Here is a 144179-nt window from a genome sequence, read left to right on the forward strand (position 1 = left end):
GAAATTAGTTGCTGTTCCCTTTAACCCTGACATTGACAGCCGTTGTGCTTTCAGTTTATCCCTCATTGCACACTTAAAGGGGATTAAGGGCTGAAAATGGCACACATTTTAAATAAATGTGGGAAATGGTTATCAAATGCTCTGAATAAATGGACAACACCTGCCGTGGATACAGTTTCTTTCTTTTTTAAGAGTCTGTTTGTCACAGACGCAAAATATAAACACGATTTTAAGTAAAATCACTTATATTTGCCACATACCAGATATTGTAAAATGTTCAACTATATAAAATGAGTAGCAGTGTTTTAAGTGTTTATTGACATGTTTTGAAATATCATTCATGAAACATTTGTAAATATGAGTAGGCCTACTATGAGTAAATTCCGAGTCATTTGCGCGTAAAACATACCTTCCCAGAAACTTTCCTCCGGATTCGCAAATACTTCGTAAACGTCATATCTCATGTGCAATATATGTGTATGTTAATGAATTTCAATCGTACGTAAACAGGGCGCGCATGCACGCTCAGTCACAATTAGCATTCTCCCCGCCTATTAATTACAGCTACGCAAGTTAACGTAAATGGGAATGCTGAAAAACCTCTGGACTTCATTCTCTGGCTTGTCTAAATTATACTGCATAAATGCAAAAGAGACTAATAGTTGGCTGTACTTACCAATAAATTAATCAATTAAGCGGTGTCCACCGAAGTGTTTTTATCCAGCTAAAATAATAATACCTGGTGCTTTTCTGAAAACGACCAGCTGGAGGCGCTTGAGAACGCTTTGGAGGCACTGCGCTTTATTCCGGAGATTGATTGCTGTGATTTGAAATATTCCCAACAGTTATCCTACTTGTTACTAGTACATTATTTTGAACAATATTAATGACTATGAAAATGCAGTAATAATAGTAACTTCTCCATTGTTTTGTATGATGGTTGGTCAATGTAGTGTTTGTCCCGCCTCCTCTCCACAGTGATTGGACAGTGAGTAAAAAAGAACTGCGACGGGCTCTGCGTTTTACTCGGAGCCATTAATAGAGAGAGTCGCGTCTTCTCCGTTGACTCCAATGAAACCGTTTTTTCAAAGTGTCAATGGCTCTGGTTTAAGCCAAAGCTAAAAAGTTAAATATAACAAAAGCCAGGGCAAAATAACTTGTGAAATATCATTACGATACACAGTGCATCAAAATGCAGTGTCATCATTTTGTCTAAAAGAATACAGAACGTTGCGTGGGGTTTTACGCACCAATTACACGTGGTATATACATTTCGTTCGTACCAACTAACATAAATACGAACATTTTTATGAATCCGAAAATTTACGTTAGAATGACTTAACGAACGATTTACACAAAAAAAATGTTCTGCTGGTGTTTCATGAATGAGACCCACTGTGTCTATGACATCATAATGATACGAAATAAAACATGTTGTATTGACTATATACATGTTCCATAAACGTTATTCACAGTTTGAAGCAAGATAGTTTCGAATCTCACGTTGTTTCTGCATAGTAACTGACAATGATTACTTAATCTGTTACTCGTTATTCAATTCACGTGAGGGTCATTGACAGTGTACATCAGTTGGATTTAAAATCGGTTTAATTTAGCGTTTTTGTTTGGGGGATAGCTAGATATGGTCTAAATTCACTAGCATATATATTTTTGTCCGTATTATATATACTTGTAAACACACACATTGATTAAGGAACAGCAATATAGATTAAAGATTTAATGTCAAACATGTTTTTCATTCAGTTATTTCGGGGGGTGGTATTGTTGGGCCTTGATCAGGAACATCATTTTAAAGTTTCTCTCTGGTTTGTGTTTCATCCCTATTAGAACCTCACTTCCCTTCTGATGTTCAACAATGTGAATGCTGATAATAATAAATATTCCAATTGTGTTTATATTTTGAAATGGTTCTATTTCCCTTTATATATTTAAAGTGTTTCAAATAAAACGTGTTTTGGGAATTAAGTTTTAGAGCAACAATTTGGAACATTTGCGCACGCGTTCTCCCATGTGGTTGATGAGCTGAATTGTCTGTTATTAGCGTTGTAAATAATTTTTTACATAATTTATGTGTATTGCGCTGCCCACAGGGAAGCATTTGGTGACTAATGGCAAGCTCACACTATGTGATTTTGCTGGATTTTGCTGTCCCAGACAGATTTCCAAAGTCTGCGTCAAAACCCTTGGATTGCGACCAAATCGGTAGTCGTTTCGGTCGCGGAAGCTCGTTTAACACAAGCAGGTTTGCAACGTGATCTAGACCTGTCTCGAGCTATTCCACGTCCTATTACATTTTCAAACCTGTTTGATATTATCGCCAAGATATCTCGTCGTGTGTGACACTGTGGAACTAATCCAGCCAATCACAGTGAAGAAGGTTAGCGTAAAAAATTGCGTGGAAGAATTAAAAACTGCATGTATTCTTTAACATTACAGAGCTTGTTAAATGGCTGGTATAACAAACATAAAACTGTTTGAAACTATGCCAAACCAACAAATCTGGATAGAATATAGAAAACCCTTTAATAACACTTCAATGTTTTATGCTCCGCCATCAAACTATAAGTATTCACGATGTGGGAGGTATTTTCGCTATTTGACCTTGACCCAAGTCTTGTTGTTAGTGCACTTTGCGTGTGTGCTTTACAGCAAGACGATGAATGATGACGAGAAACCGTGTTGTGTATTGTAAACGCCCTATAGCGATGCAAGTTGTCTCACAGTCCCGTACTGTCTTGTTTTTTTGTAGTGAGTATATTCTGATTTCCCCCTCTGCCTACTCACCCTTCCCAGGTCGAAAACCCATATTTAAGCACCAGCACACTCACGAATGCATAGAGTATGCCTTTATATGTAACCAATATATCCTGAAAGATTTGTTGCCAGCAGGATTTCAATACCCAATGACAGCTGGGGGGACTTGCTGGTTTTGTTAATCACTGTCTTACTCAGCCAGTTAAGAGTTGCATTAGGAAAAGATGGTATATGTATATGTAGAAAGGTTCAATAAAAGGAAGGAAGGAAGGAGGCGGGAACCGGCAGACATTTAAATAAAGTTTTAATCAAAATAATAAACTACAAAGACAGCCTGCAGCCCCTCACGGCCGAGTGCCAGCGAATAAAACAAACTATTACAAAAACACTAAAGTAAAATGTCGGCAGCCACCTCAGGTTGACTGCCGAACAAAAGAACATACATACAAACGTAAAACATGTTCGGGCCCGGTCCTCTCTCGTCGACGGTGCTCATGATCTCCTTTGTGACACGGGACTGGTGCGCTCGAATCACGGTCTCGCCCCGCCTACTCCACTACGTATACGTTCCCTAAAGCACAGGTTTTATAAAATGGCAATTTTCAATGCAAATTTGTGATCCACTTGAAAACCCAGCTATAAAGTCATATTCTATAAAGCCAGAATTTGCCATATTCTATTTCTACACAGACCCACTATGCTAAAAATATTATATATATATATATATATATATATATATATATATATTATATATAATATTACATAAATTCTATTGGGTTATCATTACTATTATGAACCACAAAATTTAAAATTAATGGTGTGTTCTATTGATCCCCATCAGCATCTATTGTGTTTTGGGCAGGGTTACATTATTTTTTCAGCAGGGCAACCAACTTAATGTAAAGAATTTCCTGTTAAAGTAAAATCTTATGATTTTTATATAGTTATTCCACTGACTAAGGCCATGTCAAAGACTGTAGTAAATCATATTTATTTAAATTAATATAAATAAATGGTTAAAATCAAACTCTGATGCTCGTCACTACTCGATTTTCAGCCTAGTTTTCACACACTGGGTCACACTTTTAAGTGTATGTTGCCCCTATTATTGACATTGATAGTTAACTATGATAATTAACAATGAACATTTGTGCAGTTTTATCAAGCACCGGTGGCACTTATAGATTGCTGGCAGTGTATCTAGTCTGACTTTTACAAGGCTTGCCAGGAGTTCTCATCTCTTATTATCTAAAACAATTATATAGCCTATTGTAAGTTATCTCTCTCTCTCTCTGCCTCATTTATTGATTCACACAAACTTACGTTTGGGAAGTTGGCTAGATACAATTTAATATGCCAACAATCCCCTTAAAGTTATGTTAATGATAACAAATCGCGATGGAGGGTTGTCCGCGTACAGCGTAGCATGAGCCTCGTCGGGCTCATTGTCTGTAACACCTGTTGCAGCGTCAACCCAGCGCAAGGAGCTTCAGGGGATTGCTTACGAAAACACTGAGACGTAGTGTACTTTAAATGCTTGCCGCATGATCTCCTTTTGTTTCATATCTCGCGGGTGCTGTTTCATCACTAGGCTGATTTTAGAGACATAATTTTAAGGTCGAGAAACTACAAAGTGTTGCTTTAACTGTTAATATATTTAACTTTTTTTTAAAAGTCTTAATTTTATCTGGAGTGTAAATTTGATGATTAAGTTTAAATGGTTACATTCTTAATACTGTATAACTGAGCTAACTCTATTTCCATCTTGTTGGTTCCATCCTGTTTTTGCTATTGTGTTAATAATCACATTATTAAAAGCATCCATCCATTCCTGGATGCCTTTAACACACTTGGATTGGCAGAGGGCTCCTCAATAGCCTTTAACTGCATTGATCACAGTTGTTGTGTGTTACAATTTTTGTGTATTTCTGCCTCATTAGAAAATGCAACGTGTTTTATGTGTGGTCAAACCTAATGCCCAATTTTACGTCTTGACAGGAAAACAAAATTCTTCTTGATCTCCATTCTCCTTTTAGCTGAGCGTGATTGGAGTTGATGATCTTTGTCTGTTAGTGCACGGTTCCCTTTTTCTTTGTATTACCACTACTTCTGCTAAAGTATGCTGCTATCTATTAAACTGGGTTCTGTTAGGGATATTATTCATTAGAGGATGTCTGCTGTGCGGTGACAATCAGGCTTTGAGTCTTCCAATATATTGTTCCTATGTAATTGGTATATATAAACGGCTTTGTCAGCAACAAGAAAAACCTCCAAGAGCTCCACCTTATGGTGTAAGCGGGCAAAAGCAATGTATTATCAACCAAATTATCATCAACCATCCCAACCTTATTTATTGGTAATTTTTAAAATAACTTAAGGGTAGCTTAATACCAATGTTAACTTTTTAATATAATTTAAATCTTTTTTTTTAATTAGCTCATTATGTTGCTTTTTCAAGGCCTTTCACAGAGGTGGATTATCTATGATGTACACCATAGTGTAAGAGAAATATGTAGTTGGCTATATAACCTATACAGTCGGGGATTACAAACATTTTAGCCTAATTGCTATGCAATTGCTGCTTGTTTATTAAAAAACGTGCTAATGTTATCTAATCATTGAAATATCACAGTTAACCACTAGATGGCGTCAAATGCGTAGCAATAGTCAGATGTAAGCAGCTCGTTCTCCATTGGGAATTCACCAAAATGAATATGTTGGATTTTTATCCAATCCTCGTCCGACTGCACAGTTTAAGAAGGGCCTGATGACGTCAAGTTTAGCATGCAATGTATCTGTCAAGCAATCATTCAAACAATTAGCCAACAAAAAAACTTTTGTCGGTCTGAATTGATAGTTTCAAGAGAACGACCAACATTCCATTAAAGACAGTTTGATTAAGCAGCTCTCAGTTCTGTCAGGGTTTAAATTATACTTTGAATTAAATTTTTAAATAACACCTTTTCAGTTTTACTTTATGTACAGAATAAGGATGTGAACAGTGATGAGAAACCGTGACGTGAGCGTTTTTTGAATATCAGCACTATAATGCATCTCTAAATTCTTTAGACATGAGTCATGACTCACTGCCAACCTGCTCCCACAGCAATACAGATGCACGAATCAGTTTCTATTAGCTCAAAGACTGGTTTGCTATACAAATCTATCTGTGTGTGGTTTAAAAGCCCACCACATGTCATTTACATTAGTTTTTTACATTCTCTTTACTCAATTTACTACATTCTCTACATAATTCTCCACATAGCAGAACCGTTTGTTTCTTCATTCATTGGACTAATAGAAGATTATCATGTTTGATAGAGAAACACATGGTCTAACACAGGAAGCCCAATTGTTACCACAGGATGTTTCTAGCTTTTTGGGTCTTTGGGAGTTGGGGAGTCAAAGAACCAATAGTAGTTAAAACAGGAGATGACTCCCCATGGTATGAATCAAATTCAAGCCAAAGAAAAAAAAAAGAAAATGAGAAATAAACCGATTCATGAGCTCTGACTGAGTTGGAATACTTTGTTTTCTATATAAAACAACTTAACTAAAGTGTCACAGAGGGAACCTTAAACCTGACCTTAACTTACTTCATTAAAAGCACAGAAAAAGGGGAAGAAACGTGAAAAGTACCTTTACACATCAAGCTCACAGAGCTCACAGTGTGTCTAATTATTTCTGTGCAGCTGTCAAACCAAGCTGCAAAACCTTTATACACTGTTTATGAGTCGTAGTTCCTTATATGTAGCCCTATAAATAACTTTACATTTTATAAATTAATAATGTTACAATTAAAAACTAGACCTTAAATTTCAGAAAAAAACATGGAGCGCCGCCCTTTATTAGTCTTTTGGACGAAGAATATAATTTATACATTTCTTCTACCATGTCCGTTACAGCACGAAATTATGTCATTAGCCTATAGTGTGTGCTATTTTGGTGTAACCTGATACGATGTTTAGTAAATATACAGGAATTGTTTAAACTCTATATTTGGCAGTATGTATGGACACTCATGGGAAAATGCTCGCTTAGAGTTTCTGATCACATGACTGGAAGTGCAGGATTTGACTCCAGCTGGGAGAGGAGAGGAGAGGAGAAGAGCGTGTTCAACAATACATGCATTCAAAACACTCGCCTTTCTACATATCGATGCGTGGATCTGTGACGGGAAATATACTTTTACTTTTTCAATTCGTGATACTTTTAGAGCTTTTATACTACTGTTTTTAAACAAGAACTTTAAACCAGGATATTTTGTGGTAGCGTCATGGGAATTGGGAAGTTTACCGGCTAAGCTACGGAATGAGTCGTGGATCTCATGTTTTTACTTCGGGATCGGGAAGAAATAAGAGCTCGTTTGAGGAGAAGTGGAGACGTTTAACTTCTAGCATTGACATTCCTCCTGTCTGCTCTTTTGAGTGTGATTGAAAGTTATTAAGAGGCAAGATGGCGGCCGATCCCGTGCAGGTAAGACAATGATTTTTCCCATAATTTGCTAAACACTCTGCTTGACGTCATAAACAAACGCTTTGATCGCGATACCTAACTTTTTATCTCGCACAACTTGCAATATGTATCTCCTTTCTTGAGGAGTCGGTACTGACTTTTCACGATATCTGAAAGGGTTAAATGTGGCCTAGAAATAATGACACAGACCAACTGTTGCTTCAGTCCCAGCACATAGTTGATCTCTCCACAATTAACATGAACGTGAATTGTATTATACGCATTATTACATCATAGTCTTTTAAGGTAGTTGCATTGAGACCAGCCGTTGTAATGAGTGATCACATTTCTTCGTGCTTTGGTCTTTTTGTGTTTGTTCGCGCATTGTAATAACGTAACTTTTAGAACTGATTCGGCTTCAAGTGTTACTTTGCTTCCACTTCAAACTGTATATTTATAATGTTCTGACTGATTAAAAACCGGAATAAATGTGTCATAAAAAAACGTGTCTAGATATTGCACATGGAGAAGCAGAGCCCCTCTCTTGTGTCTGTGAGGGGAAAATCTGGAGTAAAAATCTATTTTTAGTAACATATCCTGGACTATTCCACCCTGGCAACTCCCTGAAACACTGTTGAATATAATGCAAGACAATGCCAGTTTTGCCAATGCATTAAAGCTCAGTGTAAACGTTTTTTTTTTAATAGGACTTCATAGTCCTGTTCAATGTACACGTATAAGTATGTATTTATTCCTGGGTGCCAGCCCTAACATAACCCTAACCTATATTAAAGGGGTGGTGCCACAGTTTTTCATGTATTCTGACTTCTTTGAATGTTAAACCTGCAGGCTTCTCATGCTTGACATGGTCAACTTGAAGATTTGTCAACGTTTTCGCGTCGGTAGACACGCCCATCCAGTCGCCCAACCACTGCTCTAAAGATCAGACTGAAAATGTGACTGACAGACTAAATTCATCGGCTTATAGCTCCATAGTCATTTTCAAGAATATAAAGTGTAAATTATGTTCAGGATTATCAATATGTATAACGAAAAGGTATGAATATACATATAATCATGCAGAAACGACCTGAATAGGACAGTCGAATCCCTAAAGATCAGACTATAAACGTGACTGGTGGTATAAGCTATAAGTCTGCTTAAGTAGGCCTATTAGACGAGAATTTATAGAATTGCACTCAAGTTCTATTAGACTTGTATGCCTGGTAAAATATAATGAATTCGTCATTAAATCTCAAGTTAAGGGTAACACAAACACTTAGGGAAGTTTCAAATTAGCACTTTTGGTGCTTACCTGGGTTCGGAAGACAGCGTTTAATTTGTTGCCGTTAACTTTTGATACGTTCATGAATGTACACCGGTCTGTTACTGCGGAGACATTTCCAAGCCTCTAAAGATTACGCGGCACTAAACGAAACGTGATTGGTTGATTTAACCGTCAGTCATATGAACAGAACAGCCAAACTTGATATTTCGTGTTTTACTATCGCTCGTGTTGGCGGGCTAGTTCTTTCGCCTTACCAAGCTGTTCCGGGAGAGTTGCCCAAAAAAAGGATTAGGATCCCCGTTACGAAAAAGGGATCCAGACTTATAAAATCTTTCCGAAACAAGTTGGAGCGCTGTTGTGATGCGCCGCCTTCACGCAATGACCTGTATCGGGGATTGGGCGTGACCTGGTGGAAATGCATTTTCAAGGCCACATTGAATTTTGCAACACCCAACTAAATTAAAATGTGTAAATTAAAATGCAATCCCAAATTTTCAACCAGTTAATTTTAATGCATTTAGGGAAAATAACATTAGAATTTTAATTTTGCTGCAGTTTTGTTTGACTGTCTTAAACATATAATCAATCCGGGAATGCATTTTGATTTTAATTTTGCAACTTAAAGAGCGTTAAAAACATTCATTTAAATAACATTAAAACTAGTGGAGGAACTGTCAAATATAATTGATATATTTGAATTTTTATTCAAATTTTGCACTTAATGTTGCACATATGTTATTTAAAATGTATATTTTATATACTGCATTGCCATTTTGCGTATTGCATTTCAAATTGAAAATGGCAACCAATATGCTTCCATATTTTTCCACTCCCTACGTCCATGATAAGCATGAAAAGCCAGCACGTTTAACATTGTCAAGAACTCCAGAATGCATGAAACCGTGTTAAGTTCCCCTTTTTAAAGATCAGTGTCAAACAGTCTTCCATAGCCAGCAGTCCACAAAATATCTTTTTTGTTTAGCTTTCGAAAATAATTTCATTGTAGACGATTTAAAACTTAAAGATGCTTTGTTTGTCTCACCTACTTTTAAAATTGCATTGAAAGGATCATTGTAGCACATGCCTTAAAGAGTACTTAGCATATGTTTTTTTAGGTCCTATCTTGGTTTATGGAGTATCCAAAAACAAGTTTATGTACATACAATGTGTAAAAACACTATAATGTCGTAATAATAGGCAGTTATTCGTACCTTACTTCTTGACTGACTCTCAAATGATTCGTTTGGCGATTCATCCGTCTAGGCCCCGCCTACCCGCTAACCTTTTGTCATGTGATGGTCAGATGGTGTAGTCTGTTGTTATTGGTCAAACGCGTTCATCATTTGTCGCAAATGGAACCCCCCTACCATCATTACAGGATTACGGTTACATGTGGTTGAATGTCATGTATATTATATGTGTAGCTAGAGATTGCGGCCAATTTGAGCCCGAGTCTAGAAGACGCTAATCCACAACAAACTCCACCACGACTGGACCAGGATGTTTGTCAGTGGCAAGTGACAACTCTTGTCATAAAAACTCCCAGTGTGACAACATGCATGTTGTACTTTTGCTCATCAATGAAATCAAATATTATTTTTCTTAAAATACTGTTAATACGTAAGTCATACTATTATTTCGTCTTAACTGTGCGTTGTCATGGTACATAGAGCATTTCAGAAAGTCGATGTTATGAAAAATTATATATAGGAAACCCAAATATATCTATATAGGTGCACGTGCGGCAAATGTGTCAAAATGCAAAGTTAATAGCAAGATAAACAAACTGTAACACCCCAGAAATAACAGTACATGCTGATGTTAGCGTTATATGCATTAGCTATAAGAAACAAGAAAATATTTCTTGAAGTTAAGACAAAAATCAAGTCACATTTACAGGTTGGGATTCCGTGGAGCTAACAGGTCCAAATAGAGTTTGTATTGTCCCCTCTTTCAAGGATCGTCGTTTCACATACCCTGCAGTGAACGTGCCAAGATTATTAAACCAATCTTCGGTTAAATGACGTGCACACAGTACAAGCCTTGTGTTATACTCCTTTGGTATCGTTGGAAAAATGAATTGTAACCATTTCGCCCTCAGATGTTCTTCCTTTTGGTAGTTGAAATAAGACCAACTTAGTGTCACACCGTAGAACACAGGCTCTAGACATGATACACACTCATCGCGAACGAGTGACAGTGTTTGAGGGAGGAGAGATAAGTTTTCGCGGCAGTCTCAGCAAAACGTAGGCGGGGACTATGTCTAGTGATGTAGATATGCGGGTGGACTATTCCACGTATCGTTTGTGTGATTCAGAGTCGACTCCCATTTTTATAAGCAAATAACTTTGTTATTTATTCACATTCAGACTTACAACTTGGCAGACAGCTTACTTTCAAACACGGCAACAGAACAGACTGGATGAAATGTCCTTTTCATGATCTCATGCTACGTACTCCTTAAGAGTGTGCATCAGGCAGAGTTTTATTGGTTCCTGAGTACTTAAGCTACACACTTACGTTTCATTGTATCTCTGCTGTAGACCTTTCATTTACTGGCAATTAATACAAAGCTAGGGATGGGTATTTAAAGAAAAATTATATTCGATATTCGCTGGAAAATTGCACCACTCCACCGCATGCACGCATGTAGGCTGCAAACACGCATGCATAGGCTACATATACATAGAGAGAGAGATACCATTCATGCTTTTCATCTGCATGATGACAAACTGTTTAATTCATTAGGGAATAAGCCATCTTAACTCAAGCCATAAAGTAATTTTAGGATAACATGCTGAATCATATGAATATAATAAATATAACCAAATGATTGAACATATTATGAACAGCCTGAAAAATGGCTCCTTCAGTATCAGCTGATCGGAAGCATGTCTATAGCGATCATCTTAGTGATAGTAAAACTGGTTTTGTATGATGTTTTGAAACGTTGCTGCAAATTCAGCAGGTTAAATTTCACCAAAGTGCACTAGTCTTCAGTGATAATTTCAAAATGACAGTATGACTAATATAATTTTCAATATCATGCCTAATATCTAACATCATGTGTTGTCATTTTAAAGGAATGGTTCTCGTGACTAAAATATTGCTTGGGTCATTTGAATTACTTTAATTGATCTACCTGCTTTTTGGAGCAAGTCATGGAGCAATGTCACGTTTACCCCATATAAGAAGATAACATGATGGCATTTTAATTTAAGATCAAATGATGAAAGTAGTCATATATATCTAGGTTGTAAGCAGGCTGAGTAAGTTATGAGAGAATTTTCAGAGAGCTGTGACTATTTCTTTCACTTGGTAAGTCACATGACAAATAAGAATGTGTGCTTCAGTTCAGACTAGCTTTATAAAGCACACTGTACAAAGTTTCCAAAGTAACTCTGACATGGGGCTTTCTTGGCTTATGTTTGCTGTGAATCTGAGAAAACTGCAGTTACTAAAGGTAATACAGCAAATAAGTACTAAGGCGTTCTTCTACTTGCTGAGTGTCTACCACTAGGAGTGTCTTCTACTGCAGTGGGTTGAAGGGGTCATGGTAAATCCATAATAGGATAAGCTTTGAGATAAAACTGAAAGGGTGATACTCAAGAGCCTTATTGGCTCTGAGCTCATTCATGACTCTGCAGTGGGTGGAGTCTTGGAGAAGAAAGCTAGTTGATGTCACTGAGGCCCAGCACAGTCCTACAGACAACATCTTGAAACTGTTCTCTTAACCAATTTCATTTTTTGTTGGTAAATTCACAAATCTTGTACAGAAAATTGGTTGAAAAGTAATTTTGACCATAGCATCTTATAATCCATGTGGCAACATGCTGGGAGTTTGTTTGTTACGCAATGTTGCTGCTGTGTTCCCCCTGTGTACGAGTAGATTTATCTCACAGCCAGGTTCTCCTTCACAGGGTGGGGTATTTATTGGAGGAGCAAGACCCAGGAAAACATATCAACAAACATGTCCTCAGTCCTTTTCTTCTCTTGTTCTGGCATCCTTCCCATAAATTCCCCACCCCACTCAACACCAAGCTTTTGCAACAAAATTTTCTGGCAAGTCTTGTGTAAATGAACAGTTTCCCTAAAAATAAAAATGTTGTCATTGTTTACTCATCCTCTTATATTTTTCTATGCGTTGGAACGGACTGGAGTGTGTTGTGCTCGCTGTTTTCCATGTAATTACAATGAATAGAGACTTAGGTAAAAGTAGTCTGTGTGACAAGTGCTTTAAATTTTAAGCCTAATGAATTGTGTATCTTTATGTAAAGGGCTCACAAAAGGTTTTGCCTTTACCTATACACGGTTATGATGATACATTCATGCTAATTTTGCTTACAATACCAACGCCCAATTCATTGTTTTCTATTTAAAAGAGCACCAGATACTCTTTAACTCTTTAATCCCTCCTTTGTGTTCAACAGAAGAGTGCAAGTCGTGTGGGATTGAAAACCACATGCATCATTATGTAATTAATTACATTATGCACCATTATGTAAATTTTGACGGATAACGATATCTTAGGGCTGGGCGATATACCGGTTCATACTGAATACCGGTGTGTGTTTTTGTTATGATATGAATTTTTTTATATACCGCATTACCGGTGTATGTCGCTTAAACAACGTGTGGAAAAATACCGCCATGTACCGGGAAACTGGTATAAATCGGGTAAACACAGTTATATAAATTTTTGGTCATACCTCCTAGCCATACGATACCTGATAATTCTTTAATGTTGGTAGCCAAAAAAGAATCTATTGGCCAATATACAGTTTTTTTTCTAAGCCTGGAACAAAAAGTGTACAACTCCTTTTATTCTAGACTGCTGAAAACAGGGAAACATTTAGTTCTTTATTTTTGAAAATCATGTACCAAGCATACTGTACATTTGTTAAAGATTGCGTATCACAGGCAGTTTCTGGCAATCTTATTTTATTCTTAGTGCCTATACAGTAGTATTATTCTCTACCATTATTTCTGGAAAATCACGAGCTGCTAGAGGTGGGACTAGTGGGGAGAATGGGATGGAACTACAGCACGAGCAAGCAACACATCATCACATTCATCAACATCCCTTCGTGTTTTGCACATTGGCAACTAACACAGACATATGACTTAGTTTGACTTACCGCGTACAGTTCATGTCCGCCATCATTAAGCACTGGGACTGCGCCATCTATCAGTTTCAAACGATCTCTAAATCCAGCATTATATCCACCATTTATATAACATCCATAACTGGAATGCCGTGAACAATCGGACACACCTAAACTTCACTATCACAAGAGAAACGAGCTGCAGCACAGCCCATCTTGACGCAGCGCAGATAAACTTGATGGTAAGCAGGTCTCGTTCGTTGGTCGGCTTGTCGGCATCTTTCTTTTGCCTTGCTTAGAGCCATTGAGAGAAAGAGTCGCGTCTTCTTTTACTCCAATGGAACAGTTTTTTCAGTTTCTATAGTTCCCGGAAGTAACTAGTTCCGCATGGAGCTGCGACTAAACAGACCAACTGAGGTTAAACTTTAACCCATTTAAAGACTAAAGCCATTTAATGAATTAGCATTTTAAGAGAAAACATAACTTCCTGGGACTATCTGAAGGCCCCATGAATCACGTGACGCTCCAGCGTTTTGTACTTCCTTTGGAAGAAACAAGTTTAAGTGCTGGGGGAGTGTATCTATTACAGAAATAAGATGTCGTTCGTCCAACTAATTTTTTAACAATTTGACCATTTTAATTATGAGAAGCCAGCACGTTTAACAGTGTAAAGAAGTCAGAATGCGTGACATAGCAGGATATCCCGTCTTAAAGATTATTTTCTTGTATTTGCTTATATTGTTTATTTTATAAACAAATCAGGACTGTGAGGTCACTAAATATTATGAGATTGCAACGGTTTCGTTTGTGTTTATGAGCAGCTTGTCCGGGAAGCACTACTCTTTGATTAATCGGTTGTGCTGCCCAATCTTAACTCACTATGAGTTTGAGATACTTATGATGTGCATTTGAAAATGAAACATCCGTCAAACATCATCATTATAAATATGCTTTATTATCATGAAAATACCTGAGAAGGCTTGAAAAACAGTGATAGAAACTAGGGGTGGAATTGTTTGGTCCCTCACAATTCGATTCATAATCGATACTAAGGGTCACAATTCAATTCAGAATCGTTTCTTTATGTACTATTTAACATATTTACGATGTTATCGCATCACGTTTGCGCTCCCAGTCGGACTAGGGTTGGGGCTAACTACTCTAACAGCTGTCACATATTGTATTTTAAAACAACCGAGTGCCCAGTAAAGCCATTCTCATTGACGTATTCTGCTGTCAGACATTAAAACAAGTACATAATAGTAAACCGTTCACCGCTATGCAGCAGTATGCCACAGAACTGACAAAGAACCGGCAACTTAGAAGAACAAGATGAATCCCTCTACAAGCACTTTTGCAACCATTTAAACTGAGACACTGTGATTTGATTTATTACAAATTTGGCTCTTTCTACTTTTGATGAGATGTCTTTAGATTGTTTCGGTGTAACGTATATTCTACATGCTGCGATGCGTCTGTACATCCCCTTCAACGGCATACATAGCATATATAACGTTTTCTCTGTTCCAGATCCCTCAGTTAGCCTACTAATCATCATGACGTTCTCTTTCCTGTCTTGTATATGTTCATATACTGTCAAATGCACACGCTGTTATGTCAAAAACAAAAAAGTAAACATAAGCACAGTCCGTTTTGTTTTAAATGTATATCTGCTTCAAAAAAATAATTTGCCTTAAAATGACCATAGCCTGTGTCATCTGTGTCACATATTAGTGAGAAAATGAAACTTTTGTAGCTTTATTTAGATTCATTGCATATTTATTTTATACAGTGAAGATGGTGTGCAGTGTTTTATTTTTATTGATCGTTCAGTTTTCATCTTGAGTGCTGCACCTCTCTTGCAGTTGACTTCCGCCTTGTTTGTTCCAAAGACATCTCGTTGTTATTATTAGGGCTGGTCCGAATACCATTTTTGAAGCTTCTGATTGATAATTGATAATGATGGAAAGTACGCGTTATAACATTATCATGCGATATAGGCTTTAGCGTGAATGTTCATGTTCATATGCCCAGGTAGTCAGTAACAGTGACAGAATTTTGGAAGCTGTTTTGTTCTGTCATTTGAAAGTGCTGCTGTTTTTTGCCGTTCGCTGCACAGATGGACCAAGAGAAAAACAAGCTGTGTCGGCAAAGCAAAACCTCTAGCTCGCGAGGCAGTACCTGTGTTTGATTTTCCTAACGCAGGGCACAACTTAATATAATCCATACCATTAGTACTAATCATCAAATTATTAATTGCTCTTATTTTGTTTTGACAACATAAGCAGATCTGCACAACCTGCACATAAAGTTGAACACATAATAAATTAAACTAGCATTTTAGTAGGCATACTTCTTACAGAACTTCTGTGATTTTTCAAACTTGATGTGATGTTGTGGTATGCCCAGTTTCAAATTGCGTATTTTGCATGATTTGTCAGTTTCAGTTTGAGTGCGTAGAACTTTTGCATTCATGCTTGATTCATGGGTTTTATCAGATTTGTTGTAAGGGCTCTACCCCCTATTTTGCATACGGGGAGGAGAGCAGAAGCTCATTTGCATTTAAAGAAGCACACACAAAAATGGTGCGCTTTCCATTGCAACCTCAAATGGCCTTGTTCAACGTCGTATGACGAAAGTTCTGTGGTGTATTTTGAACTGAAACTTTACAGACACATTCTCAGAATACTACTGATTATTTTTACATTGCAGAAAACATCTGGGATTGCGACCCTTTAAATAAAGACAGGCACAGGTGGCGCGCATGTGGTTCAACGCACTCTCTTCATTCGCCAGCATCACCACGAGAGAGCAAGCTTACATCCCGAGGACTTTTGGAGAAATTAGCGTGCCATTCATTTTTGAATGCTTTTGAGATGTTACTGATCCGCTCCGAGCAGGGTCGCATCAACCTGTACAACCCCATAATCAATCACAGTCTTTGCAGTTAGAAAATCACATTTTATCACATCGCGATTTAATCGCAAAGGCAAATAATCGTTCAGCCCTAATACTAATAGAAGAACTCCTGACTCCAGAAAGCTTTAAATAAAAGTAGAAAACAACGAACCGTGCTTCAAGGTGCTTTCCTAGTAGTATTCCTGTGCTCCTAAACCTTCTAACAAACATCCTCCTCATGCTGTAATCAAAGATCTGTACTTGCAGTATGAGAGTAACAAAGATGTCTGCTGTGGATACATGTAAAGAACTGATCTAAAGGGAGCCTCAAGGCAGCTGGAATTGCAGCGTGTCTGGTGTATTTGGCCTTCGTTAGAGTCGCCGTCATTCAGCTGCAGCTTAACTAACTGCTTATCCGACATCAAGCTTAGCTGAAGTGAGACTTGCTGCTGCCAAAACTAGCTGTACATGCTGTACTGATTTCCACAAGGCTGCCCTTGTTGGAAAATCTCTGTGGTGCATTATCATTTTACCTTTTGAGTGGGAATGGAGGTTTCAGGATAGTCTGGACTGAAGTTTGAGGGGGGGATTTTTTTTCCTATTAAGACCAAAAAATGTTGGGATCTGTGTGTGCGGCTGGAATTGTCCATATTTTGGTAAGAAACTGTGGGTTTTTTTTTACATTTTAATAGAAGTATGAATAATACACTCTCAAAATGGATGTTGATTTTAACACAGTATTTTGTTATTTAATTATCATATTATGTGTTACTCTCATCACACGTCGGTGTTAAAAGTAACACAAAACGTGATGTCCCAAGAAATAACATGTGGTGTTTTTAGAGTTTCCAGTCTTATATTGAAATCTGGTTTACAATTAATGCGTTTAAATGCACATACTTACTCTGATTATGCTACAAGTTAGTTCATGTAAACTCCTAAAATGGTTTTCTTTTATCTGGAAAAGCTCTTAATCGGCATAAGCAAAACCCGCTCAGCAGAGGTAGTTTTTTGCCCAGTTTTGTTTATGTGCGCATGTCTGATAACGCAATAGTTAAAGTCCCAAATAGAAGTAAAGGTAACGCATTAAAGTCCACTCTCGAATCATGCAGTTGATGTGGTAACAACAAAATAAAGAACTATTGTCGCATTTTCAGATACTGCGGACACGAGTACAGATAACATACAGATAATATAAAAAATACAGATTCTGACTGATTTACTGCGGCATTTTTAATTACTAGACGGACTATCAATGGTGATGTCACTGTACGCGAGAAACCTGCCAAGTCTTAAATTTCCTTGTAAATGCGTTAGTTCTGCGTAGCAGGTTTAATGATATGCATGTTAACTTTTTCCCCGCCAAAGACGAGTTTTTACGGCAATCAGTGTTTGTACTGTTGTACAGCAGGTGGCGCTATTACACACCTTTGGGAAAAAGTACAGAATCCCAGAACCTAGAACGTATATGTTTTAGCGGTTTTTAATGATTTTAATGTTTTTTTGAGTGTAGTCTGGACGTAATCTTTGAAAAAAAACGTTAAATACCTCAGCTGTTTAATCAAAATTATGCCTTTTTGAAGAAACCTACCCAGATCTACGGAGTGATAAAAATCGAACAAATGAAGATCGAAGAAAACGGTTTATTTTGTTTAAAAGCTGAGACTGTTCTTTCATTTGACATATTGTTTGTCCATATATTCTTTACAGAAAATGTACTGTAAACCATTAAAGATGGGTGAAAATGAAAAAAAAAACGCTGGCGTAGGCTGGCAACTTTTTTTAATAGATATTAATAGAAACTTTAATTTTGATAGATATATTTTATGCATTTAAACGCACTCGGTGTGATCAAATTTGTATCTTTGTGTTTTTACAGTAGTGTTTGTTAGGGCTGGGTATCAATTCAAATGTTCCGATTCGATTTTGATTCTCAAGCTCTTGATTTAATTAGATTCTCGATTCACATTTTGTGATTCACATTTGTGACGTCATCCTCATTCATAGTTTGAGTTGCAATTCAGATTCGTTTCGCTTCTATTCTCTAAACATTCTGAATTTTAAAACGGCTTGTTGCCCAAAAAAGCTGTTCTCATTGACATATTTTCTGTTTCTGTTGTCAGATGATTCTGTTTGTCACCATCTGACAAAATCACCACACACACGTGAAAGAGGAGTAGCATTGGCTACAACAAAGTGCAGGGCCTCTATCTATGTAATCATGCTCTAATTTAAAGAACGAACTCTGTTCATGTTTATATGTCCAAAGAGTGAACATAACAGTGACAGGTGTTTGGAAATGGCATTTTCTATTAATTTATTCACAAATCTTTTATTCATATGTAAACTAATAGTCTCCCATTGCTGAAAAAAAATATTGCAAAATATTTATATATAAATATAAACAGTAATTATTGTTATGAAAATACCTAGTTGCAATAACAGTTAGGTGAAGTATCACAATAATGTTGAATATGTTTTATGTGTTTTTTACACTAAAGACTGTAGCTTTACTATTTATGGACTGTAGCACTTTAAAGCCTGTGGTGACCTTCCGGAGGTTTATATTACCCTTTTTGTCAGGAAGCCTCTAGTTAAAATCACCCAGCATGGCTTTTTTCGCTTTGTGTGGCCACATGTAGCTGATTTGAAGCAGTTGGACTCCTTAGTGAGTGATCTGTGTGTTTTGACCCCACCCTGCTGATAACACGCACTCTGAATGCCAAACCCCATGTTTGCTAAATGTCCATAAATCTTCTTCAGAAGGGGTCTCCTCATTCACTGCGCAAGCTTGTTTGTGTGAACTCTGGGAACTCTAGGCCACACTTCTCTACTAAGGAGACTGTGCACTAAACCGACCTGCTGTTGAAAAGGATTTTCTAATGAGCTTTAAAGGAAGTTTTTACCTAATGTACCCAAAGGCAATGCTTAAATTTCTTGCAAAAACTGTCCTTAAATCTGTAAATAACTTGACAATAAATAATATTAGAGATGCACTGATATATCAGCCAATAATCTGTAACGGTCAATACACCAATTTTAAAGAAAAACAGACGATGATCAGGCCTGATATATCTCGTCAATCAAAAGAGAACAGGAACATACAATGAAATTGTGCTTATGTTTCAGGGCTCCAGACTGCGATTAAATGCATTATGCTACCAATTTTTGACAGCTTGAACATGTACTCGCACATGTGGGACCCCCAAATTTGAAATTTCTCCTAGTTGAAGGGCTCCAGACTGCGACTAAATGGTCACATTTTGCGACCAGATTTCAAGACAGCGCAAGCATTTTTTTTACAAGTACTGGCGCATGTGCGACCTGCAAATTTGGAATTTCTTCTAGTTTTTATTTCATGCGGAAAGATAATCAACTGCGCATCAGTGCGTGGGTCACTCACGTGTCACTGATGTTTCCCGCTAACGCGGACGCAACTTTACACACCCAACGTGCTACTACTGATTTCTTGAGCCCGTGGACAAACAGGCTCCTTTATTTTATATAGTAGATGTTTCAAACAAAACTTACCGCGGAGGAGTTCAGGAGAAGTAATTTATTTGTGGATTACTTGACATCGCGGAATCATTTCAAATCTGTTCACAGCAAGAAGGAACGACAGGCAATTTTTTTTAGGTTTCATTTGACGTTGCGTGCTGTGAACATGATGTCCTTAAAACACAATAAAATCATTGTAAGAACATAACGCGAAGCTTCCATTTTGCTTTCATGTGTTATACTTTAAACAATTAAATTACATACTTTTGGAGAAGCACAATTTCTGTTGGTTCAAACGAATTCAGATTACAGTCTCTCTATTTAGCACCAATCAATAACGAAGCTGCTCTGTAGACACTGCTCTTTTAAATATGCAGAACCAAATCTGCTGTCAGTAATACAGTTATTTTGGGGAAAATGTGAATAAATGCATTGCTGAATGATTTAAGGTGTGCCCCTGAAATTGTTTGCATGCGCTCCTAAATATTTCATTCAGGGACTACAGTGCTCCTAGGAAAAATAGTTAGTCTGGAGGCCTGAGTTGTTATTTCATGTGTAAAGACGAAAAGAACGCAACCCGCCACCAGTGCAGCCTGTGTGTGATAGTCAACTGCATGGGTCACTCACATGTTGATGTTTCCCCTGGACGTGCACAATCCAGTTTGTCATTGACAAGCTTTGTTAACACACACACAAACAACATGAGCCCATTACTACGAGTCGCTGTTTGCACGTAAGAAGCTAGTAACAACACCAGACCTTTCATTTAGCTTTAATGGGTGACACTGTTAACAAATATATATATATATCTCCTTTTTGACAAACACAATTTCTGTTGGTTTCAAATGAATTCAGATTACAGTCTCTCTATTTAGCACCAATCAATAACAAAGCTTCTCTGTAAACCCTGCCTCTTTTTAAATAAGCAGAACCAAGTCATCAAGTAGCTTATCTGTCAGTATCAGTAATACAGTTATTTTCTGGAAAATAATTGAGTTATTGGCTTGTTTGTTGATTTAAGGTGCGTGCCCCTACATGCATGCAATCCAAAAAAATTCAGTAAAGGTCCACAGTTCTCATAGTAAAAAAGTTAGTCTGGAGCCCTGTGTGTATAAACCCTTTTTTTTTAACTTCGCCAGGTCAGGACTCAGTAACTTTTTCTTTTAAAATTAAAATTTAGGAGCAAAGACAATTGAAGGTTAAAAAAAGAGACATTCATTTGGCGGCGTATAAAATGCACAAAGTATGGTAAAACGTGATAAACTAAGCTTATTGGTTATTATTAATTGTACCAAGGGGGCTGTTGAATGCTTCATTGTGATTGGCTGGCAAACATTCTAAGGTTGTGCATTGTTTTTCAGGAAGCGCACACCTATAAAGTAGTTCCAGAACTGTCAACCACGTTACATTTTCATAACACTGCGCCAAGGATAGCTGAATAACCTTATCATACTGTAACCTACTGTCCACCACAGAATACAGACAAACAGAAACATGCAGGGATTTTTTTGTATAAATATGCATAATTAATAACATTCTATTTGAGATCTACAAACGATGAAATCAATTTGCACATTAGTCTCTTTTGAACTTTGTGTCTTGCCTTTGTCACAGCCACCTCTCAACAAAAGAGGAAGCTCAGACGCAGTCAACTCTCAACCAAACAGTGTCATAACTTTTGAAAAGTGGTGGGGACAAAGACTACAAAAACGATACTTTAATAAATTGTTTCTGTTATAACTTCTTTTACTTATCCTTGGGGCTGTACCAGAATATTCGAGTATTCGAATATTCGTTCAGTGGGTTGGGCATTCGATTTTCAATTTTGAGTTTTGAATAAAGTCACGTAATATACATAGAGGCACATTTGGGAGTCATAGTTTTTAACTTGATTGTATTAAAATGAGATTAATAATGCTTATTTCAAGTTTGATGCGACCCTGCCCGTAGCTTACCAGTACTACCTGAAAAGCATTAAAAAGCATGGAAAATACGTGGCACGTGACTGTCTCTTCTTAATCGCACTTCCCTTGTATCTGCTTTTAAAATAATTAATTTGTGCGTTGACCTATTGTACAATGGCCTCAGGCTCAACAGATTGTGTCACTGTGGAAACCTTGAGTTTAAAAGAAGAAAATTACATCAGTTGTTGGGGACTATTTTGGCTGTTTTATGTGGATGCTGCGCAGTGTCAGGTATTGTGTGTGCCCTGCTAGTTTGATGTTTGCTATTAATAGTCATTACGTGAATTAATAACATTAAGAAAGTTAGGAAGTATTCATTTAATCTTCAGAATCTGTATTTGCTGATAGCGCTCTGAATAATCAGTGAAATTTAGTGTCTGTGTGTCTCCAATTGATAATCATTCAAAAATAAAAATGGTCATCATTGATTAAGGAGTTTGGAACAACATGACCTCATGGTTAGTTCTTTAATGAAAGAAAGTAGTCCAACTCCATTTTAAGGAAACCAATTCTTCTTAAACTATTGAAACAGGTCAGAACTTCTTATTCAATGATACAGTCACAAGATTATCACTGATAATCGCACGGTGTTCAGTATTCTGATTGGCTAGTATTAAAATACACCCGGTCAACTGGGGTAAAAAGGCTTGTGAATGAAAACTATGTACTTGTACATGAGTGACACTAAAAAGGCTTATGCATGTTCTACAGTATATGTTGGTATATAAGTATGAAGTGAAAGATTCTTTCGGTCTTTAGTTTAAGCTTTTCTCAATAAAAATCTGTATAAAATTATTTCCATCATAGTCTATTTAAATTCTACTTATAAACTCACAATACACATGAATGGTCAATAAACTTAACTTATTTAAAGACTCGAGCTGCGCAGACCCTCGTCGTCTTTATTCTAGATGGGCTTTATACGGTTATAAAGTGAGCCAAGTCTGCGCAAACTATACGTCCTCTTTATACAGCGTGAGCTTCAGAGTTCTAAAGTCAGGGCAATCTGTACAGCGCAAGCTTATATGCACCTTAGCCTTGTTCTTATTTGTTTACATTGTGATTTGCAGCACAGAGCAGTGAGAGTCACATGACGAAAGTGAAACATTTGTTGGAATCACGATGCTGGCTCAACATTGTGATGTCTGTCAGCCATTGGCAATGAACGATGTCTATCGGCCCAACCCTAGCTAGTATTATAGACAAAAGTATGTTAACAACTGCTCAAAACAAATGGTCACTCATGTATTGCAAGTCATCTTGACATGTGCAGTTTAATATTACTCATAAATGAAATATAAACATGCTATTCTGTTTCTCACATAGCAAACATATATTGTTTGATTATGTTGCTTTAACATTTTTTGGCAGATAATGGTTATTTGAAGCACGGTCCACAACCTCTGCATAGTCTATTGTTACAGTAATAGTAAATGAGATGATGAGTTGTGATCCTGCACAAATAAACCAAGCATGTAAACGTAGTCAATTGAACTAAATTGTGGACTATTGAAATGTAACATTGTTTGTGATGTATATGAGATCGCTATGTCACTTGTTTTTCTTTTGTTTTGTGATTGTGTGTATATGCAAGGTTGGTTTGTTGTATTGTTCTTGCGAGATCTCTGGGCATTCTCAAGCTGATTAGGTAGTGCTTTATACCGCTATATAACCTGAAGCGGATCATACACACACATACACACACACACTCCCCACTGTTTGTGTGAAAGTAAATTCTCATCATACCGGCGTGTAAAATATTACTCTCGGAATGCAAACCACTAATTATTCTGATATCCTTTCATCACGATGCATTTGAGAATGATGCTGATGCTAGAATGCATTCAAGCCTACGAATGCTTTGGATAAACTTAAACACGTTTGCTATCTATCTCTCTCTCTTGCTCCCCAGAGTGATGCTCGGGGTCAGATGGTTTCCGAACGCCTGGGACTCGGTCAAAATCTGGACCTTTCAGACACTATGGTTCAACAAAAGCTGGACGAAATCAAGGACCAGATCAAACGTGAGATTCGCAAAGAGCTGAAGATCAAAGAAGGAGCCGAGAACTTGAGGAAGGTGACCACGGATAAGAAGAGTTTGGCTTATGTGGACAATATGTTAAAGAAGTCTAACAAGAAGGTGGAGGAACTGCACCAGGAACTTCAAGAACTAAATGCACACATAGTGGTAAAGGATCCAGAAGAGCTCGTAGGTATGGCTGATTCCTTTCTTTATCTTCATGTAGCTTATGGTGTTCAGGGTTTTTTCCTGGCTCAAATAAGGGCTAAGGTGGTTCCATCCTGATCTTGTACACAACCATATACCTACCGTTCCTTAAAGTGGCTTAACCAAAGTGACTTTAACATATTAAAATTCTAATATTTGTTAAGTTATATAAAACATTACTTTTATTCTATCAAGCAGAAATATATTTTTTAATCAAAGCTTTTTTTAAATTATTTTCGACTAACTTTTCAGTCCACAATAGCCAACTGAATTAAGCAGTCTTACTAAATGATCAAAGCTCATTGACATCTTGAATTCTCTGTGGTTCACTTTAAATGAATCAATGATCTCTTATATTCGCCGGTGACTGAAAAGTTCAATAGTTTAAATGAACCTGTTCAAATGAGTTATTCGTGTGCGAGTCATTCTGAATGCAATATGCGTTTATATTGGCAAACTCGCTGTGTACTGTATAGACTGATTCCACGACCCAACTGCACAGATAAAGACATTACAATGATGTACATCATGTTCATTTAAGAAATGAAATGTACTTGGATGCAAAACAAACAGCTTTGAAACACAGCTAGCTCTTGTTCTGCAACTCGTAATGCCGCAACTACAGTTAGAAATGCCTATGTTAAATGCACGCAGCATTTCTTGTGATGACACTTCACATAAATTCGAGAGTCTGAGGCGGCTCGACAATTGACGGAGGCGGCCGCCTCCAATTTCTCTATGTAGGAAAATCCCTGATGTTGTTAAAATGCTAAGAGTTAAAACTAATAGTAGACCTCGAGTGCATTTTTGTGTGTTGTTTTTGTTTATAAGTCTGTCACTGACAAAATAGTCCTAAATGTTCTATGAGGCTGTTGTTTTTTGGACATGGTACTAGACCTGGGCAAAATAGCACTTTACTGGTGTGACAGCTGGTGTAATGAAAGCAATAACTATTATTTTCTTAAAACTAATTTCGCCCTCTAATTTTGAACAAAACTGCAAAAGATCTTAAATAGTTCAACAGAACTGGGGCTGGTTTTGTTATTCTTATTGTGTCATTATGCATGATTCTGTGCCTATCACTCATCTGGGAGTCTTTAAGTGTTTACATATGAGTGACTCACTCTTTAAGATAAAGGAGATGTTTCTTTTCTGCTAAAATAAACCTAGATGCAATTAGCATAATAATACAAAATCCATCTTCAGTACATACCTAGTCTTTCTCCTGTATTTTCGGATTTTTTTAATGTGGGCATCAGAGGGCATATATATATATATATATATATATATATATATATATATATATATATTATGTATATGTAGTTGTCGTTAGTAACACATATTGCATAAAATATATGAGATTTTTTATCTTTGGGTCAACGTGAGCCATGCGACGGAGAGGGAGGAACAGAAACAGGGATTCCACCTTACCAACTACAGGTGGATATTTTGTGGTTGTGTTCTTGTCAGGGCACGACCAGATGATCTCATCATTCTGAACTTCAGCATATCGTAAAACAAGCTTTAAGAATTCCATCCGCATGTTTGTGTACGAGTGTTTCGGAGCAGGCAAATCAGAAAATGAGCGGACACTTTCTCAAAAGGGTTAGAAAGCTGTGATCATTACCTAGCCCATCAACAACTAACCTTCTAAAAATGTTGAAGGACTTATTTGAATCCCAATGTTTGAATTTGTTTTTGTGTTTATTCAGGTCAAAATGAACAACCTTTTATATTGAGAGTTCAGTGTTCACCTTGTTTCAGTGTTACTCCTGGGGTGTTTATTTTCCTTTTGGTGTTTGCTCAACCTTTTGCAAGTCTTTCCATGATGATGTTTTCACAGAGACTTCTTTGAGAAACTGGCAGACTCCGTCACCTGAGAGAACATTTGCATTCTTCCTGCCTGCACAAGTCTTTCACTGGGTGTCATTATAACATTGTCATTTCTGTTTATTACACAACTCTGTTACACAACAATGCTTGCGTTAAAAAAAAAAAAAACCCTCCTATTATTTGGCTGCATGTTTTAACAGGTTCTTTTTTGATTTTGACTTGAAGTAAAATGTTACAGAGAAATGAATAAGGTTTATAGTTGCAAAACCTGCTGGCAACAACCTGTGAAATATGGATATCAATTACTTGACAAGACCCAAATTGACCCAAACTTAAACAGAAATAAAAAGAATAAGTTTTTAAAAAGTTGCTACTAAGGGATTTCAATTGTTCTACTTGTGACATTTTAAAGCATGCAGTTGGTTTAGTATACCATTTGTGTTAACCATTTTATTTAAAACTCTTTCAGTCTGATCCTCATTGCAGTGAAAGATCCCAACGCAATAATATTAGCATTTATTTAAAGCTTTCACAAAATGCTCTTTCTACAAATTCCTCATGATAGCTCTCCTGCTTTTACTATTATACACTTGCCCTTAAGGATACATTTTTTTGCTAATCTTGTGAATTTTCCTCTCAGTGCATTTACATTTGTTGTCATTTCTCCTCTACATCTGCTTTAATAACTCTTTGATGTTGGTTTGTGTTTGTTTCATGTCAGAATACCCGCTAACCCCGGACACCCCCAAGAGTGAAGCACGGACATCCACAAACAGTAGTCGGTTAGCTGCTCTGAAAAAACAGGCCGACATTGAGCTCAAAGTGAAACAAGGAGCAGAAAATATGATACATATGTATTCCAACGGCTCTTCCAAGGTAGCCAGGTCTCAAACTAACTAGTTTTTGTGTGGTTTGTATGTTTAATGGATTGACTAGGGACTCCAAAGAGGGAATTTTGGGCACATTCAATGATGTTATTAAACTACACCAAATTGGCAGCTAGCATTTTTTCATTGTGAGGACTCAAAACTGTGGGACAGGCACATTAACTTGCAAAAATCAGAAAAAATATCAGTAAATAATGCAAAAAAAAAGATGGATGCTGTAAAGTAATATGTATATTATACAACTACATTTGAAATAATGTCGAATTGTAATTCAGTTTATTTTGCGTTTCTTAAAATTGTGACCACCAGAGTTGTGGGACATAAACAAAAGTGGTGTTTGGATCTATAAATGCTTCATAATTTGATATTAAATCACATGAATCATTGTATTTTTTTGTCAAGGTGTGTAATGACTCTGTGAATATATTTATAAAGCATCATATGACAAATTTGAAACAAATCTAAAATTTCACTGCTGGGACTTAAAAGTGCCCGTAGTTTCAGAAACACCCGTAAACGTATGGAAAAAGAAATCCGATTCATGCTTTGGACTTTGCAGTGTGAATGCTACCTGGCTCTGTCTGTTGTGTAATTATTTACTGACATTAAAATGAACCAAAAGAGAGTGTGTTTAATAGCATGTTAGCAAATATTGAGAATAATGAAATTCACGGTAGTTGGTATTGACTGCTGAAATTGTATTGTCAACACCATAACAACGTGTTTATGCCTCTTGTCCCCAGAGCAGATCCCCAAAATGAAAACAGCCCTGTTGAAAAAAAACAGCATATGCTGGTTTGGTATGTTTTCATGTAGGTTTGTGCTGGTCATGTTCTGGTTTAAGCTGATCGTCTGCTGGTTTAAGCTGGTCAAACCAGCATCAAAACATGCCTAACCAGCATATGCTGTTTTTTTTTTAAACAGAGAGAATTGCAATATGTTCCACATACACTCTCTTTTAAGCAAAAACAAATATGTCTGCACTAGTGTTGTTTACTGTACATGTAATTTAAATTCATACTGTCAGCAGAATCACTCTCATGCTCTGGGTTGTCTCCGTTCTGGAGTCTTTGACCCTCTTTCCCTCCCTGTGCTGCTTTTATCAAGAATGACATTGTTAATTAAAGGGCCTCCGTGGCTAAAATTAGCATCTTGCATTCACAAAATGAGATCTGGTAAATCAGCACAGAATTTGAGAAGAGAAATATGGAGTTATAAACACAGGGATAAAGAACAAGGGTCCCTGACTCGCTTCCAGATGCATGAACCGTTGTGGCTTCCAGAAAGCTGTTATGTAAACACATGACTTTATTTAACTTGCAATGATTTAGTGATGGTCCTACATTGCTGTTGGCCCATCACTGCTCTTTTCAAGATCTTTTTTTATGCGGCTGAGTGTCATTTTTGTGCTGCATTTCACATTTATGCTTTTGGCAGTTTTTATATAAAGTGGCTATTTAGTGCTCTGGAAATTTGAACCGTGCAGTGCTTTACCAATTGGTCTAAAGAAACAAGAGCCCAATAGTTTAACAAATGTCAAAACTGTGACTGATCCCAGAACCTGTTTCTTGACCACTTAAGTCATTTTGTTGACAAGCAGAAAGTCCTGCTCCCAGTTTTGCCATATCTGGCCGCTCAAACAAGCTGAGCAATGCAGACTAATGGCTTCATAGTTATATCTGTAGGTTTAGCTTCAAAAGGAGTAAGACACTTCAAGTTTAATGTAAACCAATCGTTAGTGTGTCAGTGAATGTAACTTTTGCCTGTTCAGTCATGATTCTTGACTTTTGAAGCGGTAAGGCATACATGCAGGCTCCCAACTGCTTTGGACATCCGGAGAAAAGGCCTCTGAGGTAGCGTCAGGCTTTAATGGCTGCATGCAGGAAGTTCAGTCCACAGAGACTCCTGACGCATTCAGTCAATGGATTAGAATAGTCAGCAAAATACCTTTGGGCTGTCAAGCTCCAAAAATGACCAAAAGCTCCACAAAATTATAATTAAAGGGATGATAGTCATGAAAAATGTTGTCATGAATTACTCACTAGTTTTTCCAAACCGGTTAACATTACTTTGTTTGGTTGAACACAGACGAGACTGAGAACATTTGGACGAATGTAACCAAGCAGTTCTTGGACACCATTGACTACCATATTAGGGAAAATTACAATGGTAGTCAAAAGTGCCCCAGAACTGTTGGATGTCCTACATTCTTCAAAATATCTTCTTGTTGAACAATACAAAAATATATAATATTCCTGCTATGGAAGTAAATGGTGTCAAGGACTTTTTGGTTCTAAGCATTCTTCCTAATATCTTTCTTTGTGTTCAACCAAACAAAGAATGAACTTCTGATTTATTTCCGTCCTGTGGTTTGTCTACAGGACCGCAAACTGCTTGCAGCAGCTCAACAGATGCTCCAGGACAGCAAGACAAAGATTGAGTTCATTCGGATGCAGATCCTCAAAGCCAGCCAGACCAATGAGATGAACTATGAGAACAACGATGGTATGTGGCGGATTTATTCTCTAATGAAATATTTGCATCTTGAATAGCGAGAACTGTGGGAATTAAACATATTGTGATATTTAGAGACTGCAGGAAAGCCTATCATCAGTCCCCTGGACCTCAGGATAGAGGAGCTACGACATCACTTCCGGATAGAGTCCGCCGTGGGCGAAGGGGCTAAGAATGTGATGAAACTGCTGGGGACAGGGAAGGTGACAGAGAAGAAAGCTCATTCAGAGGTCAGTTCCGTTTTCTAACGAGTATACATTCTGTAGACCGTTTCATCGTACGTACGCGACCGGACTGCAGCTTACATCCGGTCTGTGTTTGGGTAGTGTCCAAGAATAATACTATTTATATTTAATTGAATTTGTTAATTTATATTATTACCCAGCTAACACATATACGTTATGATGACGTACCTGGACTGCACCGTATTCGTTGCCACGACGTACCAAATAACATTTCAGCGACGTAACTTTGTGATTCCCATATTCGTTGTGACAACGTAACATTGGACATTGCTGTGATGTGCTTATGGATCGATCCTGATTATGTAAATGGAACGGTCAATATTCGTCGCGGCAACTTACAAAATAAAGTTTCTGGGTTGAGACATGTACGTCCCAGTGACCAAGCAGTTAAAATTTATAATTTTATTTAAACACATCTTGCCTCACATGAAGGATTCAATTTTATGCATTATTGGAATCATTTTCTAGTTAAATATGCATTATACAAAAATTCACGATTATTAAAACAGAACTGTTCATCAACATAAGACATTTTATTTAGATACTTAAGAAAATTACACAATTAACTTCAACACAATGTAGAGGATTCAAAGCAGATATTTATTGACAGAGATGAATAAACATTATCTTTAAACTTAACATTATATTCTATCTTACCACAAGTTTAGCGGGATGTCCGTTTTTTTAGATACAACCATCAAAAGCTTCTTCCGTCAAACTCTCAAACATCTAAGTCTGTTTATTTTAATGCGCCAAATCGATCGAAAACTAGATTTTAGTTTGTAATGTTATTAATAAGTCGGTTTCACAGTAAAATTATATTGCATTTTAACTGATGAAAATTACATTTTTGAAAATTATTGTCAACTACAATGTTAAACTGACATACAGTACATCAGTTTCTGGTTTATTATTTAAAACAGCTTCAACATAAAATTATTTAAAAAACTGTTTTAACATGCTGCCGAAACACTTTGAAACACTGTTGGTCATTTTTTCCTCATCATAATTTCATCAACTTTAATCTTAAATCATTGATCATTATGGCTTTATAACAGTGCTTTACATAAACATTAAAAGTATTTCTGAATGAATTATCCAAGTTAATTATTTGTGCTTCTGTATTAAACATCTCAAATCTGCAAAGCTGCTTCTTCTTCGGCTCTTGTCTTGGTTACACAAGCAACACACTTGTGGACACTGACGCCTAGTGGTCATTGCCTGTTGACCCGGATACGATGTAGAAGTATTAATGAAAAAATCGACACGTAGGCTACAGGGTCGAGGCTACGGCGTAGGTCCGACGCACGAGTATAAACTTACCTTAAGAGTCCATAAACATCAAGAGTTAAAAAAAACAAATCGCTTTTATTTGCAATTTGTTCTGCTGTAACAAATTAAATTTTTTGTTTACATATTTCCCTTATTTAGTGCATCAGCAGTGTCACAAGTTAACATGGAATGTACGTGTTAAACTAGCATACATCCAGAAGCTGTCCAAGAGATATACCATAGCGCTTTCCGTGCCCTTTGCCAAAGTTACTCATTCACAACATGCATGCATGTCATGTTTGTTGCCATGTATGGACAAAATAATTTTAAGATCAGTTATTTATTGGAACCAATATATTCCCTCCACATGTATATGTATGTATGTATTTACATTTAGTCATTAAGCAGACGCTTTTATCCAAAGCAACTTGGAGAGTTCAGGGAGCAATAACGCGATATGTCATACAGGGGAAATTATACAATAAGTGCTAATACCAAGTTACTAGTTTCCTCAAAAGCCAGAACATTACCCAAACCGTGTATAGACCTCTTTAAAAAGTAAGATTCTCCTCCTGCAAGGGATTTGTTTGCGGGTCACATTTACTTACTGTGGTGTACAGTACATGGAATAAAAAAATCTGTTGCAGTTGACAGAATCTGTTGAGTTATTCCTTCACCCCACTTGCCATATCTTTCAAAATTTGTGTTTTTTCCAGTAGTGTCTGACACCAACTATGGCTTTTGTAGCTTATTGTTTGGTTTTGTTGTCTGTTTGCATTTGTAAGGATTGCTTCACTTTGTTTTGCAGGCTCAGTCCCGTTTGAATGAGTCCAGTCAGAAGCTAGACCTTTTAAAGTTCTCTCTGGAGCAGAGACTCAGTGAGCTGCCCAAAAATAACCCGAAGGCCAGTTTGATCATGGAGGAGTTAGCAATGGTGTCTTCTCCACCTCTCAGTCCACGCCAAAGCATCATGTCCACCAGCAACCAGTACAGCACTGTGGCCAAACCTGCAGCATTGACGGGTAATAATACAAATTTCGAGGCTGGTGAAAGGAGGTTTTAAAATTATACATATCTTTATTTAATGCTGGTATTTCTCCTTTTGAGTTTAGTGATTACACCTAAAAATAGTTAATCATTAAACACTTTAAACATTGAACATCGTTATAAATATACTATCGCTAATATAGTATTTTTTTGCTAAAAAGCATGCATTTTAATGTTTTAATATGATTACAAAAAATAACCTTAACTAAACATGTAAGCATAGTAATGGAATATATTATATAGATATACTATGATGTCATTGACATATTTTCATGTTTCAAACATAAATCATTAACATATTTTATGATTTAACATTTTAAGATTTCAAGTCAGGGACCAAATCGTTCCTAACAATAGAACAACATGGTCTTTTATAACAACATATGGGTTCATAACACATGCATCGTAGTGTGTCTTTTGTTTCATTTGAGAAGGGGAGCAGCTGTCTGGGTAAAGGCATGTAGGAGCTACATTCGACTTTTCGCACTGTCAATACATACTTGGCCCCAGTGTTCCCCTCCCCCTTTTGGCTTTATCACACACAACTTTGACCTTCACTCTGAAGGAGAGAGAAGGTTTACATTACTATTATAGATAAGTAGCGCTTGCCATATAAGGCTGTTTAACCACTGCATGTGTCTTGAAATAGACATTTGAAATTGTTTGCACATTTAATTAACTTGTCTGAATCCCAAATGATATGTTTAGAGATTTACATCTCGGCTCGCACAGTGTTTGGCTCGGAGTGAGCGTAGTTTGTATTGTAAATCCACAGGCACTTTAGACGTGAGGCTCATGGGCTGTCAGGACCTCCTGGAGAACGTCCCAGGTCGCTCTAAGACAGCATCTGTTGCTCTGCCCGGCTGGAGCCCAAGTGAAGCACGCTCCTCATTTATGAGCCGAGGAAACAAAAGTAAATCCGGGAACAGCCGAACCCTCTCCAAATCTGATGATCTGTCCAGTTGAGTGGCTTTAGCATTTATTACTTATTGGGATGTTATAATATATAAGTGTTAATATTGTGAAAATTCTGCCATTATTCATGGCCCATACATAATATATAGATATATACTTAATTTTTTATGTAATAAAAGTTTGTATGTGGCAGAAGTCTTGAACACCCACTTTGTGATACTTTTGTTTGATGTTTTTTTTACTCAAGGTTTCTATTGATAGTACAGATTTATTTTTTTGGTCTTAGTTGATAGCTTAATAATTGTTGATAGTATTACGAGTCTTCATCGGAGTACTTCATATAAAATATTAATATATTAATAAATGTATATATTGACATTTTTGTAAAAGAATTAAAAGTGTGTTTGTGTTTTGACAGATGAAATCAGTGCCGTTCTGAAGCTGGACAACACAGTTGTGGGTCAGACCCATTGGAAGCCAGTTAGCAACCAGTCTTGGGACCAGAAGTTCACTCTGGAACTTGACCGGGTAACAAATGTGAAATTGCATGCTCAAAAATACGCTCTAATCTTGTAATACCCTCAACACATGAGCACACATATGCGCATATGCTCTCCATTTCGATCTTAATTAAATTTGGAAATGTTAATCCTAGATTTGACCCAGCTCTTGGGTCACGAAACTCATACAAGGCAGCTTGTCAGTATGTTAAGATCTGCAATCTTACATGTATAATTTTGCTTCCTCTGCGATGGGAATATTTATTATTAAGTCATGCTTTTATAAGCAACCTGCTTTGAAATTGAAATATGACATTATGATCAGAATAATCATTAGCTGCATGTTGTTTGTTTAGGTTGTGGAAGAGTAGAGACTGTATGGTGGATGTATAGAAAGAGACATATGTTGGGTGAACTTTCACATGGCTGTGGCCTTAGACTTGTACTTAGCTTTTTGACACACTAAGCGTTTAATCTCGTGGCAGGCAATGTGACCACCAATCAGCAGTTGTGCAATAAAGCCATAAGTATGGCAGACAGACTCTGTATTTGAAGTTTATTTTTTGGTCCTGCATAAGAATGTCAAATTGTTTGCTTTAAACTGTAGTAATACACCTTTTTATTAGTTAAAGTTGAATACTCTATGAATGATACCTCAGATTGTGCGGCTGCCCTATGGGTACTACGTGTAGGAAACGCCTCTATTTTATACAGGATTACATTGGCAAATTACAAACAATGATCACAACCTGAAGGACAATATCAACACCTGTACACATCCTCCATCATACAGAATTTACACCACGTGTGTGCGGGCCAGAGAGGCAAACGGCAGAGTGAATATAGCCAAAACATTATGTGAAATTTTTCATGTGCGCATGGGCCCCTGATGCCCATTGGATAATCCTGCCTTTCCTAGCAGCGCCCTAGCAACCGCCTATAACAACCTGGCAACCCCAATGTCTTAATCAAACCCTGAATTACTTTACTGCAAAGATAAGCATGCCTTGTTTTGCCATAAGTTTAACCACAGCCTAATTTTACATGTTCAAACTAGGTGTATGAAGTGTACATAAATATGCTTAATACACCGCTTGTTAAATCCATTTTTATGTTTGGCCTATAGTCTCGTGAGTTGGAAATAGCAGTATACTGGAGAGACTGGCGATCTCTGTGCGCTGTTAAGTTTTTACGTTTGGAGGACTTCCTGGACAACCAGCGTCATGGTATGTGCCTTTACCTGGAACCACAAGGAACATTGTTTGCTGAGGTACTTGAATGTTTCCCACTCAACATACACCTGTGCAATATACACATACAGACAATTCCATTGCCCTGTATACTTCTATTTCATTTATGTCTACCTTTTTGAATACAGGTTACATTTTTCAACCCAGTTATTGAGAGGCGGCCTAAACTACAAAGGCAAAAGAAAATCTTCTCCAAACAGCAAGGTATGACTATGAAGTGCAAATATGCCGCAAGGTAATGAAAGAGGTTGACAAGTTCGCTTAAAAAGATCAGAATATGCAGGCTACAGTTATGTGGTTCAATATTCTTCTACTTGGGAGCCAGTGTAAAGTCTGAATGAACTTTGACCTTGTTTTAATAGGTTTTATTATTTTGTAATCTACTGCTTTAATGTCAAAAGTCGTATATGTGCTTAATCGTATGCATTTGCCCTTTCTCCTCAGGTAAAACATTCCTGCGTGCCCCTCAGATGAACATTAACATTGCCACCTGGGGCAGATTGGTGAGAAGAGCCATTCCGTCGATGAATACTCTGAGCCCGGAAACGGGACAGATTGGACACTCAGATGCCCATTCCTTGCCCGGGTACACATTTTAAACACTCCCCACATTCTATTTCCTTTTCAGAGCATGTGGTAGCGGAAAGCCCTCAGAATTATGTCTTTGATAAACAATGACTATGTCTGGAAACTTAATTGGTGTTCTAAATTTAGATCTTGAGATGACTCAGCAGCCCCGCTCCTTGTCCCAGTTTATGAATTCCGTCATGTTGGATATTACTTGCTCTGTAAATCTCCAGACCCCCACACGTAGCCACAAAGCTATTTAAAATGGAAACGGGCATGTTGTCAAAACTGTTGTCATTTTTCCCATCTCCCTTAGCGACCCTACTGTGACCAAATTAGACTTTGACAAAGGCACGTCACCTCCCTCAAAACGACACTCTATTACGGTGAAGATAGAGGAAACGACATCACAGGATAAAGTGCAAGATGGACAAGAGGTGCAGGTAAAGGAGGGAAGTGACTTATTTATTGTTAAAAGAAATCGTTCACCCTATCAAAGCTTTCATTTGAACTTCCGTTTTTAGTTTAGGGTTACATTTAATCCTCTTATAAGTCTTTATTGACAGTTTGGAATGACTTAAATCGTCTTGAATCTACAGGATGCCCTAGCGACATTTGACTTCCTGAACAACACAGTAGCTAAACCAGATTATGACAGTCTGGTTGAAAATGAAACGGAACAGCCTGACCTGGAATTGACTGAAGTGCAGCAGAAAGCTGAAATAAGGTAGTTCAGTCCACATTATAGGAAGAATGATGTCATGGCTACACAAAGCATCCATCTGTTCATTGTACTCAAATACTTTGTGTCTTATAACTTTAGGGAAGAAGAGGACGTACAATTCAGTTTGAAAGACTTCAAATGTGTAGCTGTTTTGGGGCGTGGCCACTTCGGAAAGGTAATTGGAATAAGGATATTGCTTTTAAATAAGGCCGTTGTTATTATAAACTCTACGGAAAATGTGCAAATGCTCCGTTAACACAGCTTGAGCTGCTCTGTGTTCACTTATTTAACAGGTTTTACTTGCCGAGTACAAGACCACCGGAGAAATGTTTGCCATTAAAGCTTTGAAAAAAGGTGACATTGTTGCGAGGGATGAAGTTGACAGGTAAAGTCTGTATGTTTGTTCGCTTAACAAAATGATAATAAAACATATACTTAAATCTTAATGCTGCTTTTTTAGTTAATGTGACTCTGAATTGTTTAAAAAAGTGAAAAACATGTGCGGTGCGGTACGGTGGTTGAGGATATTATGTAGATCGATTGTAGCATTTGTGCTCACTCAGGTCATGCTGCTTAAAATCCAACTACAATATTGATAATATTTCACCTTCTACCTAAAAATTTCTGTTCCACTCTCTTGACGGCTTCGGCCAACAAAGAGGCAAATTTTTGTTACTTAACCTAGCAATGTTTATATGCTAACAATAAAATTTCAACCACAGCCTCATGTGTGAGAAGAGGATCTTTGAGACTGTGAACAGTGTTCGGCACCCTTTCCTGGTGAATCTCTTCGCTTGCTTCCAGACCAAAGAGCATGTGTGCTTCGTCATGGAGTATGCAGCGGGAGGAGACCTCATGATGCACATTCATTCAGACGTGTTCTCTGAACCACGTTCAGTGTGAGTGACTGCTGTCAATTTGACATGATTTTATTGCGTGATTATATGTGGATTTTTTCTAATGATTTGTTTTTGTTTCCTCAGTTTTTATGCCGCCTGTGTAGTTTTGGGGCTACAGTTTCTTCATGATCATAAAATTGTGTACAGGTAAGCATCTGTTCTTAAAGTAATAACAGTGATGGGATTTTGAAAAGTTTGTTAACCGCCCATGTGACCTATTGTTCTTCAGGGATTTAAAGCTAGATAACCTCCTGCTAGATACTGAGGGTTATGTCAAGATTGCTGATTTTGGTCTCTGCAAAGAAGGTGTGTTATATTATGACTGACATTTGTTTTCCTTTTATTTTTATGTGTTTAGTCTGTCATTTTGAGTGTAACATTACACATTGCTTTATTTAGGAATGGGCTTTAGTGATCGCACTAGTACCTTCTGTGGCACTCCAGAGTTCTTAGCACCTGAGGTTTTGACTGAGACGTCATACACGAGAGCAGTGGATTGGTGGGGTCTGGGAGTTCTCATTTTTGAGATGCTGGTTGGAGAGGTACGATAGTTCCTTTAACTCTATAGGGAAAATGTATTGACATTACATGAACGTCTAGTGCATTCACATAAATGGTGATTTCGTATTGTGTTCTCAGTCCCCATTCCCTGGTGATGATGAGGAGGAGGTGTTTGACAGTATTGTTAATGATGAAGTTCGCTATCCAAGGTTCCTCTCCACAGAAGCCATATCCATTATGAGAAGGGTATGTTGTGGTTTAACCTCTTTTTAGACCTCATCTGTTTCGTAATTGTCCTTTTAACATTCTTCTCGTGCAGTTGTTAAGGAGAAATCCAGAGCGACGTCTTGGCGCGGGAGAACGAGATGCAGAGGAAGTGAAGAGACACCCGTTTTTCAGAGTAAGCACCGCTTTAACTTCTCTCATGTTTGATATCACAATTCAAGTCTTAAGCCCATTGCACACTGAGCCCAAAATTTCGTCCGGATTTACGCACGTTAAAAAATAAATACGAACTCACGTTGTGTGAATCACATTTACACTCTGCCTCAGATTATTTCGTCCCTCATAAATCCATTTCCAGCGGTTTTTGCATCCGTAAAGCATTTTGAGGGGGCTTATTTAACAATTCAGAGACACCGTACAAACAAGCGCTAAAGAGGAAAAAACGCATACGAAAATTTCGGACTGTTTGTGCAAAGACCTTTAATCCAACACTTGTTTCTTCTTGCCCAGAATATGGACTGGGACGCCCTGCTGGCGAAAAAGACACAGCCTCCATTTATGCCGACCATCAAAGGGCGTGAGGATGTTAGCAACTTTGACGATGAGTTCACCTCAGAGGTACCAATACTAACTCCACCTCGTGAACCAAGGGTTCTGATGGCCTCTGAGCAGAACATGTTCGAAGATTTTGACTATATTGCTGACTGGTGTTAACCCCAATCATCATAAGCCTCGTTCACACATGCTCAACACTGTGAACCCTGGAGGGAACAACTCCAGCACTTTGGGACACATTATAGAAAGTGCTTTCCCTATGAACTCTTACCTGTGCCTCTTAAGAGACTGGCAATACGTTGCTATAAGAAACAAGAATGAGGTCATACATTCATGGTAGCTCAAAGTGACATCTATTAATCGTCAGAACACTGGGACACTCGATTGGTGACCGATACAAACCTGAATATTCAACAGGATCAAGTTTAGCTTCCCTTTCCACTTTCCATACTTTTGCAAGGAAGAACACTTTGGGCGTCATTTTTCTTTGATTTTTAAAGAATAAAATGTGCCAATTGTCTTTATGCCGGTGAACTAAGGAACCCAACCGGGACATCAAATGGCAAACTCTTCACTCTGTAACAGAAGCTTCCTTTTAGAGAAGAGTCTTGAAGTCTCAAGGATGGCTCTTTCTTGTTATTTATTTTGTCTTAAATGCTTAATTATTGACAAGGCTTCCAAACAGTAATATCAGGTAAAGGACAACTACAGTACCAAAACATCCTGCCAAATGCTCATCTGCAGTTTTATTGGATTAAAAAAGACCTCCGCCAAGAGCACAGGTAGACAAACTTGAACATTCAAGGCAAGGGAGTTAACTGATCTTTTGAGAAGTTCAGTTTCTTTCGTTTCTATAAGCGCGACAATGTATTCCAATCATCAAAAGAAAAGCAAGTTATATTTTTATTCTGTATTCTTTGACTATTAGCCATTTGGATCTGCTGTATGGTATAATAATGGTTGTATACATGTGTATGATTATCATTTTGGAGAGGGCAGCTCAAAGTTGAGAGCAATCCTGAATTTTTCAAATGAAATGTAAAAATGTATATTCATGAAAACAACAAATGTATATTTTTGGCATGTGGTTATGCCAAAACTGGCTGTATGTTTTACTGGTTGACTTTTTTAAAGAATATTCGTAGTACTGTTTTGGATCTTTGTAATTTCGCAGATTTCTCACAGTTTAGCCATTATGGTGTTGTACATGTCAAAATTAAACCACCTTTAATAGAAAAACACATATGTTTGCTTGACAGATGTATTTATATGCCGTGATCTCACTTCAATCTCTTTTTCGCTGGACTGCTGGTGTAAAGCAGTTATTGCTTCACTTATATATGTAAATTCTCTCAAAATTGACTCATTTGCCATCCCAGATGTAGGTGACTTCCTTTCTTCAATCGAACAGAAACACAAAATGTAATAGTTTAACATATTCTGGAGAACTATTCCCTGGAAGGCAGGTTGCGATGGACTTCTGCCAACAACTCCCCTCAGTGTATCATCTCGAATGCCTTCTGTACACCGAGGCCTGGTTTCTGTCTTCTCTTCACAGAAGAATGCCTGTGCTTTAAAGAAGCCCCACACACCCATACAACATTTTTGTTTCGTTTTTTGGGAGGTCGTCTGTTAACAAGGAAGTAAAGATGGTTTTGGCACACTTGCAATGTGACAAATATGAGAAGTGGAATATGATTGACACAGAAAGTACCTGTCTGGCCAAACTTGATTTGCTAGTTTTAAGTAGGCACTGTTGCAATGCGTTTTTGTATCACTGACAAATGAAAACCGGTCAAAAGGATTTACTAACAACTTCATTTTACTCACTCAAGCGGTGAAAAAGGGAAAAGGGAGTTTTTAAGTTTGAGTCACTCGATTGCTGATGGAAAGAGGCCATTGTTTATCTGGTTTTACTGGTCAGGGTGTGTATGTTAGGAGTTACTGAATGAGTAACAAGGATTTCCCATAGAAAGAAAAGTAGGTTTTGCCTGCTGTGATCTTTAATAACTCCTCCCCTGTGTGTAAGATTAGGGTAATGTGTTTAAACTGCTTCCACAGCACAGTATCGTAAACATCTATTCTGACTTGAGAGACTGTTCTTAAAGTGAATGTTTTTTTACACTTAAACATTTTTTTTACATTCTAATCTTTTAATGTGCATTGAATCTATACATTTTTTCTGCACCCTGAGAATCTAACACACTTTTCACTGCTAAAACATTGCACTGTTGTTAAGTGAATGGGGGCTGTGCTGGTCTGTTACCAACATTTTTCAAAATATCTCCTTTTGTGTTTTGCAGAAGAAAGTTATACAGGTTTGAAATGACAAGAGTAAATGATGACAGAATGTTCATTTAAGGGTAAACTATTCCTTTTAACAACACCTTTATAGTGGCTTCACACGGTTTTTATTTTTCACTGTAGATAGCACACAGATTCCCATGTAGTTATTCCCAAAGACATAAAATCAGATCTTACTCCCTGACCTGCCAGTTAATAAGCGGACAGTATCTTGGGAAATTGTCATTGAAATTGTAAGCTACATGGTCTCTTGGGGAAAGTCAGGACATGGGACAGATTTACCGACAGGAAAAGGAAAGGGAAGCTGGGAAATAGGTTAGAGAGGAGATGCTTCGCCCTTCTGTATTGGTGCTGTGGAGAATCTATCCTTTATCTGCAGGCAGGAAGTGAAGAAATACATTGGAGCGAATTAGGGTGTCACTGATGGAGTTAACTTATCCAGCAATACTACCGAGTTGTTTACTATCTGTTTGCATTATTGGGTTTCAAGCTGCCTGTCTGTGTTGGGGCAATGCTTTCTTAATCAACAACCATGCCCAACCATTTTAATTACTGCAATTACTTCACATTTAAATATATTGTCTAATATTTTAAAGACAAATTTTCGACTGCGAGGGAGCCTCATGATGTCAAAATGATTAAAAAAAATATACAGATTTAGTATTCTGAAATATATATTTCTAGTTATGATACGCTCTAAAATATTTACTGGGTAGGAACTGTAAGGAAGGGCACAAATATTCAAATGTTTACAATGTTGGCCTTGAAGTAATTAAATAGGTTAGAATCCATCGACTTAGCCCTTGTTTGGCTAAATAATGCCACCTTGAGGTTGACCAATAGTATTGCCTGATGAGGGAATCGGTCATATAATTTTAAACGTTTATGGATAAAAAAATACACTGGTGTTTTTCAACCATGTTTTTTGGTGAAAAATGTCAATTTGAGACTGGTATCATTTAGATGAGCACCATGGCTTAAAACAGCAGAAACTTATAAAACCAAAAGATCTGTATGCTTGAGACGGCTACAGACAATTTTCCGATTTTAGAATTTACTATGTTTAGGTAAATTGATCATCTTTGTTTTATTCAGTGTTCTAACAATATTTCTATACATTTTTTGCAGGAAATGAAAACTGGAGAAACAGGTCAAAATAACAGAAAAGGTGCTCTGTATTTTTACTGTGAAATTATAATTTGGAAAGGTTTATTATTTTTTCCTGCAGCTGGATATTGAGGGATGCTTCAGTAATGATGCTAAAACCGAAAATGCTTGATGGTACAACCATTAAAGAGGCTGTTTCCATCACTTAGCAAATGATAAACGCTACAGGTATTTTACACTTAATGTTTCGTTCCGGCTGCACACTGCAACTGTTTCGTTCTGCTTTAAGTAATTAATGCACAGAAGGTGTTAGACACTGTACGCCAGAAATTGTGATGTTACTACTTAAAAAGGATTTTATCTTAAGCAAAACAAACAAAAAATATGGTATTACCAGTGAAGACAATGGACTTCTGCAAAGATCACTGCAAAAGGATGTATGAACACAAAATTCAAGCAAAAAAATCCAAAGTAAAAATCTGATGTTGTATACAGAACTAAGGCAGAAAGAACCTGCATGTGCATACTTCTAACTACATGATCAGGCGTGCAGTGTCTTCCAGTTCTTTAAAATGGCATCTGCTGCATCCAAGGTGCTCTCTTGCTGTAGTGAGTAAAAAATGAAAACAATATTAAGGCCTTTCAAAAATATTAACGCATTGGTTTAGTTTGTGAAAATAATCTCCAATACATTAAGCAATGAAAGTCAGCTAAAATATCTTTATTGATCAAAAGCTACAGCTCTTACCTTGATAAAGCACAAGCGAATGTATTTCTCAAACTGCTTTATTGAAGCTTCTCCCACAAAGGCTGTTACAGGAATTGCTGCAAGTTTCTACATACAAAAAAACATTTAAAATCTTTGCAAATGTGACTTTAGAGCTAATTTAATTATTCATGCAAAGTTTATTTTTAGAATGATTTCTTGCAACAAAAGTATGTCTTCACATTACCTTTTCTTTAATCATCCATTTGACAAACTTGTAGTCATATGCTTCATCTTCTTCCATATGTGACAGGTCCTGATCTAGTATATTTTACAGGAAAAACAGACGTTTCAGCAGCAGAAATATCCTGTATTGCGAACTTCTGCAAAATAACCTGTAAACTTTCTTTGAACCACACTCAGATTTAACTGAACAATAGGAGCAGAAATATCTTTCTTGATATTTATTTGTTAGATATTTTAAAATGTGATATTTTAGATGTAATTTTTGCATTATCACAGAAGCCACTTACTGAGTGCTGTGACATCCACTATCATGAAGTAACCTCCTTCAGGAACCACTGGAGTCATGCCTGCCTGTCTTAACATAGCTGCCATGCGGTCTCTTTTCCCTTCCAGTTCTGATGCTAGAGATGAAAAGTAGCAGTCGGGCTGACCCATCAGCTCAAAGTCCCGAAGAAGACCCTGACCAACAGCCTCCTAATGTGCAATATAGTATGCCAAAATATATCATAAGCATATGATCTATACAGTATACAGTACAGTACAATTATGCAACGAGACAACACTTGCCTGTAATGGGGTTGGACACGTATAGATAGTGTTTTGCATAACGGTCTGTAGATGTTTGATCAAGTGTTCAGGCCCGATAGACCAACCAAGCTGAAAAAAGTGACAGTGATCGTGTCCCAGTTAATAAATGGAGCGGTCCTCTTAGTTTTTCTTGGCTATAATGGATTGGTAGGGTTTAGTTTAGCAAAGGAACAGTTTCCCAAAAATTTTATGTCATTATATTTTTTCCTAGAACACAAAATTTGGTAAGATTCTTCATAAAGCTCTTGTGTATACAATGACAGTTAGCCTATAGCTTTCAAGCTGAAAAAGAACACCTTCAAAGAACCATAAAAGTGGTTTATATGGCACCCATGCTTAATCTTCTAAAGTCAAAAGATATCTTTGTTTTGTTTTTTAGCCTGAAATGAATTCAAAATTCATAATTTTAATTGAGTGGTACATTATCTGTCAATTTCAGTCAGTTCTATTGTACTCTTCAGAATACCTCTGACATAGCACACAAATGCTACTTTTTTGTTACATTTCTCCTTTAGAGAGCTTATTTTTCATTTAACTCTTTCCATAATGTAATGTTACAGATCTAAAACGACTTTGAATGTTACATACCTTCCAACCAGTCACGCTGAATGTTTTCCCCGCACTGCCAATAGTTATGGTTCTGTCCCACATTCCAGGGAGGGTTGCTGTTCATAGACAATACAAAAGAATTATAACTGTAGGGCTCATAGCTTCTTACACAAAGATGCACCACTGAAAAAACATCACATACCTATCTTTACATGCTCATGGCCTTTATATACGAGCCATTCATACACTTCATCACTGAAGCACAGGGTGTCATGTTTGATACAGAGATCAGCAATGGCTTGCAACTCACTCTTAGTGAAAACCTATGAAGGCCAATACATAACTTTAGAATGTCAAAAAGACGGTGTAAAACTAAATACAATTTGCGTCATCTTACTTTTCCAACAGGGTTATTTGGAGTGTTGGTGATGATGGCCTTGGTCTTAGAGTTGAATTTACTGGCAAGTTCTTCCTGGTCCAGAACCCAGTCTCTGCTGGTTATACTGGATGTTGCAGTTGGTTTCTACAGAACAAGTCAATTAAGTGATATGGTGTATTTTGCAATTATGATAATAAATATCATGTGATAAAGAAACCTAACCTACCAATCGCAAAGGTATGAAAACTGGTTTAGCACCTGCCATTTTTACCATGGGGGCATAGCAATCAAAAAATGGTTCTATAATAATAACCTGTGTGGAGAAAGGAAGGAAATTGTGCAGTCTGTCAAGTCAAGACCTAGAACAGTCATACAGCACTTTGAGTTGTATCACAGTATACATATTGTACAACTGCACTGATTTTCTAATTTGTTGTTACCTCATCTCCCTCCTCAACCAGAGCCTGCATGGTGCTGAATAAAGACCCATATCCACCCACTGTTACCAGGATCTCTTTAAACGGGTCGAGCTGACGGTCATACACCTTTCCATACACCTTTGACAAGGCTTTAACTAGTGTTGGGTGGCCCTGCAGGGATATTGACATTTTTTAATATTAAAAGTACAGGATGATCATAAAGATCTTAGAAGCACATTGTTGGTTGGTGGACATAAAGAAATGAAATATACTATTAAGTGTAAATATGACCTACAAAGCCACGAGTGTACTGATTCAGCCTGTCTACCATGGCAGCCTGAGCGAGACCCTCTTTCACGTAGGAGGGGGGAGGAATATCTGGGAAGCCCTGACCAAGATTAACAATGGAAGGATCTGCTGCAACTGATGTGAAGGCCACCCTAAATGACACAAGAGACAATGTTAACATTATTTCAATCAAGAGAACATGGATATTACTAGATCTTTTCCATTCTTACCATACATTCTTGTCCAGACCTTCTATTCTTTTCGCGTTCTTATGTTTCATGGATGCCATCTTATACTTAAATGTGAAAGAACAATATTAGGGCAGTGACAAAAAGAAACCCAGTCCCATAAAACAAGCACTCACTTGGCAGGAGGAGAAAGTTCTGAATATACTTCGTTGCAATATGAGAGGAGCAGATCGGAAGATGCCAAACAGATACGTTGGATTCATGCCTTTCAAAATGAAAATCAGAATTCAATAAACATGTATTACATATCCATGGTTCACTTTAATACAGTGTTGTGAAATAAAAAAAACTCGCTCCCGTTCATTGGTTGCAGTACAGTAAATGTATTTAGGTTTTCAGAGTAGCAGATTCAGCGTGACGCATTCGCCCACGCTTCGCCCAATCAGCGGTGCGGTTCAAAGAGCCGGTTGCTATTCTGTTCCAACAGAAAATTCACAAAGCCTACTTTCAACTTGTTTCTAAATTAAAAAGAAGCCTGATCCCGTTAATGGTAAGCATAATGGGAATCATAATCATTGTTTCCTCACAAGTTCTTCCTTTGGTATTTTAAATAGGACATAGTTTCACAACGTAGAACACAGGTTCTAGACATGATGCACACTCATCACGAAAAAGCGACAGTGTTTGGGGGAGGAGAGTGAAGTTCTTGCGGCAGTCCCAGCAAATTGTAGGCGGGACCATTTCTAGTGACGTAGATACACAGTGGTTAGAGACTCGGACTAGGTCATGTCTCCTTTGCGTGATTCAGAGTCGACTCCATTTTTTACAAGCCAATCACTTTGTTATTCAATCACCTTCGGACTTAAAACTTGGCAGACTGCTTACTTTCAAACACGGCAACATAACAAACTGCATGAAATGTAATTTTCAGAATCTAATGTTATTTACTCTTTAACTTTTTCTTTAACTAATTTGCTAAGCTGGGATAACCTGTTTAAGAATATGTTTAGCTTGTCTTCACCACTAAAACAGTTTGTAAATATAGAACAACTGCTCAGAGATCTACAAGGGGTGGGGAAAGAGGGGACTGTATTATTCCTTTAAAAAGAAGTAAGTTCAGTCAGTCTGTATTTTCAGTCAAAGCCGCATGGGAATGGAACTCCATCCCATCAACAATTAGACGATTACATACTTTTGACTCTTTCCAGTCTCATCTTAAAAAATGGTAATTGACAACTCAGCACTGTCAACATTAGTATTGTACTCTTGACAATATACTTCCTTGTACTACCTGCTCTTGGCCATCTTGCTCTCTCCTGTTGCCATCTTTCTCTCTCTCTTTTTTTTCCATGTACATTTTAAAAATGGCATGCACCCAAAAATACACATTTTAAAAAAAGTATACAGACAAATGCAAATGAACAAAATGTGCCTTCCTTTACCAAAGCATGATCATTTCTTTATAGAGCACAGTATTTTACACACGTTTTGGATTGTCTTTAATACGTCTCTCTGAAAAGAAAACTACCCCCCAAAAAAAGACAGGGCATGAGGTCTACGTTCACTCTAAGTGAAATTTATAATTTGTTGAGTCGTTACACATTAATCTCTTAATCAAAAAGTTACCTCTCATACACACAACTTGTCTAATTCCAGCACCTTAAATATCCATATTTAGCAAAATCATTGTTATTCTCAACTAAACTTTATTTTTATAGCCCTTTTTACAATTTTAATTGTAATATGAATCCACATATTGACTATAAACAAATCAATTAAAGTTATACCTGTAAAAACAAGAAAAAGGTGAAATCACAGAAGACAGACAAACCCACATACAAACGCTCCACACATACAAGATGCACACGTACTAACACACATAGACATAGACATGGAAGCGCAGAATCGGACACGCATGCACACACATATAAGCACGTACACAGACACACACAAACAGACAAGCACGCGCACACACACAAGACACGCATGCACAGTCAAAGCACACATTTAGGATAAAGGAGAGAGCAACACAGGTCAAATATTAAACAGACTATAAATTCCAATGTGCAATATTAATTATGTAACATTTTAAAATTCTTATTCTGAAGCAGCTAGGCAAATAGTGCAAAACAAAAGCTAGATTGGTCAGATTGATATCTATCGTAAGCCAAATATTGCAGCCAATCTTTACTAGGCTGTATGAAAAAAAATGCTGTCCCTCTTACAGATAATATCATGACTGATCAAATTTTTGCCATCAAATAAAAGACATAGAGTACTATATAGAATGAATAGACTCCATATTTATTTTGTTGATCAGTCGGTAAAATCAATAAATCAGAAATAGTGATCCAATTAGAACTTGTGATTCTGAAAAAATTGGAATTGTAGGGGGATGGATATGTATGTCGCCATTATTTGTTTTTATGTTTGTGATGTTTAGTTTTGTGTGATGTGGATGTGTTTAAATGATTTGGACTAATTTGGAAGAAATGTCAACAATAAAGTGCAATTGAATGGGACTGACAATAGTTTTTAACCTAGAAGAAGGGCTTATTTTCTAACCTTTCATGGTAAAAATGGCGCATCAGATTATAAATATCAGAACCTTGAAATAAGCTTTGCAGCCAAGAAATAGAATGGTGATTCTATTTTTAGGCAGTCTATATTTTAATGTTTATTGCAGCCAATCTCATCCAAAGACTGTATTTCTAAGTGGGCCTATAGCTAATCTTTCACCCGTCCTATTTTATACAATGTTCGTTTTATACATTAAATGGTTACAGTTATGAATGTGGTAGAAATGCAGTTCGCAAGCAGAAAGTGCCCAAAGCAATACAATCCTGTATATGTATATATATACATTTGTAAAATGAACGAAGATCAAAATGGAGATAATACCTACTAATATCCACCAGGGGGAACATTTTAAACGTGTCCCATGGTAAAGCATTGATAAATTTGGTTAGAAAATTAATTTATTAAGCTGTTCACATAATCATATAAAAATAAAAACATTTCAAGGAAAAATTTGCTTAATGGAAGCAATTCAGCACTTACTTTTCTTCTTTCCATAAAATGTCTCTGGGAAGTTCCCAAATCTTTAAATTTGGTCATGAATGTTGTCTTAAGAGAACAAAGAGAGTTAATTTAGAATAGGAGGTGGGAGACATTCAAGTTTACAAATCTGAACTGGGTTTATGGTATCACTTTGTGGAACCGTTTGGAGCACTTTTATTTTTAAGAGAGAGATTTAATGTTGAGGATAGGAGGTACAGTGATACTGCTGATGTTGAGAACAACATTGCTTCCAGCTTTCTGGATCATTAGTCTCCATTGTTGTGTGAGATTGTGCAGTAGTGTCCATGAGATCAGTGAAAAAACAGCTGAACTTGAGCCTAAGAAAACTATACACAAAGCAGTTTTAAATTCACTGCTGTACATTCAAAAACACTTTTGAGGACAATAATATAAAGAACTCACCTTAGTGTAACCCTGTCACTGAACACTGCCACAGTTTTACCTTCATTTTTAGTTTTAACTTAGTCAATATTATCCCTCTTGCAATCAACCCAATTTTCTGGATATTAACTGAAATATGTTTTTAAGCATTCCGTAAAGAACTTCATAATCCTGAAGACCTGTGCAGACCAGTTAGCAGGGATATTCACCACCAGTTTTAATATCTTGATACTACAATCCATCGTCCCTATGCCTGAAATCTTCCATAATTATTCTGGTTCCCCAATTGCTATCAACTAGTCGCCTTAACCCCCATCATCACTAAATGTTTTTAGAGGCTCGTTCTCTCTCATATTAAACCTGCCATCCCTGCGGATCTTGATAAACATCAATTTCCATACAGAGCAAATAGATGGATAACCCGTTTTCGAAGGATGCCATCTCCACAGCCCTCCACACAGCACTCACTCACCTGCACAGGGGAAACACCTATGTGAGAATGCTATTTTTGGATTTAAGTTTAGACTGTAATACAGTTGATCCCCATAAACTGGCTCAAAAGCTAAACAGTCTGTTAGGCAGCTCTCTGTGAACATGGATACTGGAGTTTCTGAGTAACAGACCCCAGAACATCAGGATGGGAAAGCTCACATCATCCACTGTCATCCTGAACACTATCACTCTACAGGGATGTGTTCTCAGTCCCCTATACTCACTCTTCACCAGTGACTGCTCCCCGACTCCTCCCACAAGGACCATTGTCAAGTTTGCTGATGATACCACCATAGTAGGGCTGAAATCAGACAACAGTGAGAAAGCCTAAAAGGAGGAAATTCAGCATTTCACAGCATTGTGCTCGTACAATCATCTGGACCTAAACATTAGCAAAACCAAGGAAATTATTTTGGACTTCAGAAAATCAAAGCGCACAGAGCAATCTGCCCTCTGGATACATGGAGCTTTAAATTCCTCGGCCTGCACATCTCGGCTGACCTCACCTGGTGCACACACATCTCCCTGCAGGTGTGGAAGGCACAACAAAGACTTTACTTCACCGCCTACCACAAAACCTGCTGCTCAACTTCTATCGGTCTGCAATCGAGAGCCTGATAACTTCCTGCAACACGTTGTGGTACTCCATAAGAAAACAGGAAGTACCAGCGGAGGGTAGTGAGGGCAGCTAAGCATGTGATTGGTATGTCACTGCCCATACTACATGACATCTAAAACACTAGCCGACTTTAGAAGAAGGCCAACTGCATTTCAAAAGACCCTGCTCGCATGGACAACATCTGTTCTCCCCCTTACCTTGTGGGAGAAGATACAGACTGATTAAAGCCCAAACCAACAGACTGAAAAAACTTTTCGCCCCCCAGGCAGTTAGATCCTTAAATACATGATCACTCACACGCTCCAAACCCAAATAAATTGTACAATTAAAAAAACTCCTATAAGAGTGCAATTATATACATTACTCTGTATATAATTCCCTTATAATTACTCTCCCATACATTACTCTGCTGCACTATCACTTTACTTGCACTGTCAACCTCAGAGTATTTATATTTTTGTGCATATTAATGCCTTTGTCTATGCATATGTCTTTGGCTGCTCTTACATTGAACTGTATATATTGTATTTCTATTTATTATAACTTTATGATTGTGTGTTTTATAACTGATTACCTGTCATCCAGAAAAGCTGCTAAACTGTATTTCATTGTTCGTAAACAGTGACAATACAGTTCTATTCTATGCTAGGAGATCTTGATAGGTAGCGGCGTTACTCACAACAAACTGAAAGGACTTTCAGTTTCCGATAGTGAGCATTGTAAATATTAAATCTTGTTCAAAACATAATTTTCACTTGTTTTAAAACATTTTCTCATTTAAAAAATGGAACTTTAAATTCACTTGCACTTCCACAATTTTTATAACTGTTTATTTATGCAAGTAATGTCCGCTTATTTTAGCATAGTCTTAACAGAAAACAGAAAAACATGATAGCCAGTCTAAGCAGAGCATTTGTATGTCAAGGTTCCCAAGAAACACACATATTGTGCATAACATGTGTAGTCTACTTTAAGTACAATGTAAGTTACTGTCAAAAACAAAATGTAAACCTGTTTCAATGGGCCAAGTCACCCAGTAAGTGTGTCCTTATGGGGCTAGAATGGAGTTTAAAATAGGTGAATGCTACAGTACAATTCATCTCTTATATTTAGACCTGTCCACCTGTAAAAAATAAATCACTTAAAATCAACTGTTTGAACATTCTGACCTTCACATGACACTAACCATTGTAACTGTCTATGAATTATAAGACCCAAAGCTTCCATTTAAAAATCTAATTTTACAAAACTTTTCTCTAATTTTGTATAGATTTTCCATTAAATTAATAAAATAAAGATTTACAGAAACCGTAAAATTACAGAAAAAGACAAGAAATGTACAAGAAAAAACAGGGGGATGTAATTTTACAGGGAAAAAACTTTATTTTACAGTTTATTTCTGGTGCCCAAAACTGCCAGAAAGATTTTTTTTGTTTTTGTCAAAAATTATAGAATTACAGAAAAAGAAAACAAATTTACAGAAAAAAAGAAAATGCTTTATTAACAGTGAGGGACAGAGGCAACATCTATAACGCATCAGTACAAAAGTCTGGGTTAGGTAATCTGAGAAAAGAAAAACAGGAAAACATTTAGATAAATTGGATACATTTCCAGCAAAGGCGAAATTGCTAACAAATGGTCTAACGGTTGATGACATTATTTATATGAACTTTGAATATATTGCTATCTTAAGTAATAGTTTACTATAGACTTTAAACCAGTGAGATTTCTAACATAACTCTACTAGACTATAGACAGATTAAACAGAGCTGGAGAAATACCATCTCAATACGAGTGGATTAAGATCGAAGATAAACTCTCTGCCACCCAAAATCAAAGAGCGTTGTCGTTGAACAAAGGAAGAATATCTAAGGAACCCCGATGCAGATGGTTCAGACAGCCAGACAAGCTGTAAACAAATGATCTAGTACACAGGCTATGGAGACAGTGGGCTGACATATTCATTAACGTCTGCTATAGCTGGTGCAGAGGAGGCTAAAATGAGCAGCTTGCATTTATAATACTTTTCTAGTTTATTTGCTTCTGTTTTCTTAAACATTGAAAATATAAATGAAAAGCCCAGTGAGAATAAAATTGAGTTAAAATAACTGTACTGGTATTTATAAACAACAGGTCGTTAAATAGTCAGAAACCTTGTATAAATTATTGGGTGTTAAAAAGTTTACTGCAAATTTAATTTTAATTCCTGTCGATCTATTCATGCACTGCCCTGAAACATCTTGTCCATGTTGTCCTCTGTTTTTTTTTACTTTTAAGCATGTGAAAACTTAAAGAAGTGAATCCCTGGAACTTTACGTGACGCAAAGGAAATGGTTTTATTTAGTTATTATTTTTATCACCAGCTAGCTATTTTGGTGTGGCTGTGCTCTTGAGACTATTCATAACAATGAGGCCCTTATGGGTCACGGACAGATGTTACTCGACACAATAAGCGCAAAATGTAAACGGAAAGTGAGAAAGACGGTTCTGTGCACGCCATTGTCTCTTATTTACTCGTGTTTTGAAGACCCCGCCCAGTCAGGTCAGCCTACAGCTGCAGCTGGAGTAAAGAACTGACTGAGTACCGCAGCCGCAAGGACATGTTAGCACCGTCTCTGATCTTCAGCTGTTTAAGGACAACGCTGCTTTAATCCGTTTACGGGTGAGTCCAAACTGAGTCTGTTAGTCTCATTTACTTCTATTTTACGATCAAACGTTAACAATTTAAAATGTTTGATCCTTATGACGTAGTAGTTGTTTGTGGTAACGTTGGTCGTTGAAAGAGAGATTACGTCTGGGACAGCGTTTAACTTCTCAAAGCCCCTCGGGTAGAAAAACGTGGGACACTTATTGTTCAAACACGCTTAGTGGAGCGAAAGGAATAAAATACTTTGAATGAAAAAAACCTTACTTCGTTCAATCGGACACTGGAGAATAAAGATGACGATATAGATTAAGCATACAGTGAGAAGTTATTTTTATCAGTAAAGTTCTTAAAATATTTTCCGTGACCATTTTTATTGTGCATATACAAGGATTGTTGGTTGAAATCCCATCGATACAGGCCCTCATTGAGAAAATATCTTCAGGTCTAATGGAATTAACATGAACGAAGTTTTTTTATGCCTTGATAAGAAATTGTTGTTTGTTTGCTTTCCGTAATTACCAGTGAAGGAAATGAATTTAGCTCTCATTATGAAACATTACATTCTGTGGTAGTGCTTTTGCTGATATCACTGTGAGCTCTTCATCCTACTGAGTGGATGTGGTTCAGTTTAAGTTATGCACAGTTTTTTCCACGACTTTTGTTGAGTATCCTGTCAGGAAAAGCTGCCCAAGGAGATGGTTCAGATCTCTGCAGAGCTAAGTTTTTTAGGACACTAAATAAAGCAATTCGATTTTACACCAGGTCTGCAGCAATGTGCAAAATGTCTCCCATCCGTCCCTCTGGTTTTTATTTCTTCTATAGAACTCATTTTCCCACAAAGGCATGCCAACACCATCCTGATATAGCTAGTCCAACATTTATCCATAATGAAATGTTACCTCATTCAACATTTCCATTTATGCATAGCAACCAATGTGTGTTGGTCCTGTGAGCATGTTTTATTTGTATTGAAAGTAAAATCATACACATTTCAGTATGAAGAATAAGAGGGGGACAAAAGTTTCAGACACTTGAAGTTTCAGACACTTGAACGGCTGCAGCTGTTCTCAGATGTCCAAATATTTTGCACTTGGTGAAGAAGTCTGCCTGTTGAAGCACGTTGCATATGCAAGGCCTTTTACCCCTAGGTTTCCTTTTTATAATTGTTGTAGTTACGCATGATGTGTAGTGTACAGTACACAAACAATTTGTTCACTTGCATCTGCAAGCTTAGCTGTTTGACTTTGTATTTGAAAAATATTTACAAAAAGTGTAAACTGTGTTGGTGTTTAGGTATGTTTTATCCTGAAAAAAGGATTGTGTTTACTCTAAATGTAAACTCTATTGAACAGATAACATTTGAGCAACACAGCATGGGTATTTATTATCATCTTAGATCTTGTCTGTCTGGTTAATTTGCTTAGCAGTTCATAACTTCATAATGATCAAGCTATACTGCATCACCTTTTATTTGCATTTGTGTAATATTCACCACTTTCTAGCTGCATATTACAAGTTTGGGTTGATGTAGGCTGAACAACAAAACACAGACTTCAGTTTCACTCACCGCGTGCAGTTCATGTCCGGCATCTTTTAGCGCTGGGATGGCTCCATATATCAGTTTCAAACAATCTCCAAATCCTGCATTATATCCACCGTTTATATAATATTCATAACCCAAATTCGGTGAACAAACAAACACCTGAACTTCGTGAACGTATGTTCTCTCGCTCTCTCTCTCTCTCCTGCACACAAGTGAAAGTGACGTCTGCGCATGCTCCTTCTCCTACTTTCCTTGCTGCCGAGGGTGTGCCGCATGCTTTTCTGGGAGAATTGTCCAATATACGAAAATTTGTTTCGAAAGGGTTTTTATGTTAAAAAAAACGTCACAAACTTGTACAATCGCTGGGGGAGTGTATCGAGAACAGAAATATTCATAATACGCCCAGCTCGTTTTTTGACATGTTGACCATGTTAAGCATGAGAAGACAACATGTTTAACATTGTAAAGAAGACAGAATGTATGACACATCGTTGCAGCACCCCTTTAATAAAACAATGCTGTTAGCAATACATGGTTCTGTCGGTGCACTTGAATTGTTCCGTAATAAACCTGCTTACTAGTGGTGGTTAAAGAGCACGTTATGTTATATTTTTAAGTGTCCTAATATTGTATTGGAGTCCCCAACAACAGGTTTAAATGCAGCCAAGGTCAACTGTCATTTTCTTAAAATATGCATTTATCATCACATAATTTCTCAAAGATCTCTCAACGGTTCCTTCCAAGTAGTGTTGGATTCTGAACTATAAATTCAGTTGTTAAAACAGTTTTTATCAATTATGGATCATCTCGAGACAGATTTTTTTCGTCGTTTCATGACTTGGAAAAGGTCATCATGCTTTCATTACCTCTCGCCTTGATTATTGTAACTCATTGTATTTGGGACTCCCTCAGCCATCCATTGCACGTTTACAGTTAGTACAGAATGCTTCTGCAAGGCTGTTGAACAGGGCAAAGAGAACTGATCATATTACACACATCCTGGCCATCATACATTGGCTCCCTGTCTGTTATAGAATTGAATTCAAAATCTTACTGTTCGTTTTTAAAGCTCTCAATGGTCAAGCCCCATTCTATCTTGCAGATCTTCTTACTCCTCTTTCATCCTCCAGATATTTAAGATCTTCTGACAGGGCTTTTTTTGTTGTCCCACGTTCGCATTTAAAAACAAAGAGTGACGGGCTTTCTCAGTTGCTGCCCCCTGTCTTTGAAATCAACTGCCACCCGACATCTGCTTTGCCCCTTCTATTTTAACTTTTAAAACAAGGTTGAAAACATATCTTTATTCTCAGGTTTTTATTTATGTTTTATTGTTTATTGTTTTGCTTGTTTTATGTTTTTAACTCGGTTTCTGTTCAGCACTTTGGCCAGCTCTGCTGAGATAAATGTGCTATATAAATAAATTTCACTTACTTAATTTAAGGCAGAAGTATGGTCAGTCTGTCGGCGTTCGCACGCCGTCCGCATGATGCAATTTTCATCACATCACATGCAACACACAAAATGAGGGATTTTCAATAGAACAAATCCACATGTTTTATTAATCACATTTACAGGTTGTGATTCAGAGATGTTTAGTGGTCCAAATAAAGTCATGCTGACCCAACTTTCCTGGACAAGCAGTTAGCAAATCCCACATTAAACTTGCCAAGATTGGACAGGGCTCTAGACTAACATTTGAGAGGGGTGGCACTGGTGCTACTAAGTCATACAGTTGGTAGCATGCAGTCCCTTAATTTGGTAGCACCAAAGTCATGGGGTGAGTCAAGAAAATATAAACATAAAACAGCTGTTGCTTTTTTAAATGAAACTAGCTGCAGACTGACAGTTAAAGGGGACGCCCCATCCAGTCAACGGATGCCCCTCCAAAGCAGTCTAATTTACATCATTTGAGATGGATCATCATTTCAGGGCGGAAGTGCATCTTCAGATTTTAACTGAAGATTATGAGGGGCACATTTTAAAAAGAAAATTTCCCTTATTGATAAGTTAATTACTATAAACGCTGGAATATTTCATGAAAAAATAAGAATTGTCACTTTTAATATCACTGGGACTTTGTTTATACACCCTGTTGCAAATGTTGTTTCCGGCATTAGCTTCCCACTGCATACAATCCAGGCAACATATTTCGTTATCGTTACTGTTTTGTACCTAAGCCCTGGAAATTCTGCATTGCGAAACATTTGGTTCGCAATTCTGCTCTGTCGGTCCTTCAGCTTCTTCTAGTATTATTGAATGCGACTCTTTCCCGCGCATATTACGTCTATGTGGGGCGAGGGCACTGATAGATAAGCAAATGGCTGCAGGAGGAAGTTTCTGCGCAATACATTTATAATGCACAAAAATATTGATCAGTTTGGCAGTAGCAACCATTAAGAAGTACTGGTTCATTTGGTCGCAGTCTAGAGCTCTGTTGGAGAAATGGTCAGTAAAATGATGTGTAAAAAAACAAAAGGTTTGAATATACTGCTGGGCAATCGTGGGGAAAATATGTTCGTCCTCTGGTTCTTTTCATCATCATCCTTTAAATTTGGAAGTTAAAACAAGTACTTTATTTATTTTACTGCGCAGAACACAGCATCTTCTTGACAGGATGTAAACAACACGCAAACTATAAGAAGTGTTTGTGGGCAGATCAGTGTGTTCGTGGTTCGCGGGCAAGTGGGGATTATGGAGATGTGCTCATTTTTGACATCTGGAAATTGCCCTATAAAGATTAGAAAACGAAACAACTCTTTTGGGTGGTTCAGAGTCGACTCTTTATTTTGGGAGAAAATATCTTTATTTATCGTAGACTTTTTTTATTAACAACTTTGCAAATCGTTAAGATTTAGGGAAAAGCTACATCATACAATGCAATAAAGACCATTTTTGGACATCCAGGTGACGTGCACTTTAAAGTGGTGTACACAAGAATAGTTCTACTCTTCTCTTCTTGATCTGTGCAAGTTTTTTTTAAGATTCAAGACATTTAATTGCGTACAATATCATGCAATTCCATCTACGAAGGGATTATAGCTAGCCTGGAGGACGTTTTTCATTAGAAATCATTACAATGCAAAGGATGCATGCCATGTTATATCAAACTTGTCCATTAGTGATGTGCTGAACTGCTAATGACTTGCATAAAAAAAATCCCTGACCATCTTAATGGGTTTGTGAGTTTTAATAGAAATGTTACTTTCTAAAAGAAATTCAAAGTGATTATCATAAAACTAGAACCTTGAAGTATAGAGATTATATGGTAAATTATAGTTATCAGCTGATAGATAGTAGTGGTTAGGTTAGTGCTTGTGGTTTGAGTCTCACACCATAAATTGCAAATTTAAATATTCAAATGCACACAAATATTCAAATATGCTGTTCCTGTGCAAACAAGCAAATAACTTTTTGAATATTGGTTAATGTTGTTTGGTTACCTCATCAATGCTCTTCAAAATACATTATCTAATGTTGCCCAAAAGAAAGTCATTCAGGAATGACACGAGGGTGTGTTAATGCTTGAATTTTTTATTTAAGAGTGAACTGTTTCTTTTAGAGAGTCATATCTTTTGTCAACATTATCAATATTGTTAAAATATTCATGTTCAAATGTTCTGAATCATTAATTGTACATTATTTCTCATTGTGTCTTCACAGGAACATGATTCCAGTGACAGAATTCCGGCAGTTTACGGAACAACAGCCAGCTTTCAGGGTTTTAAAGCCATGGTGGGATGTGTTTACAGACTACCTGTCTGTGATCATGCTCATGATAGGCGTGTTTGGCTGCACTCTGCAGGTAGCCATTACTTTTCTTTTTTATATTGTGTTGCCATGGCTATGCAGTCATAAAGGAATCACAGTAAAATTAACTGCCAGTCTTTTAATTAAATCATTTTTACTGCTAAAAAGCACAATATTTACAACTACTCCAAACACAGATGTTCTTGATCTTCAGCAAATTATAACTGACTTGACCTCACACCATGGATTTCTACTGCATCTTCTGTGCATGAACAGGGCACTGTTGGGCAGAGCATACTGCATAAAGAAGTGGTAGTTTGCTTACGGAAAACCAGCTAAATTCCAGTCACCCCACACGAAAAGATTACCATTCCCCCCTTAACGATCGGCCCCTCTATAAACACAAAAATGGCTCCTGTAGTCTAGCTACTCTGCCTAATAAACTTGTGGGTGGAGTTTCAAGCAGCACGGTCGTCTTTCAGTTTAAGTTCCTGTAGATGATGCTTGATATTTTTAGTTCCAATAAACAACATTAACAGGAACACACTAAGGGTGGGAAAACCCTCCGTTCTACTACGGGTGTGCATCAAAGTGACCGTTGTTTAATGTATTGCCATTTGTAAATTAAGACTAGATATTCATAATGATCCCTGTTAAGGCAGTAATTATCATTAAAATTAATTATTTTACTGAAACCATTGTATAGTCCCTTGGTTCAATGAAATGAGTAAACATGGTTTTTGCTAAAAGACCACGTTTGACTGAGGGCACTTTGGTCTGGCCCCGTTCTTCATAATGCACATTTTATTAGCCACATGGGGCTGCTGCACCTTAAATCCATTTTACTGCAGAGATGATGATTTTCCATTAGAAGTCTTACTCGGCAATCAGGCTGAGCCACACTTTTCTGCCACACTATAGTGCTACATAGAGCTTCTCTTATGGCTCCCTTTTTCTTAAGTTGATTTTCCTTGGGTTTTCCTTAACTTTTCAGAAAAAGCGTGTGCCTTAAATACAAACACATGGTGTAATTACCAGACAAACTGAAACCATTTTACAGGAAAAGGGGGGAAGGGTCATCTTGAATCTAATACAGACGGCTTCCTATACTGCCCATGTGAATATTGGTGGTATGTTACACGTCACTGGAAATATACTAAACTATATTTGATGTTATAAATGACTTTTTATTTAAATTGGTATCATTTAAATCAACTTTTTTATATACATGTTTTATTTCTTATATACAATCGAATATACAATTTATTTAAGGGATGGTTCACCAAAGATTAAAAGTTTGTCAAAATTTAAATTATTTGTCAAAATAAAACATTAAATTATTATATTTTGTGTTATACAAAACGCATTCAGAGAGTAGAACACAGATTTGTACTGACATGTGGCTGAGTTTAAGGGATACTCCACCGAAGAATGGAAATTCGGTAATTAATGAAATACTTACTATGAAGTCGTACCATAACCTTAGGACCTCTGTTCATCTACAGAACACAAATTAGAACACCAACTTTTTTGGTGAACTTTACCTTTAAGAAGTTGTCCCCTCGGAATTATAAACTTCAAAGTTTTTGCATTCGATATAGCAAAAATAATGACAAACAAGTCTCTTTCATACATGAAGACACCCTTTAATCCCAGTGAAATTAAAAATAACAATTCTTAATTTTTCATGAAATATTGCAAAGTTTATAGTAAATAACTTATCAATGTGGTGGGTCATTTCCTTTTTAAAATTCATGTACCCTCATAATATTAAGTCAAAATATGAAGATGCACTTCCGCCCTGAAATGACGTTCCATCTCAAATGACGTAAATTAGACTGCTTGGGCGAAGCATCCATTAACTCCTCCCCTTTAACTGTCATTCTGTTGCTAGTTTCATTTCAAAATGCAAAACCTGTTTTTTTACAACCAATCAATTCGCTTTAATAAAACGCAAAGCCACACCCACTAATTTTCTCCTTTGAAATTCCTTTTCACTCGGAAAGTGGAAGTTGAAACGATCGCAACTTCTGGTTCACGGGGACTTTAATGTATTCTTAGGCTGCGTCCAAATACCCCCACTTGTGGTCTTTGCCCTTGACCACTTGACTACTTTCATGGCGTTGTGGGTGTAAAGTTCCCAAGTAGGCATGTAGTATTTCTAACCTGTTGGGACACACTAAGCAAGTGCAAATATGTAACTTTAATTATGTGGTGTTTCTAATTATGTGATAAAAAGCAGTTTTACAAAATACACAACTCTGGAGTTTTCATCACTAAAATGTGCATTGTGGAACAATACATTTTACTACAGAATTATATGTAATATCTAACTATACAGTCAAGTCAGATTGATTTTTATAGCACTTTATTTGTATTCTATCAAAGAAGTTGTACCCAATAAAGCAAAAGAAAAAGAAAACACATGTTAGTCAAACATGGAATAAATAAAGATATAACCTTAAAAAGTATTTGTTTAATTTACACTGGAAAGCTTTCCACAACATCTCGTGAGACCGTGGAAAAAAGTCTCATGATATATCCAGAACGCGATGCATGATGGGATACACTTAGCCCTGAAAACTGCTAGGAAGCGGTATTCAAGATCGTGTGGGTAAATGGCACTGCACTTTGGCGTTTTAAGACATTGGACAGATTTCGCTCTTACGTCCTGTCGAGTGCTCTTAAGTGGCCAAGACCGCAAGTGGAGGTATTTGGTTGCAGCCTAAAAGTAAAATTCTCACAAATTGATTTTTTTTTAAATTGTTTTCTAAAGAATCACTTTCTGCTTTGAATGAAAAGGTTCTATTTTGCAAACCATTAATTGAAGCAATACATTTCAAGCAACACAAAATGTTTAGTTTACTATTTGACCTTTAAGGTTAAAAATGGTAAAATTTAAGACATTTTAAGAAATTAAAAACATTTTCCAAAAGTCCCAAAATGTACCCAGAAACGACCACCAAAACTTAATAAATTGTCACAGAATAAGAATAACCTAATTTTGACAAAACTGTCAGATAGAACCTTATAATTCTAAGGTGACTTATCTCTTGTGTGATATAATATCATATATACTTATTTGGTAATTAAATACTTTTCATTAAATAACTGAAATATTGTATGTACATTTTTTTTAATTAACTGTTGGATTTTTTATCAGTTTTTTAATATGTCCCACTGAAATAATCAGTTAAATGATTTTAAAGTTAACAATATATTACGTAATATTGCTGCAAAATATTTTTTTGTCTACATTCCTACATGTGTAAGTATTTAGATATTCCATTTCATAGGGGAAAGCTTTATAAGTCAGTGGTTATAGCATGACATAAGAAAAGCAAAGGTCATGGGTTCGAACCCAGGGGATTGCACATACACTCTAAAAAAAGGCTGGGTTAAAACAACCCAATTTGGGTTAATTTGGTAACCCAACGTTGGGTCAAATATGGACAAACCCAGCGTTGGGTTATTTTAACCCAGCCAGTTGGGTTATATCTTTGACCCAACATGCTGGGTTGTTTTATTTAAATCAACTTTTGCTTAAAAATGACATTGCTGGTTTAAAACAAACCCGAAATGTTTAAAAATAATAATAACAAAATCACAGAGAAATACTCCAGCATCAGTAAGAATCAAAGTTTTATTAAGGATCAAAATGCAAGACAAAAGGAATTCATAAAAACATGCAATATGTTATGCTCAATGAACAATAAAATGGCATATAAAACACTTTGATGAAATGTATGTTTATACATATTTAAGGAAAATTAACTTCAATAAATTACATTAGTTTAGACTTTAACATATACATTTAACAAGGTTATTAAAGTGGCACAAGTAAATATAAATAGTTAGACAACTTAACACTTCAAAAATTCATATACAGTTAACAAAGTGGCATGAGTAAAATGCAGCGTTATGGATGCGACATAAAAACACTATAAAAAGTATTTTACTAAACCCTTGTTGATAGAATCGCATTTATATGATAAAATATCAGTCTATGCACAAGTTTTCTATAAAAAAAGAAATAAACAAGCGTTATGGATGTGAAAAAGGGACACCGTAACTTTGCTCTTCATATAAACTCACAAAACATTTTAAAGAGCGTTAGTTCTTTCGGTTTCAGCACTGCTTAACCTGACATATCCACGGAGCAGTCTTACTAAAGAGGATTCTTTTCCTGGGAGTTTGTAGACAACAGTGTGGCGTGCACTTTTGGAAGTGGATGTCCAGCAGGAGGGTTTCTTTATCAATTTGTTCATCTATAAAGAGAAAAAGAGACAAGAAAAGAGACAAGAGAAGAATGTAAGGAAACTGGGCTACCCAGAGCACAATGGATTATAATAAACATATAAAGAAGTACATTAACATTTTACCTAAATAATGTTTACCTTTAAGCCTGTTATGAAAACATCCACGTTCCAGTTGACTTTCTCTTGAATGGAATGATCCATTACTATTAGCTGTTATTCTGCACGCTGTTAGTGGGGGGAAAAAAGAAGAGTGGAATATAGTACAGAAAGTGAAATACAGTCTTAAAAAATAATATTATAAACGTTAACACAACTCTTAACTAATTCGACACACTCGGGAATAAGTATAAGTCTAAAAAGAGCAACAATTGTTCGTCTCAGATACCCAAAATAAATTATATCTCACGGTTAACCACTAACGTTATAAGAGCGGCTACTCCCGAGGCAATGGCCGAGATAGAGCTGCTCTCCACGGAGCCACGACCGCTGACAGCCTGAAGCTCACACCTCCGACAGCATCTTAACACAATCTCAAAGAGGCGTTATGTTTATATATAAATCACGTATTTGTGTTCTTAACAACTACATTCTCGTCTAAAAGACTATTTAAACTAAGTTCCCTCACCGAACATTAGCGGTATTTAAAATAAAAAAATTGCTGGATGTTTGCTTTTGACACGACGCTCTCTCGTGTCGACCTTAAACTAATATCAAGATGCGTAAGTTACTGAACTAAATGACTCACACGAGTCAGGAATTTCAAAGGGAAATGTTGACCAAAAATGAAGTTTAAATGATTAAAAAGCTGTAAATTAGAACAACGTGGGCATAACGTTACAGACTAGCTATACAAAGCTAACGAAGCTAGATTGTAACGTTACTTTCAAACCTAATGCGAACAGCCGAATTTTGCATACTTTTGCATTTTTTTTGTACAGTAATAGTTTTATACATTAAAAACTCGTAAACATACCTTTTCTTCTCCGAATAACAACTTTTCGAGATGAGGTGGATCAAAATGCCCGCGAAGGTAGAGTTTGTCTGATGCGTCGAGGAGTGGGAGGGGTTTACTCTCTCAACTGTCACTCAATTGGACCCGACTGCTAACCCAGCGTTTGGGTTACTCAAAAAATGACCCAACACTGAGAAAATAACCCAACAAAATGACCCAACAGGCTCAACCCAGCTGTTGGGTTAAACAAATAACCCAGCATTTTTTAGAATGTAGTCAGAAACAAATGTATAATACAATTTAATGGAAGTCGCTTTGGATAAAAGCACTCTTCCAAATGCATAAATGTAAATGTAACTCCTTCATACATCAGTAATAGTAATGAAATGGGCAAGACGCAGTTGGTGGCTAGAATGTGTAGATAAGGTAGTTTTTGATTTTTCTTAACTACACAAACTCTCAAATGACAAAAAATACGGCATGTGTCACAAAGTAAGCCGGAAGATTTCAGTTTTCTTAGTGCAAAAAAAATCTGAGGGGATATTGTGACTAGGTATGACTTATCTACACCGTGATTTCAACAAAGGCTGTAGTTGGCCTGAAAAGTTTGAGATCAAGCTTTAACACAAGGTTGGTGGCTATTGAGCACTCTTTCCTGGTAATGCAGTAGTTCTTAGTGGGTGCTGCAAGGATCTCTCATTTCCTGTCTGAGTCACAACACTGATGTCAGAGCACCAAAATAGTCAGAAGAGATACTCCTCCTCAGATATACTGTTTCAAGCAACATAACAGTGGTGTGCGATGAGACTCGTCTGTGGTGGTTTACATGTGTAATTTGTGTTCATTTATTTGCTCTTTACATTGTGCCTTTGGGGTTTATAATCTTTCAATGTGATTCTTTTGGTAAAAGACATATGGAAATGGATAAGAATATATTCATAAAAGGCATACATGGACATAGCCTTAATATGTCTGGATATTATGGTCTTGATGTTGATATCTGCCTTCTTGTATCCTCTCAGGTAATGCAAGACAAAATCATATGTCTTCCTCAACGGACATTCCAACCAAACGAGACTGAGCTGATGGCCCCACCTGTTTCCATAACTCCTGTTTCCTCAGTGCCTGTCACAGAGCTAAAAGGACTGAAGACCAACTTAGACATTCAGCAGTATAGCTACATTAATCAGATGTGTTACGAAAAAGCATTACATTGGTATGCCAAATACTTTCCTTACCTGGTTCTCATACATACCGTCATTTTCATTGTATGCAGCAATTTTTGGTTCAAATTTCCTGGCTCTAGTTCAAAAATCGAGCACTTTATATCCATCCTGGGCAAGTGTTTTGACTCTCCGTGGACTACAAGAGCTTTGTCAGAAGTATCGGGGGAAAACCCTGAGGAGAAAGACAACAAAAAGAACAGCGCTAGTAGGTCAAACCTCAATATTCCAGCTATTGAGGGCACCCTTGAGAAGAGTCCATCTCTCAGATCCATTCCTGACAAAATTGTGGTCGACAAGCCAGCTCCAAGCGTCCTTGACAAAAAGGAGGGAGAGCAAGCCAAGGCCTTATTTGAAAAGGTCAAAAAATTCCGCTTGCATGTGGAGGAGGGTGATATATTGTATATGATGTATGTCCGTCAGACTGTTGTGAAAGTGTTCAAGTTTATTCTTATAATTGCGTACAACAGTGTGCTGGTGTCAAGGGTTAGGTTTACCGTTAAATGTAATGTGGACCTACAGGACATGACAGGCTACCGGCAGTTCTCATGCAATCACACTATGGCTCACTTGTTTTCGAAGCTCTCCTACTGTTATTTGTGTTTTGTGATTGTTTATGGACTCACGTGCCTTTATACGTCCTACTGGCTATTCTATCGTTCTCTGAAGGAGTACTCTTTTGAATATGTTAGACAAGAGACTGGAATTGATGACATCCCAGATGTAAAGAACGATTTCGCTTTCATGTTACACATGATTGATCAGTATGATCCGTTATACTCCAAAAGGTTTGCTGTGTTTCTCTCCGAGGTTAGTGAAAACAAACTTAAACAGCTCAACCTCAACCATGAGTGGACAGTTGAAAAGCTTAGACAGAAGCTGCAGACAAATAGCAATAACAGGCTTGAGCTTCAGCTCTTTATGTTTCCTGGTCTCCCAGATACCATTTTTGAGGTGGCAGAGCTGCAGTCTTTGAAGCTTGAAATCATTAATAATGTTACCATACCAGCATCCATTGTCCAACTTGAGGATCTCCAGGAGCTTTCCCTCTACCAATGCTCGCTCAAAATCCACAGTGCAGCCATCTCGTTCCTCAAGGAGAACCTGAAGGTTTTGCGAGTGAAGTTTGATGACATGCGCGAACTTCCACAGTGGATGTATGTGTTGCGGAGCTTGGAGGAACTCCATCTGATTGGCTCGTTCAGCTCTGACGTGTCAAAGTACGTAACGCTGGAGTCCCTGAGAGAGCTCAAATCACTCAAAACCCTGACACTCAAGAGCAACTTCACCAAGGTCCCTCAGTCTTTTGTAGATGTAGCCAGCCATCTACAGCGTCTCTGCATTTGCAATGATGGCACCAAGCTGGTGATGCTTAATAACCTGAAAAAGATGGTGCATCTCACAGAACTCGAGTTAGTGCACTGCGACCTGGAACGCATACCACATGCCATTTTCAGCCTGAGTAATTTGCAGATGTTGGATCTGAAGGAGAACAATATACGTTCAATTGAAGAGATTCTTAGCTTCCAGCACCTCCGGAAGCTGACCTGTCTGAAGCTTTGGCACAACAGCATCGCTTTCATACCTGAACACATAAAAAAACTTGGCAGCTTGGAGCGTCTCTACTTAAGCCACAACAAGATTGAGATCCTGCCTTCGCACTTGTTCCTTTGCAACAAACTGCGCTACCTTGATGTCTCCAACAACGACATCCGTTTCATACCACCGGAGATAGGTGTTCTTCAGAGCCTCCAATACTTCTCTGTTACCTGTAACAAAATCGAAAATATTCCAGATGAACTCTTTTTCTGTAAGAAGCTGAAAACTCTCAAGCTTGGCAGGAACATGCTGTCTGTCCTCTCGCCAAAGATTTCCTACCTTGGTGCATTGGCTCAGTTGGACTTAAAGGGTAATCACTTTGAGTGCCTGCCAGCTGAACTGGGCTGTTGTCGTTCCTTAAAGCGGAGTGGACTTCTGGTAGAAGATGTGCTGTTTGAGACTGTGCCCTCTGACATCAGGGAACAAATGGAAGCAGAGTGATGTTCCATTGCTTTGCTTTAATGCCAAATGTTTTAATCTGGCTTCTTTACGAGGCGACACTTCAAGTGCTCTGTCCAGTTGTATGTATCGTGTATCTGTATTGGTGAGTACCTGCAATATTCAAAGCCGGATTTATGCTTGGCCTTTTATGCATAAAATATTTGGGGATGAACACCTTCTAATGCCTTAAATCATATATTATGGAGAATGCCAAGAAAAATCAACAAATTAAATTTTTTTTAGTCTCAAGCCTTTGCACAGCATAAGACGGGGAGTCCTAAAACAGTGGGATGGACTACATTTCCATTGTGTCCATTCACCTCTTAAGACTTACATTTGCTTTCATAATTTCCTATAAAGATTTTGCACTGGAAATGTGAATATTAGAATTTGCACAGGAAACATTCTTCTCTTATTTTTCAAAATGTGGGACTTAAGAGTTTATTGAGGTATGTATTATTGGAAGAGAGTTTATCTTTTGTGCTAGTGTTTTTTCCTGCTTATCCAAGGCCTTTTAACCTTTGGAAAACAGGGCCAGGGTAAACCTTTTGCATGTGTTCTCAGGTAGACTTTATTTTCTGTGCGTAACTTGTTTAACGGTTTGCGAACTGTCAGCTGTAGATCATGGGCAGATAGAGAGAACTACATTATAGAATACATAGAGAGAACTACATTATAGAATACCTCTTTTGAACGTGTTGTACCAGCTTCAATTTTAGTGCAAGTGTTTAAAAAATCAATAAGAGGCTTTTAACCTGCTGTTATTTGCCTAAATAAATAATCAAGATGCAAAGGATACATTTGAGCCAGAAATATCTTTACCTTACCTTTTTAATAGTACACAGATTTTATTCCTCCATTTATACACTTTTTTTACACTCCTCGTTGGAATGCTTGATTCTGATTGGCCAGTCGCGACATTTGCAGATTCGTTATTCCCAGATAACAAATTCTCAAAACTAATAACACACAGTAACCCCGATGCAGCAAATCATTTTGATAGGTTTTGTTGACAAATTAAATATAAACATGTCTTTTGATAACATATATGACATTATATTTACAAATGATTAAACCAAATTGCCTGTTTGTGATGGTTTCTTACCTTAAAACAGAAAGTAAACAGCTTTTCCTCGCATTCGGTAAAAATGAACTAATAAAATATTTCAGATTCACATTTCATGTCCAGTTTTTTTTCTTATGTGGCAAGCTGCCAGATACTAAGCAGGATAATGTACAAACAGCTGGCTGTTATCGCGAAACTTCACGTCGGGTCCTGATCACACTGTCAATTATATTCCCTTTATGTTATCCCTTACATAACTGCTGCTTACACTATTTACTGTATTACATTCATAAGTGTTTGTTAATTTAATATAACCAATCATTGTTCAACGTCATTGTTTATTCTTGATGTAAAAACACATTTTGGAGAGACAAAGTTATGTACGTATATACTATACATAAAGGTCTGACATTCTCGTTTAAGTGCTCTTCCATAATGTGGTTAAGTTAAAACTGTAATATAATGGGCTTTTTGCTGCACTGTGATAAATCAGGTAGACTTTAACATCTGTTTTTCTTTTTACTACTATCAATGATAAATTAGATGTGTGTGTGTGTGTGTGTTTTGTCCTGAGGTTTATGTACACGGCAATTACATTGTCTCTGATCTGAGGTGACTCATCTTATGTACTGGGATCAGTATGTGGCCTTTCTCTTCAGACTGCCAGTCACACTCCTCTGTCATATAAAAGAAGTACCATCGAATCAGTGTTTCACTAATGTATTACCAATGTCTTGGAATTCATACATATTTAGCAGAGTACATTAGATATGAAGATCAGTAGTCTTTATGTGTTTTGCCAGAAGTATGTTAGTAGTATTATACACTCAAATGATTGAGCTTTGGAGTTTTAGTAATTTGGCTTGACAGGAGGCCTTTCTTGGAAGGTTGGTCTTTTTGATTATTAAAGCTCATAGTAGTGTCAATACCGAATTATGGCAGACTTTTTAAAATAGTTTGTTTTTGCATAAAATTAAAGCTGTCTCTAGATAAACCAAGACATGCTGTAGTGTTGTTTTGTATTATTTACAATCAATCAAAGTGTTTTTATTGTGTAAATAGGATGAATAAAATGCATTTTCCCTTTGTCCCTGGTGTTGCATTCAATTAATGTTTCCTAATACTACATGTAGAGTTATATCCCATCAGTATTTATTTTATTTGTGTAGTAGTGTTTTTGTCCATGAATAATTTGGGGTAGAGCTGACGGGGCTTCATTACTAAATGGTAAATTATTTTCTTATGAAGGCATTGTTTTATTAATATAATTTAGTTTTTTAAGAAATATGCCTCATATTAAAATAATTACAAATTGCAAGATATTAAGTGGGTAACTTGTTCAGTGTGATTTATATTCTTTGGTTATAAAATCATAAAACTTTTAGGGATGGGGCTCACATGTGTTTCATATGAAGGTAAATCAGTAGCAAAACTTGAGAGGATGTAGATTTTAATTTGTGAACTTATAAAGTATTTGTACCTGTACACAAAAATGTACACTCGCAGCCCCTATGTGAAAACGTGTAAAATAAAAAACTGAAATTGAATGTTAAGATTTGCACTCGTGGACAAAACATTTGAAGTTGCAGAAAAATAGTCACAAATGTGTTGACTGGCATCTACAAAATACATTGGTAGATAAAAATGTATTGCACATATTTACACGTTTTCCTAGATTCAGATTTGAATTGCAGCCACAAATAGGCATCTACTACCACTCAAACCTGTCACTGCAGTTTCAAATCCTCCCCCCTTGACTTCTGCTACTACTTTCGCGATAAACCCGTTGAAAAACTAACTTGTGCATTGAAAGATCAGACACGAGAGAAGGAGCGGCATTTGATGACGTCATGCGGCTGAGCCACAATGCCCCCTAAGGGCAGGAAAATCACAATGAAAGGATCCAGCAAATAATAGTTTAATTTTTTTAAACAATACTGTTTTCCACGAAACCATCACACTTATGTATACTATATTATATGAATTATACTATCTTTAATAGATAACATTCCTTAATGTATTTTGATGAAATCACTCTGTTCTCAAGTTTTACCTTCATAGTTTCATCACATCTCGGACTGTAGCACCAAGTAAGGGTCAGGTAGTGTTTGTCTAGTAATAGGATCAGCTGTGAGCCATGTGGTTGTTGATAGAAGAAACATGGTCTAGCACTAGCTGCCTAGCCAGATAGGAACAGACACATATGTACAGCCTTTATAAAGGCCCTGAATGTAGTTTTGTTCGATAGAGAATGTGGTACATTCATACAAGATCATATTTACATTATTATACAGATGAATGCCATGTCAACATGCCATTCCTGTACATTACGTATTCTAAATGAAACTGGTTAAGCATATGTCCCTACAGAAAGCAGCTAAAAGCCGCATTAAAACGCCTTGGTGGACAAAGCCCTTAACTGAATATGACTTTCTTCTTGAAGAATAATGCAGTCGTAGTCATATTACCAAAAAGGCTATAAATTTACTTCAAAACGGTGGGTGTACCGGGAGTGAATGGGGGGAAAAATGTTAAGCTCACGGCACCGTCGTCTTAACAAAGGTCTTCTGAAGCGAATCGTTGCGTTTGTTTAAAGGTCCGCTAATCCAGGGGTTTTCTGCAATGTAAAATTAGTCAGTGGAATCCATGGAATGTCCCTGTAAAGTTTCAGCTCAAAACACACCACACATTTTTCATCACAATATGTTAACATGGCCATTTGTGGCTGCAATGGAAAATGTGCCGTTTTTGTGTGTGTCTCCTTAAATGCAAATGAGCTTCTGCTCCCCTCCCTGTATGCAAAATATGAACTAGAGAGCTTACACATGTGCTTTGGATGACATCAAGACAAGCAATATGGCAAAAAGCGCAATTATGTCTGTTAAGCCTCGCTCAACGAAAACCATACACTGACTGCAATAAAAATCACCTTAATGCCTTGTTCCTAAATACGAATTAAATGGAAAAGACAGAAACATAGATAGAACAAGATATGCTGACCATTAGCTATGCATGCATATTACTAACAGACATAAACAAGGGTATAGGCATAAACATGCATTCAGAGTACCTGTGTATGACAGACAGGTATGTAAAGCTCTGCAACCAGTTGTTATTACGTTGTGTGTAGCAATTTCAGAATAACCTCATTGTCTTAAAAATGTGAACTCTGTTTCAATCCGCTCCAAGTATTGTTGCACTGAGGACATACAAGAAAACACAGAACTCACAGAGAAAGACACTTCAATAACCTTCTTTCATTGACATAATTTCTGTAAAGCTTATTCATTACAGTCACAAGTCTTCTGAACCGATGGGCGCGATGCGTTTTACCACTAACGTTACGACACAACACCTGTCTTTGGACCATGTCTCAGGTTTAGCGGCGAATATGTAAAGCACAGCCGCTAACATGCTAAACAAATAATATTTAAAAAAAATCGATTTAAAAAAGATGTGTAATACTTACTTCTTCCGGAGCTGAAGCTTGACCGTGAACAGCTGGTACTGCTCCATTCTTGAGATTTTTTAACCTTTCCAGCTACCAGGAGCTCTAGCTCCCAACCTAGGGATTGCATTGACTTGTTCGAATGCCCCGGCGGAGACCTTTACAACGAGTCGTTTCTCAACATGTTTTCGGACTGGTGATACGGACCGGGGAATGTTGGTTTGTCAATCCGAAAAAAGTTAATCTTCTTGAACGCTAAATCATCATCGTCCCGCCCAGGACTTCCGATCGTAAATAACTCCGGCCCGCAAGATTGCAGTGGGACGAACCCGGGCTCCTTTTATGTTCCATTTTACATCCAACAACAGCACACATTTGTTGTTTCTTAGACATTTCTGTCGCAGCTAGTGGCTACATCTGCGCTTGCCTGAAAATGACTGACAGCGTGTCTCTGGCGGAAGGTGAAACTACGCACCCATAAGGTGGAGTCTGTGAGCGGTCATGGGCGGGCGTAAATCAATGTGACATCACATTGATAGGGGAACGCCAACAGTCTGTTTTGTGAGTCCCTTTAAGAGATGTACCTATATTGACAATGCTATTAGCGATAATGCTGCTTCCATTATAACTCTGCTGCGTGAACCAGAGGATTGTTTTCCCAGCAATTTTTCGTCCTTTGTCTCAATCTGTGTGTTTAGGTGGTTGATTTAACAAACGCTACATAAACCTTAACACTTGGGCCCGGTTTTATAGACAAGGCTTAAGGTTAGTCCCAGACTAAAATGAATGTGTGACCTGTCTTAACTGAATATAACCTGCCCAGAAATATCATAAAATTTGAATGCATTTTTTATAAAAGCAACATAAATATCTTACAACCACAACCAATACAACCTTACAACCAATACAACCAAGGCATAGTCCTGGCTTCAGCTAAACCGTGTCTGTGAAACCGGGCCTTTATTACCTATACAATAGGTTTGTGTGTAATTAAAATACACGTAAACCTGGTTGTGTGGACGGGGAAGGCAAAGTCTCTTTGCAAACATGTGTATTTTAAACAGACCTCATTATATATTAAACAATTTACAGAGCATATCATTTAGCTGGTTTATCATAAACGTTTAGTTTAAAAATTAACCAACCCTGTTTTGTCATGATTACACACATTATCTGCTATAATCCCTGATGAATTTTTTTTACATTTTATAAAAAGTTTACAATTTGCTCTAAAATCTGACCAAATTTCTCAAAAGTAAAACTCAACAGATGAGTTGAAGATTGTTTTAATTCTACCCCTTAATAAAAATGTTCCAGTTATTGTAATATGTTTAAGGTCAACCAGCCGTGTAACAATTCCAGTGTAAATGGGTTTTGTTGCTTAGTAACTTCAGAATACGGTCAGGTGTGTGGCGCGTATCCTCCTGTAAACTTTAGCTCCGCCCACACGCACTTCCTCAATCTGACTGTATTTCTGTCCATTTCACGCGTTTCTTTTTTTCATTCATCATTTCAAACGCATTGAAATCGTGGAGGCTTTGGCGTTATTAAAATGACAGCCCTGGTTTGAGGTAAGTACATTAGTTTGAGTAATCGGAGGTTTAAAGGTGGCGGATGCGGTGTACAGAACTGGTGCAGACTGGTTGACTCTGCCGCTGTGCGCTCTGCACTGACTGTACCATAATAATGAGAGGAGCCGGGATACTTATATAAAGCACTGCCGGGTGAATTATTAGTAAATTGACCTTTCGTACAGTTGCCTAACGTTACCTGCTAGAACACGACAGTATCATCAGCCTTCGCATGGAAGTGTTGTTTGTGTTTGACGTTAATCTGCACAGAATTGAGAAGATACGACAAGACACCGGTTTGCGTTCATAGGAAATATTCTTGTTCGGTCCTATAAATAACGTTCCGCTCGTACTTTATGCATTATTCGTAAGTAAAGCCGTGTCATACAAATATCATGACCCTCACCCTTTAACTAGCCGGTATCGGAACACAATGACATGGACGCAGCTACAAATGACGTCTCCCACGCGAGTAGACTGCTTCTTTTCTACAACAGTGTTCACATTACTGCAAAGGCAACTGGATGAAATGTGTAATTAATATCGGAATTTCTGAAATGCCAGTGTGGATGACGTTTATATGAGACAGTAAGTATATACTATTGCGCAGACAATTCTGGAATATTGCTTACTTACTCAGTTTTCCTGTGAACTAAGGTCGTGTTTATAGCCATAGTCTATAGCGCATGTCCAAGTCACTTTTGGAGGCATTGACATATAGTTAGACAAGCTGATATTCATCCTGTGTTAAAACATCAGGCAGACCTCTGCTAGGAAGTTACAATGGTGTTAAATAAGATTTTCATCATGTTTTTTTACATACATGCATTACAAAGTTTTATATCCTGAAGTTACAGTTTGATTTGAAATCTAATTGTGAGTTCATGTAATCATGGGGTTTGGTTGGTCGTTTTGAGACACATTCACTAATATGGTGTTGCTATATGGATGGACAGTAAACATTAAATATTTTTGGCTGACCTTGTTACTTTAACTTTTTCCATTTGAATGAGCGTGTGTTGCTATGAAGGACGTTTCCATATTAAATTCTGAATTCTGCAAAGAATTCTTATTTAGCTCTGCTGATATTTAAATTTCAAGTTTAGGACACTTTATGCACTATTCAATAACACTTTGTTTTACTATACAGAATATTATGTTCTTCGCAAATTATCCATTGTCTGTACATATGAGACTAACTCAGAGACACACATAGTGTTTTCCAAACAATGATGGAATCTCAGGATAACACAAAGAGATATGATTGGTTACCAGAATTGTCATTTCAAATTTCCCAGCTAATGAGAATAAGAGCTGCAACCATGACCTAGTTATGGGGTAAATGCTCAGACTGAGGTCAAGTGAGGTTAGCTGTTATAGTAAACACTTATCATGTGGTGCGACCAATATTAATAATTGTATTAAATAAAAAATAAATCATATTTTTGTGGCTGAAATATGAATCTCTGATACAGTATGCTTAAGTGAATGGTATTGTTAAAACATATATATCAGTTGTATGCAATTATCAGGCAAAGTAAGTTTTAATAAGTTAATTTAGTTCATTTTAATGGATAGTATCAAAAAATGAAAATTATGTCATCATTTACTCACCATCAGGTTATTTCAAACTTGTACAAATTTATTTATTCTGTTGTACACAAAGAAAGATATTTGGAAGAATGTTAGAAATCTTCAGTTTTGGCACATCATCCAGTACCATAGTAGTGTAATATTTTTTTTTGTTCTGTTTAACACAAAATGAGATATTTCAAAGTATTTAGGAAAACAAACAACAGTTCTGCGGCATGTTAGCGTTTCATTTTTCCTACTATGGTAGTCAATGATGTTCCAGAAGTGAAAATTCTGAACATCCATCCATATATCTTTCTAATATTGTTTACATCATTGTGATCAATTACTGTGCTATAAATAAAGGCAAAAAAAAGCAAAAAAAGGGAGAGATGCCTTGATCGAAAACAACTTGCACTGATGTATCTTAAAATATATCACTGCAATTGTTTGGTTTCAAGATGCACACAGAAATGTTTTTTTGTCAAGTATGTTTTTTAAAGACCTTAATAATCCAAATTTAACTAAGGCCTAGTCCTAGTTTAAGATGGTCCTTGTCTGGGAAATTGGCCCTTTAAATACTAAAGATTTGTAAAAAAAAAAGCATGTCAAGAAAATTAATACATTTTAAGATAAATCACGACTGCACCACATATAGGCTGTGGTCTATAGACGAAAAACACTAGAATCACTTAATTTAAAATTTATTCTAAAGTTCTTCGGGGTGGTCTCCCAGACAGTTCTTAACCCTAGTCCCAGACTAACTTTAATGTAAGAAGTGTCTTGATCATGCACTGACATATCATAAATAGAATGCAATCGTTTTGTCAGATGCACACATGAATGTTTTTGTGTGTTTTTTTTTTTAAATATCTTAGGCCCAGTTTAACAGACAAACCTTAGTTTAAGCCAGGACTATGCCTTAGTTGAATTAAGATATTTCTATCGCTTTTATAAAAATGCCTTGGAAGAGTACATTACTAGTGTGCATATTGAGACAAAACAATGGCACTGATAAATTTTAAGATATTTCAGGGCAAGTTATGTTCAGTTAAGACCGGTCACACATTCATTTTAGTCTGGGACTAAACCTTGTCTGTGAAAACAAGGCCCAGTCCTGGTTTAAACTAATCCATGTCCGGCAAACCACCCCTTTATGTTTGAATATCTGCAATAGATATTATTATTTATTTGTATTTTAAAATAGGCATGTTGAAAATCCTTATACGTCATTCACTCTTATATTGAAGATGGAAATGATTATAATTTATGCTATTTATCTGTCTCGGCTGATCTTTCAGTGTAAGAGAGTTTGTCTTTGTTTTACTTTAAGGATTTTGTGTTTTCATAAAATAAGAACCACAAACTAAAAATGTTTTAAAGTAAGGGGAAAATCCAAAGATATTTTATTTATTTGTGTTATAATAGCCTACATGTTATGGTCTTCTTTCATTTTTCAAAAAAAGTTGTAATAGTAATTTCAGTAAAAGCATGTTTAACATAGGCTATCCTTATTTTGTTATGTTTTCATTAAATATTAATGAACCACAACAATGGCGGGGGGGGGGGGTGCTAAACTGATCTTGCATACCCCTCAGAAAAGGTGCAGTTGCGGCCCTGATAACCCCCGCTGTGTAAACTTTTTTCAAAGCTTAGTTAACAGTTGCTAAGAGTGGCTGACATGTTTTAGTATGGTGCTACGGTAGTAATATAGGCAACAAGACAGTGAATAAGATAATATAAGGTTGGATTTGGTGACTTGAACCACCAACTCACAAACTGAATTTTTTTTATGATAAACTTACTTTGATTCTGCCAAAATACTCTTTGTCCAATATCTATAGTACATAAAAACACAAAAATTAACAGAAGTAAGTTAGAATGAAGGAAAGAAAGTACAAATTGCACAACTACTGTATATAACGTTATAAACGTCAGTGTTACAACCCTGTGTTAGTCTGTGACCCACTCACAACTATATTGCTCTTTGTAAGTTCAGCCACTGCATAATTTCAGCATCAGACGCCAGTAGCACAGACCGCTAGTTGAACATTTGATGCATACGTCATTCTAAACTGGAAAAACTTCAGCAGACTCGAGGTCGTCCTCTGAATTCTACAGGATTTCTGGCAGACCTTAGTGTCACGTTTTTTAACAGTCTGCTTGAAAACAACACAAAGCCATCAGAGCGAAGACGTAAGCTGTCCTGTTTACATCGGATAAAATGAGAATTCATGACGATCGATCGAGTAAACACCTACATATAAGGTGGCACAAAACTAAATGTGATTGTTTGCATTACGTGGTTGGTGGTCCTTGGCCATTCAAAGCGGCAAATGTTCCCTTACCTTCAGTATCAAGGTCTGGCTACGCAAAACTAGCTACTGCATAACTAATTGAAAACAACTTGATTGTAAAGTTCTGCCATATATTTCTGTGTGTTATTGCATCAAAATAGGCAATTAAAGGGATACTTCAAACTTTTTGCAACTAGCTTACTTGACTTTTCAGCTCATAAAGCTACAGTTTGTGTAACTTAAATTAATCTTCCAGCTCTTATGTTGGAAACTGGTGGCCATAAAGCTGTTCCAACTGTGGGAGAAGGCAATGAGATCATACATTCTATGAAGTCTTGTTATAAAGGACTTTGTTTGGTTGGTATTGTCACACTTTGATTATAACATTTATTAGGTGACTAGATATTACGCACAGTCTAGCTAGTGGTTACCTTACATCATTTGATAGTCCTATATCCATCTTCAATTTTAAGAACTGACTGTTCCTTTGTCACATTATTCCACCATCAAAGAAATTATGAGTTCTACAGAAGTTTAAGGCTTATAAAATGACATATCTACCAAAGTAGATCACCATTGGAATCTTTTTGTTTTCAGCATGTATCTTTATCTATACTGTCATCTAAAATATGTGCAAATGTTAATAATTGTTCATCCTTTAAGAATCCATGAACTCCATGGTAACACACACACAGTAGTAATTATTATTTATGGCAGTCTGACTTGTCTAAATAAGCTGCTATGTAATTGTACAAATTAGACCCTAATTATTGCAGACGGAAAAGATAGTGTTGTTTGCTGCAGTTGCTTTTCCAGCCCCCTTCTTTGTAGCTGTCTATTAGCCCTTTTAAGCCACGTTTGCATGTTGAAAGTTTTTTTCCTTTGCGTATTTGAAGTTTTATCTACACCACAGCATTGTCAAAACTATCCACATTCACATCAGTGGATGCGATGTTACTTTTCAAAGAAACATGACGTGCCTGCACACATACACATACCCTTTGTATGTGTGACGTCTGTCAAGTGTAAATAATGTGTCTCTGCTGGTGTTAGTAGTGCTGTAAATCTACTTTTTGCTGGATTTGGATAACCATTAATAAGACTGTTGCGTAGCACAAGAATACAGTATCGGAAGGCTGGTATTATCCTTATGGGTAAACGCTCGCGACTGAACTTGCATAAGCAATGAAGAAAATATGCGTTTTGCCGTTTACACAGAAACAATAGGGAGGCATATTAACAAACTTGCACTTTGAGACCCGTTTTGAAAAGTTTGCATTTTCAGTCCCCCAAAAGTCTGTTAAACAAACAGACAAAATAAATATATATATATTTTTTTTACTGAAAACAGCCTTGTGTAAATAGCCTGTTAGATTTGGATATCTTCCTTACAATTGACGTGTTCACATCAAAGCCAATGTAAAGCTCGAAAGATTGTTCTATAAAACAGGCAAAACAAAAGAACAAAGTCCTTGTGACTTGTTGGTGTGATGAATGGAAGGAATGTGATTGTCCTGGACAAAGACAAAGACATTTTCTAAGCAGGCTGTAAAATATGTGCAAAAACTTTTCTTTCCCTGATCACTGTGGTGGATCTTCACTGTCCACATGGTTGAAATCTCAACTCATTGCTTAAGGGAGTATATGATTCAATGATAAATAATTCTTTATCAAAACATTGACACTAATGATTTATATAACAGCCTGATTGGCCAAGTAGAAGACAAGCTAATTAATCATTGTGACATTCAATCGTTTCTTGTCAGTGAGAAGGTCATTCACTTTTTTATTAGATGTTCATGAATAAGTATTAGCAATGCGAAAGACGAGCTGTGCACATCAATATTTCCCTCTCAAAATGCCGAAATATCAGGGGAGGGCCTTGCAACTTGATATTTAAGATAACATTGTCTTTGGACAAGTTCACCACTCTAGTACTAATGTCTTCATTTTCTAAAGTACGGATGCACTAAGACTGATAATCTAATAAGGATGTCAAAAGCAGTGCTTTAGTGCCTGATCACTGATCAAGTGCTATGCTGTTGTAAGTGATACAGGGCAGAGACACTAGGATGTCTTCCAAGCAATAGGAGATATCTGTTATCTTTAGTGGTGTATTAGACCACTCCTTTGTACATTTGTTTACTGGAACATGAGAGTAAGATTACTTTTGTGACAAGCCTGTATTTGCAGAAGTAATCTTAACATTGGAATGGTTGATCCTGATATGTTTGTGAGCCCCCCCAATATGGAATAATTCTATTTACTGTATACTGTTTTTATTATGTGCTAAAAACATGTTTTTCTATCTTTATGTAGGAATGTTTACCCTCACAGAAGTTGCCTCCCTAAATGACATCCAGCCAACCTATCGAATACTGAAACCATGGTGGGACGTCTTCATGGATTACCTGGGTGTGGTCATGCTTATGCTGGCCATATTTGCCGGGACCATGCAGTTAACCAAAGATCAGGTAGTTTGCCTTCCTGTACTGGAATCGTGGGAGGACCCCAATTCCATGTCACAGGAAAAGCCACCAGAGAAAGCCTTAGGCTCAGGGACAGGAGGCGACCATATGACATTGGCAGCTGCCCCTTTGGCAAGCAAAGAACAAACCGACAGTGTTGTCCAGCAGAAACATCTCCCACAATCCTCTGCTGTCGGTCATACTAAGCCTACAGGTCTTCGAACAAACCTGGATTTTCAGCAGTACGTGTTTGTTAATCAGATGTGCTACCATGTTGCCCTCCCATGGTATTCAAAGTACTTTCCATATCTCGCCCTCATACACACTATTGTACTTATGGTAAGCAGTAACTTTTGGTTCAAGTATCCAAAGACTAGTTCCAAAATTGAGCATTTTGTGTCTATTTTGGGTAAGTGTTTTGAGTCCCCTTGGACTACCAAGGCATTGTCAGAGACAGCCTGTGAGGACTCTGAAGAGAATAAGCAAAGACTTACTGGAGCCTCTACATTACCAAAACATTTTTCCACCAGTAGTGAAGAGGGAAGTCCGAATCAGTCGACACCCATGCTCGGAAAATCTGGTATTAAGTTTTCTGCAGAGAAACCAGTCATTGAAGTTCCAAGCATGACTATACTCGATAAAAAAGATGGAGAGCAGGCTAAAGCCCTTTTCGAGAAAGTAAGGAAGTTTCGAACACATGTAGAGGACAGTGACTTGATATACAAACTGTATGTAGCTCAGACTATAATAAAAACTGTCAAATTTATTTTGATCCTATGTTACACAATGACGTTTGTCACATCCATTCATTTTGACCATGACTGTGAGCCAGACATTAAACATTTAACTGGCTACACCAAATTCAAATGTACCCATAACATGGCTCACATGTTGAAAAAGCTCCTTGTTAGTTACATTGTCCTCATTTTCGTTTATGGCTTGGTTTGCATTTATACACTGTTTTGGCTGTTTAGACGGCCTCTTAAGGAGTACTCCTTTGAGAAAGTTAGAGAGGAAAGCAGTTTTAGCGATATTCCAGATGTAAAGAATGACTTTGCTTTCCTCCTTCACATGGTGGACCAGTATGACCAGTTATACTCAAAGCGATTTGGTGTCTTTCTCTCAGAGGTAAGCGAGAACAAACTTCGGCAAATCAGTTTAAACCACGAGTGGACATTTGAGAAACTACGGCAACACGTGACTCGCAATGCACAGGATAAACTTGAGCTGCATCTTTTCATGCTCTCAGGTGTGCCTGATGCAGTCTTCGACCTCACCGATTTAGACGTCTTAAAACTAGAGCTAATTCCTGAGGCACGGATCACAGCAAAAATTTCCCAGATGGTCAACCTCCACGAGTTGCACTTTTACCACTGCCCCGCCAAAGTCGAACAGACTGCATTTAGTTTTCTCCGTGATCACCTACGGTGCCTTCATGTTAAGTTTACAGATGTAGCGGAGATTCCCACCTGGGTTTACATGCTAAAGAACTTGAAAGAACTATACTTGGTGGGAAACCTGAACTCTGAGAACAACAAAATGATAGGATTAGAGTCCCTCAGGGACCTGAGGCATCTCAAGATTCTACATCTGAAGAGCAACCTCACCAAGATTCCAACTAACATCACAGACTTATCACCCCATCTGATCAAACTTGTGGTACACAATGATGGTACTAAACTTGTGGTATTAAACATCTTGAAAAAGATGATGAACCTTGCTGAGCTTGAGCTGCATAATTGTGAACTGGAGAGGATACCACATGCGATATTCAGTTTGACCAACCTGCAGGAGTTGGACTTGAAATCCAACAACATTCGTACCATTGAGGAGGTTATCAGCTTTCAGCACCTCAAACGACTTAACTGCCTTAAACTATGGCACAATAAGATTATTGCCATTCCGTTGTCCATAAATCATGTCAAAAACCTTGAGTTTCTCTATCTTTCACATAACAAACTAGAGACCTTACCAACCACTCTGTTTAATCTCCTCAAGCTGAGATACCTGGATGTAAGTCATAACTCCATTGTAGTGATCCCTCCAGATGTGGGCTTTCTTCAGAACCTTCAGCATTTTGCTATCACCGGAAACAAGGTGGACGTGGCGCCCAAGCAGCTGTTCAAATGCACAAAGTTGCGTAATCTGTCCCTCGGGCACAACTGCATCTCTTTGCTGCCAGAGAAAATTGGGCAGTTGTCACAGCTAACTCATCTTGAGCTAAAAGGGAACTGCCTGGATCGTCTGCCTGCACAACTTGGCCAATGCCGGCTCTTGCGCCGAAGCGGCCTCATTGTGGAGGACCACCTTTTTGATTCACTTCCCCTAGAGGTCAAAGAGAGCATCAGCCAGGAAACCAATGCTACACTTGCAAACGGAGTGTGATTGTAGGATAGAAGAAAATTATTTATTGGTTGTACTGCAAACAGTTAAAGGAAAGGGGAAAGTCACTGGGTGCTTCTCAAAATGTAAATTTCTGCTTCCTTGTTTTCTCACTCCACTATTTTCAGCCTATGACCTGGAAATTAGGATGCAAGTACAGGAAACTAGGAAGCACAATTTGTGAAATGAGAAGCATTCATTTATTTTGTAGCTTTTTATATCCAGAACAATTGGTCTAAACATTTGGTTCAGTATGAAAAGTTTTTTTTTATCAGTCTCTGAACAGACAAAGCCCACAACAAATTTCCATTAAGCAATATGAAACTAGTGGAATGTAACTATGCTTATGCATAGAAAGAGAAATATCTGAAGGGTGTTTCAGTACTTTTCAAATGTTTAGAATTATTATGTCTGTCTTCATGGTTAAATTTTTTTTGTTAAGGTCTTTGCTTTGTTACAATCAGATTTTACTGTTACCATTTCTGTTAATTAAGCTGTCAGCTGTAAGCACAGTCTGCATCACATTGTATGTTGTGGTTCAGTAAAAGACTGTATGTATTTTTTTGGAAGAGCTCAGAACAACTGACATTTATAACTCTTGGACAAAAGTGTTAAAAGAAAAAGTGAAATACGAGTACTACCTGGTCAGCTTGCTAGAATAAAACTTGTCTGGTTTTAGTGAAGTATAGAATGAAACCTCAATGTTCACATTTAGAACAGACTCCACATATCCATCTTGAGGCTGAATCAAACTCAAGCGTATTTACAGCACAATTTAGTTCTGGCCTGTTCCATCTTTTGTGAAAAATACTTTCCAGAGTTTTGCACATTTATGTTAACTCAGTATCTTTAACTGATGATAGTGTCATAATGTTCCCCATGCTTTTGCAGCAACATCTAATAAGCACAGCTAAAATAATACGGTGCATTGCACATTAGTGTCAATACATGAACATGTTACCACTAACATTTTTCATTTGGTTACAAAAGTAATACAAAAGTGACCATGCTATGATGGAACAGGCCTTCTAATGTGCATACAATGCATGGTCCTTGCTGCTCACAAAATATATTCTGATGTCATATCTATGACTACCATCTGCTTTCAGAAACAGTTACCTGGTACTGACAAGTAATGTTATGTGTATGTCACTGTTAGCACAACATACTGTGCATTGTGCATGCTCATGACTTAAAAACCCTAACCTAAACCTCAGTGGTTCTTTTTTATTTCTCTATGAACAAGAGTCACTAATGTGTGAAAAAAATTATTCAGCTTTATGGGTAAAACTGTAATTGTGTCCTTCGTATTTATCAAATGGCTTACTTGCTTTTCTGAAATGCTGTTGGATTGAAAGCTTGTATCTCCAAAACTAACACTTTACAGAAAATGAAAAAACCCCACTATTTTCCCAATAAACACTGTGTTGTCAAAGTTGACAATCTCTTTTTAAAACTTCTTATTGGTCAATATTAACAACATCCAAAGACAAACATGAAGGTGGACCAATAGTATGATTTATGAAAAAATCTCGAAACTATACTAAATAGTAAATGACGAGGCACCTGTCTGCTTCCTATGCAGACGTGGAACTTAATTAATTTAATTAATTTGGATAATGTCGGTTGCTGTTGTTTTCTTTTGTTGAAATTAATATGATTTCATGACAAACCAAGAGAATATGAACCTTTTTGTTCTTACCACATTTCACATAAGTTGTCTAGCCATTTTGTGGAATCACTGTAGCCACACTCAGCTACATTCATGCTTCTGAAATGGTGCAGGGTCTAATCTGTAATTGATATCGTTGTGACCCTTCAAGAATCATCAGATTTGAGGTATTACCAGGCTTTAAAATCATTCATGTTTAAAACATGTGTGACTAACAAATAATTTTAAAATATTGATTTAGATGACTTTTATTGTGATTCCGGTGATTTACATTAAAATACTATGTTTGGGAAACATGAAGGAATTACAGACAAATCATGATTTGTTTGAAAATCTGTTTTATTTATGTAGAATTTATTAATTTTCTATAGCCTAGTGTAACTATAATAAATCTATTGATTCGACCCAAATTAAATGATGTGTACTTTGAGGTTCATGAAACACTTAAGGTCATTCCAACTGATATTTTGGAATAGTGACAAATGTTCATGTTTTCTTTTTCAGCAACTTTAAGGTTTAATTCTCTTTGACCTTGAATGTAGCCTAATGCATCCCTTGCTGTTTTAGCCTTTCCCTTTTTGATGGAAAGGAGAATGAAGTAAGCCTGCTTTGCTCCAAATCGTATGTTTTAAAAATGTTTGACTTGCCATTTTTTATATAATAAATTCCTTGAAATATACTTGTCTGTGATTTACAAATATCTTAAATAAATGAGATACATTTCAGTTGGCACAAAAGTAATAAATTAAGGATTTTACAATCCATCCATCCATCCATTTTCTACCGCTTATCCGAACTACCTCGGGTCACGGGGAGCCTGCGCCTATCTCAGGAGTCTTCGGGCATCAAGGCAGGATACACCCTGGATGGAGTGCCAAGCCATCGCAGGGCACACACACTCACTCATTCACTCACGCACGCACACCCTACGGACAATTTTCCAGAGATGGATTTTACAATCAAACCATACAAATGGTCCAAAAACAATAAAAATAAATATATAACATATATATATATATATATATAAATGTCAAAGTCAATGGGAGCATTAATCTCCTTTAATTAATATAACTGGTAATTCTCCATTATCCTTATAGTGTAGATTGGGTCTGTAGAGAATTTAGGTCACTGTCTGTTCTTTTCAACGTAGTTTATGTTTGTGCTCCCTCTAGAGGGGAATGATAGTAACGTCCATTTTAAACATTTTGTTCCTCATTTTAAATTAATTGGTGAAGATTGACAGAAGACGACCAGTAACAAGGAATTGACGACAAAGTAGTTACAATGAAATTTTTGTTGAATATAACAATTTATAAAATATCAGGATTATTTAACAGATTAACCCTTGTGTGCTGTTCATATTTTTGTTGGTGGGTCTCGTGGACCAGCTGCAGTTTGGGGTTTTTAATTCAACACAATCAAACTCTTTATGTTAAAATACTTAACAGATGTTTACTTCATACCAATTACAAGCCATCTTTACTGCATATATGGTTAATATTTGCCTCGTACCTTTGTTAGATCACATTTATAAATTGAAGTGCTACACGCTCTCTCTCTCTCTCTCTCTCTCTCTCAAGATTCAAGATTCAAGATTCAAAGGAGCTTTATTGGCATGATAAAAGAAAATTTACATTGCCAAAGCACAAGATTAAATATAAACATGCAGAAATACAGATTAAGATCAAAAATAAGATAGAATAAAATTAAAAGTCTATAAGTAAAAATCTATATATATATACATCTCAATATAAACAGAAAAACAGTTTTAATTAAAGTTCTCAATAAGGGTGATAGTGTCAGTTTGTGTGTGTTGTTCTGTCAGTGTTGTGTTGTGTTGTGCTGCTTGTTCTTTGGTCGTGGCAGGACTTGACGTATCTTGCAGCCAGGTTTGAGCTTCTTGACTTTTCTCCCAGTATGTATGAGATCTTGTCCTTTTGTTGAAACTGGTCAAAGTCTTTGTGTAAGTTTGTAAACTGGGGGAAGAATGTTTCTCTGATGTGTGTGTAGTTGGGACAGGAGAGGAGAAAGTGCAGCTCTGTTTCCACTTGATTGTGTGTGCAGTGTGGACACAGTCGCTCTTCTCTCGGTGTCCATGTGTGTCTGTGTCTGCCCGTCTCTACAGTGAGCTGGTGATCACTGAGTCTGTACATGCTCAACACTTTTCTTAGTTTAGGGTCTGATACGCTTGTGAGGTATTCTGACACTTTATATTCTCTCTTTAGTGACAGGTAGCATTCCAGTTTACTTTGCTGAGCTGTTGCTTCTGTCCAGTGTTGGAGATATTTCTCTTTTTGTCTTTTCATCATTTGGTTTAGTCTGGCTGGGGTTTGGGGTTGACTTGGGCATGTTTGGGGTTGTAGAGTTAGTTGTGAGATCAGTTGGATGAAGGGGTTTCTCTCTGGGCTCAGCTCTTGATGACTTAAGGCTTTGTGATGGAGTGTGTCTGTGTCGCTGTTCTTAAGGTGTGTGTAGAATTTTAAAGCTCTTTTTTGTATTTTAATGATTAGAGGATACAGTCCTAATTCTGCTCTGCAGGCATTGTTTGGAGTTTTTCTCTGTACCCGTAGAATGTTTTTACACATTTCTGTTTGCAGAATCTCTATTGGGTGTTTGTCCCATCTGCTGAACTCTTGGTTGGCGAGAGGACCCCAAACCTCACTTCCATACAGCGCGATTGGTTCTATAATTGATTGTATTATTTTCAACCAGATTACGGTTGGGATGTCAATTTTGATATTCTTTTTTATGGCGTAAAAGGCTCTTCGTGCCTTGTCTCTCAGGTCGTTCACAGCCTTGTTTAAGTTTCCGGTGTTACTAATGTTTATACCAAGATATGTGTAGTTCTTGGTGTGTTCTAGGGGCACGTTGTTTAGTTTGAAACGCTGATGTTGATTTTGGCTACTGGGCTTTTTTTGGAATATCATGACTCGAGTCTTCTTAAGGTTAACCGATAGGGCCCATGTTTGGCAGAAAGTGTGCAGGGTGTCCAGATGTTGCTGTAGACCTTCTTTTGTGGGTGACAGCAGCACCAGATCGTCTGCAAACAGGAGACATTTCACTTCGGTGTCTTGTAAGGTCGGGCCGGGTGCTGGTGACTGTTCTAGAGCTCCAGCTAATTCATTCATGTAAATGTTAAATAGTGTAGGACTTAGACTACAGCCCTGTCTCACTCCACGACTCTGGGAGAGAAAGTCTGTGTGCTTGTTGCCAATTTTAACTGCAAATGTGTTATTGGTGTACATTGATTTGATGATGTCGTAGGTTTTTCCTCCGATGCCGCATTGAATCAACTGAAGAAAAAGTCCCTCATGCCAGATTGAGTCAAAAGCTTTTTTGAAGTCAACAAAGCATGAGTAGAGCTTTCTTTTATTTTGGTTTGTTTCTTTGTCAATTAAGGTACGAAGAGTGTATATATGATCGGATGTGCGGTATTTGGGTTGGAAACCAATTTGGCATTTTCTCAGGATGTTTTGGTTGTTTAGATATTGGAGAAGTCTGCTGTTAAGAATGTTACAGAGGAGTTTACCTAGATTACTGTTTACACATATTCCGCGGTAATTATTAGGGTCGAATTTGTCTCCACTTTTATGGATTGGAGTTATGAGACCTTGGTTCCAGATTGTGGGAAATATACCTGTACTAAAGATGATATTAAACAGTTTGAGGATGGCGAGTGTAAGTTTTTGGTCTGCGTGTTTAATCATCTCGTTTAGGATACCGTCGATACCACTTGCTTTTTGGGATTTAAGTTTTGGTATATTTTGTTCTAGCTCAGCGAGTGTAATTGGATAGTCTAAAGGGTTTTGGTAATCTTTAATTGTTGACTCCAGAGTGCATAGTTTGTTGTGTAGGTTAGTTTGTTCATGGTTCTTGTTTATTTTACTAAAGAGGTTTGAGAAGTGCTTTATCCATACGTCTCCGTTCTGAATGGGAAGATCTTCATGGTGGGGTTTGTTAAGTGTGTTCCAATGTTCCCAGAAGCGATTTGTTTCTAGAGATTGTTCAATTGCTTTTATCTGGTTTTGTGTATCTTGTTTCTTTTTCTTCCTTAGTGTTTCCTTATATTGTTTAACTTTTTCATGGTAGAGTTGGCGTGTGTTTACATTGTCAGCATCTCTGTGTTTCTGATTTGATAGAATTCTTACTTCTTTTCTAAGGTTTTTACACTCCTTATCAAACCATTTCTCATTTACCGGCTTTTTGTTTGGTTTTGTGTTAGTGGGTTTTAGGTCAGATAGCGTTGCAGATATTGTAAAAATTTGGTTAATCCTGTCTACTGCTAAATTTACACCTTCATAATTGTGTGGAAATGGGGTATCGAGGAATTTATTCAGTAGGATTTGAATTTTTGGTTCACGAGTTATGCTTTTGTATGTATCTTCGCAATTTTGTTTCCACCTGAAAGTTTGTTTTAGGGTATGGAGGTGAGTTTGTTTTGATGCCTCTGTGTTAGGTTTGGATCTATTGAGGTAGAGAGTGATTTTACTGATTTTACTCTCTCTCTCTCTCTCTCTCTCTCTCTCTCTCTCTCTCTCTCTCTCTCTCTGCATCTGCATAAAACATGGCCTGATTTCCCCCTCAAATTGGTTAGATACGTTAGGTACACAGTAATTATCTTATATTTTATTACTCAGTATGAATGTTCAATAAAGTGGTTATTAAATTGTCTGTGGTTATTTAGTTGTATATTGTTGTATAAATAGCTGTTATAGTTATAAGGCTTGTTCGACTTCATGCGGCGCCGCAATATCCTACAGGCTGTTGACATCAAAGTACCGCGAGAGCGATTCGAAAGCAAACTTTTAATAGTTTTTCGAATCGCTCTCGCGGTACTTTGATGTCATCCGCTCTTCAGATCCTTCAGCGCCGCATCAAGTCGAACAAGTCTATGACGCTGTCACGTGGTCCCTAAAGCGTTTCACAGCGCTTTTCGGAATTGCCCAATCAGAGTAGTGGTGAATTACTGAACATCTATTATGTAATCGTTTAATAGAGATAACCGAAGTAAGTATTATTTGGTTACAAGGCGCAAGACCCTGCAAAATATATCAAACAATTACACTGTGTAGTAAATGTGTATCCGATCCATGCAACGCAATGGCGGACTCCATTTGTGAGAGGACAATCGCCCTCTGGAGGAAGACAACTTTGTGCTCCATAGGGAACAAGTAGCGGCTTTGTTGTGGCAAATAGCCTTGAACTGGGCACATTGTTTAGTTTGTTTGCAGGGGAATGATTTCAGCGATACCAGCTTTAGTTAATGCGGAACGACTGACTGACTCTCGCATGTTTATATGGTAATTTACACGAGATTTGTTTGAATGAAATTTGGAAAACAACTGCCGGGGTTTAAAAACAGTTCATTTTAACGAAAAACGCAGGCTATTATCAGGCTATTATCGTTGATTAGAAAGCATTGATAATCACGGAATCACTGTTTTATTAATTAAATAAGATACATAGCCTACTATGCGGAGAGGTTTAGTAAAGACGAGGGCAAATACATAGAGGTTATCAAACAAAAGTCAGCTGTGTGGAAGTCTAGTTGTTTGGGAGAGAGTGGTGCATGGAAATACTCAACAAGCTAAAAAATATGAGCATAATATAAGGCTATAACATTCTACATTCTGTGTTAAAGGACTTATAAAGAAGAAATGTTCCCATCAAGAGCTGAAAATTCTGGTAAAGAAATGTCTTATTTTATGTTTGGGTTATTTTGTAATTTTGGCTTTCAGATATTGTTTTTTAAATGAGTACATGTCAAGAGCATACCCACAAATAATCACCTTTATTGTTTATCTGTGTAGGCAAATGTCACAGCCAACCATTATTTGGATTATTTGCATCCTCAGAGGCATTTGAGAGTAATGGCACTGCTAGGTGAATATTGTTAAAGAAACTTCCTCTCATTTTTGCTTCTCTTATAAAACAGTGAATAATTAAGTAAATACGTCTTCTCTTTTACTATGTTGTTCATGTTGTAAATTTTTAAAGAGAATGTAATTTATTTTTGCCCCAGATATGGTACCTTTGAATCTCTTGGACTTGGGACCTTGAGCGCTGAAGATGCAGTTACAGATTATGAAAATTCTTTCAGAGGGTACGGTGACAGCTATTCAGACACCTGGGCAGCAGATTGGGACAGACCCTGCCTCTTGGGATCCCAGAGATCCAGGTCTCCGTTTTCAGACAGCAGCAGAGAAAGTCAGTACTCTACCTCCAATCTTTCAGATTCCTCCAGCCTGTACTCTCCCTCACATTCAAGGCCAGCGCCTATTGGCACACGGGGAAGAGACATGCACACATACATGCAAAGAAACTATTGTGGAAGAGGTGCTGTTGTATCTGAGGACAGACCAAAAGCTGTAGAAGTAAGTCTGGATTTGTTAGACTTTAATGTCTATTGCAAACAAACAAATTATCTACATAATAATGGTAGTTTTTAGTGCTACTAAACTATAATAACAAAAATGTTTTCAAACAATGTCCCTACACTGTTATTTCCTCCTTTCCACCCCACCTGTCTTCTGCCTTCTTCCTAGAAGGTCCTCAATCTCATGCCATTTGTCAGGTCTAGCCCAGGGGTTGGCAACCTTTGCGACCAAAAGAGCCATTTGGGCCCCCTCCCACCAAAATAAAATTGGTCTGGAGCTGCAAAATAAATGTAACCTTTAAATTACTAAAACACGTTTTTTGGATTGTAAGGTAGTAGTTACCCAGTTGCATCACTAGGTGGCAATACAGTGCGATTTATAAATTTATAAATGTTTGTCCCTGGCAAGAAGTGGGAGTCTTGCACGCGCTGCTTTAGTTAGACTTTTTTTCCGTGGACTTTTGTTTCAGCTTTTGTTTTTGCAGTATTTGATGAACAGCCACAAGACACAGCATACTCTATGCATACAGACATGAGAAGTGCGCTAGCCAAGCAAGATTTAAACTATGCCGGCTAAGGACCTAAAAATTTGGTTTAAAGATGAAAAACGTACCAAGCAGAATGTTTTCTCACCATTCTGTTTTTTTACACACGCATACAATGTTTGGTGCTGTCACAAATCTGTTAAAGCAGAAATAAAACCACTACTCTGTTTTTTTCTGTCACCTTCGGTCGCGCTCATATGTACATCGCATGCACTTACTTCGTCTCTTTGAATGAAATATCTGAAAAAGCAAATACATTTACCCAGCCAGCGTGTATGGCTGAGTAGATGTGAATGCTTTTTCAGATAGTTCTTAAAGAAATCAGGACAGATGTGGTCAAAATGGACAAAACAGACGGATAACAGCAGCAGGTGTAAACGGGTATGTGCCTCTTTCGTCCACTTGTGATCCGATTGACCAAAACGCATCTTAATACCAAGCATAATACAGGGCCTTATAAAGACAGCGGGAAGCTACAGCAGGGGGGCTCGAGAGTCACGGGTTGCCCACCCCTGGTCTTGCCAGAAGCTGACATGCCAGTCCAATAAGCAAATAGAGCAATAGTTTGAAACTCTTTAGCTAGGGCAACAGTTAACAGTTTTCTCTGCTTAACAGGAAAGTAATTGAAAAATAAAACCCTTTTGGTCTTTTCTCCTCGTCAGTGCCCAGCTCAAAGTCCCGCTCTTCGCATAAACAGACTTCTCAACTACTCAAACTCCTCTGCTCCAGTGTTTCGAGGGACCAAAAGGAAGATGATGGAACCAGTACCTCCGTGCAAGTTGATTAAAAAGAAGAGGATTGTCAGAGTAGTTCCTTGCTTAAGCAGGAGTGTGGGTATGTTGTGTGCTTTGTTGTTAATACATTGGCAACAATCATTTTCCATTAAAAGGAACAGCTCACCCCTAAATTTAGATATGTAAAGAAAGATATGTGGAAGAATGCTTGTAACCAAACAGATCTTGGTTACCATAGACTACCATAGTAGGAAAATGTCTTTGTTCTGTTAAACACAAAAGAAGATATTTCGAAAAATGGAAGACGGCAAACAGTTGGAGAGGCATTTCCCTGCAACCTGTATTAGACGTACAACCCAACCCACAACCACACTTGGATGTAGTTGGGTTGAATGTCACATGGGTTGTGTTGGATGTCAACAGCAGAATGCAGCGAGACCTTCTTGAACAGTTCTGGGGCACTTTTGACTACAATGGTAATCTTTCCTTCAATAGTGGCCATGAACGGTTTGGTTGCAAGCATTTTTCCAAATATCTTTCTCTCTGTTCATCAAAACAAAGAAATTTATATAGATTTGAAACAATGCAAGGCTGAGTAAATGATTTGAGAATTTTCGTTTTTGGGTGAGCTGTCCCTTTAAATCCCTTTCTACAGTTTTTTAATAAAAAACTTAAGGTTTATGTTGGTGCTTAGCATGCTTTTCTTTTTTTCCCTTTGTAGGACCAGACATTTTAAAGGTAAGAATCCACACTCAAAGTTCAATTATGTGGAACTGATCTGAAATGAAATTTTCATTTCCACAGGACATTTGTAATTCTCCAGATAACCAGGAGATAGACGAGGAAGGTGGTATGTGTTTATTTTTCTAAACATGCATTTGGCAATGTTTTAAAACAGTCCATCAAGTCATCATTATTGTTGTTTATTCTTTAACGCAGTGTGTGGTAAGAAAGTTCGAGCCAGAGAAAAACGCAGAAGACGACGAGAGAAGAATCATGAAAAATATGGTGAAAAGCACAGGTAAACTTTTGAGTGCCCTCACCACTTTTGCCATTGAGGAATCACTTTGATTTTAAATGTAAAATCTGGTCAATTAGGATCTATTTGCCTGATCAAAATAATCTATTACAGTATACTAAACGGTACTGCGTTAAGGTCAATACCTCGTAATGCCTTGTCAATGCCAATTATAGCATTAACTGCAGCATTTGTGTTTTCTTAAAGGTGGGCTTTTACTTGTGCTTTCTGTAAATTCCACACGTTTGAAGACAAAGACATCGAGAAACACTTTGGAAGCACATATCACAAGGAAATTCTTGACTACATACGACGGCAAGCTAAATTTGATGACAATGTCATCAGTTTTTTGCATGTAAGAACTTTTGAAAAATGTGTTTTTTATTACAGAAGTGTATTATTTTGGTTGATATACATTTACCCACGTTCTAATGCTGTACAGGATTGCATGGTTCACAAATTTCGTAAAACGGTCTCTACTCTACATAACCTGAAGTCTACCTGTGGACACAGCAAAGATGAGTGGGCAAAAATCATGGAAGGTATGATTCAAATTCACCATGAAAAAAAATTGTTACAACTTTAGATGAACAGTGATACAAAACAAAGTTTTGGTCGTATCAGGTATACAAATTTAACTAAACCACTATATTTTTAACGAATTAAATCAAATTTGTTGTAAAAGTATGTTTATAGCATGGCTAACATTTGTCTTTGCAGGGGTGACAGAGGATGATTACATGAGAAGAATGGAGGTGGTTTACTGCAGTGCATGTGACATTTACATTCCTGTGGTTTTCAGCTCTGTACAGCAGCATCTTTGTTCTCATACTCACCTCAAGAGCAAAGCGGTGACTATATGTCCTGTAAATATACTTAGGCTCCAGTTTTGGGTGATGGGCTTTATGTTTACGGGGTGTTCTGTGTTTACTTTAAAGGCTTACAAAGATCAGCTGAAAAGAGACAGTGTGGTCACAGCCAAAGCCATTATCAATAATGATAATGTGAAAGTGCGCTATGAGATGTACATGAAGGTAATAACTATTTTGGCACACAACAAATCATTTGGTCATAGTGGATGATCTTGAATTCGTACAAATATTATCATCTTATTTTAACAGGGAGAAGACCCGTTTGCAGCTGATTCGAAAGACACAGGTTCTGATTCTCAGGATCAGGAGAGGTCAGACGCGACTGAGGATGATGAGGCAGAAATAAGTGACTCATATTGTTAGACAAAGACTGAATGGATATAAAAATGGGTCCTTAAAAACGAGAAAAGAGAGAGAGACTCTTTCCAGTTTCTTGTTCTGTATCCTCAAATTCACAGGCATGAATACATGTGGTTCAGATGGCCTAAGTTCAAAATTCAGTTAAACATTTATTAATGTAGGCTACTTTTTCTTTGTAGGCCTTTTCTATTTTTATTGTACTTTTTGTTTAAGTTATTTTGTGTCTTTGTAGTATCTTACGCAAGTTTGTCATTAAAATGTTTGGCACTGTTCTGAATTACATTAAACTTGACAGGAATATATTTGAATGCAGATGTTTATGGGTTACATTTTTGTTACATCCTGTAATATTTGGGATTGGAAACTTGCCTTGTCACTGTGTGTTCTAAGAAAATATGTGTTGACTATTAAATTTTCACATTACACAGGTTGGGTTTCTGAAACTGTCTCAATTATTCAACATCAGTTTATCTACTGTAATATGTATGTTTAGGTATGTCTGGTTCTAAAGTTTACTAGTTGCAAAAACAAGCCATTACTGGTACAGCTGCTTAGTGTAATTGCCCCCCCTGCTGGAGGCAACAAACAATGACAGCTTTGCCAACACTGCTGTCCAACCCAGTATGTTCTTTAAAACTTCTATCCCAAATGTTCAAGCAGTAATATTAAGAGCCTTTAATCACTGCTAAATTATCATATGACGTTTTTACTTGTACAACTTTAATGTTTTGCTTATAGTCAATATCTTTCATGTAAAGCTGCTTTGTAACAATGAAAAATTGTAAAAAGCGCTAAATAAATATAGTTTGGTTATTATATAGTGTTAGTTTTTGGCTAATTAATGTGAATGTTAGCTTAATGTTGAACATATGTTTTTGTTTGATTTAGGATCTAATTGCAAATGTTTCAGTTTAAATTGTGTTGCCGGCCACAAAACAAATTATTTATTCTTTTTATGATAAATTAGGTGGAGTTTTTAGGAGTTCCCAAAAATATTTGTAATATTTGGGTCTACAGAAACAGTCCTCCGCCTGTATTTTAATTTGAGCAAATCCCTTTACAGTAAATTTAAACCACTCAAATGATCTGCAGCACATGGATAATGATTAATAAATAAGTACAATTTGTTGTACAATGTAAATATAAATAATTTTACAATTATTATATAAAAAATACACATAAACAATCTTGATTGTTTTTACGAACTTGCCAAGTCCATGTTGTCTGATTACCAACATTCTTTTAAATATTTTTTTTCTGTTCTGCACAAGAAAATCATGCTGTTTCTTTTAAATGTGTCTTCTTTGTGGCCTCATTATTGGTGCATGTTGTCAAACTTTTGAACGATAGTTCACCCGAAAAAAAAAATCCTGTCATCATTTACTCACCATTTTGTCATTTCAAACCTGTATGACTTTTTCTTTCTTCAGGAGAACTCAAAAGATATTTTAGAGGATGTTGTTAACTGGCCCCCATTCATCTTTCTTCTAAATATCTTCTTTTGTGCTCTGCGGAACAAAGCAAGTCATAAAGGTAAACTGACAAGAGGGTGAGTAAATCATGACAGAATTTGGGGTAACTGTCACTATAAGTTGTGAGAACCCTTTTATAATAACTTGGCTTAGTCTTCCATATATTAAGCAGGTATCTTGACAGACACCAGAAACCTTTTATTGTATGGCTTTTTATTTTAGCCTGAAGAGTTTTGAGATCTCTGATATAGAACTTTGTAATGACCTGACAGTGAAGTTCATTGTAAATCAGTTTCTATGGTCTGTTGTTCTAAGGGAGTTTTGTCTGACAAATCCCATCATACTGAGCTCACTGGTTACCTTATCGGAAGAATTTTACCTCCTCCATCCTCGTGAAAGTACGCTTAAAATGCAGAGCGTCTGTGATAGATTCCTTTGAGGAATAAATAGCTTGTGATATTGCTTTCCCTCCAATGATACAGGAACTGATAAGTGGATGTTATTGTGTCTTCCAAAAATAAAAAAATTCTTTATTGAGTGGTTATATTAAAGCATAATAATCATATTGATCTCTTGTCTAATTGGTTATTGCATTAGAAATTGCATTAGATGCGGATCAAAAAGAGCCAGAATACTGTATATAAAGATGTTACATGTACTGTAAGTGTTGATTTAAATCTAAAGTCAGTGTTTATCTGCTCTAGATGCGAAAGATCTCTTTTTAATTGGGCCTTAAACCCAGTAATATACTAATTGTAAAACTTCAATCTGGGGTATGGCCTTGGATTTATTTTCGTCTGCATGTGTGTGTTTAGCCCAGGGGAAGGCACTGGCACTTTGTAAGCACATGCACAGATGATGAGTAGTAATTATGCTTTAATGATTTCCCGGGGCATATCGCTCCCTCTCTCTTTGCAACTTTAACTGTCTTTCTTCTCGCTCAGTCCCCCTAAATTAAGACTTAATTTGAAAACATTTGGTGATGAAATGCAGCTTAAATCTTCTAATGGCCACATGAGCCCCATGCGGGCATTTTTGCTTGGCATCTTTGATGTCAGATGCCCCTGACTGGGTGTTCCGGGCACCGATTGCTGCTTATTGGCCATAATTGGGACAAGTAGTCTTAAAAAGGGCATCCACTGTGAGTGCAACTTTGATGGCTGCAGTAGCCACACCATTGCTCGGGGTGAAGGAGCCCTCCCCCAACAAGAACCCACAAGCACTAAGGCCCTGTCACTTATTAAAGGAGCATGTCACCACAAAGTGGCAGATGTCCTGATAGGATCCGGCTTAATCTTTGGCCCCCGCTTGGCTTGTTAGTACACATGGTTCAAGAGAAGAGAACTGTTAGTGTTTTTAATAACTGTTACTTGTATTCTTTGGAGGCTTCTTTTTTCCACCACCCCTTATCTTACTTATTCTAGCCCTCTCTCTCTCTCTCCTGTGTCTTTTTCTTTATCTCTAGCTAGAAGGTGTTTCCAACCCCTCCTAGCCACGCTCAGATTCTTTTCTCTCCCTCAGGTGCTGGCCTTGTCATGTCAAGGGTTCAGTGCCATCCGAATGTTTTTAAAGCTCCATTTTCGCTCCGCGCTGCACCCTGCTTGTCACATGAAGATGAGGCTGGTGTCCTGGGGTACACACCTGGCACTCTCAGTCCCATCAACCCCAGCCAGCCCTCTAGAGAGCGACCCATCCTTTTAGGTTTTTTCCACAGGTAAAATTGTGAAAAACCTTGCAAGGCCCCTGATTCCCCCCGAGGTAAAATCCATAATGGAGTTTTGATTCGAGCTACAAGGGCCTTGAAAATTGACTGCTTTAACCACACAGCTGCCTTTCAGAAGGTCAGCACTGCACAGAGACAAGAGAAAATCATTGGCCCAAACAGGGCTGGAAAAGGCCAGAACAGCTCACCACAAATTATACACCCGTGGGGCACCATCTAGGCATGGCTTTTACAACAGAAATAACTTAAAATGTGGAGTATGTCTTCTTAAACATGCACATTTTTGATAATAAATTATTCAAAATGTAAACGTATTGACTGTAACCGTTTTCTTGCCAGCTCAAGGATAAAGGTCTGCTTGTGTTTGATATCCTTTGATGATTGCGTGAGGTCAATAAGCAGGGGTATCTATAAAGAGAAAATACTTTTGCTGATCTCTAGAAAAGTTTGGTCTATAATAATTTGGAGTTTCTTACTGGTACTAATAAAGGACCACATATGCTAGTTCTAAAAGACAGAGGGCGCTATGGCATAACTTCAGGATTTTTTTACACATTCAAAGATTTATTCCAGTGTCAGTCAGGTTTTTGATATTTGATGTCAACTGACACATAACTGTTCTGTTTTGTAAAGCTCTTGTTATATTTCATCATAAGCCACACTGTCATCGTGGGAGAGACTCCTGTCAAATTCTCCACGATCACTAAATCTGCTCATCAGACAAGCAAAACAAACCCCCTTGTTTTCAATCACTTAAATGTAATCTGTTCTATTTTACAAATAATTGGCATCCTTCCTCCTGTCAGTTTTGCACCTTTTTGCAGAAGCTAAACTCCATACACATGGATGAATAGCTATCTTATAAAACACCATAATCTTTTTTTCCCCGATTTTGTTTTGATAAGGTAAAGCAAGTCATTGTATCTCGATTACTGACTTTGGATCATCTCACCAATGGCATGTCAAACCTGCCAACTGTAAAAAACATTGTAACTTAATTCATACAGCTTCATTAAATGGTTAAGTTAAATCAAAATAGCATAATGAGTGAATAAAAGTTCAAATACATTGAACTGAAAGTCAGTTCAATATAATAAACTTCATTTGACTCATAAAGCTAATTTTATTAACTTAAAAATATAGGTAAGCTGAAATTTATTTTTGCAGTGTATACTTCCTTTCAGGACCCTTAAAATGCATAGCTATACCTGACAGTTAAATTCATCTTTTGACAGCACCAAACGTGTTGAATTCCCACAGAAGTTAATACTCTAAATACTCGTTGTTGCAATCAGTTAAACATCCCCGGGAGGCTCAACAGAGTTTTCCCTTTGAACAAATACCCGTGGGAGACCAGTCTAGGACAGCGCCAGAACCTAGAGGTCTTAACTGCAGGTGCTGCTGGGAGTTTATCTAATGAAACAATTGGTAATTTCTCCTGCGAGTGTGGGGAGAGATGTCGAAAAAGAAAGAAGAGAGAAAGAGTTTAAGAGTATGTTTTCAGGATGAATCTTTAGCTGGGCTTAATTTCCCATGCTTGAGCAGAGTGGAGGATTTTTTCCTCCTTACAGATCTTTTTGTCAGATCCTGCTTACCCAGGATAGACCCAGGGGCACTCTAAGAACATACACATCACCTAGATTTGCCTTACAGCCCGCTTCCTTCTCCAGCGATCGCTCCCTGGATCCCCGGCGGCTTCTTTGTGCAGCAAAGACGCAAGAACGTTTTAGAAATCAAATTTCACTTTGTCAGAGTGAACTTGGAACAGACTTTAAGTTGAATAGATATAATAGAGCATAATTGTTCCAAATACACAGTCATACATATCCCCAGATTATAAATGCTTGCACAAAAGTGAGCATTAACACATCTAAATGACATTTCCTTCAAACTGTAGTGACAATTGAGGAGTGTCTTAAAAAATAAAATTCACACTTCAGTAGATGGGGACAATTCTCGCTATTAACAAATCATCAACTACGACTTTTTCCTGAATAAATTCTGAATTTGTTGAATATTGATAGTAAGATAGTTTTTAGGTTTAGGGATGCAGAAAATGTGCTTTATACGTATTAATAAACAGCCAATATGCCAACAAGAGGCATGCTAATAACAACTAGTTAATAGTGAGAATTGCCCCCTATATTGCTGTGTTACCAAATTATTTTTTCAACCATTTATTTCTATGGTCATATTCTTTGCATTAATTTTAAAAGCCTTTTGTTTAGTTACTCATGAACACCTCAACACCCTTGTACTTTTAACAGCATCACTCTTGTTTATCATGGAACCATACCGACAGACTCATGGCCCGTTGGGGGATTTTGAAGTGTACAGGTTATCATAAGTATGAGTCAGTCTACTGAGGCACAAGGGACACGGAAGTGGTCTACAGAGGAAACTGTGGCCGATACGTAGCGAGTGTATTCCTTCATCCCTCAGCACCTTGCCTACGTTGACCAGAGTGTCCATCAGTGTGGTCTCTCGAGTGCCGTAGGAACAGCAGTGCTGGCAAAAATAAAAAACACACACCTCAGGAAAGTGCTTTTCTTCATGGCTGGGGTAGAAGTGATGGATTGGGTTAGCATGAGCACACAATACATTTGTTACAGAAAGAAAGAAGGTCTGGCAGAAGAGCAATTTCACTTTACCTGCTGTTGGCTCTGAAATGTGTCTTTTAGTGTTTTGTAAGATTAACATAAAATATTTGCATGAAATAATATTGTTTCGCAGCTTGTTTTCTTGGCGATAAAACTCAAGTCTATCATAGTAGCCTATATCATGTCTTTGAATCGATATCTGATCTACGTGGCCCCCTCTGTATTGGTTGCATCTTCTGACCTTTCTTTAAAACGTTTTCTCCTGAGCTTTGTGTAAAGTCAGGCTACCTGCCAGTTTGAAGTGAGTGATTCTGAAGGCATAAATTATGCGAAGCCCCTTTTCGTGCAATAATTGTCCCAATTTCCTTTGAAGGTGGCAGTCATCCTGGATGTTCACCATAAGCTTATTTGGGGATATCCTATTTTCCATCTAGGTTATATTAATTAATGCATGCTCTTCACTCAAATTAGCCCTCGGAGGAGCAATAACTCAAATTCTTGTATTTATGTAAGTAATAGGTCAGAAAAAACATGCTAAACTGAAATAATTATGCAGTCCAACACTTTGCTTTGAGAATAAACTGCTGAAAAACCTGATAAAATATGAATGTGTTTAGGGTGCAAATATGTAAAATATTTACTGCCTAGTATCTGTGTGGTACAGCACTTAAGTTGGCAGTCAACTTCAATAAGCGGCAATACATATTTTCCTATTTGTGCACGGTGACAATGTTTTTAACAACTGTTATTGATCTACAAGGTAATCTTGGGATATGTGAAGAATTCTGTTTAGAACGCAAGTGCTCGGTTCTGATGTGAGAACTCAAGGAGACTACATGAGAGTCAAGCAATGGAGCCCCCGTGGGGAATGATCTTATGTCAGGAGATTGCAGATTTTTACGCTAAAGAAGCTACTCAATCTCTCCAAAGACTGAATTATTAAAGGCCCTGTATGTTTTTCAAAGGCTGGGTTTAGCTTTAAAATGAGAGTTGGGGGGTTGTTTCATACTGGATCATGTCTGTCCCACCCCCACCTCTACGATTCTCTCTGTATTCGCTCAAATGGCCCTTTACTTTCTAAGCATGCTTTTACTGCCTTTGAAGAGTTATTTTTGTTGATGAAAAGGATATGCTGGCTTGGTAAAGTGAACTGCTGCGATGGCTTGCTCGTTTAATACTCCTCCCTTCTAGGTTTGGTTCATAAATTTATTATCACTAAAGTATGTGAGCAGTTTCATGCCTTAGCGAGGCCTGGAAGCTAAGTGTTGCTGATGTGAAAAGATTGAGAGCCAGACGGAACAAGTGAGATAGCAAAGAGGTGAGGGGGTGGAAAGAGAGGAAAAGAAAAAGGGGGTTCTGGACTGTTTTAGAGGATGGGGTGGAAGGTTTAAAACAGTCTGCTTTATTGATCGCTCGCCGAAATTGAACAATTAGACAGTAGCCTGACTTTTGCAGGGATATCTGCAAATAACCAGCCATTATTACAAAGCATATCACAGAATAAACCCTGATGGGGTGATTGGAACCAGAATACAAAGTACCAAAAAAGCATACAACTAGGCCTACACATTATGCATGCAAACATACAGTGTACATTTTACATTCATGCCTTCTGAATTGTATACATGTATATCTCAATGTAAAACTAATTAGATGCATTCGATTTTTTATCCAAAGGGACTTACTGTACAGTTTTCTAATTGTAGGCACATTCCCCCTTGAGCGGACTGAGGTTAAGTGCTTTACTCAGGGGTAAAACGCTGATAAAGCAGAATTATGACTCAAGGACTCTTCTACTGCGTTTTCTTGTGTCATCCGTATTTAGAGTAACTCAGAAGGTTTTAGCAGTACATTTCCTTATGCTTCCTTATGTATGATGCTACCATCATATAGTCAGGATATTTTAAAGAAGTGCAGCATCACATTCCACTAATAGATTCACAATGGGCTTTACACATGCATTTAGCCAAGACCTCTATCCAAAGGATTTGTGCATTCAGACAGTACATTTTATGAACATATAGGAATAGGAATCAAACCCATGTCCTTTTCATTTGCCGGCACAAAGCCACGACAATTAATTAATGGCTCTCACACTCTATACGAATGTGCTAGTCAAAACCCGATCTTATCAAGACATACCCACTCATGAGATGTCCCAACCCATGTCTAAATGCCAAACATGTAAATGGTTTGACACCTGGCCATGCGGAAATAAGACAGATGTCTTAAAAGGAGAATGCTTTAAATACTGGCCAAATCTGTCAGTAGACCATTCACAGCCACCGTTACTTAATCTACTTTCATGACACGTGGGAAGAAGATGGACTCAGTACTGAAGAAGGGACTGTTGCTCATTACTAACATTGGCTAATGAAGAGAATCCAGCCTTGTCAAGGTGTCTCTGACTATTGGTGGTGTTGTTTGCAAGCTCTGGCATGTGTTTGGTGATTTAAACTGCTGGTTAGGAAACTGAAAGGCATCTAATGGATTGTGTAGATGAGATCCCAGGTGGGATACTGTTGCAGGATCGTCCTTGCGCCAGATGTTTTTCTCCCGAATAGCTATGGCCTCAGCCCAGAATGAAAAATGAGTGAAGAAATGCAATTTGATTCAGGCACAAGGACACAAGCTGTGCTCGCGTAAAATCCTGAATCCCTGCACTTTAACACTAAAAGTGTATAAATGGAACATGAGGGCCCTGAACGTTTTTCACATGAAGAAATGTTGTGTTTTAGATGTGTACAGATAATTAAAGAGCATCTACTTTATAAATGACTTGTTTTCAATTTAATCTCACTTCAGAACACTTTATGATGTTCAAGCTATGCTATTTTCAGTGTTTTAGACATCTCAGAATGATTTGGATTAAGTATATGAACTGTTCTTTTCAGCAACTGTTCTTTTCGTTTCCAAGAACCCGGTTTTTAAATTAGACCTAATTTGGTCATGAATTATTTATGAATGAGCTAACATATGTCTTAGAAGGTCTTGTAGCGCACACATGACTACTTTTAAGGGCTCCTCATGGAGCGGTGGGGCCTGTCGTCCTATAGAAAACATCTATGTAGAGTTTATTTAGAATAGTTTGGTTTTATTAAGATTTTTCCTTTACTATATCTTTAAATGTTTTCTGCATATAAAACAACAAGAAACAAACCCTTTCTCTCATTACAGCACTGTTTCCTCGCTCTAAAACGAACAGCATGCGTTTAGGCTTCAGCATTAGAAGCAAATCACGTATAAGGTGACATCCTGAGCACCTCCTGTCCGACCAGCCCGTGGGCCTGCTCTCGCTCCTGTTCCCTGTCTTGATAATGAGAGGCTGGGCCTGTGACAAACTAAAGGGTAATTACAGCAATAAGACACAGAGGATGTCACCGAGAAAGATTGGAGGTGAGGGGCCTCTCTGCTTTGTGCCAGCAGCTCGGTGCTCTTGTCCCCCTGATCCTACCATTCCCCCTTTCATCTCCTCTGCTCACCCATTAAAAATTCATTCAAGACCTCCAGACATATTTATGGGCAAATGCTTTGGTAGAAGTGGTAGTACTGAAAAATTCATTGCTACAGTGGCTTCTAACAGCCCAGAAACCCGTAATTAATTTGATTGTTCAAATTATACAATAAATTCATTTATACAATATTTATTTAACTTTCTATTTTGCCATCTCGATCAGGGCTGATAAAAATACATGTTCCATTGGTTTGTGAAAGCTGAATCAGTGCCTTTTTTTTCTATCGTCTTTGCAACCAGATCTCTCTCTGTTAGGGAAAGGTGCCCTTTTCCTTAGGGATTGTTTCTTTGAATACAAGTGACTTTTTTATTGGAATTCATTTCCAATACAGACAATAGGATAGTGTGCATGTTTGCACTGTTTAGTAAATCTGTTCATGCTTTACATGGAATAACAATCACGTCTATGCCCACAGGTTCAGATTTGATAGTGCATGACATGGAGAGGAAAGTTCCCCACAGCCCCTGTTAAAAACGAGGTTTTACAAAACCTTGCCACAAGGCCCTGTTAGCGAGAAGCTCTGTCATCCAGCCGAACATGCGATCTTTGCCTGTGAGGACCTCAATTATTACCATCATGGCTTCAGCTCTTCAATGTCAAAGCAAATCAACATAGAACACCATGATGCTAGTTTGTGGATGCTAAACAATATTTTTATCTTGGAAAATCTTTGATTGTTGATTATTATATATATATATTTATATATATATAATATATATGCCGGCGATGATGTTTTTACCATTTTTGAATAATACTTCAACCAAAGGTAATTTCATACACTGTTTTCATGTTTTCAAAATATAACATGAAAATAAAACATGTGATGGTCAGAACGTGAAATTTGCTCCCACGTATTCAATTTTGACAGCTACTGAATTCAAACTTGGGTGGAAACTCTGCTTCCTCATTACACATTGTATTGCTAAAAGGATTTGTTTATGCCTGTATTTGCATGGGAAATAAGCCATAGTTGGCATCCATTTCTTTTTCTCTATAAATATAGCAATTTGGCACTGGAGCACTCATACCATATCTGTCCCAGCATGCCTTGGTAAAAGGGGCACTGCCCACTGAGAGTTGGCACTAGTCCCATTCTGTGCCAGATGTGTGCTGGAGGGGAGGGCAGCGCAGGGTTAATGTTCATGCAATGGAGACTGCTTAGCACTGTCAAGGTCCGTCCACCCCTCGGCCTTGCACAGACGCTGTCAGGGCTCAGTTGGGTTCACCAGTGGCATTAATCTGACTTCTGTTTTTCATTAGCTCTGTTAAACACAAGGGTTTCCCTTCAGGGATTGCTTGCTAATTGGTCCTTGGTCTGTGTGTTCTAAGGTATGTCCCAGATATTCAGAATTAGTGTTTTTTTTACAAAACCTATGAAAAATTCCCTAAAGTCAATGAGTAAAGCTCTTACCTAACCTAAGAATATATCAAGTTAATAGTTAAACTGTTTGGTAGAAATGCAAGGCTTAATGTCTGATGTCTGGTTGACCCTACAATTTTATGACTCAACAGATAAAGAACAGCTTATTGGACAGAATATATTGATTTTTAATTATTTTATTAGCACATTCAAGAATTCAAACGTTCTTTTCATGAGGAGAAAACTTTTCCTATCATGATGTTTACTACTCTAGACAAAGATGGAATTTGGTTTAATTGTTTGTAAATGTCATTTCATGTGGTGATATGGTCCCTGGTGTGGTATGGCCCTTTAAGGGTGGCTGGTGATTGGTGCCTTGGGAATAAGGTACCTATATAAGAACAGGTGAGATGTTTGGACTCATCTTGGCATTATTTGTATGTGGTCTGTGTGGTAAATGCATCTCCTCTGTTTAGGTGCGGTAGAGTTTAAGGTGACATTGCAATGGATTTAAATTGTTTGTTTGATTTAATGTAATTTTTTGGTTAGTTGGGCTGCCACCATGTTGTATTGATTTATATGAGATTGTTAGTGTGTATAAAGATAAAATGCTTTTTATAAGGAAACTAAGCATGATCTGCTGCTTTGCAGAAGTTGTCAGCTGCTGCTTTGCTGTATTCTGAAATCCAGTGTTTTAATGGTGGAGGCCCTGAATGGCCTCTTGGCACAAGTTTATAAATGATTGTTAATAGTTTCTGTGAAAAGTTTATGTTGTCTACTTTCGTACCTTATAGCCCTGGTTTGTTGGGGCTGTGCTGCAGAACTGCCGACCTATGTGCTGGTGTTTTTTTATTAGTACGCTTTGCTGAATCTGATTGATTTCAAGTTGTATTTGTGTAGGTTTTGTTAATACAATTTTTGTTGTTTGTTGACGCTTCATCTTGTAATGTGTTGGGTTATGTTGACAATCTTTTGTTTTGAAGTTGCCCTTATAGCGGCTGGGATGTTTTTTATTTTGAGTTTTTGTTTTTGTGTGGTAATTTTTTGTTTGTATTTTTTGGTTGATTCCTTAAACGAACACCTATTTCTTAGTTTATTTTGTTGTTAGATGTAAACAACTTGTTTTGGGCTTGGATAATGCCCTATTGAGCTCTGTGGGTCTGCTTATTACTGTTTGGATGTAAACGTTGGGTATTCTTGACTTGAACTTGACCCATCTGTCAATGATTATTAAGTTAGTATTCCATTTGTGCCCAGTTTGAGGAATTTTACGATTGTGGAGCTCAATAGGTTGAACATGGGAAAAAATGAAACAAAAGAGGTGTTGTGCTGTTTCATGTCTTTCAACTGATTCATTGGTTCATACATTGTCATCGTTTAATCAATTGAAAGTCTCCTATTTTGAAGGAGTATTTAAAAATTACACTCGAGTTACTTGTGGAAGCCCTAGCATTTATGCTTCAAATAGGGCCTATTCACAATGTTATAAGACATAAACAAATGTACCAAATTTGTAGGGAAATTATTTGTAAAGTCAGTAAGTGCCCAGATGACCCTGTATTCTTAGTGATGTAATAAATAAAACAATAGTTTATTATCCAATTCGGATGAATCCTCTATAGCAGGGGTTCTCAAACTTTTTAGATCAAGTACCACCTTTCATAAAAGTAGTTGTTCCAAGTACCACCTAATGAGTGATTTACTAACATAAATAAAGCATGATAAATACAATTTTCTCAAAAAAGCAAAACATACATCAATAATTCTTAAGATGTGATGGCACAAACTAAAATTACATATTGTCATGGGCGAACGAAATATAGTGGACAAATACTGAATTTGTAAATTTGAAATGGATAATTGTTTTGTGTGTAATTCATTGCATAATTTGGCAAAACTAAACAGACTTAAAATAGTACAAAAAACCGTATTGTTCTTTTGCTTTGCGTTTTTGTCCATTTCATTTCACCACCCAGACAAACCATGGTCATTTGTAAAGACGCATTAGCACATCATGCGCCTGCTGCCTACTGCATGATATCCGAGAATCCGAGAATCAGTAAGAGCTTTATTGCCAAGCATGTTTGCACATAAAGGAATTTGTTTTGGTGACAGGAGCATCCAGTACACAGCAACCATAACACAATAAAATAAAGTACACAGATGATTTAAATAAGGGCCAATGGGTATAACAAATTAAGAAATACAATACAATAAACATAAAATAAAGATATAGAGAGTAAAGCTATATGTGTATGTAAATATGTTCAAGTTAAAAATAAGAATAGACTATTTTACAAGGTATGTGCTATATACAGCAGAATGAAATATAATTGAATGAAAAAGTTGATTGATTGATTGTGTATCATCTGGAGGATATAATAAATATTGCACTTAATTATTATTGCACAGAGTTATTAATTGCACAGTGGGTAAAAAACATTTAACTGTTCAAGAGGTAGATGGCCTAAGGGAAGAATCTGTTTTTGTGTCTGATTGTATTGGTGCTCAGTGCTCTGTAGCGCCGACCAGACGGCAGCATTGTGAAGAGATGATGGCTTGGATGTGAGAGGTCCAGGGGGATTTTCTGAGCCCTTTTCCTCACTCTGGATGTATAGAGTTCATGGAGGGTGGGCAGGGGAGCACCAATGATCTTCTCAGCCGTCCAAACCCTCCTCTGAAGTCTTGCGATGTCTGACTTTGTGGCTGTGCCAAACCAGACAGTGATGGATGAGCAGAGACAGACTGCGGAGTAAAACTGTTTTAACAGAGTTTGTGGTAGGTTGAACTTCTTCAGCTGATGTAAGAAGTATAGCCCTTCCTGGGCGTTTTCTAGCAATTGACCCAATGTGATTGTCCCTCTTCAGGTCCTGAGAGATGGTGGTGCCCAGGAATCTGAATGACTCCACTGCTGCCATCCTGTATAACGCCAATGAGTGTAGCATCGTCTGCGAACTTCAGAAGTCTGATAGAAGGTTCCTGGGCAGTGCAGTCATTAGTGTACAGGGAGAGGAGCAGTGAGGAGAGAACGCACCCCTGGGGGGCGCCAGTGCTGATTGTGCGGGTGCAGTAAGTGAGTTTCCCCACTGTAATTTACAGTAATTAAATAAATAAGTATTAAAAAGGAAATTTCGAAATGATTCCTCCAAAGTTCAATCCGCAAGTTATAAGAATAGTGTGTTGTTACAATAGTGTTTTTGATGTTGTACTCAAGGGAGCCCCCTGGTGGTGCAGGGGCCCTACGCAACCTACATAGTCTGCGTAAGGAAGGATTGTCTCTGTATAGGATGTATGTGCATACAGATATGTGAATCTGGTAGGCCTATGTTAACAGAGACCACTGTTATATGTAGTTTTAATTTTCCTATGCTGTTTCTAGTATACTTTTTTTTTTTTTCTATTAAAATGTAAGCATTTTTATGCCTGTGGTGTCTGAAGCCATGACTTCTGTGCACTGCTACATCACTGCTGTATTGAAAGTCAGCTGCTCCCTGATGAAAGGTACCACACGCTGACTGGAAGGTGTTACAATGATGATTGCCTCCTGACCTGCTCCTACCCTCCATTCCATCCACAGTAAAAAGGCTATGTTTCCCACTCACCTGTCTCTAAGTGGGTAAAGGTGCCTAACCAAACCATGTTCCCTTTGGTTTCACATCTTTGCTGGCATTTGATCCCTAACTCACCTAAGTGCAGTGGCTTACCATTCTTCCAACTCCGACGACTTGTCATAGCTCAGCACCCAAACACCCCCTCTAGTTCAGCCCCATGCGACCTGTCCTTTCCAGTGGCCTGTTTGATCAAGCCTTTGACAAGACAGGAGAGTAACATTTCATAGACCTTTCTGAAGATGCCATTTTGCTGCTGGTGCAGCCGATGACCTTGATGTGAATGAGGTTACCCAACCACATTTCGGACTTTCCGTCACAATGCAATGTGGTTTTCTCTCATATACAGGATTATCGGACAAAGAAAAGCAAAAACATGAAGATATGTTGTGATATCATAGCGGATCATCCTGACAACCTGATGCTGAATGTTACATTTGACCATTTCCATTGGTTTTGTTCTTAGAAATGTTTTAAAAGTGTAAAATGTGTTTTAAAATCAGTAATAACTTAATATACAGTTCCGGCTGCTGTGCCCAGAGTAATTGATGTACGAAAATGTATTTACCATAGGGTTAAGGGAACTAATGTCCAGAGAGGATACATGCCACTGTACATACCACTTTACACTTAAGGGACTGAAAAGACAAAAGACTGGAATTCAATTTGCACCACTTAAAGATCAGTGTAAACAATCTGCAGGGCTATGTGAGAAAGGAAGGAAAATGTGGCAAACCTCAGGAGCATGTCTCAAACCAAGGCAGTCATATGTGTGACTTCTCTAACATAAACATAAAGATAAATGGATGAAAGAGTTATGGATCTTAAAGGTTTAAACACAAAAGTATTTTGGGTTGTAATTTATTTTGAGAGTCTAGTTTAGACATTATAAGAAACTTTGCAACTACATGTCAACCGACTCTCATTAATTTGGATCTACATGCCAACTAATTTTCATTTTATATTTTATTAGCATATTGATATATTACCTATAGACAGAAAGTGTCATGAAGGATTATAATAATAAAATATAAGTTGAAATGAGAGAGTTGACAAGAAGTTGTTATATAAGATGTTATAAATCGTAAAATATCTTAAGTGGACTATCAAAATAAAGTTACCGTATTTGTTATTTGCGTTCTGACAATGCTGTAATTTTTCCCAAAAAAACGGAGGCTTGTGTTTCTGCGTGGGAGCTTTTGTCACCGTCATGTGCCGGAAAAAAAAGACTCTGGTTCAAGAGCAGCCAAGGGATAACGGAAGTTAGACATTAACGTTAAAGGTGCAGTTTGTAATAATTTTGCTGTAAAATATCCAATAACCACTAGGCTGGTATTTTGTTCAGCTGAGAACTTACATTATCTCTAATGTTTCCAACTACTTGTAAATTGTGAGAAAATCGACATTCTTATCTGCGTTACCCTTTGTTACCGCTGTCTTGAGATATTGAGTCCACCCTGGAATTCGGTCCACTTTAGGAATCCGACTGGTACAAAAATTCACATTTTTGTGAATGTTCTGTAAGTGCTAAGGCTAGATTTTTCTCAAGTGCAAGCTAACCACGTGGTTCTATGCTATGCTAGTTGATACATAAGCTTACTAAAACAGTAAGATCGAGATTTGTTTGATTTCACTACCTACAGCCTCATCTACATACTAGCATAACAAGCACTTCTTGTAAAACATGTTAATGGTAATTTAAGCAAAGTTCTAGTGACTATGTATCGTAATGTTATTTTGTAAGAATTGCAACCAGGCACTAAAAGAGTACCCAAATAGAGATTCTTTCAGCCAATAGAATCACTTGGGGTCCTAAAGGAGACAAAATTTGAGGGGGGACTCGATACCTCTTGACACCGCCTTTACTGACGTAAAAACCGCATAACAGTGTCGTGGACAAATGCAGAAGTAGTGTCTAGCGTTTAGCAAGCCACTTATTTGTTTCGAGCAATCACTGATTTTTTAGCCACAATTATCCGCAATATTTATAAAACTTTCCCTCTTTCGCTAACATGATTTCTCGTTTCACCAGCCTATAGAGCTGTGTTTGCTGATTGTCATCGGTTTTAGTGTTGGATGTCAACATTAAAACACAAATTAGCAAATGAAACCATCAAAGATTTTTGAATGTATCCAATTTTTTTTGGATAATCTGGATTCCCTTGGCTGAAGTGGCTCCCATCTGCCTACCAAAAATTCAAAGTAAGAAGGAGACCTTACAATGAGAACAAGCCCATAGGATTGTAAGGGCCTCCGGGAAAACCAGTGCAGGTCCGTTGGGCATCTCCCCAGCTTTAAACAAGCTCCCCAAGGTGAAACACAATTTTTACAGAAACAAAGGTGGATTTATTGTTGTTTATATAGGTCGTAGATAAGAACAACATTTTCAATATCCCAAAAATATATTAACTCAACGGTCACCCAAGGTGAGGTAGACTTTGTCAGCAGGCAATTTTTGGAATGGTCTCTCTAGTCTGAGGCTGGGATGCAATTATGCTGTGTCCTTCCACTGAAGTGAAAAAAAATATATATTTTTTTGGTGTGAAGAATGAAAGTTTTTCTGTGGTAAAAGGAACAGCAGAACTGGTCTCTGGCAGAGTAATCTCTACTTCATAGTCTGTCATGGCCCCAGATTCAACCTGTCTGCTTTTATCTTCCTTTGTTGGGGTGGCTGCACTGCTTCTTCCAATTCCCTCCTCTACACTTTCCAGCCTTTTCTCTTCTGCTGTGACTTTGAGAAAAATGATTTTCTTTTGATAAAGCGACTTCTCAGTTCACCTCTATTTCACTACCCCATTTGTGCTTGTAGTTTTGGTCACTCTTTTTCGTCCTTACTGTCCTGTACCCAGGCACTGTGTATTTGAACATCAAACAATCCTATCATACACCAATGGTTTAAATCTTTAAACATGGAATAACAGGCGGAGAAAATCTAGAGCTCTCTCGTCCCTTGGTCACTGTGTGTTCCTGAAGTGAGAGGAGAAGACATATGGGGCTCGTAGACTCACTCACCGAAGAGATCTGGGTTTGAGGGGGCTGCAATAAGGTTTTTTTCTATGGGCCCCTACGAAAGGGGTCCTGATGCTGTGATCAGGGTCTGGGTTATATTCTGTTTGAAATGAGAAAAGGATTAATTTGCAACAGCCTTCCTCAGACAGGGGGCAGTCCCAAGTGCCACGTGCAGCATGCCAAGGGTCATCATTAGAATACTTCTGCCTTCAAAATATCCCAGCTAAGCTACAATCTCTCTTGTCAGTGTTATACCTCTTTTTAGGACTCTTTCTCTTTGTTAAGTGCATAAACATTAATGAAGAAATTTTCGCACCCCACGTTTCTGCTCCCACAATGCTCTTGAGCTTCGTTCCTGTCTTCTTTTCTCTTCATTTTTCTTTTTCATCTTTATTTCTATCATTTTTTTACTTATTCTCGTCTCCAGCTAATTCTGTCTTGTGTAGTAAACAAACAAAGTATTCACAGCAAGGGAGGAGGTAGCGCAGTTACAACAGGACAAAGAGAAAAACTCATTTCTTATTTTGAATTCCGAAAGATGCGATGATCAAAGAAAGCTCAATATCTCCTAGCTGCTCAAAGAGACTGGAATAAAACAAATACAATTTGATCAGGAATAGAAGAGCTCTCATTAAGAGCCAGAGCAAATGATGACAGGTCCATTGAAGAATCTCGTTGCACGCTAATTTTCTGCCCCCACTGAAAACACAATGTTTGCTTACCTGCCTCGGCCTTCCTGCATGTTGTTGCTCTTGATATTGATTAGGGAGAGAATATAGGAGGAGAAAAGAGGGATTTCACAGATGCTGCTCCCCTGCTCGGTTTTGTCAGTGACAGCTCTTCTCCTCATGACAACTGGGGCCCTGAGCAGGGCGTGAGACATGATTGCTGTTTGCACACAGAAGTCACACCGAGCTAAACATCTTGCGTTCGGGCCTTCAGGGTTTTGAAAAGCTTTTACGTTTTCCTGTTATGATAAGAACAGCAATTACTGAGTGGGGAGCTCCTGGCTGATCAGGTGGCTTTCTTCAAAAAGATGCTCTGCCATTGTTTTCATTGAGAGAAAAAAGCTGGGCCGTAAGTTGCTGTAGAACTGTGGAGAAAACATTGCTAGCCTTGTGACTATTATGTATACAACATAAACAAGGATGTTAAAAAAAATATGAAAAAGTGGAAAACGTAACTTGTGCTGAATTGTAATTACATCAGTTTACAAATTCGCTGGAAGGGTGAAATCACCATCAAACATGACACCACAAGTAGATGTTAGTACGTCTCTTTGTAGTACAGGATTTACAGTGCAGAAAAGGTTAAGACAATCTACATGTCTATTATATTATTTATAATTCAATTAGTGTTCACACCAGGGCCGGTTCTAAAGTGAGTGGATATCCTGAGCCCAGAGACTTCCACTTATGTGTTGGAATACAGTGTCGTAAAAAGACAGCATGCAAAAGTAAGCAGCAACCCTTGTTGAAAAACTTTGAACGGGCTAACTCCATCTGTTTTCGTGATTGTGCTTTACTGGACATCAGTTGTTTACTCAGTTTTGTTATTTAAATGTTGATGCATATCTATCACGCTCAAATAGTAACGGCAGACCCCGATGGAGTGCAAACTTCAAAATGTCAAAAAAGCGAAGCAGCCAGCGTTTTGCACGTGTTAAATGGCCCTGACATTTCTATGATAAAACAGTTGTCAAACATTACACACGTAGCTACTTACATTGAGCTGGTCCTTTCACAGTTAAAGCGGACCTAAACCTCGGCTTCTGTCAATAGCAAAGCCTGCCCTCCTTCATTTGTTTGGTCACCTAAATTAGATTGAATTGAGAGTCCATTCAAATTAAACTTCATTTCGTTTCGACACAGCAAGGTAAACTAATTAATGTTGTACGTTATACATATGTAAAAAAAAAAATATATAGATGACAACTAATTGGAACCATAAAGATCTCTTTACTACCCTAAACATCACCACAAACTTTATTATTTAACACCTGTTAGCCATTTTCAAATATTTTCTTCATGTTGTTAAAAATAAATGTCTGTATGATCTAGTATGTGATGTGAATGGAGTTCCGCAAAACGTGAATTTGATCTTGCACTCATATGTAGCATCAGTAGTACTTGCCATGCATCTTACTCACTACACCACAGAAGCTGCTGAGATGTTGTGTTTTTTTACACTAGCTATGTTAAATGACAGAACCGGTTTCAACACATTAACAACTTTTAAAAGTACATCCCCTTAAGTAAAGAAAATGTATTTATCTATATATGAATCATGTAATGCATATTATATAGAGCTGGAAAATGCACAAAATGGAACAGTATGTTTGTACATGTACGCACACACTCACATGGGTAGTTGACAAATATGCGCACATGTGTCCTTTGGTGTGACATAGCAAAACGTTGGAAAACAAACTGTAAAAACATATTTTAAATGATTCAAATGTATGCTTATAATATAAAACAGCAAAAGTGAGATTTATTAACATTGTTCGTTTTTTCAGATTTTTTGCTTCCACACTATATGACACATTTACGTTTGTTTGTCGACTACCCATAAATTGATATGGATTATTTATGTTGTTCTTTTTTATTATTCAGATCTGAACTTACTTAATGACCTCTTGGAAAATCTTATAATGGCAAATTCATAATTGTCTGTTGTCATTGATGGAACACACAAGTTTTCAGTATGTTTTCCCTGACATTGGGTGCATGGGCTTTGTTACCACTGATCTGGCATATATATATATGAGTATATATATATATGAGCGATGTGTGATATGTGATTCGGAACTCTTGCTAGAAATAAGACTCTTAAATACACTGTGGAAGAAGGCAAGTTTATTGAAAAGATTTATGCTTTATCCAGACAAGTGATGCATGGAAGACAATACATGCTGGCAAAAAACGCCAAAAAAGTAAACATGAAACTGTGTTAACAACAGAATGGAATGCATACAATTTAATTTAATGCTACAGAAATCCAACATCATTACATTGCACGCTCATGGCAACAATTCATATTTGATTTATTGGGAGGTAATGACAGGGATCAAGTGACATTTCAGTTGTTGGCACAATGTCTGTGGAGCAGATAATAAGATTCTCCTCCTGTGTTTGTGCGAATGAGGGCATCTGTTTGATTCTTCCGTCTCTGTTTGAAACTTGGCTGTGAATCAGTATGAGAATTAGTTTTGTTTTTTAACAATGTATGATCAGATGAATGCAATCATATAACAGCTCAGCAGTGCAACTGTTGTAGTTTGACCTGAATTCAGGGAGATCTGTAATTATGCCATGGCAGGTTTTATAACTGATGCAATATAGTATTGGTGATAGAAACAGGTAGCCGGAGTATTATAAGCCATATTTTAGCTATTACAAAGGAATCTCTCTTTAGAGAAAAACTGCCCATATTTCACACTCAAACACACACACTTTTGTTTTACGTTATACATTGTGGAAACTTTTCATAGACAAAACTGTATATTCTATCCCCTAACCCTTACTCAAAACCTAACCATCAAACAAACATTTCTGCAATAACATTAAAAAATGATTTAGTTTATTTGACAATAAATTTAGATTTTGAAAAACTAGAAGGTAGGAGGTTTAGACATTTACTATCAGCATGTACACGAACGCAATTGTGACAATGGCACTTGGTTTATATAGAGGCCATCACACACTTGTATTATACATTAGCCAGGCAACTGTTTTTGAGCCGCTCAACCTTACTTTTACATGCTCAGTTTCATTTAATGTATGGTTGGAAAAGACACTTTAAAATACAAGGTTGTCTTTGTAAAGGAGAAAGGTAATGTTTTCAGTAGGCAGTTCTTTATCTCAATATTACGTAATACAAAGACAACCATCACTGACAAGCTCTTAGGACAGAATGGCATCTGTAGTTGAAAAATGCAGGATTTTATTTTATTTAACAACATTACTATTAACCTTTAAATTAAAAATGTCCATCTCTTCTTGGAGGACCATTATAGTACGAAACTCACCCCCCACTTCCAGCCATGCACAAATACTTAAATATAGAATTCAATGTCTGATTCATAAGCTACAGCATGCAATTCTGAAGTTTGAAACCAAGTTATATTTATCATTATTGTGATATTTTATCATTATTACAGAAAACTTTATGGTGTAGTTTTGTGTGCTTTAAAATAAATCACATATTATAATAAAATCTTTGATTTAATTATTTTCATTATTTGTATAATATAGTGTAATTAGTGTACTTAATACCAGAATATTTCTCCCCCTGCTTATAATGGAGTAACAATATAGGAGCTATTACATTTGACAAGACTAAAGTAAGCATGACATAAAATAATACTAAAATTATTGGTTAAAATATAATGCCGATGAATAAACATTCATATCGGTTGCATTTAAGTAATGCAACTACATTTTATATCTTGTCACAGGCACACACTTACCAACCGCATGACAGCATTTCCTGGATATTACCATTAAATAGACCAAGTTATTAAAAGGTATTAAAAGACTAATTACTTTCACCTTAATTAGTAATTTGTTGTAAATTTACATAAAAAAATGCCATTATCCTAGCTTTTGCCCATTTGTCAATAAGAATTTTTTACTAATTTAAATAACTATAAAATGTAACATGCTCCCTTATTATTTTAAATATTTAACGCACTAGTCAGAATAAGCATGTTGTTTGAATTTGTACAGAAATATTGTGTTACACTGAATGACAATGTAACATTATTTCAGTTGAAACCATAAAGTAGACATTTTACATACATTTAATCTGCTTTTTATGGACATACAATCACTTTTGTAAAACTTTTTGATGGGGACACCTTAACGTCTTTGACCCATATATACTTATTTATATTTGGTATTATTTCCTTGGTTGAAAAAATAATTCAAAGAATCCCTAAATGATTCACACTCTGCACTGATTTATAACTGCCATTATCTTTCCATGCACCAGGGGGCAGTATGTGACCTAAAAACAAACCCTCACTGAGCTTTGTCTTTCAACTGTTGCAGAAATGAAAAACCAAATAGACAGGGCCAACCTCTGCAGTCCCGGACAGTTTAAAGTGATCATTTGTGCCATATACCGATATGGTCTGGCCGGGATTGATTTGAACACTTCTCTTTCTCCCATGTGTGTGTTTGCTTCACGCTCAACTAATGATGTAATCTCGTGCAAGTTACTGCAGGTAAAAAGCGCAGGCTTCTATTCGACATTTGTTCAAGGCCTTGACAAAGGATGCTGCGCTGTACAGTTTTTCACAGCCACCTTTTATGCTTTATAAATAGTGGACGGCCCACACATAAATAATTGAGCGTTCCAAAGTTCCAGTGTCTTCCGACTCTAAGAATGAGAGTTTACTTGTTTACTTCTCTCCTAGAAGGGGGTGGGCATTGTTTAAGTAACGGCAACCTGTAAAATCCATCAGCTGCTCCAACAGACTTCGAAACAAGCTTTCTTTAGGGCCAGATATTGATCATTGACACCTCTTTAGTGACTACAAGTAAGGACTCTATTGCTCCTAACATTTATATTTGAACACATCGTACTATATATTCATAACACAACTGTGTATGTAACATATTTATTAAATATTAGTAAATCAAGCGATTATTATTGTTTGCACTATCAGATTTAACTCTTATTTTATTATGCTAAAAGAAACTAATTTAATTTAAAATAGAGTAGGATGTGTTGTTGTTTGTCATAGGAATCTCCTGGGATGTCATTTATTCATTAAAAATGCATTCTGTGATGGTCACATAGCAGACAACAGTACTTCAATATGAACAGTGTCAATTGTGGGTGGCTGTAGATTATTTGTAAATTAAATGTGTGTGTGTGTGGGGGTGGAGGGTAGTTGGGCCCACTCAGGTACAGAGGCTAACAACTTGCTGTGAAACAGTAACAGCTGCCAGGGCCTGTTCCACAGAGAGAGAGACGGCTGTGTTCATTAGGCAGCGTTGTCTCCTGGGCTCGTCCACCTGCCTTGATCACGTTAACATTAATAATACATGACTGAGCACGGTAATACAACCATTACATTGGCTCCTTTTCTTTTCTGTCTCACGCTGCTGGTGCTGCCCGCTATTTTTTCCCATTATCAAAATCTTCCTATTGTATTGCTGCCACTAAGCAATATGCATCTCCTGTTTGCATTCGGAAGCACAAAAATGAGTTTAACCTTTCCTTTTGGGGTTCATCCAGCCCAGAAAACAAAACAGTGTCTTCAGAACCCGAGATATGTTGTTATTTGGCGGGGGTGAAACCGTAGCATGTTCACTTCTGTGAAATTTCAAATGTGATGCATCTTCGGAAACCATGTGTTTTTATCCCCGAGCAGAAGTCAGGCAGAGGGAATGGCAACAGATGATGAGATTCTCCCCACCCCCCAAAAAATCTTCAAGTGACCATACATTTTAATGTTGGCAGAAATGTTTTTTAGAGATTGCTTTAAATGATTGGATTTGCCTGGTAAGATTGGAATGGGAAGATTTGCATAGATTTAAAGCACCTGTGATGAGATCTAAATGTGCCATGGCCTCTCTCAAACAGAAGCTTTATATGAGGAAAGTGTGGGGGGAATAATGGAACGAAAAAAAGGAAAAACAATCTGGGGATCATGTTCTTGTTAAAATTCACGCAGTCATTTCCTTTCATAGGTGTATATCCCATCAGTCAATAAGGGGAGTGAACTGGTTGAATCATAAGCACGACTACTGGCTGGATCAGTAAATATGACTTATTATTTTTAATGTAACGGTCTTAAGCCGGAGATCACATTTCCATTTGGAGGATTCTGGAGTGAGCCAAATGGCTAAGTAATTAGTGTTACCATGCACGCCCAGGACATTAAAATGTTAACAGTGTTGGAGCCGTGTGATGACGAATACAGAGTGAGGGTTTTATTACAGCTCTGTGGACAGAGGGTGACATCCCTCCTAATTGGGGACATCAGGGTTCCTGCCGCCGTTTCTTATCTTCGGTTCAGATCGCTTTTTTTAATTTATTCATCTTAACCACCCCCTCTTCTCGTATTGCTCTCATTAGTAGTCTTCTACGATGCTTTCCCCTCGTTTGCATTTGAAGTGGCGGTAGTGTGCAGGAGCATCCCTGCCTGCTGTAGGAGAGAGCGAGCAAAGAGTATGCGAGAGGGAGAGCAGAGATTTGCAGTGTGTCGAGTTGAGCCACAGCTCGACATCTGGGGCCGCCCTTTTATTCCCGGTGGCACCGGTATGTCATTAACAGGATTAATCTGAGCCCAAATGCCTTAATGATCGCTGTTTTAATATATGTGAAGCGGCTCAGTCTCTTGACTCATTACCACCAATTTGCCCGAGACATATGTAAACGGCCTCTTGTAGCGTTCACCAACATTTATTTTTGCTAATATGCTTCCTTTTTCCCTAAGCAGAAACAGAGCAAACAGTTTTGCTGGATCGGTCCATTAATCAAATGGGTGTAAAATGTAACACAATTTGTAGCACAATTTGGTTTGAAAGGCATATAGACTTTTTAACCTTGATATACAAAATGTTCTGTTGATTTTTTTGACCATCAATTTGAAATTAAAGTGTTATTCACATAAAATCATAACATTGACCTTAGCTCTCCTCATCTATTGTTCACGAAACTTCCTGAGAGATGCCCAATTTATAGACATATTCACATCTTTCCATGGAATCAGTTAATCCTGTTCATAAAACTGGATTGTTGACTAATCAGGATGGGCAGGTAAAGTAAAAATTCCTGAATGGAGTCTTAAGCTCGGTGAATTCTGGTGAATCGGTAGCGAACATGAGAGTGTAATGGAGTTCCACGCCACAAAAAAATTCTAAGTGGTGAGACAAACCACGGTTTCAGTTGTGGTATGGAATAATGGAGCAGCTGTAGCGAGTATCACAACCTGTGGCCTCAGCTATTATTAAATAATGACCCCTACATAAAAAAGGTATTTTCCCCCTCACCAATCAATATTTAGGGTGGACTCATCACAGAGAGTCAGGATGTTGATAAAGCTCTGGACTTTAGGGCAGGTCTCAGCAGCATTCTCCTCTGGGACAGAGACCGGGATTGCGGTTTGTACGTCCAGCGATAGTCCAGCACTCCCATAAATACTGAATTGCATTCATGCCCCAGGGCAGTTTGGGGCAGCGCTATGAAACCAGGCAGAGGTGTCTCAGCTTCAAGAGAAGTTCTCCAGGCAGCATGCCCTAAGGGGAACCTCCATGGCCCCTGTGACAGTTGACCTTTCACCCTGGAGAGCCGCAGAAGGTGAAAAAAGCCACAACAGCGTTCGCCCATGCAGGTCATATGCTTGCGTCTGACTTCATTTCACCTGCTGAGGTTGGAGAAACTCTGAGGCCTACAAAACTGCGCTATGAGGTTCTGGCAAAGCAATTCCTAGTTGTGACAAATGCTTTGTTTAAAGGCCACAAAATCAGAAAACGAGTCATTCAAAATTGACATTGCTTAAATAATATTAAAGTATTCGATATTGTACTATTGTTCATAAGTGAGTATTTTGATCTTTGAGGAATGATTTCTAATTGAAGAGGTTTTGGTGGTTAATGTATTGGGAACTTTGGTTTCAGAGACTGGTGAGGAATGGATTGTGACAAAATATTAATTAAAGTCCTTTAAATGCCAGCTTGTAAATTGGTTTGCACCTGAATCCTGAAGAGCAGATTTGATTAATTTCATCTCCCCCCACCTCCTTCCCACCCGCTTCCCCCATCTGACTTAGTACAAGCACTGTAGTGCAAGGTAAATATTGAATTTGTGACTAAACCCCCAGCTCTACATAAGCGGAAGAAAGAAGGAAAAAACTGTGAGCTGGAGAGAGTTGGGAATGGCTCGTAATTAAGGCTCTGTAATCAAGCTCAATGTGAGGAGGTCACTCCCTGGGAGTAATTTGTGATATTAAACCATGCTGTTCCCTTTACGTTGATTGTTGTGTCTCACTAGGCGAAGCTGATCCCTTTTAATATCACTGCGCATATGCAAGCGGGCATAGCAATATTGCGAGTCGTCACTGGCGATCCTCTTTTAATTCAGCTAAAGGCAAGGTACGTGACCCTGTCGCTCAAATCGAGCTCCCTGCACCAGCCCGTTGTTTATACAGAGTGCGAGCCGGCTCATTACCGCAATAGCACTCATTAACAATACTGTAGGTGTGCATGAGGACTGATGCTGTCTGCGTCTCTGGGTGACCATACGATGATAACGGGAGTGGCAGCTGAGCTCATGAATGATCTGACCACAGATCATCACTTCCCAACATGCTTTCTTGAGATTCAATTCTGTACTTATTTATTGCTTTCAAGCTTGAAAGCTGTGTTTATGATCTTTTGTTGTAATAATTACAAGTATTATCACTGTCTTCAACTCAAAAAGAAAGATTGTCCATTGTGTTATATTATAATGAGGCTGTGATGGGAGGTGTGTTCGCGTGTGTGTTAACTCTTGATAATTAACGTCACCTGCAGTCATTTTCTAAACCTAATTGAGCTGTCAAAGTTGAGGCTCTGAGGTTGCATTTACACAGGAAAGCTTTGATAGCAAGTACATAATGAGATCTACGCTTATGTCCCTACCTGTTAAAACATCAAACAGAAATGACTTAACTATCATGAGGTCTTTGTAAAAATTCATTGCAATCTTCTGATTGTATAATACAAGTCACACATTTTCTGATATTTAAAGATATTGCAACAATTTTCCTGTTTTTAATATTTATCTTACTGTTACGGACAAGTTTTAAAATAGAAATAAAACAGATGTTTTTACTAATGGGTGTCGATTTGCTTGTGTACTCTTAGAGGCGATTTCGCCGAAAGGGATTAAGATTAAACCAGGACTAGTTTTAGTTAAATTAGGATTTTTAAGTAGTTTTTACAAAAATACAATTGCCTTACAAATATAAAAATGCCTTACAAAGAAACATTACTTGAGTGCCTTGTTAGACAAAACAATGGCACTGATGTCTCGTAGGAAGGGCCGTGTCCGATAGACGAGCACCTCATGGAATTCCGGGGAAAAGGGTTTATTTGAGTCAAAGTGAAAACAAGGAACTAGTAAAAGCAGGTAAATCAAAACAGAAGTAATCCCACAGATAATCCAATTTTGTCTAAAAAAACTGGTAATTCCAGACACAGATAAGTATTCCTCAGATGACAGGTAACAACCAGAAGTAAACAACAATACTCGACAAAGGTAAAAGCATGAAGGGAAACATAAAAAGAACAGACAAATGACGTGCAGGTGCGGGGTAATCAAAGATGACGGAAAGTGCAAGGGATTCTGGGAAATTAAGTTTGTGATCAATAGTCTGGTGAAAGTGAACGGGTGAAGCGATGAGGGAGCCATGATGCAGGGGGCTTGGTAAACGGAGGTGCTGAGGTTGTTACAACTTTTTTTTTTTAAGATATAAGAATTTAAGACAGCTCATTCAGTCTACTCACTAATCCATTTTAGCCTAATTTATGCATCATACATTTTGCTATATATATTTCAGGGAAAATAGAGCAAAACATCTTCCGTAAACTGACATTCATCCATCTAAACTCTAAAAAGAATACCCAAACATTCCACGATCCACAATCGAATAGAAAGTAGTCAGTCTAACCTACACACATCTATTTGGTACTTCAAAAAGGTTGAATCCATATCCCACTCCTGTTTCAGTATTGGAATCACTTCAACACTCGACTGCCCTTGTTTTTGTCAGGTACCATCCACAAAGTTCAGTTTTATGTAAACGAGCAGTGACAAGATGACAGGATACACTTAAACTGGAAACAACACTAAGACTCCAGTGATTTCTTTACTGTCATTGACAAAAAGCTGTTGAGATTCATTTTTAATCAGCTATGACAAGCAATGAGAAACAATTTATTGATCTTATTTTCTTTGCAGATGTTTTTCGGGCTGATGGAGTGATATAAAATACACCAGCAGTCCTGTTTAAAGATTAAAACCAAAAGTTGTATGGATTCATTTGAAAAAAATGTCATGACAGTCATGACTTTGCAGCATGCAACAAAAGGGTAACTGTGTTGGTTCGAATACAAATGCTGAAAAAAGACACTGTAAGTCACTTTGGATAAAAGCATCAGCCAAATGCGTAAATGTAAAAAATGGCGTAAGTGGTAAGATCGCTACATGAAGACAAAAGACCATTTTATTTTAATGGACATAAGTGAAGGAGATTTACACTTCTTTTGTGTAAAAAACACCTCATTACTTAATAAACTGATTCTCTCTCCAAGGATATTTAATAGGATTGCCTGACAAATTCATTTTGAGCTTACTATGAAAAATGTGTTTTATATGAGAAGGGAGAGACAATTTTATGACAGGTAAGATTTGTTTCACAGCAATACACATTCATGTCTATGGTATCTGCAAATGGTGACTGACTGTCGCATGGCTGTAGAGTGAATGATGTCAAAAGCCATTATATGATTGGCATCTTTCAACAGGAAGAGCAGGGACAATGTCCAATTCAGTATTCAGCAATGATGTGTGAGAGGTTTAAAAATCACTTACATTAAAAAAAGTCCCTCTCATTCATATTCCATTGTAAAAGATAAAAAAAAATGTGGTTATTTTGTGAATTGTAAGATTGACTTTCCATACATTTAGTTTACAGTTTATGAATATATGTACATTAATTCAACTTTATCATATACAAAGCAGAAAAAAATAAACCATTATGAAAACACATATTATGTTGATGCATGTTTTGCTATCCGTCTCAAAAGTCCTGAGAGACTGCAAAAACTCAAACTATATTTAATATGAATAAGCCATCAACAAAGTACAGTGGGATGCTCTAAGTACAGTTTTTGGTTCTGTAGCCACAGGCACAAAGGGTCCCAGACTGACGGTTAAAGGGACCGATTTCCAGGCTTAGGGTTTCCTTCATCTATAATGGATGAAGGTGCAGATCCTCTTCCGTATATTTACATATTGTGAGTGACTCAGTGATGATGCCAAATAGATCTGCGGGATTCTGGTCTCTCTTGTCAAAGTCTGCAGATAAAGAAGGTGAGGGGAACACAGGAATGTGTCGTTGCCTTTGGGGACAGCTTTGAGAGTAGAGGGACGGATCTCATCTTTTTAACCGCTTCACTAATGGTGGGTTGAGATTCATGCTGTTGTGAAAGATTACCATACAAGCAAAATTTAAACTAATCTTGAAATGTGTTAATTCTTCTACCACAAATGTGTGAGGATGACACATGGCACCGTCTCTCTAGAGCTTTTTGAAAGCCAGCAAATCTTAGATTGTTATGTTAATTGGTGCAGATTGTTTTCCATCAAACTGAATGTTTCTGATCTTGGAAGGATTTCAGTCGGATTAGCAATGGTTCAGCACAGTTCGATTACAAACTGTTCCTTGCCCATTTTTCTTTCTTTGGTTTTTCATTGTTAGCTTAACATGATTATTTCTCAGTAGTTGGACTAGTTTGTTTGTGGTTAATATATATATAACCATATACAAATATATATATATATATATACATAATACATCACTAATGGTGCTTTCCGACCATGGCTGCATAAACTGTTTAGACTACTCTTAGTTTTACTGTTCTATTTTACAGAAGTATACATCTAGGGTACATGTAGACATTTTAGTTTACACATTTTTTCTACATTTTGGTTCCCCCGCTACCTGTATATCAACCTGTCTTATGTTTTTACAGTGTTTTTCATTGTGAAGGAGGTCACTTGTGTTCCAGGTGATGTACACAATATACAATGTATACTTAACCATGAAGTGTTTACATTTATTAAGGGTTTCATGAATTTAATAGAAGTGTTGGAATTTTTATTGTCAAATCAAACATCACATTATTCTTTATTTAAATAATTCCCACTGAAGGAATACGCAATAACGGAGCAAAGGCTTGGTTGAGTTGGTATAGGATCGTGGTCGCAAATTATGTATTTTGGGTATAGGAAGGATTGGCTCTGCATAACAACGACTAGTTTAAATGTTAGTTGGCGCAGATAGCCTAGTGGTTAGTGCGCTGACACAACGTCAGTGTGCTCATCTTTGGTGTTTGCATCCTAGTCCTGGCGGTCCTTTGCCGATCCAGCTCCCCTTTCTTCTCCAAATGGCTTTCTGTCTACTCTCCACTGTACTGTCAGATTAAAGATATACTGTAAAATAAAATAAAATTGGGTTAAAAAAGTGAAATTGTTATAAATTTAAGGGTATAGCAGAATTAACACCAAAAATATAATGATAAAGTTACGTTTTTTTCAGTTGATTCAGTTTGGTGTAATACATGGACACGTGTAAACCTTATATTTAAATTGTTTATAAAATCACATCTGAAAGCATACCACTGCGAGTTGACCTCAATTCTGCTCACAATGGTTGACACAAGCAAGTGAGTAACTGATTTTAGGCCATCTTGACCAATCAGAGTAAATTTTAGCATCATGAAGACCAGAACAACAACCAAGCATTAGGTACAGAATGGGAAAGGAAGGTGCTGCCATAATGTGAAATATGTAAATAATATTTTTAAACGACCGAGGGTAAATTATTTATAGTACACCCCAAAATCAAAGGCATAATACCACCTCTTTAACGTTAGTAGTTTTAACTTATTTAAAGGGCTGTGATGAAATATTGTGTGGTAGTGTGGCCCTGGTTAAGATAGTGTCCTGCATGCAGATTGAGGGCATCAGTGTAAAATGAGGAGTGTGAAGGGAGAGTACTGTATGACCCAGTGTTAATGGGAAGCAGACGCTTCGCCATGTGTGAATGTGCTGTGAATGAGGTGAGAATGAAGAGGCCCAAAGACCTGCTGAGACCCTCCAACCAGAGCATCCACCCATCCTGTTTCATGCAGATATGCAACCCCCGGATCTAGTTTCTGCTGAAAGCATAACACTGGTGAATAAAAAAAACATTAGAAGAGATAACCTGTGTAAATTATTCCTAAGTATCAATTATTCATTTTTCTTAAGAAGAACAAACAACTTGTGAGTTACTAGTGGCCCAGGGTAATTTATTGATGTGTAGGTTAAATCTGGTTACAGAAAACCCTATAGCGGTAATCCCTGCTCAGAAACACATCCACAGACATGGCTGTCAGGCCTGTCAGAAGAAAAGCATCATTACACTGAGCGACTCCGAGGGTGATCTATACATTTGCTTAGGGGGGGCTCAAAGCAAGAGACATGGAGATAAGATCAACTCATACACTACATGAATGACATGTATCAGTTCAGATAAGGATGAACGTGTGCAAGGCTCAGTGTAAACAACTACCCAACAATGTGGGCTAGTGCCAATGGAAACTAGAAATCAAGCAAATCTTGCTATACTTATTTGAACATGGCATGGAATTGTTTATAATTGAAAGATTAAACATGTTAAATTGAATGCAAATACTGATTTTTTAAATATCTTTTTTGATATAAAATAATATTGTGTATGCCTACATATACTTACATAAACAACCTTCCAGAAATAAATTAAAAAAGAAATCTGAAAACTTTGGAATATAAAAGAGAAAAAGTAACCAGATGAAGAAAAACTGCATCACAGGTGCAGTCACAAAAATAATGTGCAGTGCACAAAGTTGCTCACAATTAATAGTGAAACACAGTATAAACCTGGTAAACCAGATTGTCTGTCTGTCATTGCAAAAGGCATGGTGTCTACCAAGAGGTAACCATAGATAGTTTTGTCCTAATTTATAAGTGACAGAGCAACTTTTGCTATTATAGCACAACCCTTGAGGGGTAGAAGGTTAAATTGAGTTGAAAATGACATTTTAGCAGTCGCTGGCTTGATAGCAGGGAGCAGAACTTTGGTGCTGTTCTTCGTTAATGGAGTGAGAGCACTAGAGGATTCAGTGTTAGTGCGTGGAGCAGGTGGAGAACAGCATCTTTTACATGATCAGACATGAAGTCAATTAGATGTGTGAGAAAAGAGGAGAAGCATATGAATGCGAGGAGCCGAGCAGGGGTGAAGCAAGTCTGATGGCTAAAATGGAGGTCAAGAGAGGTAAAGTCAAAATAAGATTCATCGTAAATGGAAATGCAACAAAAAGCTTGCAGGAGGAGGGGGCTGCAGGCTCTCAGATGTAAAACTGTAATTGTATAATCTCAGCAGTTGATTTTAGAGTGCAATTGGAACCAAATCTGAAGTGTCTGTGTCACCAACAATTTTGTTAATTTTTTAGATATAATTTGGTTTTCAGGATATTTACAAACATCATATGCATCAACAAATATACAGCTATATTCAGTGTAGTTCTTCTAAACAGAGTTGCTTTTTTAAGTTGAGATCAGTGCAACACTTGCATCACCATTTATTTAATTTAGTTTAAAGATAAGAAAGCCTCTTTTCCAAATATTGCTTCTTAAAAAAATAAATGTATCATAATTATAGAATTTAATTATGGCAGGAACACAAACTGTTAGTAGGACAACTGTTCACCATTGAAGTCTATCTCACTTTATTTCTTTTTTACAGCTTTCCTGTAGCTCAGTGGTTAGAGTCTGGGACTAACAACGCCAAGGTCATGGGTTTGATCCCAGGGATTGCACATACTCAGAAACAAATGTATAGTATGATGCAATGTAAGTCGCAAAAGTCTCTGCCAAATGCATAAATGTACTGGCAAACACATGGAGTTCAACCCTTGCTCCTGTACACACATCTATCTCCTATTAGGTCTATTCCCAGAAGAGGGCCATTTCCCTGCATTACATCTCAAAGGTTGTTAATAATATATTAAAGATGAGTTAGTCCTGACTCCTGTTGATTAGGTGGCCACTCTGACAAGGGGACCTTGGAAGGAGGCCAGGGATTCTGTACAGAGGTAAAACCTCAGGTTAAGTAAGCTTTAGTAACAGTGAAATAGGGAGAGAGGAGAGACATTTCTTTGCCCATTTCCCTCCTCAACACTACACCCTTGCCCTGGGAGATGTAAATTACTTTGGTAGAGACACACAAGTGAAATATGTATCTATATAAATATATATATATATATATATATATATATATATATAAAGTAAAACGAAAAGCAGAGTTTCATTTCACGCCTTGCTCTTGGATCACTGAATAAGGGAATCTACATTAGCAGCTGTTATAGGAATCAGGAGCTATCGTTGCAGCATCAAAATTGCTGTCAGTGAGCATGTGACAGAAGCACAGTGAGAATATCTTTTATTTTTCTCCCTCAGACAAACTACAACAGCAACTGCTTTTACCGAAGTGTTGCAGTTACATTTGTGACATCATCACCTAAAATGCAAAATGAAACAAACAGCATGCCAGTGCGTGTTGCGGAAACAAGCCAACATTTGAAAAACATTATTCTGCAGAGAATGGCTCTATGAAGGAGATTCCTTGTTTACCTGTGGATTAGAATGCTTTGAATGCCTTTTTTAAGTCAAATGTATTTATGGAATGTATTTTAAAGACGCCAAATTGTTCTTTGATAACATCACATTATATGTAAATCAATGTAAAACAAATGACATCAATTTAGCACACAGAAATCATTATGGTGTCCCAGAAGCTATATATATACTTCAGCCTTAAAAGTAACTAATAGGTTCTTTGGGGAACCACCTTTATTTTTATAAGTAATGTATATCACGGTTAACTATAGAAACTAATAGTTGTCTGAAGATGAAATATGGAGAAATCTGATTATCTTTCTGTTTTGTTTTTTCCTGTGTATTGTTTTCCTCTGTGTGACATGTTGATTGTGACAGATTTTCACCTGCTGTTAAAATGTGTTGCTAGCTAAGAAGAGTTGCAGAAACGGAAGAAAACAGGTACCTCATCATTCAACACATAAATGCGTCATCTCACCTTCACACAGCTGTTTATCATTAATTTTAACACTTACCGTCTCTGTTTATGATTTTGCAATATGTGTTTGCTTTGAATAAATAATATCACATTCAAAGTTGTAATCCGTAGTTGTTCAGAGTTGATAAGACAGAGGAGAAGTCTACTGGAAAAACTCTAATCTTGTTCAATTAAGTTTGGATAACTGTAGCTTTCAAAGTTGGGAATGGGGGGGAGGGGGTAACTGAAAGCTCCCTGAAATTTTAAGAAATCTCTTTACTGCTCATCTCTACTTGAAAAACGGCAGTTCAGATTATGTTGTCCAAAAGTTAGTTCTAAAGAGATCTTCAAATCAAGTATGAGCTTTCAAAGCATTGCCGATTAAAAGCCAAAGGGAAAGTCCTTACACTTTTATCTTAGATGTTAACGAAAATTATGAGGATCTTGAGCGAAGGTCTTTCGGATAAGTGAATATATTTAATTTCTTGAAAGAATCACTGACTTGGTGTCTTTGGTCCTTGATGCCTGTTGGGACCACGCCAAGAAAAGTCTGCTTTTTTCCTCTCATAACTCCACTCCCCACTCCCTACCGTCTGTCTTAAAACTAGGGTTCAAGAGGAGAAATAGGCCTCAAACCCTCAGCAGTCCTTTAAGTTGATTTATTTATCAGGTCTCTCTGTCTATCTCAACTCTTGTGTGGACGAGGATGCCCTGGGGTGGATCATGGCACGCACCCCTCCCTCCAAACACATCCATAGCCGTGGCATCAGAGTTGGCGCCCAGTTTTGGCTTTCATCACGATGGCGCTTAAAGATTCACACTCATAAATGTTGAGTTCTCCGCGATGACTCACTACCACCATGCGGGCCATTACAAAGAGAACGCAGCAGCCTGCATTCATCTATCTGGCTCTTCTTCCCAAGGCAGTCTGCGGTTGGAGCGTCTTGCACCTCCTACCCATATGTCCACAGCTGTTTGTTTTAGCTTTGGGACACTACACCGTCAGCTCACCAAGACAGTGTTCAAATAGAACTCCTTGAAAAGTCAATTGCTTGCACACAGTCACAATAAGTTCCCATGTTGACCCTTGTTTTCAGGTCTGTTTATACAAAGAGATAAACATGTAGTGCGCAGGGCCGATTCGTGACAACAGCCAACCCACCAGTCCTGCATGTATTAGCCATGTGATAGATCCCTTCTAACGGAAGTTTCTCTTTCTTTGCTCAAGCAATTTAGAAACCCCCAAATTCTTTTTGTTGTTGGATCAAAAAGGCAGATTTTTATTGCGTTTGTTTTTACACATTTCCCTTTCTCCTCCTCTATTTCCAACATGTTTACAATCCAGAGACTGGATGATAAAAAGAACATCTGGCTTTTGTGCATAGCTAAAAGACTGACAATGTATTATAGATGATGATCTGTAAATCTGCCAAAACGCCCTCTTGTTGTAACATAGTCTTTCTGATTCTGCCATATACTGTAGTGCATAATACTGTTCCGCTCTGTTGCCACAGCGTAGAGAGAGTCTTCCATCATTTATTCATGTAGTATCAGTGCAACAAACATATGTATTGGCATAATTTAGACCAGAAGGCTGCTAGGTCTCGCCTGGCCAGCACAATGCATACGTAATTACCTTGAAATCACTTGGAGATTAGCACGAGAAATCAAGGTCTTGAAAAACAGATGGATTTACACACAAGAGAGAGGTATCACCTAAAATCTGTGGAGAATAACACCTTATGGAGGCTGAGATAAAAGATAACACAGTCACATTGTTTTCTGATTATTAATAAAATCTGTATTATATATGATAATTACTTTTTAGCACCGAGCATATGGTTCTGTTATCTTGACTTCAGCATGGGTTTGCTCTGCAGCTGTGCCTAAATAGGAATTAAGATATTCTATATAAGCAGACAATTATCTTCCTTTAATATTTATAGGCTCATAATGCTGCATATGAAAACATTCTAATGTTTAAAAAAAATAACTTATTGAATTATATTTGTGTGCATCAAATGAGATTTTCTTTACCATATTGAGAAAGTATAAAACATTCAAAATGTTAGTAGCAAAGCAGAGAAAGTATATGAAAATGTTCATTTCAACAAGCACACTGAAGATAGACAGAGTGAAAAAAATAGGTAGGTTGTTTGTTGACAGAAGCTAGAGATGAATAACTTATGGGGAAATCAAACCTATGTCTGTCCAGGTCGTGGTCTAGCTGGACATCATCTACTTCCTCTCAACAAGTTATGATAAAAACATGTAAAAGAGGTGTCAGGTTCCAGAGCTAGATGATAGGTAGGTCTCTCGGACTGTGAGGACATGGCAGCAAGCTTACCCACAATGCAGTGGGTGTATGGACGTGTCCGGCAATGTCAGTTCCTGCTGAAGTGTTTTTTTCTTCCACCCCCTCCTGCCCTCATGATAGCACTCTGAGAGATACCTGCAACATCATAGCAATCGTGGTTTCGTTCTTTTCTTTTCTCAATTGGAAATGGTGACAGAGGTAACCAGTGAAAAGCCAGAGAGATGTGAGAATTCTGAGAGTGGTCCCACTCCTAATTATCCCTACATGGATGGCAGGTTGACTGGCTAGGAATGTTGCCATCTTGGGGCACAAATGTTCCACGCAAGGCTAAGGGAGGCAAGGGTGTTGTAGTCACTGATGGGTGGTCACTGTCATGTTTGTTCATTCGTCCGTTCTTTCCTCCGATTGCCTGGCAGGACTGTCGCTCTGGTGTCAAAGACATGTTTGAACTAACTTCATAGACTAGGAGGACTACTGCAGTTTAATTGCCTCCACTTTAAGATGCTAACATTTCTTTTATGATTCAACAAGTGCTAATAGTATGTAGTTAAAATCTAATTAAAATATAGTTGTAGTTATCCATCTAATTAAAATGGATAACTGCACAAGTGTTGGCCAAGCTGTACTCAACATTCAGCCTAAAAATAAACTTTTCAGATAAATCAGCAACATTAGGCTGAAAGTTATACTGTTCACATAAAGTAGCTACAGAAATCACACTTTCACACAACCTAATTGTTGTAATGTTGTCAGGAGAATAAAAGGTGTTATAGCAATTTTTGTTGAACTTTATTTTACAGCACATGCCTTTACTCACGGTGTACAATCGCAAAACAAAATGTTGGTAACATGTAGCTACTCTATGTTAGGTTCAGAGTTAGTTTCAGGGCTGGTATCTAGAAATGACCTGTTACACGCTAAATACATAAACTGTTAATGTAGAACAGGATTAAAAACATAACTTAATGCAATAGTTCACCCAAAATGAAAAGTCTCTCACCATCATGATATCCTATTTGTATCCTGCCAGTTGCCGCCCGCATCAAGTTTAAATCTCTGACACTGCCCTTTAGAACGATAACAGCAAATTCTTCCATTTACCTTAACTCAGTGCTCCTGGTCTACATCCCCTCCTGTCATCTTGGGTCTGAAAATGAGCAACGCCTGCTTGTTCCATCACAGTGAGGCACCAGATCGCTTGCAAAAACTTTTACTCATTCGCTTCCCCTGTGGTGGAATGAACTACCAGCCTCCACCCGAACTGCAGCATCCTTCACAACTTTCAAAAAACAGCTTAAAAAAAACCTTTTCAGCATTTATTTGACTAACCACTAACTCAGTCTGTCTGTCTATAAAAAAAGTGTTGTTCATTCTCTCCGTTGCTTATTCCAGCTTTAATTCCCCTAGTACCATGGCCTTTGTAAACTAACAGTACTGTTTAGCCTGTGACAAAATGTTTATATGCTCTCCTACTTGTAAGCCAAATGAATAAATGTAAATGTAAATAAATGTTTTTGACTACTTTTTATCAGCTCAAAAGAAACAAAGGCAAGAACCAATGAAATTCAACATTATGATCTCTGTGATACTATGGATCTTAATAAAATTAATAATAATAATTCGATTAAAACGTTTAAGTGAAACATCAGTATGCTGGCTTTCAAACATAATAAAACACACGATTGAAACACATCACGTGTAGAATCACCTGCAAGCATTAGTCAAGTCTAAGGCCCTTCACACAAGGAATAACTTTTTTTTTAACGTGACCCAATAATGATTTGAATTTATGATGTATAGAATTCTATAATATATGTCAAATAACACTTACGAGAATTACTCGCATAGAATTGCTCATGTAGAATAATTTCTTTCTATATTCAATATTCAAGTACCCTTTTTAGATTCGTTTTTTAATAAAATGTGCCCATACTAAATAAAGGTGTCACACTCTGATTACTGCCTCATAGTAAAGACCTTGAACAAATACTGTGACACACAAACGTTGATAGCTGTACTGTCCCTGCAAAGCTGCAACCATTTTAGTTCACGAGTAGGAAGGCTGCCAAGGCCCAATACAAATAAAGCTGGGAGAAGAAGAAATATATGCGACTAGCCGTCAGACAGCTGAACAAACGCAGTGACTTAGAAAATGTGCCTAAGAGCTTGCTTTACTCACACTCTTTAAACAATCAATCGTGTGAATTATTAAAACATCATCAAAAATAAATTGCTCGATAAATAACTGCTTTGCCAAGCCGCAATTATGCATTTATGCTGTGTTTCTCCTCCACGTTTGTTCTCTGCCCTGGGATAAAGGAGAATGCTTATCCGGTGAAAAAAATGCAGTTGAATGCCTCTGAAAGCAATTACTGGATGTGAATCCTTGCTAAGCCAAACGGCAATGTGCAGCATCCTCATTAAACAGAGGCATGCTCATCTCTTATTAACCATTAATTGAGAACGTCAGCACTATCAAACAACACAAACTTCCCCTTTTACTCCCAACTCAAACAAACACATGACAAATTTAATTCTGTTAGAGGTAGAACGGCATTTGAACTATTCCAACAGAACAATCTACACCAAATCGATTTCAAAACGCTCGTAATGTTTTTTAGAAGCACAGCGCTGAAGTAAACTAGACAACGATGTTGTGGGAAAGTTGAAGTTTGGGTTTTCAGTATACTTGGAAAAACAATTTATTTTGCACTGCTATCATGCAATTCTTGTGCTCACTAAAATATCAAAAAAACTGGCAATGACATGAAGCCTTTTGACAATTTAATTAAAGGAAAGGCTTTCAAATCTGCCTGCCAAAAAGTCTTGTTTCAATAGTAAATACGTCAACACAGGAAGAAAAAAACGGGACTCATCAAGTGCATTCATGGCCTCTTTATCTAAGGATTGTTTGCTGAAGCCTTTTTTCACACTTTCACCAATGATGTCTGTCCTGTGATGGATACCCCGAGAGCCTGCCAAACTTTGAGTGAGGGAATGGTCCACTTCCACTTGTCTTTACATGTGATAAGCCTGATTTTAATGAGGCTGCCAGGACCCCCTGTGATGTGACTGGGAGCACTGGTGGGGGTGGGGGATTGGAGTCCTCGGAGAAAGAAAAGGAAAGAAAGCAAAATAGCGCTGGCGTTATTTTGGCATTAAAACCCACCCCCTACATACTCAGCTGCTCTTCGAAGCCAAATGTTTTATTAAGTAGGTTCAGGGGTTCACAGTGGACATAAGGGAGCGTGTCAATCATGTAAGAAATATTAGATGTGGAACTTGGGTGTAGAGCAGGCCTCCATGCTTATTAGATATGTCAAGCAGGCTTCCCAAAGTCAAGGATTTTCTAGAATTCAGTACACATTTGTTTTAATTAAATGTAAATGCATGTGCCCTTGTAGACTAATGCAGCCATTGTGGAGCGAAAAGCATTAAAAATAGCACTTTCACATTTAAATAATGATATCATTACGTATTTATGACATGTTTTAATCATTCAAAACCAATTATTTGGATAGAGAGAACATTTGTTATATAGTTTTTATATATATTTTTATTTAGTTTTCATTTAATAAATTTATAAGAAGCTGAATGATTTTAAACTTTTTTACATATACTTATAATTAGTATATAATAAGGCACTATATATTATATGACTGTAATTAGCCATGTATAATTACAGTGTCGAGTAGTTGCAGAATTGCTTGCACTGCCGCAGAGTATACCTGTGCCCCTTTTATTAAGTGCTAACGTATAGGTAATATGTAGTTAAATATTGTAACATACAATAATGTTAATGATTACAAATAATGTAAATGTATTCTTAGATATTAGATATTTGGAGTGTTACATACACACAGGAGAGGCATTCTGGGGGTTACAGTACACTACCTGGTTACAGTAAGAACTGTACTCCAGTGATGACCATTTAAAATCATATGAACTTCCTGGCTAAACTTGTTTTCCTTTATAGCACAGAACTTATACATCCCAAAGATTTAATTATATTATATTCCATATATATACTATGCTTGCCAATGTCCAGTTTTATTTTGGAGGGCTCTTAAAAGTCAAAAATTGGCACAGAGAAAGATATTTGGAAGAATGCTTGTAACCATACAGTTCCAACCTAACAGTTGACTACCATAATAGTAAAAATGGCCATAATAGTCAAAAGTGCCCCAGAACTGTTTGGTTTCCAACATTCTTTAAAATATCTTCTTCTGTGTTAAGCAGAACAAATAATTGTAGAAAGCAATTTTCATACAATGTTAGTCAATGGTGGCTAGAAAAAAACACTTACCCTCTCTCTTTCTCTCAACAGGTAGTGACATTGTATTAGCACCTGTTGTATTATTGCTCCTGTATGACATATCGCTTATTACTCACTGACCCCTCTGTAAGTCGCTTTGGGTAAAAGCAGCTCCTAAATGACAAAATGTATACATTACAAGCATTTTTACAAATATCTTTTTCTGTGTTCATCAGAATTTGAGAGTGGGTAAATGAAGACAGAATTTTTGGGTGAAATGTTCCTTTAACTTTAAATAAGCGTGTTCAAAAGTGATGGAAATCTTTTCAAAAGTTTGCAAAAACAGAAATAAAACTCATGTGAAATAGGTTCATTTCCATCAAGCTCCTTGAACAACTATTGACGTTCGGTCAGTGAGTGGGTTTTCGTTACTTTAGGTTGTTCGCTATACAATCCAGAACGAGACGGGTTTAATTCATTGCATGTGTACAAATATGATTAATTTAATAAATATTAAAAATTTCAAGGATATTTGGAGCACCTAACCCCACCCCCTCCCTAAACCTAACCACTTTTCAACCATATAAAACACAACACACGAATAAAAGTCAATTCACAGGTATTTATTACACAAAAATACCATTATTTTGGTAAAAGTATTACAAGCAAACAACTCGCATTGCAGACCTTTTGAACTCAGGCCATATGATAACTTTATAAGGAGAGGAGTATCTGTGAATGCACGCAGTCAGCCAATACTGTTGCATATATGGCACCATCGCATCTGCGTGTTGACGGCAACGGTTTCTCATGGAAAGCAACAAATTACCCTACACATCAGAATACGACGCCAAAGGGGTAGCCAGCGCATTGAAAAGCGACGCTGAGGGGTGCTGCCCGAATGTCAATATGTGACGTGTCGGAAGTGAGAATGTGTTGCCTCGAACGGATGGCGACGGTTTTGGTAACCTGATAACCAACAGTAAATAAAACAAGTACTGGAAACCGGAAAAACACTTTCAGTGGAAACAGCCACTTAGTCATGTGGGTTTATTGTAACTGTTAACATTATTTAATGCACAATAAACTAACATAAACAACTGTTAATGTGTTTGCATTTCCCAACCATGTCACAAAGATTCATAAATGCTGGAAAACTACACTGCTCATTGTTAGTTGATGTTAACAATACCTTATTATAAGGTTCTTTGAATTATTTTATAATTATTATATAACGATTGTTTTATAATTTCTTATCCAACCTAAACAATTCTTCAATGCAACTGTAGAAGTAAAAGACATACAAAACCTGAATCTGCAGACAACTCAGCAATCACTGCAGAACACATAAGAAAAGTCTGGTTGGGCCTGGTCATAACATTCCCTACACAAATCCTTTCAAAGTGGATTTACCCCGTAAGAAATTCAGCATCTGAAGAATGATTTCCAAACATGCTTTTGCTGCATACATAAACCATAGCATGCTCCGCTTCATTCCACTTAAAAAGTCAAAGAACAAGATAAGCTCTTTGATGGTGTCGGAATTGTCTCGGCAGGTCGATGGCTCCTTCAGACCCCCTGTGGAATATGTAATTAGACTTCATCCCACGTTGAGGGCAAGAATCGTACACGGTGTCTTTCTAGTGGGCAGGAGGTGATACAATTATAATACATCTCTTTATATTCCACCCCATGCAAGGGAACGATGAGATTTATTCTGCAAGGCCGAATGGGGATGAGTGTAGATGTGCATGTCTGTGCGGACCAGTAGGCTTTCATAGCAGTTAGGCCATGAAGAAAGTGGATGAGAGACGGTGGAATAGACAGACATGATAGACAGACATGAGAAAAACGCAAGCAAAGCATCCTCAATCGTCCTGTGCAATGCCTTCATTTCTCGTGCTAATGGACTCCATCATCATTCCAGGGCATGTACAACCAGAATCCCCTGAAACTCATTCTAATTCGGCCTGTTAATGTGCTGCTCAGGCAGAGTTAACAACCTCTCTCTCTCTTAAGAGTGGAGAAGGCTGAAGAATACACACTTACACAGACATCAACATATCGCAGTGTACGCCAGCATCTGTTCTAGTCACGGTGCCTGTGTGAGAATTATGAGCAATTTAAGACTTTCCACACTTGATTTTTGTGTCTGAAAGACCTTGGAGTAGGCCTTCTTGGTATAATTCCATTGCCTGTATAAAGCAATGAAGATGTTACCATCCGATTTCACTCAGTGAACTTAAAAAAATACATCCATCATAGCATATTGTTCGAATGCCAATCAAAACATATCCATATCTGTCAAGTCATGTAGTTGCACAGAAAGGTTTCTGACATTTAACAAAGACATTGAGTGAGCTCCATTTCTACAGGATTCAAATGTCCATCAGCTGTAAAAAATATATAGATATATATTTTGGCTAATTTGAGGCTTTATCATCAAGAGAGTAGTACTCTATGCTTAGTATAATACAATATACTGTAAAATATTTCCACAGGTGTGAAACATTTTGAAAAGTCCACAGATTCGTACTGTATTTCCAGTTTTCCTCATGTTGCATTGAGATGAACCTCACAATATTCCAAAGCCAGAGTGCATTGGGCATTTGCTTGCCCACTGCACAGTGCACACCAAATGAAATAGTATGAATCACTGTTTCTCTCAATGGTTCTGACCCCGTCTGTCTCCACCTGTACCTCACTCGATCTCTCAGCAATGGCTAAAAGACACATGACAGCCTGACCAGGAACTCTGTTTACCTAAAACCACCCCCATCCTTTCCCAGGTGGAAAAAAATGGGAAGTAAAACTTCTTTTCAAGCTACGTATCCTCAAGAACACACAAGCACGGCTTGACGAGGGCTCCGCGGACTCGGGGGAGTAAGATGGCATTTAAGAGTAGCTAAAACAATGGGAAAGCAATGTTTTAATGTCTGATCGGTGTGCTCTAAACATGGCTTTTCCATCTGAGAGCTTCTGCGCACTGAGTCAAGTGCACTAAATGTGCATAAAAGAACCAAGGCCCCTCAGGAACACACTGTCTGATACCCACAAGAATAAACTGGCCTTTAAAATCCAGCGCTCTGCTGAGCACAAGAAAACGAAGCCCTTAAAGCACTTTGTGCCAGCTCTTTAACATGCCAAAGGCAGTGACAGACAAACTGCACCACGGCTGCATCTGAATAATGGAACTCGCTTTTTTGTCAGCATTTGTTACAATATTTCATTTCATTTTTTTCTCTTTTGTCAATATTCCTTTCCGCTTAGGATTTCTTTTTTTTTTTTAATTGCTTGAGAAGCTTTGTTAAAACAAATGTACTTATTGCTGTGAAAGTTCAGCAGCTGATGTGTTGAATTATTTCAGTGGGATGGTATCTAACAGGGTATTATTGAGGTTATATTGAAGTAAGGTCATGTAGCATGGATGGATGCCATTTAGCACAACTTGAAAGCCAGAGATTTGACCTTTTTGTCTTGGTCGCAGTTTGGAGAAGCTATTTATTTTAGAACACTGAACATGTGCTCATGGTTTGGCATAGTGCTTGCTTTACCACGGTACTATAGCTCATGGGTATTTGGGTAGGTTTCAGGTGGTACCGGAAAAGATTTTTCAGTTTTTCTTAAAATTATTATTATTTATAAAATATGTTTTAAACACTTAGAAACATACACATATTATATGTACATTGAATTTATTTTAAAAACTAATAAGAGATCCGATTTTTTTGTTATTATTGTTTTTTAAATTACTTTCTAATTTACTATAGGAAAACAAAGTAATGTTTTTAAGATGTGTGTTGTTTGTCTACAACTTGACAACTGTTTGTATGTGTACAGAGATTCTGCAGCAGTACTCTTTATCGTTTCACTCATATCAAAAAAATAATTTGTAATAAAACTTTATAAAAACAACTTTTCTATTTTCCTTCCTTGTCATTTTAATGTCCATTTGTAAAAACACGATGACTCAGTTTACACCTGTGTCATACTTAAACTGAAATTGTCAAACGATCGACTTAAACTCGTCCGCGTTCCTCCACTGTTTGGTCCCTGCAACTGAGAAAACAAATATTTTCCAACGAGTGGCATTTTGGTTGTGAAGCGCATGTGTCCCGCAGCTCTGTTTCTACATCCTGTCACATTAATCATTCAAAGCACTCAATATAAATATTAAAACTAATAGCTTCACTATTCAGCTATTACTCCATCATTCCCTGAAATCATCATTAAACATTCAGAGCCTTTTAGAAAATTTACACACTTGAATTTGATGGCAGGGAGAGGACACTGTCAGAGCGAGAGGCCCTGGAAGCTTAAATAATAGTGGAAAGCTGTTTATGGAACATGCTTTATTTATTCATCATCTTCGAGTAAGGGCTTCAAGAGTGAGAGCGAAGGCAAAAGAGGGGATCCAGAAAGAGATATAGACAGAAAGAGAGAGACAGAGCTCAAAAGGTTGAGAGAGATAAATCAAAGCTGAGCTATCGAGGAAAACTGCTGAAACATAACTCATGCCGCACTGTTAAAAGGGTAGCAGGAAAGTTGATAGACATGCTCTACAAGAATCCCTGCACAAGGTCAATCAATGGAAGTTCTAGGGTGCCAGGAGCAGCTAATGGATTGTGACCAGGCACCTACAGTTATTATGAATTTTTAAAGTACCGTCAGCGGTTAAGACTGCCATAAATCAATGAGGTCTTATTAGGGAGGATCAATTATGCACACTTTAAAAAATTTAAGAACATAATGAATAGGTCCCAGGATGGCCGGAAAGGCATGAGTGACGACAAAGCTAAAATCTTCAGAAACATCGAAGGACAAAATTAAGGGCAGAGGTATCAACGAGAACCGATTATAGATTGCAAAATTAAAATTTAACTTCATCTTTATGTTGACTAGACATTTCAGAAAATGGAATTAAATTATATAATTATGGTCTCATAAAACTTAACAAACACAAAGATAAAATATAAACAAATATCTCTTCAATTTTACACAATAAGAACTAAATTGTTTCCACACACTCTCTTGAGATACTCCTTTATGCTCATCCTCTAAAATGGCCCCATAATGAAAATGAAAACGTGACATTTTCTAAAGCTCATTATAGGGATAGCCTGAGGCTTTCCCCTGTGGCACTAATCTAGATGCATTGAGCTCAAAACAATGTTTAAGTAGAGCCACAGCACATTAAAAGAGTCTGAGTAAACCTGTCCCCCCTCTGCCCTTTCTCTCAGAGCCCATGACCCAGCCCTCCCATGTATTTAAGCTTTTTGTGGCTGTAGGGGATGTTTATGTTTAATGGATGACTTTTCATACTGTTCTGTCTGGATCAACAGAACCGCCATTGCCTGTTTGGCCGCGATGCTACAATGCTAATTGCAGCTTATTCGCGATATTTAAACAATTATCTTCCATTTGTTTGTTCAATTTATTTTAAAAGGTACATTTGTCTCTCACACAGACAGTGGGGGTCTAAATTCCATAAAGAAAATTTATTTGCAATAGAAATTATAATAGTTTTAGAATAGTTAAATTGTAAAATAGATATACAATAATTATTATTTTATCACTACAAAATCAAATCAAATTTGTGACATTTATCATGTTCACTGTGTATGCAAAAAGTAAGATTTCCATGCTTGTGTTGTCCATAAAGCATTAAGCATGAACCAGCTGGAGAAATTCAAGCCAAAAAAAGAGTCATTTAATTAATTAATAACTATCAAAAAGTAATTACATTTTTTTACTCACACAATATTTACTTAAAGAAGAATCAGTAGCCTGATCTTTGTGTCTAGATAAAACCGGTTGAGAAACCTTCTGTTTCTACTGTATGTGTATAGAAATCAAATTTCTGCAGCAGTGATTCTGTTAATTTTGATCAGATTATTATGCTGATACATTGTAAAAAAACAGTAAACTTTATAATTTTATACCTGTTATTTGCGATTAGATTGAAATAATGTCCCTTGTCTTCAGGTGTGGAGTGGGACCAAAAAGCGGCTCTTCTCCTTCACAACAGCGTTCTGTCTGCAATCACAGCTGTTAGAGGATGGAAATAATAATTTACTAACTATGAATCTTAAAATGTACTGCTAATTCTGTATTTATATTTCATCATGTTTGTTGTCGGTAAGATTTAAACAGAGGAACAGGTGTTTCTACAAGATAAAAAACATAATCATAAATCCAACTAAAAGCAGGTGCTATGGATTTTGGTCAGTTTGTGTGTTGTTTACATGGTTGTGATGTAAATTCATTTTTGCATTACTTTGGCTCAGGTGTCAATCCCATTGACAATTCCTTCCAGATGTTTGTGTCAGTCCCATGGGTGTTTTAGTATCTTTGGCTGGGGTACTTATCACTGCGCACACATCTGTCCGATCCATCTCAATCAGACAGAGCCTGTGAGAACAACCTCTTTATCACGACTGGCTCAGAAGAGAATCTGCTCCTCCGCTCTTTCTAAAATTGATTGAATTTCAAGCTTTTGGCCTTTTGCAATATGTGGGTTACAGGTTGTACTGTAATAAACCATGCACCTCCTGTTATCAGTTTTACGCTGGAATGTTTAAAATGTTTGAAAATTAGTGTTCCCTAAACAACACTAAAATGCATAAATGAAACAAAAAGTAAAAATTGAGTGAAATAGATTTCAATTTGTTTTATTATTTTTATAAAACAAATAAAAAGCTGTAATTTTAATACATGCAGTTTTGATAATTTATCTCAGGGTTCTGATTCTTCACACAAAAAAATTAATTGTTACCTTTTTAATTTAAATGATTATTTTATTTTAAACGCAAATAATTTCATTCAAATTTACTTTAGTTGGGTCAACACAATTTAGTTCAGATTAATTTAATTTACTGTAGTTCATTTAAATTGGTCAAATAAAAATGCTTAACAATTCATTATCATGAAGGAACAACAGCCAATGACAGCCCAAGCATTATAACACCTTCTGATCAATTCAACATTTCACATAATCATATTAGGTCCCTACAGAACACTACAAGGCTACAATAAGGCTACAATACACTACAGCTTTTCAAGCTTTCTTTCCGATTTTCTTTCAGGACGAGTCGATCGTTCTTGCAGAAAGTCTGTGAAAGTCTGCAGATTTTGGACAGGAAAATCGCGTAGTGTATAATCGCATATACTGCGTGTAAAATCGCATATACTGCGACTCATATTGATTTTCGCTTTAGAAATTCAGAGGACATCAAAACACGTTTTATATTTTTGGCCCATTTTACTGTTTACCCACTCAAAGGGATTTAAACGTGCAACATATACTGTATATCCTCTGTATGGCTGCACAAGAAATCACAGGATAGAGTAAGCGTCGAGTAAGAGTAAGCCCATGGGTCTTTTGTCGCTGTAATGCTACTTTGGTCAAAATAGCTGATGCTAAACACACATGACGGCAGAGCTACAGGCTGGAGTCACCACTGCAACAATCATCGCAATATTTGTGAGTGGTGTGGCACTATATAAAATACATCTATATTTTCGATATATCTTTTAAAAATACAGATTAACCTTGATTTTTGTGAATTTACATCAATGAAATATAAATATCATCTACAATAAAAAAGAATAAGATACTGTGAGAAAACAATTAAATTCTATTCATTTATTTGACACAGTCACAACTTGCAGTAAAATGTACTGTAGATCTTGTAAGTAATACTTAGACTGTGCAAGCAATAGAGCAAAAAGGATAAAAGGTATTAATTTAATTATGACAAAATAACAATTTGCAAACATATTACAAATATTTACATTAAAAATATAATTAAAAATAATGGGTATCTGACACAATTTCGGTATTTTCATTTCACTGACAATTTACCTCTCACCTGCGTGCAATTATATGATGATACAAGTGAATGATATCATCAGGTTATATCATTCCTGTGTTATTTAAAGCCCAGAGATACTGCACTGAAGATGGTATTCTCTATTCTTGAACAGCATCCAAAAAGCATTCCATGCTGTCAGATTGAACAGTTGGACCTGCAAAGAGAGCGATGGACAGGAGTTAAACACTGCACATCAGCCCAGCGATTAGTGGAGGTAAGCAGTGTGGGGGGTAGTGTGGGTGGAGAGTGGATGAGTGACAGGTGGTGCGTGGCCCTGTGCAGGTAGACGTTCATGCTTGGCTGGGCTGCACTCAGACAGGGGAGATGACCCGGAGTTTGGCCAAAATGTTTACTGGCAGATGTGTTTTAAAGCAGTCCTCCTTAGCTGGTCATGGCAGCGGAAAATACCCTGCTGTTCAGCGCATCTGCACACTCCACTCATCCCCGGTTCTACCTACAAGAATCTTGACCTTTTAAAAATAAATGATGGAGAAGCTGGCCATGGATTTCTCTTTTTATTATTTTTATCTTTGTCTTTCTTCATCTCACTTCCTCCTTCCATTCTTTTTTCCATACCATTGAATTCTTGTCTATGTTAGGCTTAAAGGCAAATTCTTCCCCCCTTTGCACCCTGTTTCACATTACCTTTAAGTCTAGTACTGGCCTGGCCTGAGCCCCTCGGCTCTTGGCTTCTGTGCAGCGGTTCGCGTCAGAAGTTTTGATTTGTGATGCGCAGATGACATGAGCAAGGAGTTTGCTGGTGGCTGTGCAGACGCTTTTGCAAACCAAAGCCTATAATGTTTTATGTGATGTGACTGGAAACCAGCACCACCACCAGCAAACTGTTTCCCAACGCGCAATGGAGTGTCTGTATTTTGGTTAAAGGGATGGTGATGGCTCATAGTGAAGAGCAGACATCTATGAGGGCATGAAGGTCATTGCGACTGTGGTTTTAGCATTTGTGACGGGAACAGTTTTGTTAATAGCCAAAAATACATTGAATGGGTCAATATTATCAAATTTTCTTTTATGTCAAAAATCATTAGAATATAAATAAAATATCATATTCAGTGAAGCTATTTTGTAAATTTCCTACCCTAAATATATAAAAATTATATTATATTTTTTTGTGAGTGGATAGCCTGCTACGTTGCCTCTGATTAACAACTTCAAAGGCAATTTTGCACCCTAAGAGTTTTAAACGGTTGTATCTCTGCCAGATATTGTCCCATCCTAACAACCCATAATTCAATAGAAAGCTTAATTATTCAGCTTCCAGGTGAAGTAAAGATCTCAATTTTGAAAAAAGGACTCATAAGATAAGGTTTTGTTGTCCAAGGTCACATTTGGGTTACATGCAGTTAGACTGAAGCTGTTTCTACTGCTGTTTGAATATGCACTGTACCTGCCTGTATTAAAATGAGCTATAATTGCAGATGGTTACGGAACATTCACATACATGTGGGTAATTGATGTTTGCGATATCACAGGCACAGGTTGCGGTAAAAGGCCTGCATGTTGTCGGGCATGACGTGTTTGGGTGTAAGCAATGCTGTGGGCTGTGTGCTGCTGTAATAAAGAGCTTTACAGGATGGTTGGTAAGCTACCCTGGTGGTAACTCACACTTTTCTGCCTGCAGGGTGGTCACAGCTCACTGAGCAGCTTCATCTCTGTGGCAATGAGCTTTTAAACCCAACACAACCTGCTTAGTCCTTAGTGCCTTCACTGGTACACAACCAACATGATCTCTGAGAGCAGAACATGGGTGTGCTTGTTTGTAGACATCTGTCAGTAAATTCTGAGGTCATAATCCATGGCCCCTCACTTTTTCTGTTAATTTTTTTATTAAAAGATCATCAAGATCTTTCAATAGCAAGAGTAAAGCATGAAGCTATCTGTACTCAGATTTCATTGCTTTTTTATAGGAATCTTAATCCATTTGATATTTAGGTTTAGTTAAAAAATATCCAGAAATTGCTTGACAGATCTCAGTTTGCTCTTCAGTTAATTGTATGTCTGTTTACAAAAAACACGTGAGTTATAAAATATATATATATAAACTATCAACAACTTATTAGTTCATTTTATTTGCATTTAAGCATTTGGCAGACGCTTTTATCCAAAGCGACATACATCGCATTGTACTTTACATTTGTGTCTGACTATGTGCAATCCCCTGAGATCGAACCCATGACCTTGGTGTTGTTAGCGCCATGCTCTTACCACTAGCCACAGGAAAGCTTTTTGTATTAGAATGAATTATATAATTAATGCTTTTAAGCATGTTGCAGCTAAAGTATATCAGGAATCTCACAAAGGGGCCTTCTGTGCCAAAGGCATTGTTTTTGCGTTGGAAAAGTCCCATCAGGCCAGCAGATATGGAGCATAAAAAAAACTCAGCCATCACACCTGAGAGAAAAGAGAGCTTTAGCAAGCCAACAGCAAACAACTCAAATCTCTCTCAGCCGGAGCTGACAACAGCTAGACAGGCTTTCCCCTGGTGACTGTGCCTGCTGATAATTTACTTTTCTGAGGACATGTTTGTCGGGGGAAACAATTGGCAGGTTAAATAATTGATAGGGGGACATTGTATTGGAGTGCATCAAGATTTCGCTGCTGACCCTGAGTCAAGGTCACTAAGGTTTTCATCTCTAATATATCTCTCTTTCACAGACATCATGGTTACATCACTTTTGTATTTAATACCTCAATTTACAAGTTTCATTCAGCCAACTGACGTGCTCAGCTGCAGATATTTCAAGCTCTGACAGATGTGTGACTATATACAGCATATATCCAGATATGTAAATTAGAGGGTTAGCATGGCTTTCCATATCCATATCTGACAGCTGTATGGGTATTCTGTTCAGTACAACCTGTAATGTATGGGTAAACTCCACTTAAATATAAATTCCACTATGGAGTATTTTAGAATTGCAGAAATCCTTTATTAAAAATAGGAATAGAGTGGCATAAAGCAAGCCTTTTAGAATTAAAATATGGATGTTTAGTTACAACACACCTCAGTTCATTTACCGGACAAGGTATTCTTATTATTATTAAATTATTCTTAAAGGCCATAATCTAATGCATACATATAATTATTTAATAGAAAATCTAAGTGAATATAAATTTAAGTCCTTCATAATTATTTACAGACATTAAGATGTTCTTGGAAAATGTGAACTTGAGTCTAGTTACTGTGGTCTACGCTGTACTATGACCTACATAGTTGTAAAGGTTGGAAATCCTTGATTCAACTAAAATATTAACAGTACTTCTGT

General features: G+C 37.4%; 5 protein-coding genes and 1 long non-coding RNA gene across 11 annotated transcripts; 4 read left to right on the forward strand and 2 right to left on the reverse strand.

The window, feature by feature from the left end:
- Positions 1-6848: 6848 nt before the first annotated feature.
- On the forward strand, positions 6849-39385 carry pkn2b (protein kinase N2b). 2 transcript variants are annotated; one of them, XM_056750159.1, is made up of 22 exons: positions 6849-7251; positions 23896-24196; positions 26765-26919; positions 29312-29435; positions 29520-29674; positions 31770-31983; positions 32784-32969; positions 33342-33451; positions 34550-34693; positions 34802-34877; positions 35118-35259; positions 35557-35690; positions 35838-35967; positions 36064-36139; positions 36258-36349; positions 36687-36863; positions 36948-37010; positions 37093-37169; positions 37263-37405; positions 37503-37610; positions 37684-37764; positions 38100-39385. In XM_056750159.1, the coding sequence occupies exons 1-22, from the start codon at positions 7231-7233 to the stop codon at positions 38301-38303; spliced, it is 2913 nt and encodes a 970-aa protein (XP_056606137.1). In that variant the 5' UTR covers positions 6849-7230; the 3' UTR covers positions 38304-39385. The 2 variants fall into 2 exon arrangements, with proteins under 2 accessions (XP_056606137.1, XP_056606138.1); XM_056750160.1 differs by having other exon boundaries at positions 35557-35683; positions 35840-35967.
- A 2125-nt stretch (positions 39386-41510) lies between these two features.
- LOC130424480 (kynurenine--oxoglutarate transaminase 3) lies at positions 41511-45278 on the reverse strand. Its single transcript, XM_056750162.1, has 13 exons — positions 45095-45278; positions 44961-45025; positions 44738-44882; positions 44464-44613; positions 44250-44336; positions 44042-44167; positions 43847-43967; positions 43684-43760; positions 43075-43164; positions 42795-42981; positions 42509-42582; positions 42304-42390; positions 41511-42159 (listed from the first exon to the last, which is right to left on the reverse strand). The coding sequence occupies exons 1-13, from the start codon at positions 45179-45181 to the stop codon at positions 42097-42099; spliced, it is 1359 nt and encodes a 452-aa protein (XP_056606140.1). The 5' UTR covers positions 45182-45278; the 3' UTR covers positions 41511-42096.
- Positions 45279-51729: 6451 nt separating this feature from the next.
- Positions 51730-68056, forward strand: lrrc8c (leucine rich repeat containing 8 VRAC subunit C). Its single transcript, XM_056751074.1, has 3 exons — positions 51730-52153; positions 57342-57483; positions 63662-68056. The coding sequence occupies exons 2-3, from the start codon at positions 57346-57348 to the stop codon at positions 65900-65902; spliced, it is 2379 nt and encodes a 792-aa protein (XP_056607052.1). The 5' UTR covers positions 51730-52153; positions 57342-57345; the 3' UTR covers positions 65903-68056.
- On the reverse strand, positions 61166-63636 carry LOC130425041 (uncharacterized). Its single transcript, XR_008907023.1, has 3 exons — positions 62108-63636; positions 61826-61912; positions 61166-61696 (listed from the first exon to the last, which is right to left on the reverse strand). It is a non-coding gene; the product is annotated as an uncharacterized LOC130425041 (long non-coding RNA).
- Positions 68057-71862: 3806 nt separating the features above from the next.
- lrrc8db (leucine rich repeat containing 8 VRAC subunit Db) lies at positions 71863-83021 on the forward strand. 3 transcript variants are annotated; one of them, XM_056751448.1, is made up of 2 exons: positions 71863-71987; positions 78176-83021. In XM_056751448.1, exon 2 carries the CDS (start codon positions 78178-78180, stop codon positions 80707-80709), a length of 2532 nt encoding a protein of 843 aa, XP_056607426.1. In that variant the 5' UTR covers positions 71863-71987; positions 78176-78177; the 3' UTR covers positions 80710-83021. The 3 variants fall into 3 exon arrangements, with proteins under 3 accessions (XP_056607426.1, XP_056607427.1, XP_056607425.1); XM_056751449.1 differs by lacking the exon at positions 71863-71987 and adding an exon at positions 72018-72579; XM_056751447.1 differs by lacking the exon at positions 71863-71987 and adding an exon at positions 72018-72575.
- A 4227-nt stretch (positions 83022-87248) lies between these two features.
- znf326 (zinc finger protein 326) lies at positions 87249-92711 on the forward strand. 3 transcript variants are annotated; one of them, XM_056750754.1, is made up of 13 exons: positions 87249-87385; positions 88020-88063; positions 88189-88261; positions 88401-88752; positions 89962-90133; positions 90755-90771; positions 90838-90883; positions 90973-91054; positions 91259-91406; positions 91494-91593; positions 91772-91902; positions 91990-92085; positions 92173-92711. In XM_056750754.1, the coding sequence occupies exons 2-13, from the start codon at positions 88036-88038 to the stop codon at positions 92284-92286; spliced, it is 1359 nt and encodes a 452-aa protein (XP_056606732.1). In that variant the 5' UTR covers positions 87249-87385; positions 88020-88035; the 3' UTR covers positions 92287-92711. The 3 variants fall into 3 exon arrangements, with proteins under 3 accessions (XP_056606732.1, XP_056606730.1, XP_056606731.1); XM_056750752.1 differs by lacking the exon at positions 87249-87385 and adding an exon at positions 87392-87678; XM_056750753.1 differs by lacking the exon at positions 87249-87385 and adding an exon at positions 87392-87678 and having other exon boundaries at positions 90838-90880.
- Positions 92712-144179: the final 51468 nt, after the last annotated feature.

The sequence above is a fragment of the Triplophysa dalaica genome, chromosome 6 (genome assembly GCF_015846415.1).
Source record: "Triplophysa dalaica isolate WHDGS20190420 chromosome 6, ASM1584641v1, whole genome shotgun sequence".
NCBI lineage: Eukaryota > Metazoa > Chordata > Actinopteri > Cypriniformes > Nemacheilidae > Triplophysa > Triplophysa dalaica.

Bases quoted from the DNA above. Each gene is read 5' to 3' on its own strand.
- znf326 (XM_056750752.1), top strand. From the start codon at position 87,614: ATGATTTCAGCGATACCAGCTTTAGTTAATGCGGAACGACTGACTGAC. The intron at 90,884-90,972 runs GTATGTGTTTAT...TCTTTAACGCAG, and splicing joins GGAGATAGACGAGGAAGGTG to TGTGTGGTAAGAAAGTTCGA. The intron at 91,407-91,493 runs GTAAGAACTTTT...AATGCTGTACAG, and splicing joins ATGTCATCAGTTTTTTGCAT to GATTGCATGGTTCACAAATT.
- LOC130424480 (XM_056750162.1), bottom strand. From the start codon at position 45,181: ATGAATCCAACGTATCTGTTTGGCATCTTCCGATCTGCTCCTCTCATA. The intron at 42,982-43,074 runs GCAAGTGTTGTC...ATTGCACATTAG, and splicing joins CGTGTCCAACCCCATTACAG to GAGGCTGTTGGTCAGGGTCT. The intron at 42,160-42,303 runs GTAAGAGCTGTA...TACTCACTACAG, and splicing joins TTCGCTTGTGCTTTATCAAG to CAAGAGAGCACCTTGGATGC.
- lrrc8c (XM_056751074.1), top strand. From the start codon at position 57,346: ATGATTCCAGTGACAGAATTCCGGCAGTTTACGGAACAACAGCCAGCT. The intron at 57,484-63,661 runs GTAGCCATTACT...GTATCCTCTCAG, and splicing joins TGTTTGGCTGCACTCTGCAG to GTAATGCAAGACAAAATCAT.
- lrrc8db (XM_056751448.1), top strand. From the start codon at position 78,178: ATGTTTACCCTCACAGAAGTTGCCTCCCTAAATGACATCCAGCCAACC.
- pkn2b (XM_056750159.1), top strand. From the start codon at position 7,231: ATGGCGGCCGATCCCGTGCAG. The intron at 31,984-32,783 runs GTAATAATACAA...GTAAATCCACAG, and splicing joins CAAACCTGCAGCATTGACGG to GCACTTTAGACGTGAGGCTC. The intron at 37,406-37,502 runs GTACGATAGTTC...TTGTGTTCTCAG, and splicing joins TTGAGATGCTGGTTGGAGAG to TCCCCATTCCCTGGTGATGA.